Source organism: Urocitellus parryii, chromosome 2 (assembly GCF_045843805.1).
Source record: "Urocitellus parryii isolate mUroPar1 chromosome 2, mUroPar1.hap1, whole genome shotgun sequence".
Taxonomy (NCBI): Eukaryota; Metazoa; Chordata; class Mammalia; order Rodentia; family Sciuridae; genus Urocitellus; species Urocitellus parryii.
Window position 1 is genome coordinate 224,783,498 of NC_135532.1, and position 135,216 is coordinate 224,918,713.

At 61.9% G+C, this 135,216-nt stretch overlaps 4 protein-coding genes and 2 non-coding genes across 9 annotated transcripts; 5 read left to right on the forward strand and 1 right to left on the reverse strand.

Annotated features, from left to right (window-relative positions):
* Window positions 1–3,071: 3,071 nt before the first annotated feature.
* On the forward strand, window positions 3,072–26,713 carry Pfkl (phosphofructokinase, liver type). Its single transcript, XM_026410064.2, has 22 exons — window positions 3,072–3,238; window positions 8,072–8,145; window positions 12,120–12,197; window positions 12,855–13,044; window positions 13,536–13,701; window positions 14,127–14,171; window positions 14,333–14,441; window positions 16,540–16,635; window positions 17,455–17,547; window positions 19,133–19,258; window positions 20,052–20,116; window positions 20,795–20,858; window positions 22,005–22,151; window positions 22,501–22,571; window positions 23,074–23,161; window positions 23,605–23,757; window positions 24,693–24,857; window positions 25,037–25,098; window positions 25,189–25,300; window positions 25,657–25,756; window positions 25,845–25,950; window positions 26,258–26,713. The coding sequence occupies exons 1-22, from the start codon at window positions 3,154–3,156 to the stop codon at window positions 26,403–26,405; spliced, it is 2,343 nt and encodes a 780-aa protein (XP_026265849.1). The 5' UTR covers window positions 3,072–3,153; the 3' UTR covers window positions 26,406–26,713.
* Window positions 26,714–30,091: 3,378 nt separating this feature from the next.
* Cfap410 (cilia and flagella associated protein 410) lies at window positions 30,092–38,649 on the reverse strand. Of its 2 annotated transcripts, none has more exons than XM_026410077.2 (7): window positions 38,434–38,649; window positions 36,945–36,963; window positions 36,067–36,113; window positions 34,650–34,879; window positions 33,801–33,972; window positions 33,045–33,135; window positions 30,092–31,304 (listed from the first exon to the last, which is right to left on the reverse strand). In XM_026410077.2, the coding sequence occupies exons 1-7, from the start codon at window positions 38,508–38,510 to the stop codon at window positions 31,176–31,178; spliced, it is 765 nt and encodes a 254-aa protein (XP_026265862.1). In that variant the 5' UTR covers window positions 38,511–38,649; the 3' UTR covers window positions 30,092–31,175. The 2 variants fall into 2 exon arrangements, with proteins under 2 accessions (XP_026265862.1, XP_026265860.1); XM_026410075.2 differs by having other exon boundaries at window positions 33,045–33,138.
* Window positions 38,650–47,162: 8,513 nt separating this feature from the next.
* Trpm2 (transient receptor potential cation channel subfamily M member 2) lies at window positions 47,163–100,040 on the forward strand. Of its 2 annotated transcripts, XM_026410078.2 has the most exons (32): window positions 47,163–47,327; window positions 48,070–48,158; window positions 51,304–51,472; window positions 52,959–53,139; window positions 54,864–55,030; window positions 58,482–58,662; window positions 59,705–59,766; window positions 60,887–61,087; window positions 63,604–63,706; window positions 67,750–67,871; window positions 68,059–68,403; window positions 70,150–70,287; window positions 71,711–71,840; window positions 72,068–72,213; window positions 73,242–73,354; window positions 74,848–75,061; window positions 76,548–76,666; window positions 77,153–77,285; window positions 77,629–77,800; window positions 79,769–79,952; window positions 81,839–82,020; window positions 82,257–82,389; window positions 83,825–83,912; window positions 85,812–85,899; window positions 86,504–86,661; window positions 92,808–92,884; window positions 93,129–93,230; window positions 95,596–95,682; window positions 96,532–96,637; window positions 97,881–97,982; window positions 99,042–99,158; window positions 99,720–100,040. In XM_026410078.2, the coding sequence occupies exons 1-32, from the start codon at window positions 47,163–47,165 to the stop codon at window positions 99,843–99,845; spliced, it is 4,500 nt and encodes a 1,499-aa protein (XP_026265863.2). In that variant the 3' UTR covers window positions 99,846–100,040. The 2 variants fall into 2 exon arrangements, with proteins under 2 accessions (XP_026265863.2, XP_077651193.1); XM_077795067.1 differs by lacking the exon at window positions 93,129–93,230.
* Window positions 96,591–96,659, forward strand: LOC113197672 (Z6 small nucleolar RNA). The gene has a single exon (XR_003302736.1). It is a non-coding gene; the product is annotated as a Z6 small nucleolar RNA (small nucleolar RNA).
* On the forward strand, window positions 97,849–97,924 carry LOC113197673 (Z6 small nucleolar RNA). The gene has a single exon (XR_003302737.1). It is a non-coding gene; the product is annotated as a Z6 small nucleolar RNA (small nucleolar RNA).
* An 8,813-nt stretch (window positions 100,041–108,853) lies between the features above and the next one.
* Window positions 108,854–112,454, forward strand: Lrrc3 (leucine rich repeat containing 3). 2 transcript variants are annotated; one of them, XM_077795068.1, is made up of 3 exons: window positions 108,854–109,057; window positions 110,138–110,269; window positions 110,598–112,454. In XM_077795068.1, exon 3 carries the CDS (start codon window positions 110,726–110,728, stop codon window positions 111,497–111,499), a length of 774 nt encoding a protein of 257 aa, XP_077651194.1. In that variant the 5' UTR covers window positions 108,854–109,057; window positions 110,138–110,269; window positions 110,598–110,725; the 3' UTR covers window positions 111,500–112,454. The 2 variants fall into 2 exon arrangements, with proteins under 2 accessions (XP_077651194.1, XP_026265864.1); XM_026410079.2 differs by lacking the exon at window positions 108,854–109,057 and having other exon boundaries at window positions 110,002–110,269.
* The last annotated feature ends 22,762 nt before the right edge of the window (window positions 112,455–135,216 follow it).

A 135,216-nucleotide genomic window follows, 5' to 3' on the forward strand; every position in this document is an offset into this window, starting at 1 on the left:
ATATTGTGTCCATCTACATGGAAAAAAAATAGAAATAAAAAAACCCAAAACCCAATCTATAAATGGACTAAGGAATTGAACAAACACGTCACAGAAGAAATATGAATGGTGAACAGATCTATGAAAAAGTGTTCAACATCTCCAGCAATCAGAAAAATGCAAATTAAAACCACACTGAGATTCCATCTCACTCCAGTCAGAATGGCAACAATCACGCATACAAGTAACAGTAAATGCTGGTGAGGATGTGCGGAAAAGGTTCACTCAGACACTGCTGTTGGCACTGCAAATTGGTGCAACCACTCTGGAAAGCAGTATGGAGAGTCCTCAGAAAGCTTGGGATGGAACCACCATTTGACCCCGTTATCCCACTCCTCAATTTATACATAAACGACTTAAAATCAGCACACTGCAGTGATGCAGCCACATCGATGTTCACAGCAGCTCAGCTCACAGTACTTAAACTGTGGAACCGACCCAGGTGCCCTTCGACAGATGGATGGGTGAAGAACATGTGGTGTACTCAGTGATGATGACTGTGACTTTTGCTGGTAAATAGATGGATCTGGAGACAACTATGTTAAGGAAATAGGCCAATCCCCCCAAACCAAAGGCCCAATGTTCTCTCGGATAGGGGCTGCTAACACACAACTGCAGTGGGAGGGGAGATGGAAGTTCAGTGAATTAGACCAAGAGTAATGAAGGGAAGGGAGGGATTGTGTTACTGAAAGCTCGTCCTTGTCCCTGATGCCAACCCAATAACGAGGACACAGTGTTGAGAAAAGTGAAAAAGAAATCTTTATTGCTTTTCTAGCAAAGGAGAAGCACAGGGGACTCCTGACCCATAGGTGGGATTCTGCCCCTCAGCAGGAGCAGGGGCTGTTAGGGAGGTGACTCAGGCTACCTTCCACGCGCTCTCTTTTGGAGTGTGACTCCCTCCTTAACTTGGGAAATAGTCTTTTCTGAGATCTTCTGGTGCCATCCCCAAACCTGGATGACTTCAGTCTCATGGGGGTGTGTGCTCAGGGACAGATATTCTGCCTAGGGTGGGGGAGGTCACCCTGTTTCTCCTGACATCAGGGAGGAGCAGGGAGAGAGGAAGAGGAAGAGGAAGAAATGACCATTTTAAAAATCAGTTGCAGTTGGGCTCTGGATGTGGCTCAAGCGGTAGTGCACTCGCCTGGCATGCATGCGGCCGGGGTTCGATCCTCAGCACCACATACAAACAAAGATGTTGTGTCCGCCGAAAACTAAAAAATAAATATTAAAATTCTCTCTCACACACAAAAAAAAAAAAAAAAAAAGAAAAAGAAAAAAGTTGCAGTGGCCAAACAGCAAGGGCTAATTCAAAGCCTAAAACAGACCCCTGTTACAGAGGGGGACAGGAATAGGAAGACAGTGGAATGAATGTGACATAAGTTTTCTATGTACATATGTGAATGTACCACAGTGACTCTTCATAGCATGCACAACAAGACTTGGATCCTAATAAAACATATTCCATGTTTGTAAAAAATGTGTCAAAATATACTCTATTGTCAGGCTGGGCCTGGGGCTCAGTGGTAGAGCACTCACCTGGCGCGTGTGAGGCCCTGGGTTTGAGCTTCAGCACCACATAGAAATAAATAAAGAAAACAAAGGTACTGTCTCCAATTACAACTAAGAAAAATAGTTATTTAAAAAAAATACTCTGTTGTCATGTATAGTTAAAAAGAACAAATTTTAAAAGTGAATGCTATCTTCAAAATAACACTGGAAAAGGAAAAACACAAAACAAAATGGCTTATGTGTGTCCAGTTCTTCATGACGGTGATGAAGGACATGGAGAGGGAAGCTGGCCACTCCCTGTGTCTCCAGTCTTTAGGTGGGTCAAGGCAGAATGTTAAGTAAAAGAATGTGCTGACCAACTGGGCACGGTGGCGCAGGCCTGTGATCCTAGCAATTTAGGAGGCTGAGGAAAGGGGATTGAAGTTTGAGGCTAGACTCAGCAACTTATGATGCCCTATTTAAAAAAGAAAAGAAAAGGGCTGGGAATGCAGCTCCGTGGTGAGTCATTGCCCTGCACGCACCAGGCAGTAAATAAATACATAATAAACAGAAATATGCACTGCACACACGTAGATCAGCCAACAGTTCTCACTAACGCTGCATGTAATCATCACCCAGAGGCAACCCACGGTCTCCAGGGACTCCAGTGGTGTCTGGCCGACTCGCCTGCTGGCCCTGAGCAGGGACTCTGGTGGCATGGCCACCTTTTCTTAGCACCCTGGGTTTGGCTGCAGTTCACAACTCTGAAGGCCCTGAGGGCAGGGGCCTGTCTGCTCTGCGGGTGGCTAGAAGACCCCCTACTGCATGACTGACCTTCCCAGCAGGGCCAGACCTCAGCCAGGAGCTCCCCAGGGGCTGCCTGGTGGGCAAGAGTCCTCCAGGGTCCTGCCAACTCCCTGAGGTCCTGAAGGCTGCTGGCTTTCTTTCAATTCCGTTCTGCCACTGCGTCCCCCAGCGGCCAGCTCAGCCACAGCAGGAGGGCCTCTCTGAGCCCACCTCCTGGGGGCGGACAGATCATGGCCACCCCAAAGAATCTGAAAAAACACACTCTTGTCCAGCCCGGTCCGGCCAGTGGAGCCCCGGAATCAGGCTGGGCAGGGAAGCATCTGGGCCCCACTCAGGTCCACTCCGTGCGGCCAAGCCTTTGTAAGACACCGAAGCCTTTGCCACGGGTTTTAAGGCACTGGCACAGCAACGCAGGGAGCGCTTAAAAGCGCGAGCGTTTGTTAAAGGGCACCGGTTTGGAAACAGGCGGCCCATCGGGCCATGGTGGGACCCTGACCCCAGCTGCTGTGTGGTCAGGCACCGAGGGCGCGCCAGAGCACTCCGGGATCGGACAGGCACTTCCGGAGAGCGGCGCGCTGGGTCCCTGCGCGGGCCGGTTCCCCGGTTGCCGCGCTCCGGGCCCAATCCCGTCGCCCCACCTGCAGAAACTGGGCAGCCGCGTCCCCGCGCCTGTCACTCAGACGTGGCGCTGGGGGCGGGGCCGGGGCGGGGCGGGCACACTGGCGCGGGCGGCGCGGGGCGGGGACCCGGCTACAGCGACCGGGCACGCAGAGCCAGGCGGGAGCGGAGCGCGGGTCCTGCGTCTCGGCGGCCGCCGCCATGGCCACCGTGGACCTGGAGAAGTTGCGGATGTCGGGGGCCGGCAAGGCCATCGGTGTGCTGACCAGCGGCGGCGACGCGCAAGGTGGGCGGCGGAGCAAGGGCCTGTGGCGGGGGAAGCGGGGTGCCCACCCTCTCCGGGCTCCCCCGGAGCGCCCCCCCCTCGCCCTGGGGTCTGGGGACACTGGGCCAGCTTGGCCTCCGCTCCGGGCGCCCGCCTCTGGGTCCCTGTCCCTGGACTCCGCCCCGACGCGCTCTGGGTCGCCCGCGTACGTGCCGCGGGCCACGGGCCTCCTGGAGCCCCGCCCTCGCCCGCCCCGGTCCACTCTGTCCCCCGGGGTGTGTCCGCGCAGACGGCCGGGCCGGGACCCGTGGGTGGATCGCAGAGCAGTGGCCTTGGCCCCCGGTAGCCACTGGCCCTCAGCGCCTCTTCTGGGCAACACGTGTCAAGACCTGGGTCTCCCAGAAGCCACGTGGAGCGGTGGTCTTTGAGTGGGCAGTGGGACCCAGCCCAGCCTGGAGCCTGAAAGGAGCGGGAACCAGTGTTCCCCAGCCGCTCCGCTCCCAGCTGCCTTCGCGGGCTGCCACCCTGACAGCACCTCCACCTCCTGGTTCCTCCCCGCTCCTCCCCGTGCCCTTTGACTTGGGGCCTGGCTGGGGAAGAGGGCAGCTGTCCCGAGGGGAGCTTTGGGGGCTTTGGGATGCTTCTTATCCAAGTCCTCTTCTCACCTGCTGGGTTTCAGACAGGCCCCAGATGGTGCCCAGGGTCTGTAGTGTCCGCCTGGCCTGGGAGGGCTCGGTTCGTGCACCCTACTCTTGGCCTGGGGTAGAGGGGGATGTCTGTGTCCCTCAGTCCCTCTCCTGGTAGACTGGTCCTGCTCTGACTTCTGGTTTCCAGTTGTCTAAGTGGCCAGTGTGTCCCCTGTGGAACACAGCCACTTGGCAACACCACCCATCCTAGTCCTCAGGAGAGAGGAGAGGCCTTAAGGAGGTGGTGGGCTGGGAGGGGCTGCAGTGGGCCTGGTCTGTTTCCTTCTGGAGAGTTCCGAAGGGGCAGACCCACACGCCCTCCCTGATGCACAGTCCTGATGGCTGATCCCCCACCAGGAGCTGGGGAAGAGGGGAGAAAACAGTTCTATCAGGACCTAGTCCAGGAAGGTGGAAGTCTTGCTGATGAGACAGACAGGGGGTTCAGGTGGAGCTTGGGGCCTGGCCCAGGCTGCCGGTCAGTGTGCCCTTCTGCCTGTGACATGAGGGTGTTTGCTCCTGGGCAGTGGTGGCTTCCTGGGTGAGGAGACCGTGAGCTTGGAGGGGCCCTCGAGAAGCATCATCCCGTGAAGGTCAGCAGTGGGAAAGGCCCAGAGGGCAGTGGACAGACGCACTGTGGAACGGCTGGACTTACCTACCTGTCAGAGAGGCACTTTCTCCCTGAGCCTGGTGAAGCCCCCAGTCCTCCCTGGAGCCTCAGGGTCCCTCAAGCCCAGGAGGTCTCCATGGAGCTGGCCTGCAGTAAGGCCAGCTGGTGGGCGTGCAGGGCCCCTGGGGGTGCCCATCCCTGCACCTTTCCTCAGGAGGGACCTGATGGCTGGGCCATCCTCAGGGCTGAGAGTGCAGACATGGGGTTTGTGATGCTGGTGAAGGACCCTGAGACCAAGGTCCCCCGGCCCAGCAGGAGTAGGGCAAAGCCGCCTGCACACGTCCGCTGCCCTGCGCGTGCTGCTCGGTGCCTCACCTGGTGGGGCAGTGCTCTTGGTCGTAGGGCATTGCGCCCGTCAGAGCCCCTGCAAGCTGACCCTGCCAGTTTCCCGGCAAGTGTGTTCCCAAGCCCCGGAAGCCTTGCTCCTCTTAGGTGGGCTCTGGTCTCTGACTTACGGCCTGGGGACCTGTCTTTCTGGTTGGGCTGGCAGTGAGGGGGACTTTGCTGCAGGCTCCCCCGGTTCAGAGCTTGGGGCTAATGCAGGGCAGTGGACAGAGATCACTGGATGAGGGGCAGCAGCTGGCATCTGGGCAGAGCAGCGCCTTTTGCTTTGTAAATCCTGAAAAGCCATCTGTCCTGAGGCCCCCACCCCCCGCTCAGCACTGCTCCTGTGACCTGCCCTAGACGGTGGCCAGGCTCCACGTTCCCAGTGTGCCCTGTGTCAGCGCTGGGCTCTCGGCTGCTGGAGAATGGGACCCAGAGCCATCTGGGTGTGCAGGATGTGCCAGCAGTGAGTGCCTTGTCGGGGCAGGGCCTGAGTCCTGGCCGCTCTGAGCTCAGTGGCTCTGTGACCTGACCAGGCACTTCCCTCCAGCCGAGGGTTTTCCTTATTTTAAAGGGGAAGAGGCCTGCCAGGCTTCTTCCAGCCAGCCAGGAAGTCCTGTCCTCGGCAGCTGTGGTCTCTCCCTTCCTGTGGGCCAGGAGGCGGCAGCCTCGGGACGGCGGTTGCCCAGGGTGTCTGTCTGTGCAGAGTAAGGGAAGACTTGGGGAGCAGGCACACCCGGCCCGCCCGCCCGACCCCGCTGCCGCTTTGCCCTGGCACCTCTCCTTCCCAGGCCCTTCTAGCCCATGCCCAGTGCTGGGGCGCTGCCTTCTCTGTTGGTCAGTGCGGATTGAGTGTCCTGCCCTGCCCGTCTCTCTTCACGTGCTGTGCCTAGAGTTTGGGCAACCTGCTCTGGCTGGCCTGCTGACCAACCGGGACTCCGTGGCCTCATCCCAGGATCCCTACCTTGTACGGGACCTTGTTTTCCCTGGACATAGCCGTGGTGAAGCCGCTTTAGGAGCAAATGCAAGCTCAGTCCTTGGAGCAGAGAGGGGGCTGCTTGTCGGCCGAGGCGGCTCCTGCCTGCCCTTCTGACGGGGGTGGGGGGCAGTCTGCTGCCCAAAAGCAGGTTAAAGGGAGTTAAATACGCGTGTTTTTTTTTTATCCCCCTCCATGGGTTGAACCCAGGGTGCTTAACCACAGACCCACATCCCCAGCTCTTTCTTTTATTTTGAGATAGGGTCCCGCTAAGTTGCTTAGGGCCTTGCTAAATAGCTGAGGTTGGCCTTGAAGTTGCCATCCTCCTGCCTCAGCCTCCTGAGCCACTGGGACTATGGTCGTGTGCCACCACTCCTGGCTAAGTAGGCCTTTGAAGAGCCAGCTTCTTTGAGGGTTAGGGATCCCTCGCCCTCAGGTGGCCGGCTCCATGGCAGCAGCCCTGGCCCAGCCTGAGATGAGCCGCACACCATGTGGCTGCCTGCTCCTCTCCCGAGTGTGGAACACAGTCTGGTTTTGGCTGCTGTTGCCTCTGGGTGTCATGAGGGTTTATTTCGCAGTGTCCTGAAGTCACTGCAAGCCAGGGGTACGGTCACACTTTACCCTAGCCCGGGCACTTTGCTGTCCCTAGTGGGCTTCTTGGGAGCCCACTAGGCTGACCAGTGAGCTGCTGACACCAGGCTGGCCTGGCCAGAGTGCACGGGTCCCCCTGGAGCTGGGGTTACCTGAGAGAGATTTGCACTGGGCAGTGGGACTGGCCTCTGCCTCGCTCCAGCCCCCTCGTCCTGTCTGAGCAGAGGAGGGTCTGGACCTCTCTCTGGGGCTGGTGAGGGCTCTGGATGACCTCCTCTCCCTTGTGTCCCCTGCTCAGTGAGGGCAGAGGGCAGGGGGAACCTGCAGCCCCCTGCCCAGCCTTGGCCCTGACTCCAGGCATTGATCTCCTCAGACAGTGCTCCCGTCTGCTGGGGTGCATGGCTTTCTGGGTTTTGGGGTGCTTGCTGTACCCCCTCTTTAACCTTGGCGACCCCACTTCTGTCATCGTGGGCTTTGAGACAGTTGATGTGTCTGGCAAGTGTGGAAGCTGGGAGTGCCCGCTGGCCCCTGGGCTCTGCCCACCCTGATGTCCGGGTGCCCCTCCACCAGCAGCCCTGGCACCGGTGTCTGCTGGGTCTGGAGAGGGCTGCTTGCTGTGCCTTGGGTATGTGAGTGGGGTGTCCAGGTGAGTCTGCTGGCCAGGGGCTTGCTCTCCCCCAGGAATGGGTTTCTCATCTCACCCAGGATGGTGGCCAGTGTGCCGCGGGGGGCCATGGACAGGGAGCAGGCAGTGTGAAGCTCTGCCCAGGGGGCTTCCTAGAGGCCTGGGGGGCATCGTCTCAGAACTACTCAGTCCTCCAAGCCCTCAAGCCAAGCTGGGACCTCTGGGGCCCCGGGGTAGGGCCATGGGTCCTCCTGGGGTCACAGTGCAGACCCACTCCCTTCGAGGGACCTCCTGGAGCTTTAGAAGGGCACCCAGCAGAGAAGAACCTCAGGCCTCTAGAGGCTGGGACATGGCTTCCCCCGGGCACAGCTTTCCTGAGGCCTGGGACGGGCGTCTGGGTGTGCATGTGTGCCCGGCGGGTAAGGAGAGGGGCAGAGGCTCCTTGGGGGAGAGCAGCGCCATCCAGCTGTGCGACTGCAGCTCGCCTGCCCCGCTGTGCTGTGGGTCTGGGCCGCCTTGAGGCGAACCGCAGAGGCCTCCTGTGTGCTGCGTGCTCCACCTGGCCCAGGCCACCTCCCCAGAGGGACTCCAGAGCAGAGGGAACGTGGAGGCAGTCCTGGGAGCCCGCTAGGGGACAGGAAGGAGGGGTGCATCCATGGGTGCTTCTGAGGGCATTCTGCCCGTGTCCTGGCCTGAGACTGTACAGCAGGGGACCCTGCCCTTTCATCCTTGGGTCCTCGTGGTCAGCGCCTGGATCTGTGGGCCAATCTTGTCGCCAAGGTTAGGACTGCAGAGGTTGGGGACACAGCAGGTGGACGGAGGCCAGCGACCCTTGAGCAGCTGTCCCCGGCCTACTGCTCCGTGGGGGTTCCCTTGTGTCACTCCAGGGTTCTGAAGCCAGCCCCAGGCTGGTCTCATTTCGTGGGCCAGGGTCTCCAGTGTCCTGGAGGCTGGGCTGATGCGCTTCGCCCCGACTCCCTCACAGGTATGAATGCTGCCGTCAGGGCCGTGACGCGCATGGGCATCTACGTGGGCGCCAAAGTCTTCCTCATCTACGAGGTAGGGCATGTGCACAGGTGCAGGGTGGCCAGGTGTCCCCGGGGAAGCAGGGTGGCCCTGGTGTGCCCGGGGAAGCAGGGTGGCCCAGGTGTGCCCGGGGAAGCAGGGTGGCCAAGTGTCCCCGGGGAAGCAGGGTGGCCAGGTGTCCCCGGGGAAGCAGGGTGGCCAAGTGTCCCCGGGGAAGCAGGGTGGCCAAGTGTGCCCAGGGAAGCAGGGTGGCCCAGGTGTCCCTGGGGAAGCAGGGTGGCCCTGGTGTGCCCGGGGAAGCAGGGTGGCCAAGTGTCCCCGGGGAAGCAGGGTGGCCCAGGTGTGCCCGGGGAAGCAGGATGGCCCAGGTGTCCCTGGGGAAGCAGGGTGGCCCAGGTGTCCCTGGGGAAGCAGGGTGGCGAGGTGTGCCCGGGGAAGCAGGGTGGCCAGGTGTCCCCGGGGAAGCAGGGTGGCTCAGGTGTCCCCGGGGAAGCAGGGTGGCCAGGTGTCCCTGGGAAGCAGGGTGGCCCAGGTGTGCCCGGGGAAGCAGGGTGGCCAGGTGTGCCCGGGGAAGCAGGGTGGCCCAGGTGTGCCCGGGGAAGCAGGGTGGCCCAGGTGTCCCCAGGGAAGCAGGGTGGCCAAGTGTCCCCGGGGAAGCAGGATGGCCCAGGTGTCCCTGGGGAAGCAGGGTGGCCCAGGTGTCCCTGGGGAAGCAGGGTGGCCCAGGTGTCCCTGGGGAAGCAGGGTGGCCAGGTGTCCCCGGGGAAGCAGGGTGGCCCAGGTGTCCCCGGGGAAGCAGGGTGGCCAGGTGTCCCTGGGAAGCAGGGTGGCCAGGTGTGCCTGGGGAAGCAGGGTGGCCAGGTGTCCCCGGGAAGCAGGGTGGCCAGGTGTGCCCGGGGAAGCAGGGTGGCCAGGTGTCCCCGGGAAGCAGGGTGGCCAGGTGTGCCTGGGGAAGCAGGGTGGCCAGGTGTGGCCTGGGGAAGCAGGGTGGCCAGGTGTCCCTGGGGAAGCAGGGTGGCCCAGGTGTCCCCGGGGAAGCAGGGTGGCCAGGTGTCCCTGGGAAGCAGGGTGGCCAGGTGTGCCTGGGGAAGCAGGGTGGCCAGGTGTCCCCGGAAAGCAGGGTGGCCAGGTGTGCCCGGGGAAGCAGGGTGGCCAGGTGTCCCCGGGAAGCAGGGTGGCCAGGTGTGCCTGGGGAAGCAGGGTGGCCAGGTGTGGCCTGGGGAAGCAGGGCCTCTGCGGTGTGGACTGCGGCCTGCTGTATGTGGTCACCTTGGAAGCCCTCAGGTGGACTGGGCTGTGGTGGTGGGGGCTGCCCCTGGTACAGGGTGAGGGCAGTGTGAGGCAGGAAGTAGGGGCCTGGTCAAGGCATCTGCAGGAAGGAGACTTGCCCGAGGTTGGTGGCCTCCTGGTACCCAGGAACCAGCCCACTCCAGGCTCAGCAGGCTGCCAGGGGTCCTCCCGGGGAGTTGGAGGAGCAGGGGAGCTGGCATTGTTGGTCTTTGTTCAGCCTGCAGGCCTGGCCCTGCCCAGGGGAGTGCTTTCCTGCTGTGAGGCTGCCTCAGTCCCCTTCTGAGGCCCTGTGACCCTGCCCAGTGACCAGCACAGACAGGCCCTGGAGGGTGAAACCAAGCAACGTCCTTGTTTGTTCTGTCACTAACTGTGGGATGTTCCTGTGTCTCACCTCCCAGCCCTGTCCTGGGTTTGGGGCTGATCCTGCAGCGGGTGCTCTGGTGCAGGGATGGACACACACACACACACACACACACACACACACACACACACACCGCCCCTGCACGCACACATGCCCTGTCCCTCCCTCCCTCCCTCCCTGCTCGTTCTTACAGATCTCTGGAATTCCCTCGCTGTCCTGTGGTTTGATGTCACCTGTGGTTATTTTGTTTTCACTGTTTACACACAATGTAGCCAAGCCCAGCCTGCCCTCTCCCAGGGCCCCGCCCCAATCTCTGCCCTCTATTTTTTTTTTTTTTTTTTTTGTACTGGGAATTGAACCCAGGGGTGCTTCACCTTGGAGCCACATCCTCATCCCTTTTTTGTATTTTATGTAGAGACAGGGTCTCATTGAGTTGCTGAGGCTGGCTTTGAACTCCCGATCCTCCTGTCTCAGCCTCCCAAGCCACTGGGATCACAGGCGTGTGCCACTGTGGCCTTGCTCCTGGCCCCAGCTATGGCAGGCCCACCCCTCTGGTCCACAGGGTGTCTGATGAATGAACACACAGTGAGTGGGAGGAGGGACAGTGAGGGGCAGGCCAAAATGGGGCCTGGAGCCTGCATGTCCTACAGTGGCTTCAGAAGCAGATCTGAGTCCTAGGAATCCAAGAAGCTGGGCGCTGTGGCCCATACCCTGAGGACACATGGCTCCAGGCAGGGAGGCTGGGTTCAAGTCTGTGTGCAAGTCTCTTCACCTCCTGGACCCTCAGTTTCTTCTATTAAGTGAGAGGTCTGACTCCTTCCTCTCCGGGGTTTAGGGACAGGAGCTAATTCAGAGGCTGCCTGGGGCCGGACCTGCAGGGTAGGGGAGGGCTGGGGAGTGGGGAGTGAGTGGGGCCTGAGAAGGGGCGCCCTCTCTGGGCAGAGACATCTGGGGGGCAGGGGTAGGAGGCCCTCCTGGCTGCCTTGGGGTCTGCAGGGCCTGCCAGCGTGTTCCTCCCCACGGGGCGGGGGCCAGGCTGTGGCCCTGCACTGGCTCTGCCTGACCCGGCTCAGCAGGTCTGTGCCTGCAGCAGCGTCCTGGGCAGGGCCTGGCCTTGCTTTTCACACACATGGCCGGGCCGCCTGGCCTGAGCCAGGAAGGTTGCTGTGGGCCCGCGGAGCATGGGGTGCCCCCGAGAACCATGTGTGTCAGGCCATGGCAGGGTGGGCAAGTGCCCACTGGCTGGCCTGGCCCACGTGGACTTCAGGGGTGGCGCCAGCTCTCTGCTCTTGCCCGTGGTGACCCTCTGTGTCCTGAGCCGAACCATCACTGTGCCCCGGGTGTGAACTGCTCCCCAGGGAGCACTACCTCCCACCCCTTGGCCTCGTCACCCGTCTGGAAAAGCCAGGAGGAGCAGAAGCCACGGCTGAGCTGGGCACCCGAGGCGGGGCTGCGGGGGGCTGCGTCACCCTGGGTCAGGGCCTGGGGGTCACGGGGAGGCCTGCCCTCTCACCCGGTACACTGTGAAGCCTACACGCTGCGTCCAGCCCGTACGCAGGACTCCTGCAGACAGAGAAGGGTGGCCGTGGGCAGACTGTGCTTGGCACTCGTCTGTCCAGACGGCCAGTGGCAGACGCCGTCAGGGAAATGCAAGTTGGATCTCCTCTGAGGGCTGGTCCGCGGCCAGCGGGTGCAGGACTGGTGCCCCCAGTGCTGTGGGGAGCTGGAGCCCGGGTCGTCCTCACTGGGGGTCGAGGGACACTCGGGGCACCACGGAACCTGCCCCACGTCTGCCCACACGTTCCCAGACTCACGAGGACCTTCTCAGACACCTGGAGCACATCTCTGGGACTCCTCAGCAGCCTGGTCTCCACCGCCCCTACTGCTGGCCCACTAGGAGGGGAGGACGGGGCGGGGCAGCAGGCAGAGGCCCTCTGCAGGCCTTCCTACCACGTCCACTCCTGGCAGGTCTAATCTGTGCCCCCAGGAGGTGGGGCGGTGGGCTCCCCGGGGACCTCTGGGTGCTGGTCTCCTCTGTGCCCCTCTGGGTGCAGTGACGAGTGCTTGGCGTTGGGAATGCGCACCACGTGGGCTCCTGCTCCATGAGCCTTTGCCAAGTGAATGTTCTCTGCACTGAACCGACTCCCTGGCTGTGTAGACGGGGTTCGGAGCCACATGCACATAGTCCCACCTTCGTTACCCGAGGCCCTTGGGGTGGCTGGGCCTTGAGGTGGGGACCCTTGGGCCTGCTTCCTGCTGGTGAGGTTTTGGCCATGACCAGCTCCCGTCTCCCAGATGAGGGTGCTGTTGGCTGCTGTGCCACCCTGGTCTCATGCCCGTCCCACTCTGGTTTTAGGGCTACGAGGGCCTCGTGGAAGGAGGTGAGAACATCAAGCCCGCCAACTGGCTCAGCGTCTCCAACATCATCCAGCTGGTGAGGCTTGTGGCCGGGCGGCCTTTCCTGCCCCGTGAGCACGTTGAGCACGTGGGTGTACTCACCCCATCCTGCAGGTGCCCACTCCAGGCTGCCCGGGCCTCCTGGTTGTGTGGTGCTGCCAGGAGTCTGGCTGGAGTCCAGGCCCAGGACAGGGGTCTGGACAGGAGGCCCTGGTGCAGACTGGGGGGTGCTGCTGCAGGGCACGGACGCAGCCCGGAAGGCCTCAGGAGTAACGCAGAGGGGGATGGGTGTGGGGTCCCCACAGCCACGTGGGCAGGGGCACCTGGCCCCGGAGTGCTGTGCACTGCAGCTGTGTGCCAGGGCTGGGGCCCTGAGGTGGGGGGCAGGCCAAAGCTGCCAGCGGGGGCTGCCGAGGTCTGTTCCTCGTGGGCCTGGCCGGCTCCCTGCAGCAATGCACTGTGTGTGTGCGAGTGTGTGCGAGCGTGTGCAAGTGTGTGCTAGCATGTGCGGTGCTTCCAGTTTCCAGACCCATCATGCTCTGTCCCCTCCTGCTTGAGAAAGGCCTGGGATGTGGGGACCCTGTCCAGGCTTGGAGATGTCCCTGGACTTGCTGCCCAGTACTCTGGTCCCTCTGGTGCCCCTGGGGACCTCCACCACCTGCCAGCCCACTTGAGGTGCTGCTCTCCTCTGCAGGGCGGCACGGTCATCGGCAGCGCCCGCTGCAAGGCCTTCACCACGCGGGAGGGACGCCTGGCAGCAGCCTACAACCTGGTCCAGCGGGGCATCACCAACCTGTGCGTCATCGGGGGTGACGGCAGCCTCACGGGCGCCAACATCTTCCGCAGCGAGTGGGGCAGCCTGCTGGAGGAGCTGGTGGGGGAAGGTGGGTCTGCGCAGGAGCCCGTGGCCTGGCTGCCACCAAGGCAGGACGACCCTAGGTGGTTCCAGATGTAGGGCCGCGGCGGCTGGTGGTGAGGGGTCAGAGCGACCTGAGGTGACCTGGCATCCAGGAGCCGGGCAGTGCTGGCTGGCGCTCCAGCACGGCCTGGGCTTCATGGCAGTGTGTGATGATCGGCTCCCGAGAGGTTCTGGCCATGGTGACAGGCTGCCACAGTTGGCAGAAATGCGGTTAGAATTAGGGTGACATTAGACGCAGTGTCCCAGGTTGCTGCCTAGAAAGTAGCCTCTTGGAGCCTCGCCTGTGCCACTTGGGGGCCCTGGAGTGTGGGCATGGCCGTTCCTTACCACAGGGTGTTGGGTGGAGTGTGGTGGGCACCACCCGGTGCAGACAGCCCCGTCACCCCTCATGGTGGCCAAGGGAACCGGCTGTAGCCGGGCAGACTCAGCCAGGTCTTCCCGCTACTCCTGGCCCAGGTAAGATCTCGGAGCACACAGCCCAGACCTACTCACACCTGAACATCGCCGGGCTGGTCGGCTCCATAGACAACGACTTCTGCGGCACGGACATGACCATCGGCACCGACTCAGCCCTGCACCGCATCATGGAGGTCATCGACGCCATCACCACCACCGCTCAGAGGTGAGTGAGCCCCACCAGCTAGTCGGCTCCCGGCCTCCCTGCCCCTCCGGGTAAGGCTGGCCTCCTGGAGACAGCAGGAGTCGGCAGGGGTCAGCCGAGGAGCTGGGGGTCGGGTTCCTACCCTGCCAGGTGGATCTGGGGCCTCAGCAACGTGGCCCAGCCCCAGTGGCTGCTGCCCTTGGGGGTCGTGGCACCTGCAGGGGCTCCTTGGGGTCATGTCGGGGACAGCCAGACCCTGGCTTGGCAAGTGGCCTTTGACCTTAGTGCACATCGGACAACTGGACGGAGGCTGTTGGGGAGCCCGGGGTGTCTCTAGCCCTGGGGATGGGGGCAGGGCAGTCTCTTTTGCCTGTGCCCCTGTACGTGGGCCAGTCAGCCTGGCACAGCTCTGCGGCCCTGACACACTGCCCCTTCCGTCTCCACAGCCACCAGAGGACCTTCGTGCTGGAGGTGATGGGGCGGCACTGCGGGTGAGGAGGGCTGTCCTGGCCAGCTGGGTGGGGCGGGGACAGCGGGGGTGGGCGCGGCACCTTCCGTGGCGTCTGGCATGCCATAGTGCTCATGGAAGGCTGTGAGCTACGAGCGCTGGGGCAGGGGGGACAGGAAAAGACGGCTGGACCTACTCCCGCAGGTACCTGGCTCTCGTGTCGGCGCTGGCCTCGGGGGCCGACTGGCTGTTCATCCCCGAGTCGCCCCCTGAGGATGGCTGGGAGAACTTCATGTGCGAGAGGCTGGGCGAGGTGAGAGGCTGAGGGCCCCGCTGCAGACCCTCGATGGCTCTGAGTAGCTTGTCCTCAGGGGACCCTGGGGAGTGTCCTCTGATTCTGTGGCTGTCCATCGTGTCCTACTGGTTCAACAGCAGCTGTCGGCCCCTCTGGCGTGTGGTCACCTGCGTGCACCTGTGGTCCTGCCCCTGGTGGGCAAGGGCTGCAGAGAGGGGCACCCTGGCCGCTGTCCTGGGCTCGGCTCTGTGTGGTCAGCAGGGCACGTGGTGACCTGGCTTCCTGGGACAGCGATCATGGGTCTGAGCCACTGAAGCTGAGGATGCGGGTGCAGGGTGCAGCGCAGTCACCCAGGTGGCAGGCTCAGGGTGGCGAGGGGCTGGGGCTGGCCCCTCATCCCAGGCCTGTTCTCCCTGCTGAGGGCAGCCAGGCCCCTGTCGGTGGGTTCTGAGCCAGGGGGATGAATGGCCAGCAGTGCCCATGGCCAGAGTGGGAGCAGGAGAGGGCAGGGAGGCGAGGCCTCCTGGGAGGGCTGGAGCAGGGTGCCAGGCATCAGCCCTGAGCTCCTGCTGGAGGGGGTTCTGGATAGCATGGGCGACTCTGTCCTGCAGACCCTCAAGGCCCCCCGCTGGGATAGCTGACTCTAGTCAGGCTGGGGCGCATGGTGGGTGGAAGGCCACGGAGCCCCTCCTGCAGCTTCTGCCCAGGCCTGGTGGAGCAGGTGGGCCCAGGGGCACGGAGGTTCTGGCTTTGGCTCTGGTTTCCGGAGTCCAGAGGGTCTGTGTTCTGCGGGGGGCCGGGGGCAGGCTCACAGCTCAGGAGCAGCTGGCTGGCCTGGGGCTGGCACAGGTCCAGTCCCCACGTGAGTGTGGTGGCTTCACCCCCGTTCACTGTGGCTCCTCCTCCCTCCGACTGTGCAGCCGCTGAAGGTCATGGTCTGTTCTCGAACCTTCCTCAGTGGAGGCAGAGCCCGTGGGTGAGGCCGTGCCCCCCCTGGGTGGAGCCCTCCAGGCTGGCTGCAGTGAGGACAGAGCTGGCCCTTGTGACCACAGCTCCTCTGCTCACTTGGCTCAGTGGCCTGGATCTGGGCTCTGCAGCCTCCTGCCTGGGAGGAGGCACCTGGGCCTCTCGTGGGCACCTGTTCCCCCGAGTGCAGGTGTTTCTCGCCTTGCCCACTACCCGAGCCTTAAGGGAGAGAGAGGGAGGCCCCGGCTCTTGGATCTGCCCGCATCCCTGTCCCCTCTGAGCCCCCTGTACCAGCACTGCCTCCTCCGGGCAGCCCTCCCACCTTCGACCCCAGCTGACTGCACCCAGGCCGCCCATGAGCTGCTCCGACCTGTCTCCATGTCTGAGGCTCTGGGGGCCCCTGTGGGCCTGGGGGTTCACAGGTCAGAGCAAATCACAGGACATCACTGAGGAGAGAAGGAGCACAGAGCACTTTGAATTGTCAGGGAGCTGTGTGACCATAAGCACTGTCACTGTCCCATGCAGCAAGGCTTGGTGTGGGGTGTTAGGGGCAGCGCGGGCCCCATGTGCCATCTTTGGCCTGCCCAGTGGCTTCAGGGTGCAGTGTCCAGGGAGCCCTGTCTGGTGGTCAGCTCTATGAGGTCACCCATCTAAGGATGAGAACACAGGCTTAGAGGGGACCTGAGTGTCCCAGGCTAGCCACCGGGGATCTGGCTCAGGGACTGGGGAGGGCACTGTTCCTATGGGTTCCTCTGCCCTCCTTGCAGATGGCCCTGCCCAGGCCCTGGGACTAGAAGGCCTCACCTGTAGCATGTGCTGTGGCCCTGGCCCCAGGTCCTTCCCCACCCCACCTCCGCCCCATGTCCCTCCCCGCAGGAGGTGCTGGGGTCCCCCTCCCCCGCCCCGCCTCCTGCCCCGTGTTCCCTCCCCCCAGGAGGGTGCTGGGGTCTGTGGGCCCTGACTCAGCTTTCCCTCTGCACCCTAGGCCTCCTTTCAGGTCCTGCAGAGCTGGGGGAGGGTCTGCCCTGGCTCACAGGGGTTGAGAGTACCGTGTCCTGGTCCAGGACCTAGACCCCAGGGCGGCTCCAGGGGCCAGGGCCATGTTCGGTGGCTTTGCCAGTGGGTGAAGCCTGGGGTGTCTCTGACTCAGACTCGGAGCCGGGGGTCCCGGCTGAACATCATCATCATTGCGGAGGGCGCCATCGACCGCAACGGGAAGCCCATCTCGTCCAGCTATGTGAAGGACGTGAGTGTGCGGAAGCCCTGGGGTGGGCCCGGCCATGGGGAGGGGAGGGTGGGGACGGGTCACAGGGCAGAGTGCTCCTGCGTCTGCACTCCTCCAGGGCTCTCACTGGGTCCCCGCCCTCGCTCTGTGGGGACAGCTGTCTGGGCCTGGACTGGCTTCCTCCTAGGCATCCTCGTCCCTGGTGATGCCAGGTCAGGATGGCAGCCTGGGCTCTCCCCGAGAAGCCCTGGCCTGACCCTGGGCACTGTCCCTCTCTGTTGGAAGCCCCCGTTCTCTGGGTTCCAGTCGTCATCCAGGACGAGCTCTCTTCAGGGCTGGGCCCCCAGCACCCCAGGGACAGCCCAGCTCCACCTCAGGGACAGGGTGCCCCTTGCCCCACGCTGGATCCGCAGCTGGACACCCCTGCCCCATGAGGAGGAGCCTTCCTATGACCCCTGCCCTGGGCTCCCCTTGTTGGAGCATGGTCCTGGCCCTTGTGCCCCCTCCTTGGGCTCCTACTGGGTGACCATGTCCCCTTGCACTGTACCAGGGGCCCACCTGCTGTGGATTCCTCTGTCCCCATGCCCAAGGCCACAAGTCCAGGGCTGCGGTGTGCCAGCACGTCCCATGAAAGTGCACTCGAACTTCTGTACACACCCACATGCACACCTGGGAAATCTCACCTGTGCACACTCACATGACCCCCAGCTCAGACGCAAGCCTCCTGGCTGCCCTGCAGGCTCTGAGGCTGGGCAGGGGTGAGCTCCAGGCCAGGCCGGTGGAGCGGAGGGCAGCGGGTGGCACAGGAGCCCATGGCCCCCCATCTCTCCCCACAACCAGCTGGTGGTCCAGAGGCTGGGCTTTGACACACGAGTGACCGTGCTGGGCCATGTGCAGCGAGGAGGGACACCCTCAGCCTTCGACCGTGTCCTGGTAGGTGGGCGTCGCCCTGGCTGGGTGAGCGGTTGCCCAGGTGTGGGGTGAGTGGTGTGCACGTGACGGTGACGTGCTGGGCGTGCGGTCAGCGTCTCTCTGCTGCCGGTCCTCCCTGGGGTGAAGGCTCAGCTCCCTGTCCTGCAGAACTTGGGCCTGGGGTCCACGAGATCCCACCCTGCCTGTGTCTCCTTGCCAGTGCCCTCTGCACTGCACACGTTGGTAGTCGGGGCTGCAGACCCCCTTGGTGGCTGTGGGCAGGTTCCTGGGGGTGGGGGGAGCGGGGGGTGAGCAGAGAGGGGCCTGACTGGTGGCCTCCTGGCAGTTCTGGGCTCTCTGGGTTTGCTGTCAGTGGTGCTGATTACAGCCGAGTCTCAGCTCCTCCTCTGAGGAGTCATGCTGGAGTCGAGTGGAGCCAGGCCTGGGGCCAGGAAGGCCCATGGGTGGCAAAGAGCCTGCACGTGAGGGCTGGTCACCCTGGCAGGGGACCAGGCAGACGAGACCTAGGCTGGTTCGAGACGGCATGGTGCTGTGGCCTGGCCCAGTGCTGCTCTGAGCCTTCCCAGAAAAATGTCCGTGTGTGGGCTCCGCCTGGGCCTGCCAAAGACCTGGATGGCACTCACTGACCCTTGAAGGGGTCTCACTGACCTGGCCAGGCCTCCGCTGCCCCCTACACAATGCACCAGGTGCACATCCAAGACCCCACAAGGGGCCTGGGACTGGGGCCAAGCCAGCCACCACCCAGCTTGGTGGGGGGTGCAGCACCAAGAATAGGGAGATGCAGGGGTCCCTCCCTATCTGGAGGTCACAGACTAGCTGGCCTGTGTGTGGACACTGGTGGAAGACACTGGGTCAGACAAAGGACAGTGCATCACTCACATCTGTGGCCGCCCCCAGAGTCTCCATGCTTCTGGGCTGGTCCTGAGCCTGTGTCTCCACCGGGTGACATGAGGAGCACCAGGTGACACCTCCATGTAGTGGGAACCTGAATCTCAGCCGTGGCCTGCCAGCTGCTCCTGAGGCAGCCACCATTGCTTTTCTGGGACTGTCCCCTAATGTCCTGGAAAAGACAGTCCAGAGTAATGACAGGTGGACCTTGCTGTCAAGAAGCGCAGGAGCCCAGGAGGCTAACTGGCCGCCTCCCAGTGCCTGTAACTGCCCAGGGGGACCTGCCACCTGTGGTCATGGAGAAGCTGGTGCCTGCTTGGGCCCTGCATCGCCTGGCTGGCGCTCCTTGGCTGTGCCAGGACCTGCACACGGGGCTGGCCCCAGCGGGCAGCTGTGGACATTGTAGTCCCCATGCACCGCAGCAGGACGGTGGGCTCAAGGAGTTCTCTGGGGGAGGCACCTGGAGATGCCTCCAGCCCTCCCCTGCTGCCCTCGGGGCCAGGCCAGGCCCTCCTGGCAGGACTGTGGGAGGCCTGTGAAGTGGTGGCCGGCAGCTGTTGTGGATGCTGGCCGAGTGGGGCTGAAGCTGAGGTGTGTGCGTCTGCAGAGGGCAGCCATGCGGGCTGGGCAGAGCAGATGGGCAGGGGAGCTGCCGTGAAGGTGGGCTGCGTCAGCCTGAGCACCCCTCTCTGCACAGAGCAGCAAGATGGGCGTGGAGGCCGTGATGGCGCTGCTGGAGGCCACGCCCGACACGCCAGCCTGCGTGGTCAGCCTCTCGGGGAACCAGCCCGTGCGGCTGCCCCTCATGGAGTGTGTGCAGGTGGTGAGTACCAGCCCCTCCCTGCATAACGCCGCCCTCAGGCCGGTGCCACCTGCCCTGCCCTGCACTGCCCTGCCCTCCTCCGACATTGCTGGTGTGTCGGGTGGGGTGGCTCTGCCATGCTGTCCCCCCAGTGCAGCACGGGCCTCATGAGGGAGGGCCACGGTGGTGGGGGAGGGGTGTGGGCACAGCCCAGGTGAGACAGCCCAAGAGGGGCGCCAGCTGCAGGGGACCTGGGGGTCGTGAGGAGCCAAAGTCTCTCAGTGGCTTGGGCTGACCTTAGAAGCCCAGTGGGACGTGTGTTTGGTTTAGAATGGGAGGGACAGGGACTGAGGAGGAGCAGGGAGGGGCGAGGAGGAGCAGGGAGGCAGTGGAATGGTGGGTACAGGTCCAATGGGGGACACTGCTATGGCTGGAGCAGGGATCCAGGAGGGGGTGGGAGGTGAGGCTGAGGGGCTGTGAGGTCAGGATTGAGACCCGCCCTGCCCTGGGACCTGCAGGGAAGGGAGGGCCGCAGGTGGTCATGGGTCTGGGGCTCCGTTCCCAGGGCTCTGGCCCAGGACCCTGGGGTCTGAGGCAGTGCAAGGCCTGGGCTGCCTCTGCGGGGGGAGGACAGGTGGCCGGGTCAGGCACCAGGGGAGCTCCCATGGCTGCGATTTTGGCCCCTGCTGAGGGACCTTCAGGACTAGGGCTGGGAGAGGGTGGTGGGTGGATCTCCCCTGCGGGAGCCACGGGGTGGGCTGTGGCCGTGAGGGCGCGCAGGGCCTCCGACAGCCTGTGCTTTTGCTTCTTTAAGACAAAGGAAGTGCAGAAAGCCATGGATGACCGGAGGTTTGACGAGGCCATCCAGCTCCGTGGCAGGTGAGGGCGCTGCCTGCTCGGCCCACGGTTGGGGCCGGCGTGGGCTGTGCTCGGCTGCAGAGGTGGGCTCTGCGGGCGCTCACCTGGGGTCCCCTCAGCATTCTTCAGGGAGCCTAGCTGGGGGAGCTTGGGGGCACTGGGTCTGCAGTGAAGAAGCTGGCTGGGGTGGACGTGGGCCTCTGTGGCCAGGACAGAACCTGTTGGACATGCGTAGCATTGCTGAAGGGCAGACCTGGGGTGGGTAGCACCCAATGCAGAGAGGTTCCAGCTGGTTTAGTACATCATGGCGGGTGGGCTGATGGGACGGCGAAGGCCAGCAGCTGTGTGGACTCCGGTCCTTGGCCGTGTGAATGCCCCCCTCCTGCAGGCGTCCCAGCCACTCTGCCTGGGCAGCTCTGACGGCCCCTTGCTGCGCTCCTGCTCCTGCTGGGGCTGCACAGGCTGGATGCTTTGCTGGTCACGACCCTGTGTGTGCTGGGGACTGAGCCTGCTGTCAAAGGCACCAGCCGGAGTGTGACACCGGGAAGCCACACTGCGCAGTCTGGCTGCCTTGTGGCTGTGCCGGGGTCCCCGCAGAGCCCCAGGGCGTGTGCCTGACCAGTTTTGCCGGGCGGAGCCGTGCCCTGCACTGCGTGGTGGCGTGGCTGGGGCTGAGCTGCATGACCTGCTTCCTTCCAGGAGCTTCGAGAACAATTGGAACATTTACAAACTGCTCGCCCACCAGAAGCTCTCCAAGGAGAAGGTGAGGCGAGGGAGCAGAGCCGGCCATGTTGCTTCAGAGGCCCTCAGCCCACTTGCTGCGTGCCTCCCCGCCCTGCAGCCTGGGGTCTGCAAGCTGGGGCTGGCCAAGCTGACCTGTGGAGCCCTTAGGTTTGGCTCTGCTTGTGGGCACAGGTGCCAGTTGGACCAGTAGGTCCCACAGCCAAGCCTGGGCCACAGTGCAGAGTCCAGGGACCCCACTGCAGAGTGGGCTGGTTCTTGTCACTTGGCACAGGGCACGAAGTAGCCCATGATGGAACACTGAGAGGACAGCACCAGCAGGCAGAGAGCCTCAGGTTAAGGGGTGTTACAGACTCAGGGTGACAAAGGGCTAATTTCTTTGTCCCAGGATCAAGGAGGGGCCACCCACACACTTCACAGTGGGTTCTGGCTCATAGGCCTCTTGGAGGTGGCCACATTGGTGCCAGAGGCTGGGTGGGCTCCAGAGGCTGTGCAGCCTGGCCAGGGTGCCCACTGTCCCACCTCAGCCATCCCTCCAGTGCTCCTGCAGCCTCCTGGTGCCCACGGCATGTCTGGTGGAGCTATGTGGTCTCTCTGCCCCTCCCGGGACCTGGCTGGTGCGTGACCCCTTCTGGGGGCAGCAGGCTGGCTCGGTGGCAGGAACCACAGTCGGGCCATGCTGCCCTTAGGAGCTGGCTGCTGCAGAGCCAGGTATACTGAGGTGCTAGGTGCATGCTGGATGCAGAGGTGGCGCGGGAGGGCGGTACAGGTGTGCTGTGTGTAACACGGACCCCCTACTTGCATTTCGGGTGTGTAGGGTTGACTGCAGCAGCCAGTGGAGCTGGTCACTCACTCAGAGTGGCTGCTGGGGGGCAGGACGGCTGCAGCCCCCTTCCCCACACCCCTTGGCCCTGCCCTGAGAATGGGGCGTTGCCTGCAACCTTACCTCTGCTTACGCCCCGATGCTGCCCCAGGAGCCCTGCTGGGTGCCAGCGGCCACTCCCCTTGCTGGGGACTGCAGTATGTGCTGGTTGTACCGCGTCTCCTGGGGTCTTTCTCAGCGTGTGTGCTGCTCCAGGGGAGCTGGCGGAGTGGACAGCGCTTGCCTTCGCTCACTCCCTGTCCAGCTTTGTGTCTCATGCTCCGGTCCTGTCTCCTCTCTCTGCAGACCAACTTCTCCCTGGCCATCCTGAATGTGGGGGCCCCGGCAGCCGGCATGAACGCAGCTGTGCGCTCTGCGGTGCGGACTGGCATTTCCCATGGCCACACGGTGTACGTGGTGCATGACGGCTTTGAAGGCCTGGCCAAGGGCCAGGTGGGTGTGTTTCTGAGGGCGGGGGCTGGGGCCCAGCACTGCACCTGCTGTAGTTGGGTCTTGTTTGCCCTTTGGTCCTTTGTGGCCCACCCCTCAATTACTTAGACGGACTTGGGGAGCTCTTGACATGCAAACCTCAGAGTGGCCCAGTACAGGGGCCAACTGTCGGGTTGAAGCTGAGGGACTGTGTCCACTTAGCCTTGCCAGCCAGGCCTGGAGATCCCACCCTGGCTGTGTGGCAGTGGTCAGTGTGGCATGGCCTTTGTTCCTGGGCACAAGCCTGCCTTGCTGAGAAGGAGCTGGGAGACTCCATTCCCCTGAACCTGTACCCCACCCCCCCACCTGCCAGGTGCAAGAAGTGGGCTGGCATGATGTGGCTGGCTGGCTGGGACGCGGTGGCTCTATGCTGGGGACCAAGAGGTGAGCTGCCAGCACTGGGCAGTGGGAGGGGAGAGCCAGGGACAGTCTCCAGGGTCACAGAGGACACCAGCCCTGCAGTCCTAGGAGCCAGCCCCGTTAGCAGCTCTGGGTCAGCCGAGCTGACTGGGCCGGGGCCTCCTGGCCTGAGCTCAGCCGTGGCTGGCTGTGCAGAGGAGCTGCAGTGGGCGCTGCGTGGGAGTGGGCTGGAGCAGGGGCGCCTGTGCCTCTTTCTGGGGTCTGGCCTTTCCTGGCCTTATCACCAGGCCTGCCAGTTGTGGCTGTGGTCTCCATCCCAGGGTCTGGTGGTCTCAGGATGATAAACGGGTGCCCAGGCCACTCGTGGCCACCTTCCACATCTCTGTCCCTGCACGGAGCTCACTGTCTCAGGGAGGGGCGTTTCAGTGACTGATCATGGACTCTGGGATGGCCGAGGCATGAGCTTTCTGGGGTCAGTGTGGACATGAGTCCTTGGACGCACATGTCCACATGGCATCTCCTGCAGGACCCTGCCCAAGGCCCACCTGGAGGCCATTGTGGAGAATCTCCGCACCTACAACATCCATGCCCTGCTGGTCATCGGGGGCTTTGAGGTAAGGGCTGCCCTGCCCAGAGTCCTGAGTGGGGCTCCCCTGTTTCAGGCCACTTGAGTAGCCCTGCCCACACACCTGGTGGAAGTGCGGCCTCAGGTCACCTCGCTGGTGGTGGGAGGGTCAGGGTGCTCACTGTGGGGTCGGGGCTGGGGCTTCCACAGTTCAGACGGCCCTGGGCTGGCGAGGAGGAGAGGGGAGCCTGGGGAGCATGCGAGGTGTCCTCAGACGTCCCTGAATGATAAGCCAGCAGCGGGTGGATGTGGGCTGGGCAGCTCCTCAGCGGAATGCGGCTCCCCTGGAAGCTGCCGCAGGATGAGGCCAGGCAATGGGAGACTGCAGAGGCCCCGGCCTTCCTGGCCTTAGGTCAGGCAGGTCAGGCAGGTCAGGGAGGAGGGTGAGCCCGCACGCAGAGCGCCCCTCTCCCCCTCCCGCCTCGCCTGCAGGCCTATGAGGGGGTGCTGCAGCTGGTGGAGGCGCGCGGGCGCTATGAGGAGCTGTGCATCGTCATGTGCGTCATCCCCGCCACCATCAGCAACAACGTGCCCGGCACGGACTTCAGCCTGGGCTCCGACACGGCCGTCAACGCCGCCATGGAGGTGCGGGGGCTGGGTCCCGGGGTCCTGCCCACTGTGCCCCTCCTGGGGGTGACGCCCCTCCACTGCGGACCTGCGCTGGCCCTCCTCACCGCCCTCATGGTGTGGGCTGCCGGGCGCTGGGCATGCGCGCCAGTGCTCTGCTGCCCAGCCCCAGCTCCCCGTGCCCCTGGGGGTGGGACCTCGCCCTCAGGCCCTACACAGGGCACCTCCCATTGGCTCTTGATGCACACCTGGGCTACACCTTGGCCCAGACCCCAAGAAACTTCCAGTAATGTCCTGTCTCCTTTTAAACATTTTTTTCCCTTGAATTTTCCCTTCCTTTCTTTTTTGGGACCAGGGATTGAACCCAGGAGCACTTACCCACTGAGCCATGTTCTCAGCCCTTTGTCTTGCTGAGTTGCTTAGGGCCTCACTAAGTTGCTGAGGCTTTGAACTTTCCATCCTCCTGCCTCAGCCTCCCGAGTCACCCAGAATCAGGCGTGTGGCCCAGCGCCTGACCAATCTCCTTTTCGAACTCCGAACTCCTCGTGGTTGGCATTAAGCATCGCATTATCACTATCCCACCTGTTTCTAGCGCGACCCCGAGTGGCAGATTGTGACCCTGGCCCAACCCTGGGAGTCTGATGCCACATCCCTAACCCTACCCACAGGATGCTGGTGACACTGCCTTCCTGGCACAACCAGAAATGTCCCCAAGCCACTGTCCACTGTCCCTTGAGTGTCAACTTGTCCCAGCTGCCAGTCCCTGATTCTGTGTAGACCAGGTGGCAGGCCGCCCAGCCTGCCCCCGCCTGGCTGTGGTGAGGTGCTGTGGACACCCTGAGCATGAGCTGCTGCCTCCTGGTCCCTGTCCCTAGGGTCCCTGCAGTGTGGCAGCCTGTGGCCCACCAGGGAGGGTGAGGACACAGACCCCAACAATCCCTTTGATCCCCCAGAGCTGTGATCGCATCAAACAGTCGGCCTCAGGGACCAAGCGCCGCGTGTTCATTGTGGAGACCATGGGGGGCTACTGTGGCTACCTGGCCACCGTGACGGGCATTGCTGTGGGCGCTGATGCTGCCTACGTCTTCGAAGACCCTTTCAACATCCACGACCTGAAGGTGAGCCTGCCCACTGTGGCTGCAGAGTGCCAGGGGTCCACCCAGGCCCTCCTGAGATGCCGGCCCCAGGAGGGGCCTCACTTTCCACCGGGGGCACCCAGGCCCTGCTGACCCCTGCCCACGGGCTGGTCTGCAATATCTCCACCCCACCCTGGGCCCATCCCTGTCCTCCTCCCCAGGCCAACGTGGAACACATGACAGAGAAGATGAAGACGGACATCCAGAGGGGCCTGGTGCTACGGTGAGCTGCCCCAGGGCTCTGGGTACCCGCCTGGGGGGCTGTGGACAGGGTGGGGCTGGCAGGACCGACGGCCGCCCTGTGCCCCTCCAGGAATGAGAAGTGCCACGAGCACTACACCACGGAGTTCCTCTACAACCTCTACTCCTCCGAGGGCAAGGGCGTCTTCGACTGCAGGACCAACGTCCTGGGCCACCTGCAGCAGGTCTGTGCGGGGGGGGGGGGGGGGCGGGGGGGAGGGGTCAGGTGTGGGGAACCCCATTCCTGCAACTGCTCTGTGCAGGGCTGGGGCTCCCAGGGGACACTGGCATCCCCTCCACTTCACGGTGGCCCTCAGGCCTGTGGATGTGAGGCGTGGGGGCCACCCACTGCCAGCTCCTGGGCTGGACTTTGAGGCCCTCCAGGCAGTGGGCACAGGTGTGGACAATGCAGAGGCAGGAGGCTGGGGTGGTCAGGCTCAGTGGGGCATGGTGGCCTGGATGTGTTGAGGCGTGTGCCACCTGGGAACCCATCTGCGTGGAGTCTCTTCTCCCGCCTGGCCAGCACCTTGTCTGTTTCCAGGGTGGTGCCCCAACCCCCTTTGACCGGAACTATGGGACCAAGCTGGGGGTGAAGGCCATGCTCTGGATGTCAGAGAAGCTGCGAGCTGTTTACCGCAAGGGTAGGTGGGGGGCCCTGAGGCCCGGCTTTGGCCTTGGAAAGGCCCCGGCTGCACCCAGCCTGCGGCCAGCACATGCCTTTGTCCACAGGACGGGTGTTTGCCAATGCCCCAGACTCAGCCTGTGTGATTGGCCTGCGGAAGAAGGCAGTGGCCTTCAGCCCAGTCACCGAGCTCAAGAAAGACACTGACTTCGAGTGAGTCCCCCAGAACCACATGGAGAAGGGTGAACTGGGGCCAGACCTTCCTAGGGCAGGTGTGCCAGCATGGCCCCTGTAAACCCTGACCCTGTGAGCTGCCTCATTCCCACCCAGGTCCTGAGTACAGGCCTCACATCCAGCACAGAGCAGAGTGGGGAGGGGGAGAGGGCAGGCTGGTCAGGCTGAGGCCTTGGCACCCGACCTCTGCATGTGCCAGCCCCAGATGTCACGTGGGGCAGTGGCCTTTGAGAGGAGGGCAGGGGGGTGGGCCCAGCTCCCTGGTCAACCCTGGCCTCTGACCCAGGCACCGCATGCCGCGGGAACAGTGGTGGCTGAGCCTGCGGCTGATGCTGAAGATGCTGGCGCACTACCGCATCAACATGGCCTCCTACGTGTCCGGGGAGCTGGAGCACGTCACCCGCCGCACCCTGAGCATCGACAAGGGCTTCTGAGGCCTGCCTGCCACCTGCTGTGCCCACACAGTCGGGCCCAGTGGGTCTGCTCTGCTGGCTCTGGGGCCCTCTTGGCCTCTCCAGCCCCCTGTCAGGCCTCGGGGCAGGCTGCCTCCAGGACGCAGCACCCTGGCGCCCGCCTCCTCACCCGTGCCAAGTGTGCACAGCCAGCCTCACCAGCCGGCTGGTCACTGGCACCATCTCCCTGCTCCCGTGTACCTCACTGGCCTGCACCTGCCTATGCCACCAGTGTGGCTGAGCAACACTGCCACCTTTTCTAAAAATAAAGTCACCCACTGTGGAGTCTGATCAGCCCCCGGAGAGCATGTCCCACGGAATGTTTGAGGGGGTGGGCAGGACCTGGATAGGCCCCCAAGGTCACGGGGCCCCATAGCCCCAGGGCTGAGCCAGGACCCAGGAACAAGGGCCCCACCCACAGTTTTCTCCAGAATCAGCTAGAGAGTGACTGTCCCCAGGGCCACCATCCCGATCCAAGTTCCTCCCTAGCCCTGCCCTGGGGACAGAAGGGGCTGCAGTCATACCCTGGTCAGCAGTTTCTGACCCATGTAGCCCCCACCCTTGACCTTAAATGGTCCCCTAGACTCGGCCTATGCTGAGGTCCAGCCCTGCAGCTGCTGGGGGCTGGGGCTGGGGTGCCTCACCACTGGGGGCTCAGTAATCCCACCAGGAGTCTGGGAGGCGGCTGCAGCCCTGCCCCTTCTGGAGGCTGTGGGGGATACACACTGCACTTGGGGTCACCTGCTAGCCATGCACAGGGCTGTTCCAGAGCCCAGCTCACTGCACAAGCCACATTTCAGTGCCCTGTGATGACAGACACCAAGCCACAGACCAGGGCCACTCTGGAGTGCGTGGAGGCTCAGGCTGTGGCTTCCCTTTGGAGGGTCCGAGTGGACAGGGCCTGTGGGGCAGCCCCAGGGCCAGGTGAGGGTGCTGGAACCTTCCCTCAGGCTGCCCTTGCCCTTAGCAGGAGCCTTGGCCCGGTCCTCCCACAGGGCAGAATGCCTGGTGGGCTGGCCCCATGCTGTGCTCCAGTTGGCCACCCACGTGGTGGCTGGTCTTAAGGGCCCAGGCCTCCTGGCTGCTCATTCCTGGACCTCTGCTGGAGAAGCCCATGCTGGGCCTCTGCTCTTCTGACTGTTGGAAGTGGGTAATTCAGGGGACAGGCTGGGGAGAGGACATTTGCCTGACCCTGGGCCTGAGCTGAGTCTGGGGGCCTCAGTGAATGCTGTGAGGTGCTGGAGCCCCTGGCTATTACCCCGGGGGAGTGGCTGGGAGCTGGGGCAGGGGCCACCCAGATAGAGAATGCTTGCCTGGCATCCACACCCAGACCCGCCTCCCTGCTGGCCCAGGCTGCTCACCCAGCACCATAGCTTCCCAGTCCCCAGGTGTCCTCCATTCCTCTCTGTCCTGCTTCTGGCAGTTGGCCACACTTCACCTCGTGACATGCCCACATCAGGGCCCGAGAGCAGACCACACGCCAGTGCTGTGCTCTTCAGTTCCCAAATTCCCCTGTGGGGGAGCAGACGGGGACAGCGGCTGGGCCTGGGAAGGCCTGAGGCCCAAGATGCTTCTCAGCAGAGCCGCTTTTGGAGGGGCCCTGGAGGGCAGGGTGGCCTGCGCAGGTGCAGGGGTGGGGAAAGCCTGGTGCTTCTCTGCTGCGTCCCCTTACCTCTCCAAGATTGATTTTAGGGAAAATGCTGACCTTTCCATGAAATCTCCGAGGAAGCCGTCCAACAGAATGTCTGGTGCCCGGAAGGGTTACCATAGTGGGCGGGTGGACAAGCACAAGGCAGGGGTCCCCACTGGCTGGGGACAGTGCTAGGTGGCATGCTGCAGAGCCTTCCTGGCAAACCTCCATCTGTGTGCAGCAGCTCTTCATGGCTGGGACAAAGTACCTGAGACAACAACTCAGGGGACAGATGGCTGGCTCAGGGTTTTAGAGGGTCCTGTCTATGGGCAGATGGCTCCATGGCTCCAGGCCTGAGGTGAGGGGGAGGAAAGCCACTCAGCTGGTGGCAGCCAGGAAGCAGAGGAAGGGGCCAGGGACAGAGTCCCCAAGGCCACACCTCCAAGGACCAGGTCCCTTCAGCTAGGTCCCACCTCCCAGTAATGCCATCAAATCATTAACCACAGCTGAGGTCAGGAGCTCACAGACCTGTTGCTTCCCGAGAGCCCACCTGGGCACCAAGTGCACTGGGCACTCTGCGGGTCTGGAGACCAGGACTCCCACACGGGTGCCTCTGGGGACATTCTAACTCCCCAGGCCCCTGCACACTTGTTCAGAGGTGGGCTCATGACATCAGGAGCAGCCAGAAATGCCTGGCCCTGGCTCCCAGGTTCCCAGGACCGCCTTGGCCTTGCCACTCGGAGCATGGCCTTCTCCCTGTGCTGGGCAGCTGAGGGGACATCCATAGAGGGGACTCAGCAGGGGCTGAAGCTGAAAACAGGGCCTGCAGATGGACAGCACTGGATGTGACTTTGAGGCTGCACCGGGGCCACCCATGGGCCCAACTTTGCTCCTCACAGAGGACCACCCTCCTTCGCGGGGGAGTAGCAGCTGGGTTTTAGAAGGGCCCCACAGGCACACAATGAGGTGACTTCCCAGGGAACCTCTGAAAGCAGGCCTGCCACCAGGGCAGTGGACACACGGAGACCCGGTTCCACAGCAGGAAGCACGACCAGGAAGCATTTCAGGAGCAGCACCCACATGCTCAGGGGTCCTGTGTAGGGTGCAGGTGGGAGGCAGGTGCACAGCCAAGACCATGAAGGCCAGCCCCGAGGGGGGGCCATGTCCTGAGCACGTGGCAGCCCTCACTGCAGCGTCCCAGGTGATGGGCTCCAGAGTCCCCACAGATCCCCCGTGTCTTCGTGGAGGATGGCTGTCAGGGAACAAGCACGCACCCTCACCAAGGGCAGCCTGAGGTCTGGGGACAAAGTGGGACATGCCCCACCATCCGGGAATTCTTTCTGCTTCCTGCTTCTCTGGAGAGCTCCCTGTGAGAACAGCAAGAGCACCACAGTCCTGTCCTCCCCTGCTCAGGTGTGGCGTCCTGCCTGGAGGTGGGGGTTTCATGTCCGGACACTGAACCTGCAAGGCTCTGGTGGGAGCACTGGACCCTGTTCAGGTCAGTCAGATGTGGTCAGAGCATTATGGTGGCTTGGTTCCATTAGTGCACGCCACACTCTGGGGTCAGGACTCCATTCTCAGAGTGGACCCTTTAGCTCATCCTGCCAGATGCAGTGTAGAACCTGCCCAACTGTACAAAATCTTGGTGACCTGCCAGGGCCTTGGGAGATGCCAGATGTGGAGCCTGTCTCCTCCCCAGACAGCGCTCTAGGAGAGCAGTGGCCACCTCTGGCTGTGCTGCATACAGATTCTCAGTGAATGGTGCATCCTGGGTCACAGCCCTCACCTGTGACCTGGGTCACTGACCTCACTGAGGTCAGTCCCTGCTTTGGGGTCCTCTGGAGAGATGTAAGTCCACTGCAGCCCAGGGCCAGGCAATGGCGGAGGGTCTCAAGGGGTAGCGGAGGGGAGGGCGAGCTGGCAGCGGTGTGCAAGGACGTGGGGCAGGAGGAGGCTAGGGCAGGCCCACCCCACAAGGCCCCCGGGTGGCCAGGCGTGCGGGGTGGGGAGGGCCTCCTTCAGTCCACACGACCCTCTGTTCTAAAGATGGTGCTTTATTGAGAGCCTCTGGCACCTTGGGAAGTCACGTGTCCACACCAGACGTCCCACACAGCGACTCCTTGGTTTCCACCCTCAGAGGTCACATCCGTCCTGAAGAACGTACCAGGTCACCCACCCACAAAGGTCCCTGCCTCCGCCCTGGCCCTCCACGAGTCCAGCACAGGGCCTCTATGAGTTTCCAAGTCATGGCATGGCCATCTGCAAGTCCCCGGCCTTCAGGATGCTGGCTATTGCTGGCCCATGAGCCCAGGTGCTCTCGGTCGTGCAGGGACGGCTGCCTCACGGCTGTGGCCGCAGCCCCAGGCGGGAGACGGCACACTTGCTCTCCACCCAGCCGCTGCCCCGCCATCTGGGCCGGCTTTCTACCCCGCAGCTCTTTATATGTGGGATGCATCCTGGTCCTGGGGACACTGGGCTGGCCCCAGGCTGTGGCACTCCCACTGGGCCCCCAGCACCCTGAAGGCCTGGGACCCTTCCAGAGGGAGGCATGGGTGCAACCTGCACCCACCTGCCTATGGCCACACTGGCCTGAGGCCATGTCCCTCACTCTGGCTCAGCACCTGCTGCCTCCTGCTGCAGGGTGCTTAAAAGGGGTCAGAGAAAGAAAAGCGAAGGCGGTCCTGCCCGTCCTGCCGTGGGAACAGCCTCTGGCTGGCAGCGGTGGCCGTGGTGCGGCGAGGTGCGGGGCAGCTGTCTGGGGGCCGTCACTCTGGAAGTCTCCCTGGGTGGCAGGACCTGCCCAGCGACTGAGGACTGCAGTGGGAAAGGCCCCAGGTCACTCCCTCAGCTACCGAGACACACTTACCTCTGAGGTCGAGGTCGCACCTGCCGCTCAGGGGATGCCGCTTCCAGGGCAGCTGGGAACAAGCTTTATTGGTGAGCACAGCCCGCGGAGGCCTCCAGACCCTGAGGCCCCAGAGCAAGTCCTGGACAGTCTGATGCAGCTGACCTCGCCTGGTGTGGCGAGCAGAGAAGACTTTCCCGGTGGGGCCAAGCTTGAGGACGGAGCAGGGTCCAGGGGTGGAGTGCATGGAGGGCCCGAGCTGTGGCTGTGCTGGTGGTCACTCTGTATCCTCCCGCAGCTCCTGCTGGTGAGGGGCCTGGAGTCGGGTGCCCACAGCCTGCTGGATGGTCTCCAGCCCCTCTGTGTCCAGCTCCCGCAGCAGCAACAGGATGGCCGTCAGCACATTCTGGGGGCAGGAGAGTTGCTGACCTGGGGCCTGGCCAGCGGTACCCCTCATGGCTCAGCAGCTTGGGGCAGCTCCCTCCAGGCGGCCAACCGCACAGAGCACGGTGGGGAGAGTCCACAGAGGACACCAACGTGCTGCTGCACCCTGGCCTACTAGCCCTCAGTCTGTGTCCTTGCTTCAGCAGGGGACCAAAGCACAGAGGCTGAGGGTACCCACTGACCCACCCACAGCTGTCTGCATTCCCAAGAGGGGACACGGCTGCTCTGACAACAGAGGAGGGAGGTGTCTGCACACAGGGCTGCTTGGGGCCTGCAGGCACATCCTGGATGAAGGACCTGCGCTGACCCTGACACCTGCACCACCCCATGGGGACCTGGGGCCATCTGTGTCCTTGCTGGACATGCTTGCAGGGGCAGGGCCACCTGAGGCAGGCTGGAGAGGATGAGGCCACCCACTTCCTCTCAGGGGCAAGTGTGTGACCCAAGGACCTTGCCATGCACTTGTGGAAAACACTTCTGTCACTGGCCTACATTGCAGGGAGGTCTGTGGGACAGGCTTGGAATTGTACCCGGTGGCTCCCAGCCACACGTGGGAGATGGAGCTCACACGTAGAGTGGAGGGGGGGGGTTCTGAGGGTTGGTGGGCTAGGCTCCCACTGGTCAGAGGGTGAGTGCAGCTGAGCTGGGGGCTGTGGCAAGGATGACACCCCTGTTTCCCCAACTTTTCTCAAACAAACCAGGCCACAGGCTGGGCTGACCCAGCTGCCCCCAGGCCTCCGTGTGTGGCCACATGGCTCTGTTACTTGGGGAGTGCTTTCCCAGAGGTGCGGCCAGCGCCGTCGTGATGGCGAGCCCTGCAAGGAGGGGCCCTCGGTCTGTGTCTCTGCTCCTCCCACCCACTGTAGCTTGAGGGGGTCACTGTGACTGAGTGAAAGAGCCCTGATCTGTGATGTCAGGTGCCCCTGCCCTTCAACTGCCGGCCTCCTGGACAGGACATCTGTGAGCCCACAGGCAGACCAGGCCCTGCAGGGCTGACGCTGGGCATGGGGAGCAGTGCTGGCTGTCGCTCCCTCTTGGCCCCAGCTCTGCTCAGCGGTGTGGCTTCCTCATGACCTAGCTGTAGGCTGGGGCAGGGCCCTGGTCCTGGGCTAACTGCCCAGGGCTGGCTCGGACTCCGCACACCACACCTGGGGCTGGTGAGCAGGGCTGCTGGGGGCAGGGGGACCTGAAAGCTGCCTATCCCTAATAAAATGACACATGAGGGAAGAAACACCTCTCTCCTCCTCGGAGTGGAGAGGGGCAGGAATCGCAGGACAAGCCAGAGGCCGTGGGAGGCAGGCGGGAACTGGGCGGGAGCCCTGGAGGCTGCCTGGACTCTCACCACGTTGCCCACTTGACTTTCTTAGGTCACCAACCCAGGCTCTGTTACTGGAGATCGGGCACTGACACCGCATCCAGCCCCATCGGGACAGGAAAGGGGAAAGGACTCTGTAGGCAGCAGGTGTCTGGGGCTAACACAAAACAGACGGGAGTGTCCCGTCCTCCGCTGGCACTGACCCAGCCCTGGCCTGGCACACCTCCCTCCTTAGCCACGTCAATGGGCTCAGATCTGAAGCAGGCCCCCCGCCCTGGCCCTGGGGCTGGGTGCGCCTGTCCCACCTTGATGCCAGCCGCTCTCCCCACAAGGCCTGCATTCTGAGGGGGCAGCAGCTACCTGGCCAGGATGGCCTGTGTCACTCACCCGGTTCTTGTGGCTGCTGGAAGTGTCCCTCTGTGAGAAGGAAGGAAACTGGTCCTTGGCAGAGGGCTTCAGGCTGAGGTGGCCCTGGCTGCTGCTGGTGAGAGGGGAGGGGAGGGCCTGAGGGGGGTGGCATCTGTCACCTTGGCAAACAGTCCAGGAGACTGAACACAGGAGTGGGAGTCCCTCCGCCATAGCAGAAGTGGAAGGAAGGCCAACCCCAGTCCGGGGACTTTCCAGGTGGCTCCTGTGCAGCTCCTGAGGTGGCTCTGAGGCAGCCTCATTTCTGCACCTGGTCTCCAAACTGCCAGGGCCCAGGGCCGAGAACCCAAGCCCACTATGACCCTGACCAGGGGTCAAGGCACCAGTGCCGGCCTGCAGCCGTCCACCACAGAGCTCATTCCAAACGCACTCACGCAGTGGGGGCAGGGCCTGGCCTGCTGAGTGGAGCTCAGCCTGGCCGCTCTCCTAGGGCCACAAGAGCAGCAGGCTGCCCCCAGAGCCCCTAAGTGCCGTAGGCCAGGAGAGCCGCAGGCCAGCAGGCCTCCCAGGGACAGTGGCCTCCTGCCGGGTGGGTGCTTCCCCTCCTGCTCCTGGCATGTGTGAGTTCTGAGTCAGCACTGGAAGTGACTGGGAGTCACTCCAGAGAAAAGAGAAGCCACCCAGAAAACCCCCTCCCTCACTTTCCAGACAGGAACCACAGCAAGCCCCTGGGACTCCCGAGGACCCGGGAGGAGGCCCACTCCCCTCCAGCCTCACTCTGCCTCCTCGACGTAGCTCAGCAGGTCCTGGCTGGTCTCCTGGCTGGAGCTGATGGAGCTCAGCGTGCAGGGTGGCTCCGGGTGGCCATTGTCCATGCCCTCTCTGTCTGGGGCAGCGGTGATCTCGTCTCCCTCCGTCAGCGCCCGGGCCAGCTCTTCTTCAGTCACCGCTGCGGGATGAAGGACAGGGAAGCCAGGGCATTAGACAGCCTCCTCCCCAGTCACACACACTGCAGGCCCTGGGCCCACTGGGGCCTCCAGCACAGCCTGCTTCTGATGCAGGCAGGCTCTGTCCACTGCCCTCCACACCTCAGTCAGTGGCCAGGGACTGCTTGTGTCAATTCCAGCATCTGCTGGGAGCAGAAACCCCTATCAAGACAACAGTTTTTCTTTCATTCTTTTTGAGTGTGTGGTCCTGGGAGCTTTGCATGTGCTGAGCAGGGGCTTTGTCAGAGCTGGCCCCCAGCCCAAAAGGCAGGCCTTAAGAAAGAACAGACTGGGCTGGGCACAGTGTGCACACCTGTGACCCCAGCTACCTGGGAGACTGAGGCAGGACGATCAGAAGTTCAAGGCCAGCCCGGGCAACTTAGCAAAACTGTCCCAAAACAAAAAATAAAACTGGATGGTGGTGTGGCTCAGTGGTGACGCACCCCAGTTCTCAGATGGGCACCTGTACTGCATCCAGTGAGGTGACACTGACACCTGAGAGGGGCCAAGCAGTGTCAGAGCTGCCGTTTGACGGAGGAGACCAGAGTACCAGGGTTACAGAAGACAGGAGGAGGCAGGCAGACCTCCCCCAGGGTCTGCACCCTCATGCTGTATGGCGGCCACAGGGCGGGACACTCACCTTGGTTGTCCAGCTTCTGTAGGCCAGGAAGGTTGCGCAGCACGGTCATCCGGTAGAGGTGGGGGCTGGAGCCGCAGCACGGGTTCTCGGCCAGCCACAGCACCCTGAGGTGCGGCAGGCCCTTCAGGTAGAAGAGCTCGTCCAGGCTGGGGATGCGGTTCCGCCTCACGTACAGCTCACTCAGGCGCCGGCAGCGGCTCACAGGCTCCAGGGTGGAAACGCTGTTGACACTGAGGACCAGGACAGGCAGTGCCCTGAGTGGGCAGGTAGGGGCCTCTGTGGCCATGGGTCCCACCTCGTTCATGAGCACCTCCTGGGGCTGCAGCCACCCACCTACCTTACCCCTGGAGTCAAGGTCAGTGAAGACCCCAGTAGGGGAGAAAGCTTTAGGTACAAGGCCCCTTCGTGGAGGCCCAGTGGTGGCTGGCCACGCAGGACCTGCTCCTGCTGCCCCTCCTCTGCACTCCTGTGGGAGGAGAAGTGCTTCGCCTTCCTCTATAGGTGAGGACACTAAGTCCCCCAAGGGATCCATCACTTAGTCCCAAAGCCAGCAGAGGCCAGAGCTCCTGGCAAAACCTACACATGGGCTCTGAGCCACCCAAAGCTCAGCAACGAACCCCGGATTAAAGGGAACAAAGGCGTGGGCGTAATGTCCATTCCCTCTGGAATGGACACATCAGAGAAGCAGAGAACAGAGCAGACCCCTGTCCACCCCACCTCTACAATTAACAGTGCCTTCGCGCCCAGGTGCTCAGCTAAGGGTGGCCGCGCATCCTCCTGCATCCCGAGCAGGGGCCCAGCCTGATGTGCCAGTCCTACCTGCAGCACTCCTTCCTGGGGGCTGCCCTGTGTTGGGCACACCCCAGGAAAGGGCAGTGGCAACACACCAACCACAGAACACGCCCAGTGTCTGCAGGCAGCCCCTCTAAAGTACCCGAGTGGGCAGGAGGGAGTCAGGGGCCACGAGGAGCTCTGTCCTTCCCCTCAAGCACTCCCCTCCCCGACTGCCTGAAATGCCAGCAATGACATTTGGCTTCAAGGTTGTGATAGTCAAGGTTTCCTTACTCGGCTGGAGTCCAGTGCCTGGGAAGAGGGAACTCTCGCCAGGGAGAGGCCCTGGGATGCAGGGAAACTGGTGAGCTCCTGGAGGTGATTCAACCAGGAAGGTAGAAAAATTGGGACACTAGGTCCCTGGGGGTAGACCTGGCCATGGTGAGGGCAGGCCAGGGCAGGCAGGGCTCGTTATCAGGAGGCTCTGGGGGTGCACGGGGAATCTGGCACCCTCCCCTCCAGAAGCCACCCTCCCAGACTGTGCTGAGTTTCCAGGTTGTCCCTCATCACTTGGTCCCACAGGAGGCACATGAAGCCATCCCCAGCTTCCACACCCCAGGGACTAGAGCAACGCAGGGCCAGGTACCTGAGCGTGATCACCTCCAGGCTGGGCATCTCCCGGCATATGGAAATCTAGGGAGGAAATGAACACGGCTGGCGAATATCACTTGGCACTGGTGCCTGATGTCACTTCTCCCAGGCCAGTGGAGAAATCTGTCAGAGCCTTGGTCTACTCCACTGTGGAACCCAGGGTCCATGACTGGGCCCGCCAAGCTCTCAAAAGGACTTTATGGGGCATTCTGGGCTCAGTGTCATGCTGTCCTGTGCTGCCCAGACCTTCCCTCACTAAAGGGGAAACTTGTACTGTGACATTTTAGAACAATGTCATTGACATCAAATGCTAATGGCTGTAGACACAGAACACTACTCATTTACATGCCTCAAAGGTCATCAGGTCAGGGGACCTCAAGATACCTTCTACTGGGTCTGAGGACCTTTCTACTGACTGTCCCTGGGGTAAAAGAAAGGAACAAGCCCCTCCTGTCCCCAGAGCCAGCCCTGAATCTGGGTCTCAGACCACAGCAGCACCATCCACCCCAGGGAACTGGGCAGCTGCTGCTCAGCTGTATGCCAGTTGCCACGTTCAGGTCTTCATAGACCCACAGGCTCCAGCTCCCCACCCCTGGCTGCTCTCGGCCTGCTGTGGAGTGGGCTGGGGGCCTGACACAGGCACTGACCAAGAGGAAGCCATGCATAGAGCCCCTGATGACCATACGTCTCCTCAGAGGAAAACCAGTCCTCCCAGGACTGCTTCCGAAAGTACACTGTGACCACTCCTCTGATAGGACCAGCAAGGGATGGGATGGAAGGACAGCCTTAGCTCTGCTGCTTTAACAATTCTCTAGTGGAGAGTTTACAGTTCTGGGGAGGGGACCATTTGGAGACCATCAAAGCAATACTCACATCAGTGAGACGGCTGCCCCTGGGGAAAGAAAAGACATACTTTAATCTTATTGGAGTTGAATATAAAAAACAAGAATTTCAGGCTGGGGTTATGGCTCCGTGGTATAATGCTTGCCTAGCATGTGTGAGGCTCTGGGTTCAACTCTCAGCACCTTGTAAAAAATAAAGGTCCACTGACAACTAAAAATATAAATAAAATAAAATCTGTATTCTGTTCCTTAGAGGCTAACAGTTAGTACCAGGAACCTTCATAGCCTATTCATGGGTTGCTACAGCTAAAATAATCTACATATTTTTAAAAAATCCAAAAATTGATGACCACTAGCCTTAAGATTCTATAATTTTAATGGCACAGTAAAAAAGAAAGTTTACCTAGATAACTGGAAAATGTGTCAAAACGATGAGGTTGATGCTAGGGAATGTTTTTCAGACTAAGAAGCAGTAGGAGTTGCACCCATTATAAGACACAAAAAGATTTACTTAGTGTTCTCAGTGGCTGAACAGCAGAAGGTTAATGTCCCTCACTGGTGTACACAAGGGAATCTTTATGAAAGGCCACATCTAAAGGCTAAACATGCAACTTATGAAGCCAGCGTCAAAGGCCTGCAATGGGACTGTTGTTTCTCCCACACAGAGAAAGCACTGACCACCACGTGCCAAACAAAGAAGGGCATTGCTGAGAGCCAAGGGCAGAAGGGAAACTGTGGCCAAAGCACCAGATGTGCCTGGCAGAGAGCAAGACTTTAATTAACACAGCAGAGCTGAACCACTCCAGTTGGTTTGATGACACCACCAGGAGCAAGGGTCTGCCCTTGCGTAGCCCCCTCCCGGCTGCATTGGGTGGAGGAGTCTACTGAGTCCCTGGGGAACACCTGTAGTTCTCTCATGACCCAAGTGCAGGCTCCTGCTCTGGAAGCTCTGGTCTTCCTTGGCCAAGCCAGACTCAGCTGCCTGCCTCATGAACCTCATCGCATCTGTGTCCCCCCCTTGCTGCCACCCCCAGAGAGGGTCGCTTGGGCACAGCATTCCCCCAGTATCTAGTAACCAAGGTGCTCAGTGACTTTACCAGCTCAGTTCTCTCCCTCCCTCTAGAAAAGGTAGCAATCATCTTGGCCTTCCACCTCATCAGCAGATCTGGTACTCAATGACTGGTGGCACCTTCCAATATCAACACATCTACAGAGAGGCCATGTGCCCCTAGAGCCACCTGAAAGTTACTCAGCTAGTCCAAAGGGCAATTTTGGCGGTGTCAGGCTAGGGCAGCGTGTGGGGAGTGGGGGGCGATGCAGGCCTGCTCCAGGGGGTACAGGGGTGGGGGGCGGGTGAAAGCTCTGGAGTGACCTTTGCCCCTGATCACCAGGGCTTGCGCCGCCACGGCCGGGCAGGCTGCGGCGGATACTCCGGGAGGATGTCGCTGACGGCCAGACTTCCCGCCCCCCGCCCGGGTGGACACGCCGCACGTTGGCAGCGCCTGCGGCCCCAGCCTCACCAGCAGTTGAGCTTCCGCACGCTGTGCAGCTCCGAGGCCTTGGCCCGGGACAGGACCATCTTCCGGGTCAGTTTCATGGCGGCCGCGCGGCGCGGACCAGGTCTCGGCCGTCGCCCCTCACCCTTCACCCTTCCTCGGGTCGCTCCCAGTCCCTCGCCCCCAGTTCCTCGCGGCCGCCGAAGACGGCTCCGTGGCGGCGCGTCTCTAGGGGGCGGAGCTTGCGTCGTCAGGGGCGGATGCTGCGAGCCCATTGGCGAAGGGCGAGTGGGCGGTCCCGCGCCGGCGCAGTGAGGGCCCCTGGGCTCCCGTGGAGCGCGTGGCTCCGCCCCCTTCGTTCGCCCCGCCCCCTGGTCACTTGAGGATCCGGCATGTGTGCGTGGCGCTGGGTTCTGACGTGTTCTGACGCGTACGAGTGCGCGCGGTGGGCGGCGCTCGGTGGGGTGCTTTCCGGTTGCAGAACCGCGGCCCGGCATGGAGAGGATGGTCCCCTCGCTGCTCTGACTTACGCGACTTTAACTGTGAAACGAGGCCGGGGCAGCGCGGCGCCTTGCGCAGGTTTCCTCCCCTTTCAGGAAAGGTGCCGCCGCCCCGCGGAGGCGCAGGTGCCCTGCTAGGGCGTCGGCTCCGGCGCGCTCCCGCCGGGCCCCGCTCACTCTGTAACCGGGAGATTTGCTGCGAACAGTTCGCCTGGATTCTGGTGTTGAGAAGCCTTTCCTCGGCCAGCCCCTGGGATGTGCCTAGCAGCTGTCCGGCGCGCCTCTGGGGTTGCAGTCAGGCTACCGCAAACTCGTTTATTCTGGAAAGCCTGTCTCAGTTCTTTTTAGGATGACAACTTAAACAGCGTCACCTGGGCCATGGGGTACCGCCCTGCAGCGTCTAGGTGGCTGCTTGAGGGCGTGGGATTAGTGGGAGGAAGTCCTGGTGAATTCAGGTTCTGTTAGAGTGGACTCTTAGCGTGTTGAATAGAACACGCTTTGGGTACTGTAGCTGGGGATCCGCTGCGTTTTGCCGAACCCCTTCCCTATACAACTCCAGGCTAGACTTGACCCCGAAAGGTTGCATGAGATATGATTTTTTTTTTTAAACCAGAGACTGAACCGAGGGGCGCTTAACCATTGAACCACATCCCCAGCCCTTTGTATGTATGTATTATTTTGAGATATGTATTATTTTAAGTTGCCAAGGGCCTCACTAAGTTGCTGAGACTGGCTTTGAACTTGCCATCCTCCTGCCTCAGCCTCCTGAATTGCTGGGATTACAGGTTGTGTCATATTTGGAGGGTGCAGGAGCAGCAGCCGTGGTCACACAGGAAGGCCATCATGGTTAGAGATAGGGAGAGGCATAGAATATGTGGTGTGCTCCTTGATCTGCAGCCACCTCTCCCCTCTCTGTGGTCCTGCTGTCCACTAGCAGTGTGGCCACCAGCATCCTTTACTGCAAACTCAGGCACAGATGTCCTCACCAGGCCCCATGATGGTCTTTCCTCCAGAGTTGGACATGCCCCCAATCCCTGTGTCCCTGCAATTGCTTCCAACCTGCTTCCTGCTTCAGGAAGGCTGCTTAGGGACTGGCCCCACATTCTCCAACTTCTAGCTTCCTGTTTTCCTATCCTGCCACCCTCATGATGTCCAATTCCTGTAATAAATGTCTAATGTCAGAGTGCTTAAAAGGGATTTGTCTCTGAAATAGGCAGAAAAGTGAACCAAACTTGCCTAAACCAAAAATGAAACACTGACTCCCATGCCTGAGATGTCCAGGGTTGTGGCTTCAAGCATGGCTCCATCCAGGGTCTCAGATGTTGTGCTCAGTGCCTGGGCTCTGCCCACCCCTATGTTAGTCCCATTCTAATGCTCCCCGCCCTCCAGATCCAGGTGTGCATCCTGACTGCTTTGGGTACAGCAGAAAGAATGCTTTTCCCAACTTCTCTACTCCAGGTTTGGGGATTGGTCCTATCTGAGTCATGGGCTGCTCTGAACGGGCCATGCCCGACTTGGAACGTGAGGCTTGGAACACGAACAGGAAGCAGGTGTCAGTGTGCACAGCTGTGTGCCAGCTGAACTGCTTCAGGCCCGTTGTGTTGCCCACCTCCCTGCCCAGGAAGCTCCTGGCAGCTCAGAGCTGATGTCTTCCCTGGACCTGTCTTATTCCTAGGATGCTGGCCCTGGGTCACACCCTTCCCACTAATCACTGGGTGATAATGGGAGGGTCCCTAGGTCAGACTCCAGGTGTCAGGGTGGCACAGCTATAAAGGCTCCTGGCCTCAGAGGGGCCATGGCCACACTTATGTCATGGGACATTGCCCCTGCTCCTGTGTCCTGTTCTGGTGGTGACCCTGAGCACCCTCCCCCCTGCCCAGTAACCTCCCAGGGTAAATGCCTGCTTCCCAGGGAATGAGGGCTGCCTGAATGGAAGGCCACCTCTTTCCTCACCAGTTAGGCTGCCTGGACTCCCCTTGCCACTGGATGGGGTTCTGACACTCATGGCTGGGTGCATTTGTTTTCTCCCAGTTCTGAGGGTTAAGGACTCTGGGGCAGCAGACCGGGGTGGCCTGGCTTGGACCTCTCCTAAGTATGCCTGGGCAGTGGTCTCATCAGATGGAGGGACTCCGTGCATTGCTGGCCCTACCTCCCACTCTCTCTTGCCACCACCTCTGGCTCTTGTCACCACCCTGGCCTTCCTGTTGTTCCCCAAGCGCAGATGTGTGCCACCCCCAGCCTGTGCGCTTGCTTTGGCCTGTGTCCAGAGATACTCAGGCAGTTCTGTGGCCATGCCATCACTTCCTCCAGGTCACTGCTCGGAAAGACCTCTGGCCAGGCCTGGGACCATGCCTGCTGCTCTCCAGCTCCTCTGGATTCTTTATGATATCTGTTGCAACTGGAGATGATTCTCCCGCTTGTGTTCGGTTCACGGTGTCTCCTGTGGGCTGCAGGCCATGATGGCAGCAGCCTGTCTCCTTCCTGAGTTGGCACAGGGCTGAGGCTTCGGGAACTGCTCTCCCACTGACCCACTGACAATGCAGGGTCCACAGCTGCCTTCAGGTGCAAGCTGGATGGGTCACCTGACAGTTCCCAGCTAGGAGCCTTGGGCAAGTTTTCCATTTCTCTGAGCCCCAGCCACTCCTCAATGGGTGGGGGATGTCAGTTTGTTCAGTTCACTTTAACAGAGTGCCATGGACTGGGGGCTGAAGTGACAGTTATTGCTCAAGGTTCTGGAGGGTGGAGTCAAAGTCAAGGTGCCAGTAGAGCTGGTGTCTGGTCCACCTGCTATCTCTGTCCTCATGGACAGGAGAGAAAGACTAGCAGGCCATCTGTGTCTCCTCTTATCAGGATGCTAATCCCACGTTGAGGGCCCCACTCTCATGACCTAATATCTTCCAAAAGGGACTCAATGCCATCACATGGGGAATGGGGAGGCACACACACACACCATCGTTCATCACGAGGGATGAGGTTCCTTCTCACCACTCGTGGTGGTGAGAACCACAAGTGCACCTGGAGAGCCCTGCAGGGAGGGTATGCTCAACCAGCTGTGGGCCTGCCTGCCCTCTGCTGCCAGATGACCTACACTGGTGGCCACAGAGTCAGGAAGGAACAGCAGTGTTTTAGACCTCCAGGTCAAATCCTAGTTGTGATGGGAGAGAAGAGCAGCTCAGATTTGTTGATTTATATTCAGAGTGTCCTCAGAGATCTTTCTGGCCTTGGGTCACTCCCAGATCTGCTATCACTGTAGTTATAAAGAGGTTCCACCTGTTATTGAAGTCCAGAAAACATGCCGTGAGCTGACTTTGAACCCTTGTGGGGTGCTCTTCTTTGCCACTACACATTGCAAGAGCAGTTCTCTTTGCTGAGATGTTTCTGGAATGAAGTTGACTTGCTGATCACAGAGATGAAGGAAAATAAAGATGTTCCAGACTGAAATCCACTTCTTTTTTTTTTTTAAAAATAATTTTTTAATATTTATTTTTTAGTTTTCAGCGGACATAACATCTTTGTATGTGGTGCTGAGGATCGAACCCGGGCCGCACGCATGCCAGGCGAGCACGCTACCGCTTGAGCCACATCCCCAGCCCCATGAAGTCCACTTCTTTAGACCATGGATCAAACCCCAATGTGGTTCTCCTCCTGTATTTGTAAATAAAGTTTTATTGACACACAGAGGCACCAATCCATTTTTTGCAGTGCCTATGGTTGCTTTACTGCTGCAGAGGCAGAGGGGTGCAGCTGCACAGAGATCATAAGATCTGCTTGCAAAGTTTGCAGTAGTTATTACCTATCCCGACACAGGAAAAGTTTGCTGGGTGCTCCTTTGTCCTCAGACCCCACCGCCTTTTCCCTCTGCTCTGGTCTCAGGACCCAGCAGCCTGCTTTTCCTTGTTCCTGTGCAGCCACGTGACCAGAGTGTGTTAGATCACATTTTTTTCCCCCACCAGTTGTGGTTTTCTCCTTGCTGCCAGAGCAGGGGGCTTTTTATCTTGGGCATAATGTCCATGCCATGAAAAACTCCTTGTGCTGGACATTTCCTACGTCGGAACCTGAGGCAGCTCTCCACGCAGATCAGAACATGCTGCCTTCCTGCTTTATGGTTGGTGCCCCTTTTGTTTTTATGGGAAGAATGTTTCATAATTGCCATTGCAGTGGCTTCTGGAAGATTGTATGGCCTTCTTGTAAAGCATGTGATTTTTCTCTAGAAATGAAGGAGACTCTCTGGGGCAACACAGGCACAGATGTTTCATCAGAGATGCTCAGTTGATTAACCACTTCACCTTAAATGACTCTCCCGTAGAGGCCCTGGGATACTTGGAAACCAAAGTCCAGGTGGTCCATCTGATGGCTCTGTAGTTATGACTGCCTTATGAAATATTAACTGCCCACAGAGTTTCAGTTAGTGGATGGCTCTCGGGCCAGCAGGTACCCGGGGAAGGAGCACTGGATGGAGCTTACTGACATGGCGAACTCCATCTTCTTCCTGTCTAAGACTCCCCTCTGGGGCATGGCAGGTGTCAGGACTCTCTGTGGCAGCTGGCTCTCATGGAGCACTTCCTACTGGCCAGGCTCTGGGAAGACAGTGGTGCAGGGGCTGGAGGTCTGAGCCCTCGCAGTGTGCAGCCCTCAGAAAAAGCCACGGCATGGAGACTCACTTGTGCAACTAGCTGTTCTGAGGTCCACGGTGCCAGCTGCTCTGGAGGAGAGGCCCCAGTTACGTTTGCGAGTGTGTCACAGTGTTCTGAAAACACAATAAAGTGCTGCACTATGCAAGGGGTGACACCTTTCCCACAGCGTCATAGAAACTGGCAAGGTTGGGGACCTCCCTGAGCCTCGGGTGCCTGGCACTGCTGAGTGGCCCCCTGCAGAGGGCAGGAACAGGCCAAGGAGTAGGTTGTGGGCAGGAGTCTGGAAGGTGGGCAGTGTTCCCAGGGAAGGAGAGGAGGGGCTAGCAGGCAGAAGTCTGTGGACAGACCCGCGCCCCCAACACTGGATCAGACACTCCAGGACCCTCTACATTCCTTAACTGTGAGACCACCAGGGCTCAGGAGTGCCGGCAGGGCATTTCCCGCTGATGTTGGGGAAGAAAGCAGAATGGGTCTGTGGGGTGAAACATTGGTGTCTGGGTGGCCTGACTGCTTTGGAAAGCCACTGTGACAACGCAGTCCCTGACATTCCCCCAGCTAGGCACAGGAGCCCAGCAGTGCAGCCCCATGGCCAGAGGCTGATGGTGGTGTAAGCGTGATCTTGCTGGCTTTTTCTGCCCATCCCCCTTATGACAGACCTGGAAAGCAGGACCCGAGGCAGCCCCTCTCTTGGGGTCCCAGTCTCAATCCCTGGGAATGGTCTCTGGCTTCAGGTCACCACCTGTGTGAGGCTGCTGCCAAGGTCTTTGGGCAGGGCTTCCTGAGGCCACAGTGGGGCCACTCACCCTTGCCCAGGTGCTCCTGGGACGGCCCTGCCTCTCCCCTCCCCCGAGCGGTTCAGGGTTTGGAGGCCATCATTGCAGTCCACATGTGTCCTTCCAGCGACATTTGCCACTGACCCAGGGAAGGCTTGAGTGCCAGGTCCCGGGGTGAACCGCAAGTGGGCCGGTTGGGGAGAACTGTTCACGACTCGACTCTTCCCGGCTGAGTGACGCAGAGTGCGCTGCGGGTGACTCCGACTGCGCCGGATACAGGGCGCACGTACGCTCGGCGCGAGATGCGGGTGGCCCGGCAGGGCCGGGGCAGCGGTCCTGAGCCGCGGTGCGAGTGAGGTCCGGACGCGGAGCCTCCCGGCAGGTGTGCATGTGCCCTGGGACTCAGCGCGGCAGGTGCAGGGGCGCGAGCCAGGGGTAGGGAGTGTGGGGCGGGTGGAGGCGCAGGCCGGGGAGGGGTTGTCAGGGTGCAAGGGAGCGGGAGGGCGCAGGGTGCCGGGAATGATGCTCGGCGCGGCGCAGTCTGGGCGCTGGTGCAGGGGCGCGGGCCTGGGTGGGGGAGGGTGCACCCTTCAGAGACACAGGGCGGGTGAGTTCAGGGGCTGGCGGGCGGGGTCCTAGGCACCCGCTGCCGTGCGGACTCCGCGTGTGGTCTCAATGCCCTCCAAGGCCATCTGTCTGCAGACCCTGTGCAGCCCTGGAAGGGGGTTGGTGGGAGGATGAAGGGCACAGTTAATCTGGATTCCTGCTCTGGATCCCCTCGTCCTGTGCCCTCCACCTGTGCTCAGCTCTTCCCTGTCTCCCCAGTGCTTCTACAGCCAGGTGTTGAGGATGCCCAGAGACCTCCCAGAGAGGGCAAGAGGCCACAGAGTTTACAGTGACGGGGCCAGTCAATGCCCCTTGTATTCCTGGTGACTGTTTTGGGGGTGGGGTAGGAAGCCCTGGGTTTGTATGAGGTCTGTGGTCCCTGATGGTGGGGGTGGTCTCGCAGGCCAGGCTGGGCTGGGGAGCTGCTGCTCTGTGGCTACTAGGGGAGGATGTGGCAGTGCCCTGCCCCCCAGCAGCTGGGCTCTTTCCTGGGGGCTCCGCCAGCACATGGGCCGTGACCCATGCCTCCCTACTCTAGTAGAGCAGCTTCCAGCTCCTGTCAGGCCCTGGCCGGGTGCATTTACTGCTGTGTGTGGAAGGTCCTGAGACCAAGCAGGCGTGCTGTTGAATCCCCTGTCTACACGTTTGCCCCCGGTGCTCTCCACACAGACACCTGTCCAGGTGCCTAGGGAGAAGCTAGCTGGCAACCAGGGTGGCGGGGGCTGCTTTCAGGTGGTCCATGAAGAAAGCCTGTGACTCCGAGGACAGAAGAACCCAGAGAAGGGAGAAGGGCCTTCACATGGTTGTTACCAGCCCTGGGTCCAGGGCTCTCCCAACCCACCCTGCTGCCCTGGTTCCTGTTGGGCAGCGGGAGAGGTGCGCTGCTGGTGGTTACAGTGTGGCTTCTGACCTGGACTGCTGTCGGGGCAGGGAGGCTGGACGTGCCCCAGGGCTGATGGCAGCTGGGGTTGGAGGAATGGACCCCACAGATGTGCGGGGGTGGCCAGCAGTCTGCAAAGTGGGACAGTGAACGCAGGCCCTCCAGGGTCCTCACAGGCAGGGTCCTCCGTCCTGCGCTCTTCCCACTTCATCTCAGGGAGCGGCCTCTAGTCCGGGCCCTAGGGGCTAGCGTGGATGGGCTGCTTTCCCTCTTTGTCATGCCTCCCTCAGCAGTGGGTTGGGAGGCAGGTGGCTGCTCTGCAGGGGAGCAGGGGGCTCTGAAAAGGCCGCCCGGGGAATAGGTGGCCCCTTGATCTCAGAGCTGCACAGGGCACCTGGTGGCTGGCTGCCTTCCCGGGTCCAGGGTTGGGAGTGCAGGGGCCCAGGGGTACATGGGGAGGAGGAGGCAGAGCCGTGGCCCAGGAGCCTCTGCCACGGTCAGCAACCAGTGGCTGAACCCCCAGACCTGACCCTGAACTGTGGGCCCGGAGAGTGAGGGACTCAGGGAGTAGGGACAAGTAGGGGTCAGCCTGCCCAGGTCACCATGTGTGGTGAAAGTGATGTGGCCAGAAGGGTTCTGGGACAGGGGGACAAGACTTGTAGCCAGCCCTCCCTCCTGAGGGTAGGGTTGTCTTCACAGATGGCCTTGAGAGGACGCCTGGGGACAGCCTGGCCCAGGTGTGGGCACATCTGTGGTGGTCACCCAGTGGCCTTCTGGAGCTTTAGCCATGGAGACCCCAGCCAGGGAGAAAGGCCTCAAGAGAAGGAGACTGGTCCTAGCCAGTGCCCCTGTCCCCAGCATGGCCTCTGCAGTGCTTCCCGAATCTGACCTGGGGCGGCAGGGGCTTTCCTTTTAGAAAATGAAAGAGGGATGTCTGGAACACGAGACGCAGGGTGCACCCCGGGGCAGAGGCTCCGACTTCCCCCCGCCACCTTCTGCGCCCCCTGAGTTCACACAGGGAGCAGGGGATGCAGCTGGACAGGGGTCTGAGGTTGCAATCATCATGAATGGCCCCTGTGAGTGGGCCTGGGAGTCCCATTGTGTGTGCCCTTCCAGGCCTCCCAGTGACATGGTGGGGCCACAGAATCGGCAGGCTGGGAAAACGTGTGACCCAGTCAGGGAGAAGCGGATGAGGCTTCCCTGTGAAGAAACATGCGGCTGGGTCCTTTCAGAACATCCGTCTCCTCTTCCTCTTTCTGATCTATTTCAACAGCCTCCCGTGGCGTGTTTGCAGAAACCCCAGCCTTGCAAACCTCCTTAGGGAGGAGGCAGCAGGGTTAAGCCAGAGTCGGGGACCAGGATGGAGCCTTTGGCCCCAAGGAGAGCTGGCTCTGAGCAGGAGGAGAGCTTCGGGGTGCCACCCAGGAGGGTCGCTGATCTGGGTATGCTCCCCCATCTCCGGCGAAGCCACAGCAGCCTTTGCAAGAGCAGAAGACTGCAATGTCACCTCAGCAGCAGTGAAAAGGTAGGCTTCTGCCTGGCCACCTGCAGCCAGCCTGTGTGACCACAGCAGCAGCCAATGTACCACCAGCGGGGTCAGCCGAGCCTCATGTGACCACGGAAATGGCCTGCTTCTTTCCTGGACCGGGGTCTGCTGACCGTGGGGTCAGCCCAGAAACGTGCTTTGGGAGAGGAGAGTCAGGGAGAAGGAGAGGTGGCTGGGCTTACTCACCCTCTGTGGTCACACAACCATTTCCCCTTGTCTGCTCCGAGGCCGCTGGGAGAAGGCTGAGCTCCCGACTAGCACCGTGGAGCCCCTGCCTTTCCTTACCCACCCCAGTGATTTCATACCCCTTACCAGGTGGCCTGGGGCAGGGCCCTGGGGTCCCAGGCAGCTCCACGTATGCACTGTGTTGAAGCACTGCTGGAGTTGGGCAGTTGCCATGTCAGTCAGGCAGCATGGGGTCTGCCAGTTTTTCCATATCGGGGCCCAAGTCAGGTGCCCAGGCTCTTACCTTCACGCCTCCCCCATGCGGGGTTCCCAGGTGACGCTGGCCTGTGCACTGGGCAGTGCTGTGCCTACTCGGATGTTCATTCCTCTCTCCTGAACCCATGCCCAGAAGCCCTGGGCCAGGGCACTCCTAACCTTCAGTGTGGCCCTGAGTCCTCACAAGCCCTCAGGCAGCAGAGCCATGGTCGAGGATGTGCACCCATGGGGGTGAGTGGTCGGTGGACTCTGGGTCTCAAAGGGTCCTCTTTACCCCCAGCAAGAAAATCTCAGTTCATGGATCCCTGAAAACATCAAGAAGAAAGAATGCCTGTATTTCGTGGAAAGCTCCAAACTGTCCGATGCCGGGTGAGTGCTGTGTTTTGGGACTGAGGCCTCCCTCTCCTTCCTCTGGTCCCGTGGAAGGACCCTGAGTTCAGGCCAGGCTGAGAGACCCTGAAGCATCTCCATTTCACCCCCGGAACCTTTTGGGGGAACAGGCTGAGCCTCATCCTGCTTGGCAGATGGGGAGACCCCAGGGCAGAGGGTTGGGGTGACTCGTCCAGGGTGGTGATGTGGCTGCCCTGGACTGAGGCCCAGGTTGGGGCTCCAGCTCTTGTCCCAGAGCATCTTGTTTCCTTGGAAGAGAGAGCTGTGGCGTCCAGGAATGGGAAAGGGTCCTGGGGGACGTCCACAGTCCAAGTCCCCCTTGGAGGTCGAGGGGCCAAAGCCTAGAGAGTCCCAGCTGCCACAAGGGCCCCTGCTACCTTCCCCTCTCCCTGCTGGAGTCCACTGCTTGGGTGGGGCCGCCACCCCATGTCCAATGCACTGCTGGGTGGACAACTCCCCAGCAGGGGCTGCCCATGAGTTGGTGAGCAAAGGGCATTGTGAGGCAAACAGCAGGTCCATTCCTGTGCCCAGGACTGCAGAGCACCCGGCAGCACTGCCCACTTGGGGTGCCTCCCTCCAGCCCTGCCCTGCTGTGTGCTCCTCTCCCTCCTCCCTGGGGAATCCCACTAGTCCTCGGAGGCTGGTTGCATATGCCAGTTCTGCCATGTGGCCCCCTAGACCACCCAGCTGGGAAGTAGTAGCCTCCGCATGTGTGTCCTCTGCTCTTATCTCCGTGGCCACTGCCCTGTGGCTGGGGCTCAGCAGGTGTCAGTCCTGCTAGTTGCAAGCTCTGTTGAGACTGGGACCAAAGCAGTGTCACTTTCTATGCCAGGTGTCTGGTTGCCACTTACAAGCTGACTCAGAAGGAGCCATGTCCTGTGGTGGGAAAGAGGAGGAGCAGGGTGCAGAATCAAACGTGACACAATAATGTCACCCCAGGCTCTGTGGTTCGCCCAGGTATGGTCACTGTGAGTGCCTGTACACCAGCCTTGCTCCAGCCTGGCTCCTCTCCAGATAAGAGCCACAATTCTCCCCAGGTGGTGACAGGGACAGGTCCTTGAGGGCGAGAAATTTGCCACCAAGCTCACCTCATAGCTTTGTGGCCAGTTCCCCGAGTACTCCTGGCGCTTCACAGGCGTGTCCAGTTCACTGCCGCTGGGTCTGATGGTGCAGGGTGGCTTTCCACGGTCCCAGGTCTCTCATCCATTCAACCAACCTCAGACGGAAAACATTTGAAAAAAGACATTCCATCTGTCCTGAACACTGCAGATTTGTTCTTGTCTACATGTCTTAACCGTACAGTGTAACGACTATTTATATGGCGTTTGCATTGTATCAGTGTCATAAATAACCCAGCTGACTTAAAGCACGCAGGGGATGGCGAGGTGCTATGCAAATGCTGCCCATTTTGTCAAAGGGACTTGAGTGTCTCTGGTTTTATGGGAGTCCGGGAACCCACCCCCCATGGATACGGGGGCCACTCTGTAGGAGAGGGTAAGGGGTCCCACAGGCAGGGTTCCGACAAACCCAGTGAGGATGCACGGCTGCTCCCAAAAGCTGGCTTTGCTCAGAGGTGGAGCAAGAGAAGCCCTCATCCCTCGGGACAGGCGGGTCCCAGAGAGAAAGGGGCTGTGGACTGGGGCCAAGGAAGGCAGTGTACACTTGCTTCTGGGTCCCCTAGGCCATACCACATGTTCAGTGACCCACTGAGACTCGAGGGCCTCTGTGGTGGTGGTCAGGGCTGAGGTTCGTATCAGCAAAAGCTCTCTGCTCCAGAGGTGAGTGGGAGCAACTTGTGGACAGTTGGCCGCAGCCCAGGTGGGCACTGGGCTGGTCATGTAGCTCTTGCCAGCAACCACCCAAATTGCCGGCTCCCGGAAGGAAATAGGTGTTCCACATGAACCATGTGGGCTGTGGGAGCAGGCTGGGCCCCATGAACACGGGGGCTGGGGGGCAGGCCCCCTAGAGATGGCCGAAGGCCTGCTGCCTGAGCTCTCTCCTGCAGAGTCTCTCTGTCCTCTCCGTCAGGGGGCCAGGTGCTCTGCACTGCCCTGCCCTAGGAGTGGATCAGAGCTCCCTCTGTCCTGCAGACAGACAGGAGCGGAGGAGCTGTGCCCGTCCTTCCCAGCACACAGCTGGGGGACGCGTCTATTGATGTGCCTGGAATGTTTCCGCCCCCTTCTGACGGCCCTCAGCTGGGCACCGTGTGTCTCCTGTCCTTCTGCACCTCTGCCCCTCGTCTGCATCTCTCCTTCCTGTTTTGTCACAGTTGCCTCTGACCTTGGTCATGCCTCCTGACACCAGCAAACACAGAGGCCGAGGTGGGGCTCTGGAGGGTCTCTGACCACTTAATTTGGTCAACAGTCCTGGTGCAGCTCCCTGCCCTAGCCCCCTGGGGAACACCAGGGATGAGCTCTAACCTCCTCAGAGGCCAAGAGCCTCTGGGTCCTCATCCCAGGGACCTGTTCCTGCCTTGACCAGGACACCATCCGTAGAATGAGGTCATGTGGGTGTGGGCCAAGATCCTCGCCAGCCTAAACCTGCCCCGTCTACCTTGGTCTCTACATTTTGCAGGGTGGGGGCCAGGAGTGTATTAATTTTAATTGTAATGATGGGGAAATTGAGAGTCAGAAGCGCCCAGGACCCCAGAGTGGACAGGGGGCAGGACCTGGTTCTGTTTCTCCCGGTTTAGTTGGTTTAGTCGGCTCGCCCTGCGCTACGTGGGTCCGGTTTCATCTGGGTTAGGTTTTTTTCTTTGAACTCTGTATTTAGTTAACTAGGTCATTTGTTAGCAGCAAAAGCAGAAATCTAAAATATATGTTGATTCTCAATTTAATGAGATAAAGAGCAGTGAGTCGATCTCTTCTTGCTCCGGAAACCCTAATGAATAGCAGGAAAGGAGTAAAAAGATTCCGTCTTAACCTGAAGCTCTCCTGAGGGAGGATCCTGGCCTGCGGAGGGGTGGGGAGGGGGTCGAGGCTCCTGGCTGCTGGCAGGACTGCTGATGCTGTCTGGCTGGAGGCAGGGAGCCTCCGTGCTGCTGGCCACGTAAGTCCTGGCCCTCCCTGGGCCCCCTGTCCCCCGGGAGCAGGCGCCTCACTCCTGCTGGTGGCTGTCTTTGCAGAAAGGTGGTATGTGAGTGCGGCTACACGCGGGAGCAGCACGTGGAGGAGGCCACCAAGCCCCACATCTTCCAGGGCAAGGAGTGGGACCCAAAGAAGCACGTGCAGGAGATGCCAACCGACGCCTTTGGTGACATCGTCTTCACGGGCCTGGGCCAGAAAGTGGGGAAGGTCGGTTTGGCCACTCTGGTGCACCTCCCTGGGCGGAGCAGGTGACCCGTGGGTGAGGGTGGGAGCCCACCACACTCCAGGGACAGGAGGGGCCAGGAGGTGCAGCTGGAGTGGTGTGGCGGAGTCACGGCTGGGTGACCCTGAACGGTGTTTTTGTTAGGGTTTGGAAGTTGTGCGGAGCAAGGAGAGGAACCCAGGATGCGGGCAAACTTGGGGTGTGCTAGTGAATGGTGGTGAGGGCAGGGGGGGCAGGGGAGGCTGGGACTCGGAAGGCCCCGCGTTGGAAGCAGAGGCCCTGGGCTGGGCAGAGTGGAGTCTAGCTGAGCCTTGGGGCCTGCACAGGCCAGGAAGGACTGCTGGGGGCAGCCCTGCCCAGGCCAGGTTCTGCAAGACCTCCACCTCAGTGTGGTGCCCACTGAATCCAGGCTCAGCCATTTGCATTCCAGCAAGGCTTCCGGAAGCTTCTGAGGTAGCAGTCACCCCCCTGCCCTGCTGAGATGGATGCTGGTGCCATTTGTTATTTTGCTGGGGTTCTGGAACCCCATGGTTTCTTCACGGTTGGGTGGGTCTTTCCCCTTGAATACCCCGAGTGTCCCTCATGGTGATGTCCGCTTGGCTGAAGACATTGAGCGGGGGGGGTTCCAGGCCGGGGACCCTGCAGCCTGGGCTTCCTGGGCAGCCGCCAGCTCCTGAGCCACCCTGCATCCCAGTGTCACATGTGGGTATTCCCAGTCCCCTGCTCGTCTGTCCTTACGTCACGGGGAAGGCAGTCCTGATGTCTGCCTTCTATGAGGACCAGAGGCCTGGAGAGGCCCACCGGTCACTCACAGCCACGGAGGGCAGCAGCGACAGGGGGTGGATCTGAGCTCAGCTGAGCCTGAGCCAGTGTCCTAACCCCACACCCTCCTGGCTCCAGGCTCCTCCTGGCAGCCTCTAACAGGGACCGTCACCAGCCAGGGACAGTCAGTGATAGGAAATGCTGCTTGTGGCAGTGAGTGAGAAGCCTGGAGGTACAGGGGACTTGGACTGAGTGTCCAGAAAGTGGCTCCATAGCCCTCTGGGGCCGTGTGGTTCAAGTTCCAGGAGTGAGTGTCATGGGCCTGCCCTGGGCCTGCTCTACTCTGTGGGCCAGCTGCCCTGAGGGGTGGCAAGCAGTGACCACTGTGGTGTCCGCTGGAGCTTCAGTTGCAATGTGTGACCTGTTTGCTTTGGGGACACCCTTGGCATCTGTCTGAGTCCCCAACCACTGAGCCCCAGCCCCAGCCCCACCAACCACTTTTCTTGCTGGGTCTGGACCAAGGTGCACGGTGTCCCCTGCCCAGTGGACCCTCTCAGGCACTGCCTGTGCCCATGGGTGCTCCTGCCCCTCTCGCTGTGCCATGGGGCCCTGGGGCGTGGTCGGGCGGGCCAGGGCAGCCCCGTGCCGTGTCCAGTGGGAGGCTGCCACCCCTGCAGCAGGCCCCTCCCGTCCTCTGCTCCCCTGCAGTACGTCCGGGTCTCCCAGGACACACCATCAAGCGTGATCTACCATCTCATGACCCAGCACTGGGGTCTGGATGTCCCCAACCTTCTCATCTCGGTGACTGGCGGAGCCAAGAACTTCAACATGAAGCTGAGGCTGAAGAGCATCTTCCGGAGAGGCCTGGTCAAGGTGGCCCAGACCACAGGTGGGCACTGAGGCCCCGTCTGCAGGCACTGGGGGTGGGCAGGTCGACAGGGCTGTGCTGGAGGGCCGGGGCCCCAGGACCAGAAGAGCTCCAGGTGGCTGAGTCCCCATCCCAGGCCAGGTCAACTCCCCCACGCCTCAGTTGTCCATATCTCCTCCCTCATGTCCAGCTGCCTCTGGGCTTGCCTTGGGGCCAGGGCTGGCTCCGGGTCCTAAGCTGCCAGCGATCAAGGCCTTGGAGTCATGAGTATCCTTAGTGACCGGGAGGGGCCGGACGAGGCCAGAGCAGGTGGGCTGCCGTGGGAGTGTTGGCGAGACCCTGTGTTAGCTGGGCTGTCACCCAGGCTCCCTGCAGTGTCGGGGACGAGGGGCTTCCCCTGCCTTTCCTCCTGGAGCCCCATCACCTCCCAGGAGTGCACCTGAGAGCCAGCCGAGCAGGGCCCAGCACCACTTGGAGGGTGCGAGACACACGGTGCCCTGCCACACCCAGAGCTCATGGGCGGGTGGGCCACGGGTCCTCGAGGCTCCCTGGTGCCCTGGGTGAGCGGACACAGCTGTGCCTCTAGAGCTGGGCGCCGCGGCTCTTCCTGGCTCTGCTTTAGTGGCGGGAGGGAGGGCCAGGCTTGGCCCGTCTTGGCCACCGCAGTGTTCACAGGGGACTGGCCAGGGGGTGGGGTGTTCAGGGCACCAGCCTCTCCAGCCTCTGTGGGCACCTCCAGCTGGACAGGGTCTTTCAGCCCGCCCCAGGCCCTGCATGGCCGCCTCGTCGCCATGCCTGCTCTTTAGCTCTCACCACGGCTTCCTTGTCGCCGGCTTCTGGCCCCAGAGCCACAGCCACGTTCTAAAAATATCTTTTTTAGTTGTAGATGGACTCGACATCTTTATTTTTATTTATTTATTTTTATGTGGTGCTGGGGATGGAACCCAGGGCCTCACGCATGTGAGGCAGGTGCTCCACCACTGGGCATAGCCCCAGCCCCCACAGACACATTTTAGGGGTGTGTGTGTGTGTGTGTGTGTATGGGTGTGTGTGTGTGGGGATGAGTGTATATGGGTATGTGTGTATGTGTGTGTGTGTGGGTGGGTGTGTGTGGGGGGATGAGTGTGTGGGTGTGTGTCTGGGTGTGTGGGTGTATGTGTGGGATTGTGTGTGTGTCTGGGTGTGTGTGTGTATGTCTGTGTGTGGGGGTGTGTGTATGTCTGAGTGTGTATGTGTGTGTGTGTGGGGGGGTGGGTGTGTCTGGGTGGGTGGTGTGCGGCAACACCACACCCGGCTTCTCAGCACTGACTTCTGAGGCTCGGGTCAGCACTGGGTCCACCCTCGGCTGTCTCTACTCCGTCACAGGCTGGGCCAGCAGACCCCGCCTGGGAAGTGCGGCTTTTGAGGCACAGCCAGTGTGTGCTCGGGATGCTCATCCTGGTGTCCTTCTACCTGCCTGCATGCAGTGACCAGGCAGCCACCTGGTCAGATGGACAGTGGGCAGGAGGAATGTCCCCTGTAGGTGCCACCGTGAGCCAGGTGGCAGTAGGCAGCTTGTGTGGTCCTCCCAGGGAACCGGGTGGGGGATCAGGAGCAGCCTCACCCCTGTCCCTGCCTGGAGACTTGGTCTGCTGATGTGTTGGGGCGCCCCTGAGTGCTGAGGAGAGCACCCTGGGGGTCAGTTTGTGGGTGGTGGGGTAGGCATCAGGACTTACGGGGCCTGCCCACGCTGTCTCCTTCCGCAGGAGCCTGGATCATCACGGGGGGCTCGCACACTGGCGTGATGAAGCAGGTGGGCGAGGCGGTGCGGGACTTCAGCCTAAGCAGCAGCTACAAGGAGGGAGAAGTGATCACCATCGGAGTGGCCACGTGGGGCACCATCCACAACCGGGAGGGGCTGGTCCATCCCATGGTGAGCACCTACCTGCTCCTGAGGTGGCCGGCTCGGTGGGAGGGAGGGGCTGGGCGAGATCTCCCCAGACCCTGCAGAGAGCAGGCCACCAGCTGGGCAGCAGGGACAGTGTGGCGGGAGGGCAGAGACGGGATGGGACGGGAGGCAGGAGGCCGCTCAGACCCCGTGCGGACTCTCCGGGTGTGGACCTGGCCAGGTGATGTCCTGCTCTGCCTGCACCTCCTCTCCCGGGGAAAACCCAGATCCAAGTCACTGGACTTGGGCTCCTGGCTGGAGGACTTCGGCCACCTTTCCGTGGTGCCGAGCTCAGGCTGCCCCTTCTCTGTGGTGGTGGGAAGGTGTGCCTGTGCCCCGAGGCCACCCCTAGATCCCTCCCCTGGGGCTGGGACTGAAGAACAGAAACCTAGCGCCCACAGTCACGCTCTGCAGTCAGGTCCTGTGGCCACAGCCAGGGGCACGGGGCAGTGCCCAGGCTCCGGGGAGGTCCTTCCTGCCGCTCCCAGCTCTGGTGGCTGCTGGGACCCCTCGGCTGGGGGCTTGTGTCGTCTGTGTTCTCTGCAAGGACACTTGGCTGGCCTTTGGGCTCCACTGAGACAATCTGGGCTCACGACTGTGAAGATCCCTTTTCCAGGGACGAGAGCTTGGTGCCTTTATGCAGCCTTTATGTCCACCCCCCATGCCAAATAGGGCCAACCCTGTGGTTGGGCCCCCAAATTATCAACCCCTTTTAGCATCAACTCAGAATTCAGAGCCCCGTCTCAATGTCCGCGGCTCACGAATCCCGTCACGGCCTCGGGCTCCTGGGGTCCGTTGTAGAAGGAACCTGGACCCAGAGAAGTTGGGTGCCGGCGAGGCCTTTCCTCAGGGACTGCTGCTAGAGCCAGAGGGGGTCTCCCTAGGGTGTCCAGCTGGCTCCAGCAGGGGACAAGGGCACAGCTCCTGCAGCCTCATCGGTGGAGGCAGGGATGCTGCTGATGTCCTCTCCCGTCCAGGACGCTGTGACCTGCTTCCCTGCTCCCACCCTCCGTGCTCTCCTGTCTCATACGCCTCCGTCTCCACCCGGGGTGTTCTTTTCCCTGCTGACAGGGTGGGGGGACTCTGCGATGGCCTCCCCCACCACCTGGAGCCCTCCTCTGGGCAGCCTCTGCTATTCCAGGACAGAGTGGACCTGCTCTGTCTGGCTGCCGCTGGCATTTCTGCCCACACGAGGCTCAGAGGGCTGAGCGGACGTCCCAGCCCCCTCCTGGCTGCTGACTTGCTCCTCAGCCTTGAGGACAGTGCACCCCTGACCCTAATATTCCAGTGTGGCTGCTAACGCCACGCGTCCAGGGGCCGGCCTGGCTGTCTTGTTCCCCCAGACATGTGCCTCGCTCGGTCCTCAGGGTCCCTGACTGTGTCAGTCCCAAATCTCCATGTCCCTCTCAGGTGTGGTGACACTGTGGGATTGGTCCTGGGCAGAGTTCCTCTTCCTGTGAGCGCCTGTGTGGCTAAACAGCCACAGGCTTCCAGACACAGCGGGGGACAGGCATTGTGGCCATCATGGGCTTATTCTAAGGGGGCCATGGAGGGAACAAAGGGACCATAGATCCCAATCAATTCCAAAATCCAGCATGGAAAGCGTGCTAGGTTATGAAACCCGGGGAATCCTCCATGCCTAGAGGCTCTGCCCAGGGCCTCGGCTCGGGCTTCACCTGGGCACCATTTTCTCTCCTCCTCCTCCTCCCTCTTTCCTCTTCCTCTTCCTCTTCTCCTTCTCTTCTTCTTAAATATCTTTTAGTCGTAGATGGACACAATATACCTACTGTGTATTTGTATGCGGTGCTGAGGTTGGAACCCAGTGCCCACACATGCAAGGCCAGGGCTGCACCCTGAGCCACAAGCCCAGCCCCTGGACAGCTTCCTGCCCTCAAGGTCTTCATTTCTCCTTCAGGGTCATCAGCCTGCTTTCTGGAGGGTTTTGGGAATCTGACTGCCTTCTTCATGTTGTCCTGCCCTCTTCCTTTCAGGACAGGTTTATTTATTTATTTATTTATTTTAAAGAGAGAGAGAGAGAGAGAGAGAGAGAGAGAGAGAGAGAGAGAGAGAGAGAGTTTTAATATTTATTTTTTAGTTTTCGGCGGACACAAAATCTTTGTTTGTATGTGGTGCTGAGGATCGAACCCGGGCTGCACGCATGCCAGGCCAGCGCGCTACCGCTTGAGCCACATCCCCAGCCCCAGGACAGGTTTTTACTGATGCACATTTGCAGAAACCTGGGGGTCTCCTGCGCATGTTGCAGGATTCGGCCTCAGATGGTTCCTGGTGATGGCTTCTCTACTCCTGGCTTGTGCTGCATGGTCGCGTGCCCATAGTCACACGCCTGGCCCCTGCACCCATGTAGAAGGCCGGTGGCTCCCCCACCCTCTCCTAACAGGGACTCTCTTAATCCTTGAGCTCTGTATGAAATGGAGATAGACCCAGCATCTCCTGAATCATCAAGTCCTGGTTTTCTGCCTGTCAGTTTTCCCTTCAATTTATCCCCTTTTCTGTGCATTTTATGAGAAGCAGCAAAAAGAAACCAGGCCACACCTTTGACACTTGGCTTGGGGAATTCCTGAGACACCCGAGGGCATCGTGCACAATTCTGCCTCCCACAGACCCCCAGCGCAGGTGCTGCCGACTCTCTTCCCCCCAGTTCTGATAAAAAGCTCTCGTTTCCTTTGGAGGCTCCACGCTTTAATGTTCATCCTTCTATGAAAGTTCAGAGTGCGCGACATATGTGTTCCCTGAGACAAGGAAGACTCAGGCCACGCTCCTGCTCCCTCCTGAGCGCTGACCGCGTGCGTCCTCAGCACCCACGTCCTTACCGATAGACTGTGCAAGGAAGTGAGGCCTTTCCTCCTGTGCCTGGACCCTTCCTTCCTCCGCCCCCCACCCCACTCCAGAGCCACCTGCACCTTTGGGCTATTTTTTGTAGCAGCGCCTCACCTCCTGGTCCCAAAGTCTGCATTAGTTTCATGTGATGCTAGAACAAGTCACCACAAACCTAGAGCAGCAGAAAGGGCAGAAGAACTCTGAAGTCAGTGCCGTTTGGCCAGAAGCAGTGTGTGGCAGGGACCCCCAGGCTCAGGGAGAACTGGTTTCTTATCTCTGGCAGCGCCAGGCCTTCTCTGGCTTGTGGCTGCACCTCTGCCCTTGGCCTCTGTGGCCACATGGCTCCCTCCTGGTCCCTGTGGGTCTCCCTCTGCCCTGCCTTTGAGGAGTGCTAGAGATGGCAGCAGGTCCGTCTTCCTGGGTTACGTCCTGAGCCGCATCTGCCAGGCCCTTTCTCCAAATTAGGCAGTGTCCACAGGCTCCCGGGATGGGGGCTTGATTTCCCTGGGGGTGCGCCATCCAGCCTGCTGCCCCCACCCCAGCTATCACGGCGTGGGACTTCCGCCAGTCCACCTGATGCTTCCCTGGCCACCCGCAGGGCGGCTTCCCGGCCGAGTATGTCCTGGACGAGGAAGGTCAAGGGAACCTGACCTGCCTGGACAGCAACCACTCCCACTTCATCCTTGTGGATGACGGGACCCACGGCCAGTACGGGGTGGAGATCCCCCTGAGGACCAAGCTGGAGAAGTTCATATCGGAGCAGACCAAGGAGAGAGGAGGTGAGTGGCAGAGAGAGCCGGCTGGGCAATGCCAGGGACGCAGCTGGCCTCACTGGCCGTTGGCCTGCAGGTGCTTGGAGGTGTGATCACGTGGCTTGCATTCCTTCCCCAGCCCCTTCCCTGCTCCAGCAGGCTGCCTGCTCTTCTCCTGCCCCCTCCCCCTCCCGCGGGGATCCGCGCTGGCCGCAGCTTGTCTGTGTGCTCTCGGGCAGAACGTCCACCCTCCGACCCTCTGACACCACGGCAGTCTCAGGTTCAGAGTTCAGAAGGGGCAACGGTCCAGATTCAGAGCTTGACTCGGAGCTCTCGGGGGTGGGATGGGTGGGCTCCAGGACCTTGGGACGCCCGTGTGGGGTTTCGTGTGAGAGTCGAGGAGGTGCAGAAGGTAATGGGGAGGTCTTGGGCGGGGACCCAGGTGTGTGGGGTGCTTGGAGCAGTGGCTCTCGAGCTTCCTGGTGCACCCAGTGTGCTGGCCCCGCGCAGGGCCTCTGACCTCCCAGGTCTGGTGGGAAGAGAACGTGATTTCCTAGGTGATTCTGATGCTGCTGGTCTGGGACACCCATTGAGAACCCCACTTTACTAAGAGAAGCCCGGGTGGGCGTGTGGTGGCAGGTGGATGGATAGGACTTGCTGCCAGGGAAAGGGATCCCTGTCGTTGCCCCAGTCCCCTGGCTGTGGGTGCTGGAGAGCACAGGGACTGGACAGAGGGCTGTGGACAGAGCTCCCTGCCCTGGCCCTGCCCGTGCAGGAGGACGAGGGCCTGCCGGGTGTGCCCTCTGCTGGGTGGGCCTGGACTTCCAGGCACCTGGCCGGGCTGCAGAGGAAAGCAGGCAGTCGCAGTGGCCTGCTGGGTAGAGAGGACAGGGCAGCCCAAGGCACCAGCTCTGGTGGCCCCCAGCCTGGCCCTGCCCGCCCACCCGAGAAAGCCGACATGGTGAGCTCCCCATGGGTTGGCTGGGTGACATGAGCTGGTGGGGAAGAGTGACCTCAACAGAGGGTCGTGCCCACAGGTTCCCTCATGTGGGCTCCATGCTCTGCCTAGGTGTGGCCATCAAGATCCCCATCGTCTGCGTGGTGCTAGAGGGCGGCCCCGGCACGCTGCATGTGAGTACTGGCCGCAGGGCGGGCTGCGGGCCAAGTCCTGCTGCCTGGGAGGACTGGCTGAGGAGTCTGCGCTGCCTCCTGGTGGGATCACTGGTGGGACAGGGCCATGAGCTGTCCCTGGGAGACAGAAAGGGGGAGTTCACCAGGGGCAGGGCCATTTCCAGGTGGAACAGGGGGCACCCAGGGAGGATCCTGGGTGGGAGTGTGACTTGGTGGCCTGGGCAGCAACAGATGCTCCAAAGGGGCCTGGAGCAAGGAGGGGGCCTGCTGGCTCTCTGCTCCCCAGGCTCCTCTAGGCGGCCAGGGGTCTGCAAGCTGCACCCAGACTCCCGGAGTGTTTCCAAGGTCCTCGCTCCCACCCCAGATCCTGGGCAGCAGCAGGGTAAAGCACTTTTGTTAGGTGGCCTTAACAGCTGCTCCTGGACCTTCCTTCCAGAGCCACTCCATGGTGTGTGCTTGGCCTCCTCCATGGATGCTAGCCCACTCCATCTGTGGTGGAAAGGTCTGGATTTGGGGCAAGACCAGGGGGGATCTGTTCATGGCATCATGGAAGATGCCAGTTTCCACTGAGGACCCAGGTGAGAACAGAACCCTGGGCTCTTGGCTGGACAGGTTCCTCAGAGCCGGCGGTCCCCAGCCCTACCCAGGCCGAGTCCCCTTTCTGGCTCTCTGCCGTCAGGGCCACCCTGTGCTTCTTCACCCAGGGCAGGCCCGAGTGCAGAAGGCATCCTTCTGGGAGCAGCCTGCGTCAGGCCCTGCCTGCAGCTGAGCTAACCCCGGGCCTCAGGGTCTCCATGTGGTCCTGGCCTCCCCTGGGCTTTTGTAACCAGGGCGCATGCAGCTTCCTCTGTGGCTTCATGTCTGAGTGTCTGTGGGAAAGTTGTGGAGCCCTCTAATTAAGATGTGGGCCAGAGGCCTCCCTGGGGAGGGGTGCCCCCACACTGCTCAGGAGGAGCCTGTCCCTCGAGCCTGGGGACACTCTGGGTACTAAATGCTTCCAGTAAATTGCAGCCCCGTAGTCCTTCCAGCAGCAGGCGAGCCCAGCCTCAGCCAGGGCCCATCGGAAGGCCCTGGGGCTGACAAGGACCTTGCCCACCTCGTGTGGGCCTGGGCTTTGCAGACCATCTACAACGCCATCACCAACGGCACGCCCTGCGTGATCGTGGAGGGCTCGGGCCGCGTGGCCGACGTCATCGCCCAGGTGGCCAGCCTGCCGGTCTCGGAGATCACCATCTGCCTGATCCAGCAGAAGCTCAGCCTGTTCTTCCAGGAGATGTTTGAGACCTTCACGGAGAGCAGAGTCGTCGAGTGGACCAAGAAGGTGGGGCGGCAGGCAGGCAGTCCCCAGGCCGACCCCGAGAGGCTGTTGGCCTGGAGGGACCAGGCGGCAAGGGACCCAGAACAGAGTGCAGTGAGTTTGGTGGGTGGAGGATAGAGAGGGAGATCAGACCGTGGGACGCCGGGCCGAAGGAGGACAGGGCCGAGTCTGCCCTTGGCAGAGAGAGTGTGGGCGGGCAGGTCTCCGCAGGGCTCCAGAGCGCCCTGGCGGCCCACGAGCCTGCCGCGCTGTGCTGGGTGCCGGAGGACTGGAGATGGAGACAGAGGGCTGCCAGGCACAGGGTGGGCCTCCCCTGAGATTCGGGCAGCAGAGGAGCCTCCCAGGTGACGGGAGTGGGTGGCTGAGGGGTCCGGTCTCTCGGCCACGTGGGTGAGTGAATGGAGTGAGTCTCAGAAGCCTCCACATCCCCAGGCCAGAAGCTGGGCCTTGGGTGGACCCTGAGGAGCTCTAGGTTTGCCTTGGTCCCTGGCCACGCTGTCCTCCACAGGGGGTATGTGAGACAGATCCTGGCTGGTCACCCCTGCCTACCCAGGGAGCCCCTGACCCGCTGGGTCCCACATGAGAACCCCAGGGCCGGGGCCTCAGGTGATCGACGGTCGCCTGTCCTCTGCTTCCTGGTGGGATTCTTGGTAGGGGGTGGAGGCTGCGTCTCAGTTCCCCCCAATACCGAGGGCCAAGCCATGCCCACCCTCATGTACCCTAGTGAGCCGGGCTGGGAGGGTGCTGGGCCACTCAGGGACAGGTGGCTCTCCAGGGCCTTCCGTGGGGCACCTCGCTGCACCCTGCTTCCTTTGGGTTCTGTGGGCAGCCAGGGCCCACAGGCCACAGACCACGGGACACACTGAGGTGATCAGGCCGGGCCCTGACCTGTTGAGCGGGGGTCAGAGAGGACGCGTTCAGGACTGGGGCTCTGGGCTGGTGGTGGGAAGCAGTGCTCTGACCGGGTGACCTTAGCTTTAGCTCACAGTGACCTGGTTCCGGGCCGCGTTCTGTGAGACTGTCTGTCCCACAGGAGGAAGTCACGAGGTCAGGGAGTGGCTCAGCCGCAGGCTCCCCGACCCCGGGCTCCTCCGCTTCTCTCCCCACGGCCACTGGGGACTGTCGGGCAGGACCTGGAGCCTCTTCCCAGCTGGACCATAAATTATTCAGGCAGCTCTCGGAACTGAATCAGATTTGCTGCGGCCAGAAGTGCCTGTTCTTTAGATCCACTTTCCGTCGCTGACTCAAGCCCGAGAGTGGTGTTTGGCACAAACCTGCCTCAGGCCTGGCCATGGGGTCCCCGTCGACAGACTCAGTTCAGGGCCTCGGCAGGGGGGTCTGCGCTGCGGGTGGCTGACAGGACGAGGGGACGTGGCACCGACGGTCTGCGTCTGGGGCTCTCTCTGCCGGGGGAGCACCGTCACAGCTGGGGGCCAGGAGGGCTTGCCTTCTGCCCTGCCTGTCTCCTGTGTGACAGAGGGACGGTGGGCTCACCCTGTGTGTGCCGAGTGCCGGGCCGGCCCACAGGACAGGGCAGCAAGGCTGGTTTTGTTCAGGGAACATTGCTGGGGCTGATGGAGGGGAGGAGGGTTTGAATCTGCATGAAGGCTGGACAGTGAAGGATGGGGACACACGGGGGCCTTAGAGACGGAGATTGGGCGTGTGAGGGGACCTGGAGTGGGCAGAGTCTGTGCACAGGTGTGGCCAGGCAGTGTGGCCAGGCTGAGCGGGGAGGGCCGGCAGGCACGGCTGGTGTGGCAGTCCTGGGGAGAGGAGGGAGGGACCTCAGGGCCTGGGGACCTGCGGTCAGATGTGGAGTGTCCACCTGGCTGCAGGGTGGAGGGGCTTTGAGGAGCAGCTGGTAGTCGGTGTGGCGTCTAGGAGATGTTGGACAGAGGAAAGGTAAAGATGCTGGTTGGGTGGCTGGGTGTGTGGATGGATGGATGGATGGACACATGGACAGACAGACATGACATAGATGGTTGGCCACACATAGATAGGCACACAAGTTGGTGGATAGACACATGTCTGGAGAGCTACATAGCGAGACAGAGACATGGATAGATGGATTGATACCTGGATGTGTGGATGGACGGACAGATAAACAGACAGGTGGATGGGCAGTAGGCAGGATGGATGGTTGAAGAGACAGGGCGGGGAATGGCTGGGGCTCAGACAGGACCAGGAGGAGAAGCCTTGCACAGCATGCTGTCTCCTGGAAGACTCTGTGTCGCTGAGATGAAGATGCTTCACGCTTGAGCCATGTTTTCCACCTAATGGCCACCACACTGCAATGTATCTGGTCCTTAGGCATCTTCACCATCACCATCTAAGGTGAGAGGAGGCGAATGGTGGCCCAGCTCCACAGGACAGGCAGGGCTTGTGCTCAGGATTCAGGCTCCCTGTTGGGGACACAATTCCAAGTGTCCTTAAAGGAGATAGGACATTCACTCATTACTTTGTATCTCACTTGGACAATTTTTTTCTTTTTCTTTCCTTTTTTTTTTTTTTTTTTGCAGATCCAAGACATTGTCCGGAAGCGGCAGCTGCTGACCATCTTCCGGGAAGGCAAGGATGGTCAGCAGGATGTGGATGTGGCCATCCTGCAGGCTTTGCTGAAAGGTGAGGGCCAGGGAAAGTGGGAAATGGGGGAGAGTCCAGATGGCAGGTGCTTGGGATGAGGGACCCCGGTCCCAAGGTGCCATGATGCTCTTCCTCAGAGGCATGGGCCAGGGAACCGCTGGCTGTGAGCCATACCACCTCACACTCCTGCCATCGGGAGACTCGGCAAACTCCTGGTGAGGTGACTCAAAGAGACTTACACTGAGACACTTTGCAGTCAAACTTCCAGAAGACAAGACAGAATCTTGAAGTCATCAAGAGAACAGCAACTTGTCACATACAGGGCTCCTCAGGAGGAGTGTCCGGATCTCTCATCAGGGGCTGGGGTGTGGCTCAGTTGGTGGAGGGCTTGCTGTGCATGCACAAGGCCTGGGTTCTAACCCAGCACAAAACAAAAACAAAACCAAAAAACAAATTTCTTATCAGGAGCTACAGAACCAGAAGGAAGTGGAGGGATATAGTCAAAGTACTAAAGATAACGTGTCAGCCAAGAATCCTATACCCAGAAAACCGACCTTCACAGTGAAGCAGAAACTAAGGTGTTCCCAGATACATACAAGCTGAGGGTGTTTGTTACCACTAGATCTGTGGTGTGAGAAATGCTCGGGGAGACCCGCAGAATGGCATGAAAGGACACCGGACAGGGCCTCACAGCCATCTGAAGAAATAAAGATTCCAATAAAGGTCAATACATGGACGATTACAAAAGCTAGCATCATTGTAATAATGGCTCATAACTTCAGTGACAAAGTTAGAAATCAGTGGCAGAAGTAACACTGGGAAATTCACAAATCTGTGGAAATTAATCCATACACTTTCAAACAACCAGTGAATTGAAAGAGAAATCAAAGGGACATTACAAAATACTTAGAAACCACTAAAAACGAAAACACAACACACTGAAATTCATGGAAAAAGAGTGCTAAAGGGGAGATCTTCGTCTATGAATGTTACATTAAAAAATTCAGGGGATGTGCCCAGTGGTAGAGCGCCTGCCTAGCGTATGCAGAATCCTGGGCTCAATCCTCAGGACCGAATAGTCATCTTTAAATAAGAGACCTCTCAAGCCAACAACCTAACTTTAAAACTTAAGCAACTAGGAAAAATAGGACAAACTAAAACCCACCCAAGGTTTGCAGAAGGCAGGCAATCGTGAAAACGAGAACAGAGATCAACGTCACAGAGAACAGAAACAACGGAGAACACCAAGGAGATCAAAAAGAACAACAAAACCAGTGGTCCTGTAGTTAGGTGGACTAAGGAAAAGAAAGGACTCAAATCGCTGAAGTCGAAATGAAAGTGAGGACATCATCACCAAGACGAAGGGTCTCGTTGGTATACGCCAACTGATCGGATGACCCAGATGAAGTGGACCCATTCCCGAAAACACGGAACCTACCAACACTAGACCACGAGTAAACAGAAGGCCCAAGTGCACCTATCACCAGAAAGGAGACTGGGCCAGTGACAGAGGTCTCCCCAGGAAGAAAATCCCTGGATTTGGTGGTCTCCCTGGTGAGATAGCCAAACATTTAACGAAAAACTGACACCAATCCCTCCTAAACTTTTCCAAAAAATTAAAGAGGAGGGAAGACATCCAAACTCATTCTGTGAGGTCAGCATTACCTCGATCCAACTCCAGACAAAGATGCTGCAAGAGAGAAAAGTACACAACAAGTCTTCAGCCAGGGTGCTAGGATCCACTCTTGTCATGGACAGACCTGGTCATGTAAGACCCCAACTGTGAGGCTCCTGGAGGAGGTCAGAGCAAAAGTGCCATGACATCAGATTTGGCAGCGATTTCTCGGACATGATCCCAACGGCTTAGGAAACAAAAGAAGAACAGACGAACCTAACTCATGGAAACGAGAAACCTGGTGCGTCAAAGGTCACTCTCCACAGTGAGAAGGTGATCCACACATCAGGAAAAATTCTCACATCCTACGTCAATGAGGGACTAATGGCAGGTTACAAAGAGAACTCGTACAACTCAACAATTAAAAAATCCAATTAAAAAAAGAGACACCAGAACAGGGCACGGTGGCACACACCTGTCATCCCAGCAGCTTAGGAGGCTGAGGCAGGAGGACCACAAGTTTCAAGCCAGTCTCAATAACTCTTACTCTCAGGAAAATGACTACACGATCCACCCGACTCAGGAGTCAAAGGTCATTCCTTCCAAAGGCAAAGCTCAGGGCTGAGTCAGGAGTGGACACTGCCCAGGCACACACACGTGCAGAGGGCATGTTCCCAGCACTGGACGAGACCACGTCCACGTGCATGGCTGCATGTCACAGACGCAGGTGGGACGTTGCTGACCCAGCTCAAAGTAAAAAATACAGAGGGCTGGGGGTGTGGCTCAGGGGTAGAGCACACTTGGGTTTAATCCCTAGTACCAAAAAATAAAAAATAAAAAACATAAAGACACTAGACTAGAGCGACTGTCTCCACAGAAGGCATGTGTGTGGTCAATAAATATGTGACATGGCGCTTGGCATCTCGGGCCACTAGGGACGTGCACATTCCAAATTTCTGCAAGAGACCATCTTGCATGCTTTAGGATGGTTGCTGTTAAAAACAAAGCAGAAGGGGCTGGGGTTGAGGCTCAGTGGTAGAGCGCTGGCCTTGCACGTGCGAGGCCCTGGGTTCGAGGCCCTGCACCACATAAAACTAACTAACTAAATAAAATAAAGTTAAAAAAAAACAACAACAAAGCAGAAACCAGCGTTGGTGAGGCTGTGGAGATGGAGCCCTGTGCCCTGCAGGCGGGTGCAGAGGATGGAGCCGCCGTGGAGAGCAATACAGCAGGTCCTCAAAAGGTACCAGGTGCAATTCCAAGCCCTCCAGCGACTGGGGGCACACCCAAAGGACCACAGGAGGCCTTCAGGAGGGAGCCCATTTGCCCACCATCACAGCGGCTCTATCCACAGTAGCTAGGGGCAGAGACAGCCCAGTGTCCACTCACAAGTGGAAAGATAAGCAGTATGTGGCCCGTCCACCCAATGGAACAGTATTCAGCCTCAAAAAGGAAGGCGTTTCTGGCACCTTCTACCACGCGCAGGGACCTCAGGGCAGGCTACCGAGGGATGGCAGTCATAAAAGTACAAATGCCAGTGCGTCCAGGCCCACGAGGGAGCTGGAGTCTCAAATCCAGAGTCAGCGGAATGGGTGCCACCCGGAGGGGGGCAGTGGGGGGATGGAGCTCCAGCTTCCAGGGTCAGAGGGTCTGAGGTGGGTGTGTGCGGGTGCCCGGCATCGTGGGTGAGTTGGGCACCACTGAGCCGCACACTCGCAGCACTAGGATGCCAGGCACTGTCTTGTGTGTTCAGCCACAAGGAGAGCTCGGGCAGCTGGGTGACGCTTCTGTCCTGTCTCGCGCTCGGCTCCGAGCGCCGTTCCTGCGGGCCGCCGTGTGCGCGACTGGCTCCTTTCCCTGCCGCGCAGGAACAGGGCTTTTCCGGGGGTTGTGACTACACCACCATTGCTCTTCCCACTCATTGGTGGGTGGATATTCAGGTGGTCTCCAGTTTGGGGCTGTTGGTTTTCGCTTCCCTGGGCAGAGGGGCCAGGAGAGGGACCCGTCGTCACAGTGTTTTTACTGACAGACACAGGGGTGTGTGTGGGGCGGGGCGAGGCTCAAACTCCCCTTTCTCCTGTGGATAGCGACCCACGCTTCGAGAGTGCAGCAGGACAGAGCACAGTGCTGGGTGGGCGCTGCTCCGGGCTGGCAGCGCTGAGTCTGGGCGTTCAGGTGAAGGGCCACCCTCCCGAGGCCCTGGCGCTCTGTGCACCGTGAGCTCTTCCCTCCCGTCCCTGTCACCTGTGGTGAGGGGCGTGGCTGGACTGAGGTGGGTGCGCGAGGCCCAGAGCTCAAGGTTCTCTGGCTCCAGCCTGGAGTGAAGAGAGCTTCCCGGGGCGTGTGTGTGTGTGGGGGTCCAGGCGGCTGAGTTTACCTCTGAGTCACTGAGAGGCGGTCCACCACCCCGTCCCCAGCTCCCCCTGGAGCCCCAGGTGGAGGACTGACCCCTGCCCCTCACCCGCAGCCTCTCAGAGCCAAGACCATTTTGGCCATGAGAACTGGGACCATCAACTGAAGCTGGCCGTGGCCTGGAACCGCGTGGACATCGCCCGCAGTGAGATCTTCACTGACCAGTGGCAATGGAAGGTGAGTCCCGTGGAGGGACCGGCTGGGCCCAGGAGTGCTCCTCGGAAGCCAGACCAATCCCCGGGGCGGGTGGCCGAGGCCGGCTCCGTCCTCTCCAGACTGGAGGCCAGGGCAGCCCGTCAGGTCACTGAGGTCAGCTCCGCCAGGCAGCGACCCGTGTGACGGCCACCCCCGGGCTCCCTCTCAGCCCTCAGATCTGCACCCTACGATGACGGCCGCTCTCATCTCCAACAAGCCCGAGTTCGTCAAGCTGTTCCTGGAGAACGGGGTGCGGCTGAAGGAGTTCGTCACCTGGGACACGCTGCTCTACCTGTACGAGAACCTGGAGCCCTCCTGCCTGTTCCACTGCAAGCTGCACAAGGCCCTGGCCGAGGAGCGCCTGGCCTGCGCGCCTGCCGCCCGGCTGCACATGCACCACGTGGCCCAGGTGCTGCGGGAGCTCCTGGGGGACTCCACTCAGCCGCTGTACCCCAGGCCCCGGCATAGCGACCGGCCGCGGCTCTCGCTGCCCGTGCCTCACATCAAGCTCAACGTGCGTACTGCTGACGCTGCGTCAGGCTCTGCTGGTCCTCAGAGCTCTGGGTGTTTGCAGTGGCTACACGGGCGGCCAGCGGGGGGTGGGGGGGGTGGGGGGGTGTGCGCGAACCTCAGAAATTAATGTTCTTACAGTCCTGAGGCCAGGAGTGCCAGGTCACAGTGCCCACGGGGTTGGGTGTCCCTTCCTGCTGCAGGTGGCTTCAGGTGGAGACAGGGAGGGTTGGGAGGGTGACACCCATCTCTGGTCTCTTCCTCTTATAAGGGAGCCAGTTCTGTTGAGTAGGGCCCCTCGGTAATCTCGCTTTATGTCATTACCTTCTTAAAGGCCTTGTGTCCAAATCCCAGGGTCGGGTCGCACCCCAGGTTAGGGCCTCCACAGAGAATCTTAGGGGGCCCAGCAATGCTCTTAACGCCACCTTCCTCGAAGTTCCAAGCGGTAGAGAAGGTTGGTCAGGGAAAGGGGCCAACCCTGCCGGAGCCCGGCCTGCTCCCCAGGTGCTCTTGGATTTCCTGCAGCTGGGTCAGGAACATCCCACCTGTGTCTGTGACACGTGGCCATGCACGTGGACTGCGGAGGGTGGTCTCGTCCAGCGCTGGGATCGTGTTCTCTGCACATGTGTGTGCCTGGGCAGCGTCCACTCCTGACTCAGCCCTGAGCTTTGCCAGGTGCCTTTGGAAGGAATGATCTTTGACTCCTGAGTCGGGTGGATCATGTAGTCATTTTCCTGAGAGTAGCATGTGCTTCGATTCCTGTTTTGAGCCTTGGCCCAGGTGAAGCCGAGCTGTGCTACGTGGTGCTCTGTGCCCGTGTCCTCGGGCTCCTGCCGCAGAGGGCACGAGCCTTGGGCTGCAGCTTTGTCTTGGGGCTGTGTTTGCTGTGTCCTGACATTGGCTCATGGTGGCTCTGTGGAAGCCACGGGTTTTCTTTCTCGGCTCTAGAGGCGCCTACGTGGCCGGAGCGAGGTCTTCCTCCCGGCGTGGAAGCCTGCCACGAGTGCGTGTGGCCCAGAGTCCTTTGTGAGCAGGTCTCATGACTCTCTCGGTTTCCTCTGACTGTGTCTTGGTCTGGATGCTCTGTCTCTTCTAAGATGGCACCTGGCTTTGTCTTCTGTCCACTAGGCGATTTTCTGCCTCCTCCAGGCTTGGCCACCCACCCCGGGCCCTGGCGAGCCACGCCTGACTTGGGGAGACGGGGCGGCTGCTTGGTCGCACAGACCCAGCTCTGCCCTTCTTGATGTGGGGATTGCTCTCCGCCTCTGGGAACTGTTTCCTGGCCATCTGAGAACATGACCGTGGGGCTGGGGGTGGGTTCTGGTGCTGCTGAGTGGGCTCAGTGTCTGTGCTGCTCAGGTGGGACCCTCGCTGTCCCTGCCTGTCCTGAGGTCCCCTCGCAGAGCTCACGGCCACAGTCCTGCTCGGTGACTGCAGGATCCACTCACTGAAAGAGCTAGGGTGCCATCAGATGGGCTTTGAGCGCATGGCATGTTACACGGGTCTCAGAGTGTCCGTAAAGGAGACAGATGGGTACCCCCATTCCAGAAGTTTCTCCATGTCTCTGGAACAGTGGTCCTCGAACTGCGGTGTGTGTAAGAATGACCTGGGCTGCTGAAAATACAGGCTATGGTCTCAGTCTCTGGGACAGTGACCCTGAGGCCGGGCGGGGGCAGGACGGGTGTTCCGACAGCCCTGGGTTCTGATGCCAGTGGGCCTCGGTGGGACCTGGGCTGTCTGCTGCCCCCAGGTGCAGGGAGTGAGCCTCCGGTCCCTCTACAAGCGCTCATCGGGCCATGTCACCTTCACCATGGACCCAGTTCGGGACCTTCTCATTTGGGCCATCGTCCAGAACCGCCGGGAGCTAGCGGGCATCATCTGGGCACAGGTAGTAAGACTTGCTTCTTGGAACACAACTATAGGCTATTGACCAATGGAAGGAAGCCCAGTGCCCACAGCAAGTGGGGTCCCCACAACTTGGAGGGAGGGCAGTGGGGTCTGGTCACAGCAGGACTTAGTGCCTTGTGTTGCAGAAATAAGAACTTTGCTCTAGGAAGGAAATCTTTTTATTTTATTTTTTAAATCCTGCCAATACTAAGGGACACAGCCACATCAATGTTTATAGCAGCACAAATCACAGTAGCTAAACTGTGGAGCCAACCCAGATGCCCTTTGGTAGATGAATGGATAGGGAGACTGTGGTATATATACACAGTGGAACATTACTCAGCAATAAAAGAGAATAAAATCATGGCACTTGCAGGTAAATAGGTGAGTTGGAGAGTATCAGGCTAAGTGAAGAAGCCAAACCCCCAAAACCCAAGGCCGAGTGTTTTCTTTGATATGAGGATGCTGACTCGTAATGGCGAGGGCAGTGGGGTCTGGTCACAGCAGGACTTAGTGCCTTGTGTTGCAGAAATAAGAACTTTGCTCTAGGAAGGAAATCTTTTTATTTTATTTTTTAAATCCTGCCAATACTAAGGGACACAGCCACATCAATGTTTATAGCAGCACAAATCACAGTAGCTAAACTGTGGAGCCAACCCAGATGCCCTTTGGTAGATGAATGGATAGGGAGACTGTGGTATATATACACAGTGGAACATTACTCAGCAATAAAAGAGAATAAAATCATGGCACTTGCAGGTAAATGGGTGAGTTGGAGAGTATCAGGCTAAGTGAAGAAGCCAAACCCCCAAAACCCAAGGCCGAGTGTTTTCTTTGATATGAGGATGCTGACTCGTAATGGCGATGGGGGGGCATGGGAGGAACGGAGGGACTCTGGATTGGGCAAAGGGAACGGACGGGATGGGAGGGGGCGTGGGGGTAGGAAAGACGGTGGAGGGAGTCAGACATCCTTACCCCAAGTCCACGTATGAAGACACGAATGGTGTGAAAATACTCTGTGTACAACCAGAGACTTGGAAAATCGTGCTCTGGGTGTGCCATGTGAAGTGAACTGCATTCTGCCCTCATATATAACAAACTAGAATAAATAAATGATTAAAAAAAGGCCTGCCAAGCAAACTTGTCATGTCCAGGGCCAAACTTGTCATGTCCAGGGCCAAGGCCTGTGGGAAGACTGTCCTTTGTGGCCCCTCCAGGTCCTCATAGGCCATGGTACGTGCCATGTCATCTGTCCACTAAGATAGTGCAGGGCCAGCAGATGTCTCCAAGGTCGGTGCAGCATGTGGCCATCAGCAGTGGCTGCAGGCCATTGTAACAGCCCACACTGTGCCTGGCTGTGCCTGGTCCTGGGTGGGGGTGGCCCTGGCTGGCTCCAGGCCTCACTGCTCCCCTGGTGTCCCCAGAGCCAGGACTGCATTGCCGCAGCCCTGGCGTGCAGCAAGATCCTCAAGGAGCTGTCCAAGGAGGAGGAGGACACAGACAGCTCGGAGGAGATGCTGGCCCTGGCAGACGAGTTTGAACACAGAGCCATCGGTGAGCGCTGAGGGACACTGGGCCCAGACCCTGGCTCACACACCTGCTGTCGCCCTGGGGTCCTTGCCTCTTGGCCTGGGTGTTTGGGGGCATCAGCTCCACCTGCCTGTTTTGCCCCATGTGCAAAATCTCAGTCCAGGGTGCCCTCTGGAGGGCTCGCTTTCTGACTGTCCCCAAGGCTGGGTGACTGTCACCTGCTGTTCTGACTCGGATCTTCCTCTGCCCAGGGGTCTTCACCGAGTGCTACCGGAAGGATGAAGAGAGAGCCCAGAAGCTGCTCATCCGCGTGTCGGAGGCCTGGGGGAAGACCACCTGCCTGCAGCTGGCCCTGGAGGCCAAGGACATGAAGTTCGTGTCTCACGGCGGCATCCAGGTGACCGCTGAGGGCCGCCGGCAGTGCCTGGGTGCTCTGGGACGGCCACAGCCTCCAGTTCATGCAGACGGCATAGGCGTTCATACCTGGTGACAGGGACCCCTGACATGGCCACACGCCCCCCTCCTAGGATGCCGCCTCCCAGCCCATAGATGAGGAGACCAGTGCCCAGAACAAGCAGCGGTGTGGCCAGGCGCCCTAGCCACCCCGCGGCCCCAGCAGCTGGGGGCTGAGGCAGGAGGGTAGACTCAAGGCCGGCCCCAAGGACTCAGTGAGACTCCCAGCAATTTAGCAAAACCCTGTCCCAAGCAAAAGGGCTGGAGACGTCACTCCAGGGTAAAGCGCCTCTGGGTCCCATCCCCAGGACCCATAAAGAATGAGAGGAAAAAAAGAGCCAGTGGCTGGTGGTCAGCCGTGGAGCCGGGGTTCACTCCAAAGTGGGGCTCCTGCCTAGGAGCAGCAGGAGGTCCCCAGGTGGCCCAGCAGCCGGTCAGCCTGTGGGCCTCTAGGCTTCAGGAGGGACGGGGCAGCTCACTGCTGCTGCAGAGCAGGACAAGGGCCACCACAGCCTGGCACAAGGCTTGTCCCCAACTCTGGGGGCTCCTCCCAGCACAGTGTCAGGCTGTCACCGTGTCCAGGCGGCTCCATGGGACCTGGGGAGGAGGAGTCCTGGCTCCACCCCCAGGGGCTTAGAGGGCCAGCTGAGTCCCAGGGAGAGCCTGGGACTGTGGGGCCTGGGGACCTGCGGGGATGGCCCACTGAGCTCAAGAAGGGAGGACAGACGGAGGGGAGTCACAGGTGGACCCCCCCTGGTGTGAGACCCACTGTCCACCCCTTACCACTGCCCACCGCCCAGCTCTGCCCCTCTGGAGCCTGCCAGGGCACCTGTCCTGTGCTGGCCACCTGCAGCAGGGGCTCAGAGCGCACCCTGGTGGTCACCGAGGGTGTGGTGTCACCCTGGGGTGGGATGAGAGGTGGGATCAGGGCAGGCTGGGGTGCCACCATCCCAAGACCCCCGCTGTCCACAGGCCTTCCTGACCAAGGTGTGGTGGGGCCAGCTCTGCGTGGACAACGGGCTGTGGCGGGTGATCCTGTGCATGCTGGCCTTCCCGCTGCTCTTCACTGGCCTCGTCTCCTTCAGGTGCAGCAGGGCCGCAGGCCTCGGGCTGTGGGTGGTCCTGGGGGCCCTGGGAGCAAGGGGCCTGTGTCCTGCCGCTGTGCCAGGGCCCCAGGGTGGTTGGGATGCACGTGGGCAGGAGGTGGAGGGAGGACCCACGGGCCCCACACCCACACCCCCCACAACCACGGGCCCCCCACATCCACGGGCCCCCCACATCCATGGACCTCCACACCCATGGGCCCCACACCCATGGCCCCCCACACCCATGGCCCCCCACACCCACAGACCCCCCACACTCATGGACCTCCACACCCAAGGACCCCACTCCCACGGACCCCACACCCACGGACCCCACACCCACGGACCCCACACCCATGGCCCCCCACACCCATGGCCCCCCACACCCATGGCCCCCCACATCCATGGACCTCCACACGCATGGCCCCCCACACCCATGGCCCCCCACACTCATGGGCCCCCGCACCAACAGACCCCCCACACTCATGGACCTCCACACCCAAGGACCCCATACCCACGGACCCCACACCCATGGGCCCCCACATCCATGGCCCCCCACACCCATGGGCCCTCACACCCACGGGCCCCTGCACCCACGCCTCCAAAACCCACGGACCCCCACACCCATAGCCCTGTACCCACGGACCCCCACACCCATAGCCCTGTACCCACGGGCCCCACACCCACGGGCCCCACACCCACAGCCTGTACCCATGGGCCCCACCCCCACGGGCCCCACCCCCACGCCCCCCACACTCCCGAGTGCCACCCACCTGCCAGCGCGTCCCACAGCTGAGCTTCCTGGGGACGGGGAGGTGGAGCGGATCCAGGCCCCTGGCACCGACCTGAGCCAGTCCAGGTGGCCACAGTGCCCCGAGGTCGAGAGCTTCCTGTCCTTCCTGTCCCGAGGGTGCACACCCTGTTTGGGCGGAGTAGTCTCCCATCAGGAGGGGACAGTGGTGGCTGATGGTGGCTGCAGGTGCAGGTCTGGCCCAGCACCCCCTGTGGCCTCCTCGAAGCACAGCGTCCAGTTGAGCTCTCGCCTGTTTTACTGGGAACTGGACGGGAGCCCAGGGACAGAGCTGGGGCCCCAGCCCGGGGGGCCATCTGGTCCCCCCTTATGGGGGCACCAGGAGACTCAGGTGGGCTCCACACCAGGCTGGGCTCCTGCTGCCCCCCAGTGGGAGTCACCGTGTCCGTGGCCCTGGGCAGAGGTGGAGGGGTTGACCTTTGGGTCCTCACTGTGTTGGGCTGAGGGTCCGACCCCTTCTCCTGAGGGGGTGGGTCCTGGGTCCAGAGGGCCAGAAAGACCCAGGCTGGTTGTGAGGGTCTCTCCAGAACCACCATGTGACCTCTGATGCCCGGTGACACTCCCCAACACCTTCCACTCCGGGGTCACATCTCAGGGGAGTGGGGCCCTCTGGTGGTGATGGGTGGGACTGTGGCGCCCTCGGCCCCTCACGTGCGCCCTCTGGTGTCTGCTGCCGCACCTGCAGGGAGAAGAGGCTGCAGGCCCTGGGCGGCCCGGCCCGTGCCCGGGCCTTCTTCAATGCGCCCGTGGTCATCTTCCACCTGAACATCCTGTCCTACTTTGCCTTCCTCTGCCTCCTGGCCTACGTGCTCATGGTGGACTTCCAGCCCACGCCCTCCTGGTGCGAGTGCCTCATCTACCTCTGGCTCTTCTCCCTGGTGTGCGAGGAGACGCGGCAGGTGGGCCCGCCCTGCACTCTCAGTCCTTGGACCCCTCCCCACAGTGGCACACGGTGTCCGTCGGGCACTCCCTGCCTGGGAGAGCCAGCCTGGCCGCTTTCTCACAGTGGACCCTTGGCCCGTCCCTGAGGAGCCAGTGGGGCCCTGGGCAGAGGAGGCACCCTGGTGGCCCAGGGGGGCCTGGCAGGGGCCACCCCACAGACCTCCTCCTTCCTGGCTCCAGAGGGGCTTTGGGTGGGTGTTTGGCTCTCAGCCCTGAGAAGGGTGTGGCCGGGTGTGGGGTCCTGGGCCACTCGGGCTGCGGGAACTGGGCTGGCTGAGTCCCCAGCCCCCTTCTTCCCAGCCTCAGTGCAGATTTGAGCCCAGCGAGGGAAGGGCAGGGGGCCACCCAGGACAGTGCTGCACCCAGGCCTCCTGGGTCCTCCCTGTGCGGCTGTGCAGCACTTCATTCTCACCGGACCATGTCACCAGGGACCCTCCCTGGGGCCTCAGTGCCCAGGGCTTTTACTGGGTCCTGTCACATAGACTGGTTGAGCACCCTTTGGCTGACCTTGGCTTCTCCAGAGGTCAAGTCATCCTGCACAGCCCGCCTGCCCCTCACCTCGTCTCACTGTGGGACCACCTGGAGTGGCCCCAGCCCAGGTAAATGGAGATGTGCTTGCCTGGCAGCACGTGCCCAGCTCTGCGCTCTGGGGTCACCTTCCAGGACTTCCTAAGGGCCTTTGGGCCCGGTCAACGTGGAGGGTCCCCACTGCAGATCTAAGATGCCTGCACCTAGCGGCAGCAGGTGGATGGGCTAGGCTGACGTGTCCCTCAGGGCTGGGCTAGGCCCTATGGGAGAAGGTTCTGGTCAGCGTGGCCTCTGGTTGCTGACCTCGCAGGCCTCGGAGAGAAGTCCTGCTCACCCTGGGTTGATATCCTGCCTGTTGGGGGTCCCTGGGGGGGTGCCAGCCCCAGGAAGGAAGCACAGGGCTGGACTGGGCAGGTCGGGAGAGTGCTGGTCCTGCTTGGCCAGCTGTTTCTCCCAGTGCCTCCTTCTGCAGTTGGAATCTCTCCTCGAGGGGCCAGAGGTCTCCATGCTCCCCCTGCCCAGCCTTGCAGGGGGAGCCTCAGACGAGGAACGTGCTCTTCTCCCGAGGCTCCCCTCAGACCCCGGGAGGGCATCTGCCACCAGGGGGTGGGCTCCTCCTGGGCAGCCACAGGGCTCCAGGTCCCCTCCTGGCCCCCTCCACTCTGGGCTGCCTCAGATCCCGGGGAGCTGTTGGCACGACACACACACACGCACACACGCCTCTCGCTGGGCAGGTCACGGGTTGGAGGGAGGGCTTCAGTTGGCCGCAGAGCCTGGCGAGAGCCCGCTGCCCCATGCTGCCCGCTCTGCCCTGACCCGCTCCCCGCCCCTCTCACCGCCCAGTGAGGAAGGGAGTGTGAGGTGCCCGTGTGACATGTGACATGGTGACGGCCTCTCGGCCGCCGTCTCCCGTAGCTCTTCTACGACCCCGACGAGTGCGGGCTGAGGAAGATGGCGTCTTTGTACTTCAGCGACTTCTGGAACAAGCTGGACGTGGCTGCCATCCTGCTCTTCATAGCGGGGCTGACCTGCCGGTGAGCCGCCCCAGGCCCTCTGCCCCTCCCTGTGTGGCGCCGTCCCCAGCAGCTCAGCCCCCGCCCAGGGCTGGGCTCTGCTCTGAGCCCCAGACTGCCATCGTCCCTGGGTGGTGTGATGGTCCTGCTGTGTCTGCCCACCTTGGATGGCACCCACGGGCAGGGCCACCCACTGCAGCCAGGAGTGCCCCTCCCCAGACCCCTGCTCCCCACCCCTCCTGCTGGGTCACTCTTAGCCCCTGTGGCCCTGGTCTGGGCGGCGGTGGCACCCTCTCTCCTGACCAGCACCCGGTTTCCCAGGACGTCCCCCCTGGCTGCCCGCTGAGGCTGGGCGTCTGGACCCTTCTGAAGAGAGTCCCAAGGCTCTGTCTTGACCCCGCCCTCGAGGCTCCCAGTGCTGGACGGGGGCTCGGGGCAGGCTCTGGAGCCACAGGGGTCTGGGGAGCAGAGCCTGAGGCCAGTGTCCCTGCCCTACCCTGCTGCCAGGCTCATCCCGTCCACCCTGTACCCGGGACGCATCATCCTCTCTCTGGCCTTCATCATGTTCTGCCTCCGCCTGATGCACATCTTTACTGTCAGCAAGACTCTGGGGCCCAAGATCATCATCGTGAAGCGGATGGTAAGGGAGGGGCCGCCCGGCCTGGCCTGGCGCCCTGGGCTCCCAAACCCCTCGTATCTCTGCCCCTGCGGCCCCCCCTCCGGTCATCTCGGCTGCTCTTCCCGCCTCTGCATTGGCTCCCACCCTGTTCCCCTGCGGTGCATCCCCCCGGTCGGGGTTGTTGACCCCCCTGGCCCCAGGGCCTCCCCGGGGGGTGGGTGAGCTCTATGGGGATAAGGTGGCCCAGAGCTGCTGCCCGAGGAACCTGGCCTCCCGTGTCCACGTGTGGTGGAGGCAGTCTCTTGCCACTGCTGGGCAGGCCGAGGAGCACGGGGCGCACGGCAGCCGGTGCCTGTCTCTGCAGATGAAGGACGTCTTCTTCTTCCTCTTCCTGCTGGCCGTGTGGGTGGTGTCCTTCGGGGTGGCCAAGCAGGCCATCCTCATCCACAACGAGAGCCGGGTGGACTGGATCTTCCGAGGGGTCGTCTACCACTCCTACCTCACCATCTTCGGCCAGATCCCGGCCTATATTGACGGTAGGCGCTGGGTGTGGCTGGGCCAGGACATGGGAGGGACGGGACGCTCAGGGGACGGGGAGGGCTGGGGCCACCGCTCCGTCAGCAGCTCCATGGCCCAGTAGAGGCACACGGTGTCACCAGGGAGCCAGGCTGTGGGTGTCAGCCCCAGCCCCAGTGTGAAATGCCACCTGCTGCTCTGTCCCCCCATCTGACAGGGAGCCTGTCTGTAGAGTGGCTGCTCTTTTTAAACAGCGTCCTTTCGCCTGAGCCACGTGTCAGCCACCTGCACCGCGTCCGTGCCAACGGCTCTGAGCATTTTTAGAGCCTTCACATCACCTGAGAGACGCCCCTCCCAGTCAGCAGGGCCTCCCTCCCCTCCCTGCAGCGTGGGGCACTGTGGCCTGCTTCATGTGGACCTGCGTCTGCCTCCCTGAGGTTTCTGTAAATTGGGAAATGGGTCTGGATGTGGTGTCTGGCTCCCTCTGCGGGACGCGGCGTGGCGCTTCCTTTCATTGTAGTGTATTGTGCAGGCTTTACACGGTGGCTGCTCACCCGGAGCCAACACGGGGTTGCTGCTGCCACCTGGCCCCCATGAGCGATGTGGCCGTGAACACTGATGGGAGTCCCCGTGGCCGCACTCCTATGTGCCCCCGCGAGGTCTGAGGGGGCCAGGCCCCCATCTCTCGCCAGCACCAGGACTGTCCCTGCTCATCATCGTCACAGTGGGTGGCCGTGGCAGCTTAGGGGGTCTTGACTGGCTTTCCCTTGGGCTCGGTGCCGAGCACCCCTTCCTTGGAGAATGGCTAGTCCCGCCCTTCGCCCACTTTCCCTCGGTTCTTTATTGTTTTTCTCTTGTTGAGAAGTGAGAATTGTGACACCAGACCCTCAGCACATAGAGGATTTGCATTCTGTCACCACGTCTTTCACTTTCTTTAGGAAAACACTCTCTTTGAAGCATGCAGATCTTTGATTTGGATGAAGATCAACTGAGCAATCTTTTTTTTAACCATTTGTGCTTTGTGGTCCCGTCCATGAAACCATTGTCTGACCCACGGCCACGGAGATTTTTATGTCTGCTTTTCTTCTAAGACTTTTATAGCTTTGGCTCCTTCTTCAGTCCTTTGACCATTTAAATGACCTTGGTGGGTGGCGTGGTGCCGTTCTTTCGCGTGTGGGTGTTCAGCGGTCAGGGATTGCTTGCTCACAGGACTGTCCTTTCTCACTGAATTGTCTGCATCCTTGGTGAGAGCCTGTCGACTGAAGGTCAGAGCTGACTTCTGGATGCTCGGCTCTGCCCTGTTGGTCGGCACGCCAGTCCCTCAGTAGCCCCTCACTGTCCTGCTTACTGTAGCTTTGTAGTAAGTTTGACATCGGGGGCCAGTACCCCAGCTTTGTTCCTCCTTTTACAGATTGCTTTGGCCTCTGGACCCTTGGGGTCCACATGAATTTTTGGACCAGCTCATCCATTTCTCTAAAAAAAAATCTGGAATTTGGCTTGTTACACAGAATGTCTTTTCACTTATTGAGATTTTTAGTTGATTGCAACAACAGTCTGCGGTTTCAGTGTACAAGTCTTACGCTCCTGTTAAATTTATTTCTAAGTATTTGATTTTCTCATGCTGTTGTTAATTTTCTTCTTTTAAAATCCTTTTCAACCAAATTGAATTCCCCCAGGGCTGGGACCCGTGTCTCACCATGACTGTGGCCTCAGAAGTGCCAGGTGGGGGCCTGGACCCTGACGCCTGCCAACCTGGGGCGTCTCTGGCCCTGGGCTGACCTTGGCATTCACGTGTCCTCCCTGAGGAGGTGCTTGGATGTGGAGAGATGCGCTCATTGGACTGGTCCAGGCCTGAGCTGGCGCTGCGCTCACTGGGTGTTCGGGTGCCGGGCCTTGGGGCCCTTGGCCGTGCCTGGCTGCAGGGTGCCTTCCAGCCACACCTGTGACTCTGTGTTGTCCCTGGCTTTCCCACCCCCTCCCAATGCCAGGCGTGAACTTCAACATGGACCAGTGCAGCCCCAATGGCACAGACCCCTACAAGCCCAAGTGCCCCGAGAGCGACGCAGCCGGGCAGGCGCCGGCCTTCCCCGAGTGGCTGACGGTCCTCCTGCTGTGCCTTTACCTGCTCTTCACCAACATCCTGCTGCTCAACCTCCTCATCGCCATGTTCAAGTGAGTGCCAGGGCCCTCCTGGGCCCCATACCGGCCTGTGTCCTCCCAGAGGGCCACAAGGATGCCTGTCCCATGGAGGCACCTCTAACATCCCAGGGCCACACGCATGGCCACAGCTCCCTGGTCACAGCAATACTGGCCTGTCCATGTCGCTGCTCCTGGGGCACCCAGAGCACACATGTGTCCTGCTCATCCTGGGGTGCTGACCATGCTGACCGTGCCACCTCAAGTCCATAGCTCCACCTGGGAACATGTGGTGGCCACTGGCTGCTCAGGGCTGCCCCCTGTCCCCTGAGTGTCCTGCTGTGTCCTCACCTCCTGGGCGTGCTCCTGCGGCCCCTGCAGACCCCTCTGATGGTGTGTGCTGAGGCGTCCATGAGACCCGTTCCTGGCACTGAGGCCCTGTGCAGCCTGCCTGTCCACCTGTCAAGCTGACCCCACACGTCCCCCCATTTCACAGTGGTTTTGTGTGTCACCCACAGCCATGGGTCAGCTCTTTGTGGGTAGCATCCCCTGGGACCCACAGAGCAGAGGTGACCTGCAGCTCCCTAGGGAGGGGCTTGAATAACCCCACCCCAGGATCTCCCCATCTAACCTGAAGAAGCTGTGGCCATGGGGTGGTGAGGGGCCTTCGCAGACGGGATGACGTCCAGGGTCCTGAGATGGGAGATGACCCCGGGTCACCTGGGTGGTCCCAACATAGCAGGTCCAGGGGCCTCTGGACCATGGGAACGGCAAGGGACAGACCTTCCCGGAGCTGCAGGAGGAACAGCCCTGTGTCGCCTGGAGTGGGCTAGGGAGGCTCTGCCCTCCAGAAGCCCAGGAGCACTATGGGATAGTATCCAGGCACCAAGTTTGTGGCGACTTGTTACAGCAGCCATAGGAAGCTGATACAGTAGCTCTTCCTTCTCTTTGAAAATATCTAGGAGTTAAAAAAAATACTTGGTGTTTTGAAACATTCCATCTTATTAGAACTTTGCTGTTTTGTTGGTGAAACAAAAGATACAAAACAGGTGACCTGTCCTGCCCACCTGGGTGGACGCCCTCATCTCGGCCCCAGGACCTCCCTCTACTGTCGATCTCTGGTTAGTGTAGCAGCTGCTAGCCAGGGTGTGGGAGCCCATTAGGCTTCTGTGGGTCTGGAGCTCAGGGAATGCTGGGATGGCTTAAGAGGAGTCGGAAAGCAGGAGACACGAAGAATGAAAACCTGGTGCTGGGGCCGGGTCCCAGAACCCCAGGGCGTCTCGGGCTCCCTGATCCGCTGCTGGCCTGGGAGTGAGCAGCCCCGCCAAGGAGAGCTCAGCCCGCCAGTGGCACTCCCCGAAATTCAGAAAGCCCTTTGGGCACCCCGCCCTGCCCACCTCTGCAGGCAGGCTCCAGGGACTTGTGGCCTCTGGAAGTCCTTCCCCTCCTAGCGTGTCAGGTGCCCATCTCCCCTTTCATCGGCTGAGTCCTGGGATGGCCCCCTGTGTTGACATCGAGAGTCCTCCCCACTTGAACTGAGAACTAGAGGCCAGGCTGGCAGGAAGGCCAGTCGTCTGTCTGGGACATCCTCTGCCAGGCCAGCCCAAGACACCTAGATGGTGGTGTCTGCACACAGCTCGGGGTGACACAGCTGGTGTCAGATCAACATATCATCCCTCCCAGAGGTCGATGGCAATTGGTGTCTGTCCCCCCTTCTGCCATGTAAGAAGGCTTTTGGCATCTGAGAGCCACGTGGCTTATCTGCTTTCTCACCGGGCTCTCAGGAGGCTGGTCCACCTCGTCTCATGTCCCACGCTGTCCCCCTGTGCCGGCTGCTTCTGCTGTCCACGGGCACCCACAAGACACCTGCGTCTGTCTCCTGCAGACATACTGACTGCCCGTCCCCCTCACCTCCCTGCCAGCTACACGTTCCAGCAGGTCCAGGAGCACACGGACCAGATCTGGAAGTTCCAGCGCCATGACCTGATAGAGGAGTACCACGGCCGGCCACCTGCGCCACCCCCCTTCATCCTCCTCAGCCACCTGCAGCTCCTGGTCAAGAGGGTGGTGCTGAAGATCCCAGCCAAGAGGCACAAGCAGCTCAGTGAGTGCCCTCCTGCCGGGCACACGTGCAGCCACCCTGGGCACAGGCGGGGACCTGGGGGTGGGGGTGGCAGCTCCAATTTTTTGGTTCCTAAGAAGACCGGAGACTCAGCAGGCACACTGACCGCTCAGACCCATGGGGGCAGTGGGGCAGAGGGGGTGACAGACCCAGGGCCCCAGGGCTGGGCCTCAGGTGGGCTCAAGTCCCCTCTGTCTGACCCAGCCCTGTCCCGACAGAGAACAAGCTGGAGAAGAACGAGGAGGCAGCCCTCCTGTCCTGGGAGATGTACCTGAAGGAGAACTACCTGCAGAACCGGCAGTGCCAGCTCCAGCAGCAGCCGGAGCAGAGGATCCAGGACATCAGCAGCAAGTACGGAGGCCCGGCGGCCAGGGGAGCCACTGCCATCCACAGGGACCAAAGGGCCATCTCACCTGGGCAGGCCCAGGCCCGTGCCATGGAGGGAGAACTGGGTGTCACTGTGCCCAGACTCGAGCAAGTGGGGTATCTGTGCCCAGCTCGCCCAGCACAGAAGGTGGAAGGGGCTTTGGCCGTCAGCTCACATCACCAGGACCCTTGCTGCCCGGGCCCTGGGGGTCCTAGGGCAGCTGGGTGATGGAAGGAAGACCTGGTGGGCTGGAGGAGGAGGCCAGGGAGGAGACTGTTGGCGTACCTCCTCGCTGCAGCTCTGCAGGGCCTGGAGCCCAGCCCGGGGACAATTGCACAACTGCACCTCTCCCAATTCCGTCCTCCCTGCTTCTTTCCAGGGTGCGACACCAGTGAAAGACCTTTCTGCCACAGCCCCTCAGCCCTGTAGCAGCCAGCACGTCCTGAGTGCCCACGGCAGGTTGCAGGGAGACCTGGCCTCAGGGCTCGGCTTTCAGTGTGTCTCCCTGTGGCCAAGCCCTGCTCCTGGCTGGCCCCAGGTTTCTCATTAAGTGAAGGGGGAGGGGATAAGGTGCCACCCACCTAAGGCAGAGCAACTGTGTGGGCAAAAGCAGACTCACCCCAGAGGCAGAGAGCCTCCTCCCCTTCCCAGATGCCTGGAAGTGGGCCACACCTCAGTGTCACTGGTCCCTGGTTGAAATGACTACTCATTTTATTACAAAAATACATTGCTTGGGGCTGGGACTGTGGCTCAGCGGTAGCGCTCCCCTAGCATGGGCAGGACCTGGGTTCAATCCTCAGCACCACATAAAAATAAAGGCATTGTGTAGTGTCCATCTACACCTAAAAGATAAATGTTAAGAAAGTGCATTGCTTGCCGCTGTCACCACAGGCAGCAGAAGCCACCCCAGGCCCAGCCAGAGCTCTGGGGATAGGCTGGCCGCGGTCATTTTCACTATGAACACGGAGGCCAAGGTAGGCAGAGGGGCCTGTGTTTTAGCAAAGTTAGGAAAAACCAATCAGTCCCCTAACTCAGCACTACCTGCCCCCCAACCAACCCAGCTGTTCCCAGTCGCTCACGACCCAGGGCTCAGAGAGGGGGACGCCGGGGGCAGACCCAGGTGTCCAGCTCAGGTGTGTGCACCCCCTCACCTGCATCTGCCCAGCTCCCTGCTGCTCTCAGACCCGCCCTGTGGCCCTGGCCATGCGTCTGCAGAGGCCGTCCCCTCCGGGGCTCTAGCAGTTCATCCTACACAGAAACACCTGTTAGAAATGCTCTCTAATCAGGAGAGGACGATGGCCAAGCAGGTCAGCGAGAGCCCGGGCTGCCGGCTCTGGTGGGGCCCAGCAAGGGGCACTGTGGCTCCCCCATGTCCCAGGGCCCCGCGCCTGGCGGTGGCTCAGCTGCGTCTTCCTTCAGGGTGGACGCCATGGTGGAGCTGCTGGACATGGACCGTGTGAAGAGATCGAGCTCCGTGGAGCAAAGACTGGCCTCCCTGGAGGAACAGGTGGGTCATCGCGACTGGAAACGAGGTAGGGAAGATGGGGAGCGGAGGGAAGAGCCCCCTCCTGCCCAGACGCTCTGCGCCGAGCCCTGCCTGGGGGTGAGGTGCTCCCCTGGGGGCCTCGTGCTCCCGCCGGGTCCCAGGAGCAGACTGCTTGTCCCCTGCTCCAGCCGAGGCAGGCTCCCTGAGTGGGAGGACCTGGAGACAGCCCGTGCTGCTTTCCAGCCCACGGAGGCCGAGCTGGGAGGGAGGGAGAGCCTTGGGGGCTGTGCAGAGATGGCCCTGAGCTTCCGTGGGGACCACCCGGCTGGTGCGAAGCAGCGTCGGGAAGGAACAGGTGCCCTTAGCTGGGGTGGGGCCCTGGCCTTGGAGGGTGTGCTCGGGAGAGTGGGCAGAAGAGCAGCAGGGCCATGGGGGGATGGCTGGCCTGCTCCTGCCTAGTGGTGCCAGCTCCTGGAGCTGCTGTGACAGATGACCCCAGACTGGGCGGCTTCGACTTGGCTCCATCCCCTCTGGAGACTCCAGAGGGGTCCTCCCTGCCTCTTCTGGCTTCCGGTGGTCCCAGGGGTCCCTTGGCTTGTATCCCCTCGCTCCAGTCCCCGCATCCTGCCTCACACGGCCTCATTCCTGGTGGATGCTGGGCTCCTGTTCTTACAGGGACACCAGTCACTGGACGCAGGGTCCACCCTGATCCACAGTGGGTTAGGGTGCTTAACTAATTGCATCTGCAAAGATTATTTCTACACTAAATGGTACTCTGGGTTCTGGGGGGACATGAGTGTTTGGGGGCACTTCAACCCACGAGATGGGTGCTTGCTCCCCATGTGCCCTGGGACTGCAGAGGTCCTGGCCTGGGGGTGTGGTGAGCGTGGAGTGGGTGAGGGAGGTGTGCCAGGGGCCTGCTGACCAGGCAGTGCAGGGGACGTCCTGGGCAGTGCTGGCACCCAGGGCACGAGCAGGGGGGCTATGTGGGGAGGCCTGGCTCCCTCGTTTCTGTCTGAGATCCAGGGGACTCAGCAGGGCAGTTCTGGGGTCCACAGCAACTTGGCCCCTGGCATGGACGTCACCAGAGTTTTGTGTGTGTTCTTGCCTTACCATAAAGGGTCATGGCCCATGTTGTCCCCACGACACCTCCTGTCCTTCAGCCTCCACCACCCCTGGTCAATGTCCGCGGGCCAGGCCCCAGGCTGGAGCTTCTGACAGAGACCTGCAGCCACAGCTGCCCGCCCAGTCAGTGGAGCCCTGCTCCAGGCTCAGGCTGCTGCTCCCCCCCAGCCAGGGGCATGCTGCTGGGGTGTCCAACTTTGGCCAGCCCTGACCAGGCTGCTGACTCCCAGGCCTCCCCAGGGGTCCTGGCCTTGCCGACACTCCTGATCTGGGGGTGTTATGTTTCACAGACAGCGCCCAGCGACCCCTGTGCCCCGGCTCTACAGAAGTTCCTGGGGCAGCGCTGGGTCTGCTTCTTACTTCTGTTCATGGTGCCCCCTCCTTACCCCCGCAGTTCCGATTTGTCCCTCTGGGGGCTGCAGATGGGTCCCCTTGCCTCTGTGTGTCCAGTCCCGTGGTCACTGTCTCTCTTGGCCAAGCAGCGGGGTCTGAGCTGGGGTCAGCAGCCAGCCCCCCGGGGCAGCGGGGACTCCAGGCCCTGGCACACCTGAGGTTGGTCGGCTGCCTGGGGAGCGGGACCCTGGCACATCTCCCTGGGCTTTTAACTTGCAAACTGCTCAAGGTGCTAAGAGGCTCAGTCTGCTGAGGGGACGGGGCTTTGGCGGGTGCTGGAGCCGCCTGGGGAGTCAGACCAGGATCCAGCCGCCAGCCTCACCACCAAGGTGGGTGGAGGGCAGGAGGGTGCTGCTGGTGGCAGCAGGTGCCAACCAGACTTGCTTGGGGCATGCCTTCCAGGTGTCCCAGACCACCAGAGCCTTGCAGTGGATCGTGACGACCCTGAAGGACAGCGGCTTTGGCTCAGAAGCAGGTGTGCCCACTCTGGGTGAGTGTGAGTGCGTGGCCACGCTCACAGCTGGTCTCCGCCAGCCTGGGTACATCTGGATCTGGGATCCGTCAGGAGGAGGGGCAGCTGCAGGGGTCTGCCTCTGAGCCCTGCAAGGCCAGCCCCCATGGGAGCAGAGCCCGTCCACCACACAAGCACACAGGCCCAGCCTGTCCTCATGACTGGACGGGGCAGCCTGGCCAGCTGATTCTGACCATCTCCTAACACCTGGCTACAAAGTTGGGGTGAGAGCGGGCAAGTTATCTGGATGTCAGACTGTCCCATGGCCCAAGTAACAGAAAGCAAAATCGTTTTCCTAAATTTGCAGCTGACCCCAAAATGGACATGAGTGAGTGGTTTTCCTTGGATGTGGCTGGGCCTCAGAGAGCGAGTTTGTCACCACTGACCGGACAGGCCTTTGTAGCGGGCTGTGGGGTCAGCGAACCTCTGAGAGCTCTGTGCAGCTGCAGGGAGACAGGTGTCAGCTGGGGACGTGGTCATGAGCAGGCTGCCCTCCCAGCACAGGGCCCAGGAGAGGGAGGCCACGGCGCTGGTGTCTGAACCTGAGCTGGGCTTTCTGTTGTGACTTGTGTGCTGCTCCCAGCACCCCAGAGGGCCACCGACGAGCCGGATGCTGAGCTGGGCAGCCGGAGGCAGGCAGAGGAAGCAGGAGATGGCTATCACGTGAATGCCCGGCACCTCCTCTACCCCAACTCCCCCGTCACACGCTTCCCTGTGCCCAACGAGAAGGTGCCCTGGCAGGTGAGTGCCCTCCTGCGAGCCCAAGGCAGGAGGGGCCAGGCTCTGGGAGGGGAGGTGGTCCTGCTCTGCCACCTCCCCAGCAGGCGGCCTCAAGGGCTCTGGACATCTGGTGGCCCTGACTGAGGCGTGTAGGTCAGAGGGGACACAGAGGGCCTGACAGGTGCTCCGGTCCCTCACAGAGCCGGTGGCCCAGGTGCTGCTGCAGCTTGCCATCATCCCCAGCTGTCCTGTCCCCAGACCCCGCTCTCCCCAGTGAGCAGCAGCTCCCCCTCCTCAGAGTCAGGCATGAGAGAGAGACATGCACAGAGACAGGGGACCCTGGCACTGGAGAGCCACCCTGCCCTCTCCCACCGGCCCTCGCCCTTCTGGAACATTCCAGGCGGCTACCTGCTCCCCATTCTGCTGTGAGGAGTCCCTCTCACCCCCAGGGTCCTGATGGGCCCACGTCTCACCCTGGGAAGACCCCTCCTGGGCTGGCCTGTCAGGGACAGTGCTGGGGTCCCCAGTGCGGCTGTCCCCTGGGACCCTCCCCAGCCCCACACATCACACCTGCTGGGCACACAGGGCGGTATTGGTCCTGCCTGGGCACGGCCTTGCTGTGGGCACCCCAGGCCCACCCTGGCCTTGCTGTGGGTGCCCCAGGCCCACCCTGGTTCTTGCTGTGGGTGCCCCAGGCCCATCCTGGTTCTTGTTGTGGGTGCCCCCAGGCCCACCCTGGTTCTTGCTGTGGGTGCCCCAGGCCCACCCTGGTTCTTGCTGTGGGCACCCCAGGCCCACCCTGGTTCTTGCTGTGGGCGCCCCAGGCCCACCCTGGCCTTGCTGTGGGCACCCCAGGCCCACCCTGGTTCTTGCTGTGGGTGCCCCCAGGCCCACCCTGGCCTTGCTGTGGGCACCCCAGGCCCACCCTGGTTCTTGCTGTGGGCACCTCAGGCCCACCCTGGCCTTGCTGTGGGCACCCCAGGCCCACCCTGGCCTTGCTGTGGGCACCCCAGGCCCACCCTGGTTCTTGCTGTGGGTGCCCCCAGGCCCACCCTGGCCTTGCTGTGGGCACCCCAGGCCCACCCTGGGGCCTTGCTGTGGGCACCCCAGGCCCACCCTGGCCTTGCTGTGGGCAACCCAGGCCCACCCTGGTTCTTGCTGTGGGTGCCCCCAGGCCCACCCTGGCCTTGCTGTGGGTGCCCCAGGCCCACCCTGGTTCTTGCTGTGGGTGCCCCCAGGCCCACCTGGCCTTGCTGTGGGCACCCCAGGCCCACCCTGGTTCTTGCTGTGGGTGCCCCCAGGCCCACCCTGGCCTTGCTGTGGGCACCCCAGGCCCACCCTGGTTCTTGCTGTGGGTGCCCCAGGCCCACCCTGGCCTTGCTGTGGGCACCCCAGGCCCACCCTGGGCCTTGCTGTGGCTGCCCCCAGGCCCACCCTGGTTCTTGCTGTGGGTGCCCCTAGGCCCACCCTGGCCTTGATGTGGGTGCCCCAGGCCCACCCTGGTTCTTGCTGTGGGTGCCACAGGCCCACCCTGGTTCTTGCTGTGGGTGTCCCAGGCCCACCCTGGCCTTGCTGTGGGTGCCCCTAGGCCCACCCTGGTTCTTGCTGTGGGTGCCCCAGGCCCACCCTGGTTCTTGCTGTGGGTGCCCCCAGGCCCACCCTGGTTCTCGCTGTGGGTGCCCCAGGCCCATCCTGGTTCTCGCTATGGGTGCCCCCAGGCCCACCCTGGTTCTCGCTATGGGTGCCCCAGGCCCATCCTGGTTCTCGCTATGGGTGCCCCCAGGCCCACCCTGGTTCTCGCTGTGGGTGCCCCAGGCCCACCCTGGTTCTTGCTGTGGGTGCCCCCAGGCCCACCCTGGTTCTCGCTGTGGGTGCCCCAGGCCCACCCTGGTTCTCGCTGTGGGTGCCCCCAGGCCCACCCTGGTTCTTGCTGTGGGTGCCCCAGGCCCACCCTGGTTCTCGCTGTGGGTGCTCCCAGGCCCACCCTGGTTCTCGCTGTGGGTGTCCAGGCCCACCCTGGTTCTCGCTGTGGGTGCCCCAGGCCCACCCTGGGCCTTGCTGTGGGTGCCCCAGGCCCGCCCTGGTTCTTGCTGTGGGTGCCCCAGGCCCACCCTGGTTCTTGCTGTTGGTGCCCCAGGCCCACCCTGGTTCTCGCTGTGGGTGCCCCAGGCCCATCCTGTTTCTCGCTATGGGTGCCCCCAGGCCCACCCTGGTTCTCGCTATGGGTGCCCCCAGGCCCGCCCTGGTTCTTCCTGTGGGTGCCCCCAGGCCCACCCAGGCCTTGCTGTGGGCGCCCCAGGCCCACCCAGGTTCTTGCTGTGGGGTGCCCCAGGCCCACCCTGGTTCTTTGCTGTGGGTGCCCCAGGCCCACCCTGGTTCTTGCTGTGGGTGCCCCCAGGCCCACCCTGGCCTTGCTGTGGGCGCCCCAGGCCCACCCTGGTTCTCGCTGTGGGCACCCCAGGCCCACCCTGGTTCTCGCTGTGGGCACCCCAGGCCCACCCTGGCCTTGCTGTGGGTGCCCCAGGCCCACCCTGGTCTTGCTGTGGGCACCCCAGGCCCACCCTGGTTCTTGCTGTGGGTGCCCCAGGCCCACCCTGGTCTTGCTGTGGGTGCCCCAGGCCCACCCTGGTTCTTGCTGTGGTGCCCCCAGGCCCACCCTGGCCTTGCTGTGGGTGCCCCAGGCCCACCCTGGCCTTGCTGTGGGCGCCCCAGGCCCACCCTGGTTCTTGCTGTGGGTGCCCCCAGGCCCACCCTGGCCTTGCTGTGGGTGCCCCCAGGCCCACCCTGGCCTTGCTGTGGGCGCCCCAGGCCCACCCTGGTTCTTGCTGTGGGTGCCCCAGGCCCACCCTGGTTCTCGCTGTGGGCACCCCAGGCCCACCCTGGCCTTGCTGTGGGTGCCCCAGGCCCACCCTGGTTCTTGCTGTGGGCACCCCAGGCCCACCCTGGCCTTGCTGTGGGGTGCCCCAGGCCCACCCTGGTTCTCGCTGTGGGTGCCCCAGGCCTACCCTGGTTCTCGCTGTGGGTGCCCCAGGCCCACCCTGGCCTTGCTGTGGGCGCCCCAGGCCCACCCTGGTTCTTGCTGTGGGCACCTCAGGCCCACCCTGGCCTTGCTGTGGGCACCCCAGGCCCACCCTGGCCTTGCTGTGGGCACCCCAGGCCCACCCTGGTTCTTGCTGTGGGTGCCCCCAGGCCCACCCTGGCCTTGCTGTGGGCACCCCAGGCCCACCCTGGGCCTTGCTGTGGGCACCCCAGGCCCACCCTGGCCTTGCTGTGGGCAACCCAGGCCCACCCTGGTTCTTGCTGTGGGTGCCCCCAGGCCCACCCTGGCCTTGCTGTGGGCACCCCAGCCCACCCTGGTTCTTGCTGTGGGTGCCCCAGGCCCACCCTGGCCTTGCTGTGGGCACCCCAGGCCCACCCTGGTTCTTGCTGTGGGTGCCCCCAGGCCCACCCTGGCCTTGCTGTGGGCACCCCAGGCCCACCCTGGTTCTTGCTGTGGGTGCCCCAGGCCCACCCTGGCCTTGCTGTGGGCACCCCAGGCCCACCCTGGGCCTTGCTGTGGCTGCCCCCAGGCCCACCCTGGTTCTTGCTGTGGGTGCCCCTAGCCCACCCTGGCCTTGATGTGGGTGCCCCAGGCCCACCCTGGTTCTTGCTGTGGGTGCCACAGGCCCACCCTGGTTCTTGCTGTGGGTGCCCCAGGCCCACCCTGGCCTTGCTGTGGGTGCCCCTAGGCCCACCCTGGTTCTTGCTGTGGGTGCCCCAGGCCCACCCTGGTTCTTGCTGTGGGTGCCCCCAGGCCCACCCTGGTTCTCGCTGTGGGTGCCCCAGGCCCATCCTGGTTCTCGCTATGGGTGCCCCCAGGCCCACCCTGGTTCTCGCTATGGGTGCCCCAGGCCCATCCTGGTTCTCGCTATGGGTGCCCCCAGGCCCACCCTGGTTCTCGCTGTGGGTGCCCCAGGCCCACCCTGGTTCTTGCTGTGGGTGCCCCCAGGCCCACCCTGGTTCTCGCTGTGGGTGCCCCAGGCCCACCCTGGTTCTCGCTGTGGGTGCCCCCAGGCCCACCCTGGTTCTTGCTGTGGGTGCCCCAGGCCCACCCTGGTTCTCGCTGTGGGTGCTCCCAGGCCCACCCTGGTTCTCGCTGTGGGTGTCCCAGGCCCACCCTGGTTCTCGCTGTGGGTGCCCCAGGCCCACCCTGGGCCTTGCTGTGGGTGCCCCAGGCCCGCCCTGGTTCTTGCTGTGGGTGCCCCAGGCCCACCCTGGTTCTTGCTGTTGGTGCCCCAGGCCCACCCTGGTTCTCGCTGTGGGTGCCCCAGGCCCATCCTGTTTCTCGCTATGGGTGCCCCCAGGCCCACCCTGGTTCTCGCTATGGGTGCCCCCAGGCCCGCCCTGGTTCTTCCTGTGGGTGCCCCCAGGCCCACCCAGGCCTTGCTGTGGGCGCCCCAGGCCCACCCTGGTTCTTGCTGTGGGTGCCCCAGGCCCACCCTGGTTCTTGCTGTGGGTGCCCCAGGCCCACCCTGGTTCTTGCTGTGGGTGCCCCCAGGCCCACCCTGGCCTTGCTGTGGGCGCCCCAGGCCCACCCTGGTTCTCGCTGTGGGCACCCCAGGCCCACCCTGGTTCTCGCTGTGGGCACCCCAGGCCCACCCTGGCCTTGCTGTGGGTGCCCCAGGCCCACCCTGGTCTTGCTGTGGGCACCCCAGGCCCACCCTGGTTCTTGCTGTGGGTGCCCCAGGCCCACCCTGGTCTTGCTGTGGGTGCCCCAGGCCCACCCTGGTTCTTGCTGTGGGTGCCCCCAGGCCCACCCTGGCCTTGCTGTGGGTGCCCCAGGCCCACCCTGGCCTTGCTGTGGGCGCCCCAGGCCCACCCTGGTTCTTGCTGTGGGTGCCCCCAGGCCCACCCCTGGCCTTGCTGTGGGTGCCCCCAGGCCCACCCTGGCCTTGCTGTGGGCGCCCCAGGCCCACCCTGGTTCTTGCTGTGGGTGCCCCAGGCCCACCCTGGTTCTCGCTGTGGGCACCCCAGGCCCACCCTGGCCTTGCTGTGGGTGCCCCAGGCCCACCCTGGTTCTCGCTGTGGGCACCCCAGGCCCACCCTGGCCTTGCTGTGGGTGCCCCAGGCCCACCCTGGTTCTCGCTGTGGGTGCCCCAGGCCTACCCTGGTTCTTGCTGTGGGTGCCCCAGGCCCATCCTGGTTCTTGCTGTGGGTGCCCCCAGGCCCACCCAGGCCTTGCTGTGGGCGCCCCAGGCCCACCCTGGTTCTCGCTGTGGGCACCCCAGGCCCACCCTGGCCTTGCTGTGGGTGCCCCAGGCCCACCCTGGTTCTCGCTGTGGGTGCCCCAGGCCCACCCTGGTTCTTGCTGTGGGTGCCCCTAGGCCCACCCTGGCCTTGCTGTGGGCGCCCCAGGCCCACCCTGGTTCTCGCTGTGGGCACCCCAGGCCCACCCTGGTTCTCGCTGTGGGCGCCCCAGGCCCACCCTGGTTCTTGCTGTGGGCTCCCCCAGGCCCACCCTGGTTCTTGCTGTGGGTGCCCCCAGGCCTACCCTGGTTCTTGCTGTGGGCGCCCCAGGCCCACCCTGGTTCTTGCTGTGGGCGCCCCAGGCCCACCCTGGCCTTGCTGTGGGTGCCCCCAGGCCCACCCTGGCCTTGCTGTGGGTGCCCCAGGCCCACCCTGGTTCTTGCTGTGGGTGCCCCTAGGCCCACCCTGGTTCTTGCTATGGGTGCCCCAGGCCCACCCTGGTTCTTGCTGTGGGCGCCCCAGGCCCACCCTGGGCCTTGCTGTGGCCGCCCCCAGGCCCACCCTGGTTCTTGCTGTGGGTGCCCCCAGGCCCACCCTGGCCTTGCTGTGGGCGCCCCAGGCCCACCCTGGTCTTGCTGTGGGTGCCCCAGGCCCACCCTGGTTCTTGCTATGGGTGCCCCAGGCCCACCCTGGTTCTTGCTATGGGTGCCCCAGGCCCACCCTGGTTCTTGCTGTGGGTGCCCCCAGGCCTACCCTGGCCTTGCTGTGGGTGCCCCAGGCCCACCCTGGTTCTTGCTGTGGGTGCCCCTAGGCCCACCCAGGCCTTGCTGTGGGCGCCCCAGGCCCACCCTGGTTCTCGCTGTGGGCACCCCAGGCCTGCCCTGATGCCTGGGGCCCACTTCTTTCAGGCGAAACCCCGAGAATCTCCCTGTTCTGTGCAGGTGGAGTTTGCGATCTATGACCCTCCCTTTTACACGGCCGAGAGGAAGGACACAGCCCTCGTGGATCCCGTGGGAGAGTGAGTGGCCCTGCTCGTCCTCCCTAGAGGACCTCCACAGAGGACCCCAAGACTCCACCTGGGGCCAGCCTGGAGGGTCTCCCTGCTCACCCCCAGCGCCTCCTGGCATGGGGCATGGCCTGTGGCCAGAGGCCCCTCTGCCACCCAGGGCCTGGTCACCCCGCGGGCTCAGGTGGAGGCTGAGCCCAGTTCCTCTGCCCCCACCCTCCTCTCACGGGGACGCGGGCCCTTGTTTTGCTCCCAGTGCCCCGGAGCCTCTGTCCAGGATCAGTTTCAACACCCTGGATGGACCGAGGGACCGCCGCAGCTTCCACGGGGCCTACGCAGTGCGGGACGGGCTCCCCCTGTGAGTGTGCCCTGCCCCGCTGCCCTCGGTCCACCGCCCTTGGGGTCCGCGTCTGGGACAGGGCCTGCCGTTGGCAGATGGGGCACTTTCTGGTGGAGACAGTCCCGGACGTTCAGAGCCCCTGAGCTGCAGTCTGGAGACCTCCTTGGTGCCCTCCCGGGCAAGTTCCATGGGGAGGGCCCAGCTCGGCTTGTCCCTGGGTCCCTGATGTGACCTCTGGGGACTTGGATTTATGGGGTAAAGTGGGGATGACAAATGTCACATGTGAGAAGATAGCGCTGTGCCCCGGGTGGTGGCTGAGGACTCACGTGCAGGAGGGTGACTTTCCCAGTGTCCGAGGTTGGCACGTCCCCCTTGTGCAGCAGAGGGGGCCCAGCAGAAGGTACCCAGTAGCCTGTGCACACCATGTGCCAGGTCAGGGCGGGGAGCTCTTTCTGCCCTGGCAAGGGGCTGGCAGGAGGGGAGGGCAGACCCCGAGGGAGAGCAGACCTGGAGGGACAGGGTCTCTGGGACGTGGGCAGCAGGGAAGCAGGGGCCCTGGACAGGAGGAGGCAGGGCAAGACCGTGGGGGACATTCTGGAACAGGGCAGGTTTTTGCACCGGGAGCCAGGGGAGGTGGCAGGGGACAGGAGGGCACAGAACAGAGATGTGGCCAGGGCTTCCACACCAGTGTTCCACTCTGGGGACAGGCCACAGAGACGGGGCAAAGTGGGACAGGAAGGAGCAGGTGCTGTTGTGGGAAGGTGACAGGAGAGAGCAGGTAGGTGGCCAGCAGAGGTAGCAGGAGCGGGCAGCTGTGCACAGGGCCATGTGGAGAGCACGGGCAATGAGACTCGCACCCCAGGCTCACTGTTCACGGTTCACGGTTCACGGTTCACGGTTCACAGCTCACTGTGGAGTGTAGTTCATATACTTTCCCAGGGATGTCTTCTCTCCGTGCCGGTGTGTTCCAGTCCGTTTGTGTTGGTGGTGATAGGACACAGCAGACTAGGCGAGGTTATAAAGAAAAGAGGTTCATTTCAGCTTGAGGTTCTGGCCCAAGGTCAAGGCCTGCACTGTTGGGGCTTCTTCCTGAGGCAGTGCAGGACACCCGGTGGCCAGAGGCAGGGAGCAAGAGAGGCCAGGCCACTCTCAAGACAGTCGGTCAGCCCTCACCCACCAACCACCAGGAGGGATGAGCGCTCGCCACCTCTTATCGGCCCTGCCTGGTCCCGATCCTGAAATCCCAATGGGACTAAATCTTGACGTGTTTGGAGGGAAGGAAACATATTCAAGTTGTGCCAACCGTAAAGGTACACCTGCCCATTCTCTTCTAATAAGTTTTACAATGAATTTCTTCCACCGAGCCTTGGTGCGGTGGGGGTTCCCCAGGAGTGAGGGCGGCCTGTGTCCATCAGCTCTCGCCATGAGCAGCACCCGAGGCCATCCACTTAGGAGGAGGAGGCTGGCTTGGGCTGGTGGTGCCAGAGGGTCCAACCATGCCGGCTGGCGCTCGGCCGTGGGCCCGTGCGAGGCAGTGCCCAGGGGGCAGTGTGCGTGAGTTCAGCTGCTCTCCGGTGGCAGGGAGGGAGGAAGGGGAAGGGGCTGACCTCTGCCCTGTCCAGGGCTCACCCCCATGACCTGAGAGCCCCTTGGGCTCCACCAGTGCCACGTTGGGGGCCAGGCCGTGGGTGGGGTGGGAGCTCGGGGACCTCAGCTGAGGGCTTGGTGGGGGAGGTGGGGCTAATGCGGTGGGCGCTGGGAGCTCGTGGGTGACCCTGTTCAGAGGAGGCTGGGCCCTGGGCAGTTTAGCCAGGTGAGCAGCTGCGGCGCCAGGCTGTGTGGGGGGAGGCTAGCCAGGGTGGGGTCGGTGGACTGCTTGAGAGCCGGACAAGGGCTGGGTGGCAGATGTGAGGTGGTGCCATGGCTTGGCGGCTCTGGTGCATGTGTCCCTCCTGGTAGGTGGCCCTTCTGGGGAGTTACCTGGGACAGGAACTGGTGCGTGAGAGCAGAGGGACCCTGGACAGAAGGGGAAGTGCCTGGTGCCCTCTGCTGCCCAGTTGGTGCCCTGTGCTCAGAGCGTAGGACCAGCCGTGTCCGTGGCCTTTGTCCCTCTAGACTGGCTCCAAGTGTGGAGACCCACTCTCTGTGGTCAGATCCCCCTTGCCAAGTGGCCACCTGTGAATGGGAAGTCCCTGCCTCACCCCTTGGAGGTGCCTGTGGGATCTCTCTGGGCCAGGCAGGTGTGGGCAGGAGCTGGCATGTGGTCCCTGCTGGCTCCACCCGCTGTACGCTGCCCCCCCACCCCACAAGCTGCCCAGTTGCCCCCTGCCTCGGCTGACTCTCCCAGCAGGGGGTGGCAGGCTGAGCCCCCCGTCCACCCCAGGAACCCCATGGGCCGCACAGGGCTGCGTGGACGCGGGAGCCTCAGCTGCTTTGGACCCAACCATGCGCTGCACCCCGTGGTCACCCGGTGAGTACCAGGCCTGGCCAGACATCGGCACCCCAGGGTCGTGGTCACCCACGTGCCCATGGGAGGGGCCGCCACGACACTCCCTGTGTACTCCAGAGCCAGGAGGACGCTTGGGACCAGGCACTTGGGGCATGTGGGAGGGGTCGTGGTTCAACATGGTCACACCTGAAATGGGGCAGGAACGTCCAGGCCACCACCCTCCTTGGGAAAAGCCCAAGCTGACCCCTTCTCCCTAGAGGCTGCCCTCACTCTGGGAGTCCCCTGTTTAGAAAGCCCCCCGGGAGGCAGGCAGAAACCACGGTCAGGGACCTCCACCCAGGAGCAAAGGTCACAGAAACTGGGGGAAAGACAGTGAAAATGCACATGACCGGCCCCTGCTGATGCCGACACCTTGGAAGGACCACCCCCCTCAGCTGCAAGGACACACGCCCTGGATGGACCACCCCCACTCAGCTCAAGGACTCACGCCCTGATGGCTCACAGCCTCAGACTCCTGTAACTGCCCGCTGCTGGTGACCCCGGTCCTGGGCCACCTTCCAGGGCAGGTGCAGGCTGGCCGTGACCTCGAGGACCCCCAGGACCCTGGCCCAGGCTGCACTGAGCTCTTGGCAGAATTTGCAGACTGTTTTTGTCGTGGAGCTGGGGAGCTGGGCAGGCTCTCTTTATTGCTTACGGAGCTGGGGGAGGACATTCCCTCAGCAGCTACAGGCTCAGGGCTTCCTCTGGGACCTGGTGCTTAGGAAAGAAGTCAGGAGGGGGGCCGCACGCTGCCCCAGCCCTGAAGGCTGCCCCCGCAGCAGGAGGGTGGGTGCCGCCCACGTCCACAGGTGCCAGCCAGCTCCCTTGCAGGTGGCGGAGGAACCAGGACGGAGCCATCTGCAGGAAGAGCATCAAGAAGATGCTGGAGGTGCTGGTGGTGAAGCGTCCTCTCCCAGAGCTCTGGGCCTTGCCAGGGGTAAGCTGGGCAGGTCACAGCAGCAGCTGCCCCGTGGCCTTTCTGTCTTGTCACTGGTCCACCGTCCATCCTCCCCCTGACGGAGCACCAGTCTCCCTCGGTCCCCAGCAGGGACAGACGGGCTCTGGCTGCGGCAAAGCCCCTCTGCTCTCGGCTGCCTCCCACCGCCTCATTCTGCAGCTGTGCCTCTGAGTGCCATGGTGTCCCAGGCCTAGGTCCCTGGCTGGCTGGGGGCCCCTTGCAGCGCTCAAGGCATGGGGGGGACGGCTGTCACAGGCAAGATCGGCCCTCACCATCTAGCACCTGAGCTGAGCCCCAGAGACAGGGCGGTGCTGCGCAGGGGCAGGAGGGACGTGGCCTCCCAGCTCGGGGGCGGTTCTTGGTTGTAGGGCTGAAGGCTGGAGGGCACCCCAGAGGCCTCGTGGGGATGGCCAACAGAGGCCAGGACTTTCCTGTCCAAGTGGCTCCAAAGTGCTCCAGTTCTCTCCCAGACCAGCCACCGGCCCTCCCACCAAGTCCCTCGTTATTGCAGGGCTCAGAGGGGCACGTCCCGCCGGGAGGACTGAGCGTGCTCAGGCCCTGGCCAAGGCACATGGTGTCTGGGATGCAGCCCTGTCCTGCAGGACCCCCTCTGCCCCATTTCCTGGGGAGGCTGTGATCCACCTGAGTTGAGTTTCTCTGAGCCTGATCTTATCCCCCGCCCAGTAGCTGTTTGCAGGAGGCATGTCCAGGCGGTGCTGCCCGGGTCTTCAGGCTGGGACATACACTCCCGGGCCAGGGCCCAGCGGCAGCACCTGAGCTTTCTGAGTGCCGAGAGCCCAGCCTGTGGCAGCCCAGGGGGAGGTGGACTGGGGAACTCTAGCGAATACCAAGGACCGGCTGGCCTGCCCCTGCTCTGGTGGCCAGGATGTGGGAGGCCATGGCATTCAGCTGCCCTCACGGGGAGCCAGAGGCCCACGCACAGGATCCCCAGGCCTGTCCCTGCTCCCAAAGGTTGCGGCCCCGCCCGGCGCGGCCCTGCTCAGGCTACCAGGGCTCCGGTGCTGACGTGGACGGTGGTTCTGGGCAGTGTCACTTCATCCCGGAGACAGCTGACTCCAGACCGCCAGGCACTTGGCTGCTTTGGCTCCTGGGGGGCTGGCCAGCTGCCTAGACTGGGCAGGTGGCCAGTGGAGATGGGCCCCAGGGCCTGGCAACCTGCTTGGATGTCCTGCTGACCAGTCTTCGCCTCCCTCCCTCCCAGGGGTCCCGGGAGCCAGGGGAGAAGCTGCCGCAGAAGCTGAAGCAGATTCTCCGGCGAGAGTCCTGGCCGGCTGTTGAGGACCTGCTGCAGCAGGGGGTGGAGGTCAGGCTGGGCCTGCTGCCCGCCGCCTGTGTGCATGCTGGCCCCTGTGCTCCGTGTGGTCTCCAGGGTGCAGAAGAGGCACCCGGGACGCTGGGGACCTGCCCAGCCCTGCCGGGTGACAGGCAGCTCCACTCCCATCCCATGGCAGGCCACTGTGTCGTTCCTCAGAAGCCTCGGTCCCTCTTCACCCTGCGGCTCTCCCCGTGTGCAGCTGTGTGCACACTTCTGAAAACACGGCCCGTGGCCTCTAAGGCTCGCTCTCCCCGTGACCCGCGATGGTCCTGCCCTGACCTCACCCTCTCGAGCACCCAGGAGCATTTTCTGGACTCGTGTCTGTCTGCCACTCGGTAGAGCAGTGCTCCTGGGCAGGTGACACCGGCAGCTCCGCGTGGCTTTGCACACAGTGCCTGGGAGGCGGGGCCTGCCTCCTTTATTTTTTTTACTATTTAAAAAGAATTTATTGTCACTGAAGTGACATCCACGTGACTATTGGAACACTAACTATGCAATGCCCTGGCACTTAGCACACTCAGTGCTGGGTGGCATCACCATCTTCTAGTTCCACAACAGTCCACCACCCCAAATGGAACCCCCCGCCCTCTCGCTGGCAGCCCAGGGCCCAGCCCTGACCACTGCGGCCACCTCTGCCTCTGGCTGCCTGCTCTGGACATGTGTTATGGGTGGGCGCTGCGGCCTGCGGCCCTGGGGTCTGGCCTCTCTCTGAGCAGAGCGTTTTCCTGACTTTCCAGCCTTGAATTCTTCCTAGGCCTCTGGAGGCCCAGCTCAGGCAGGGGACTGATGTCCGGGGGCCTCAGTGCTCGAGGCTGGGGGTGGGCTGGGGAACAGTGAACCCCAAGATGGTGGTCAAGGAGGACACCTGTGCTGGGCAACCCTGCGGGCGGCCCTGAGTAGGCAGCACGGGCAGGCCAGCCAGGCGGGGGTTGCTCAGGGCGGATGGCGGTGCCCAGCGCCTGTCCGGGAGGCCCCTCTCCCTAGATGTGAGCCCCACAGTGGTGGGCTGGGGTGCCTGGGGTCCACTCACCCAGCTTCTCTGCCCAGGTGTACAAAGGGTACGTGGACGACCCGAGGAACACGGACAACGCCTGGATCGAGACAGTGGCCATCAGCGTCCACTTCCAGGACCACAATGACGTAGAGCTGAAGAGGCTGAATTCTGTACGAGGCTGGGCTCCTGCAGCGTGGGGGGTCCCGGCCAGGGTGTGCCCCGGAGTGCCCCCAGGGCTTCCAGGGGAGGGGTCTGCCCAGGCTCAGGGCCAGAGTGGAGGCTGCGGGGGTCAGAGTCTTGTCTGGAAGGGACCCAGGGGCACCAGGGAGGCCAGAGAGCCTCAGAAGATGGCCAGAGTTGAGGGGCTGGACAGGTGGCCACAGAGTCCCATCTTGGGACCTGAGTCTTTTGGTGGCAGGAGCCCAGTGACGCTTGAGGATCGTGTCTGGGGTGAGGCTGGCGTAGAGCCCTCCTGTGGGGTCCCCGTCCCCTGCACTTGGCTTAGTCCTGCATATTCCTGACAGGATAAGATTCCTGCCCGTGGGCGGATGGTGACCCCTCACGCAGAGTCCCCAGGCCTGGCAGGGGCCGCCCACCTGTGGCAGGTGTTCTCACTCCCTCTTTGCAAAGCGAGTGGCCATGTGATGGTCGAGAGTCCCCTGCAGCCGGGTGTGGGGTGCCGGTGCCCCTGGCCGGCTGGGGAGGGACTGACGGGGTGTCTGTCTTTCCAGTACCTGCACGCCCGCGACCCCGGGGTGTCCATCCGCTGGCAGGTGGTGGACAGGCGCATCCCGCTGTACGCGAACCACAAGACCCTCCTCCAGAAGGCCGCCGCTCTGTTCGGAGCTCACTACTGACCGGCCGCAGGTGGGGCTGGTCCGTGGATGGCCCGTCTCTTGGTGGCCTGTGTGGGCCAACACCTGCTGTCTCAGGCACACGCAGCCCTGGACCTCAGGGTGGGGAGCAGGGCTCCAGTGGGGTCCACCCCCCCGAGGCCACTGCGAGTGGCAGCCAGGGGAGCTCCTGAGCTGGAGGCCCCAGGCCCGAGAGCAGCGAGGTGGACTCGGGGCCCAGGAGCCCCTGCACCCTGTCGGCCATGGTTGCCTCTCCTGGGCTGCCGGCAGCCGGGACACAGGCCCTCCCTGGCCACATCACCGCCAGGGCACGTCCACCCTGCGGGGCATCAGCCCAGCTGAGCTTCCTGAAGATGTGGGGTCCCTGAGCCGCCTCCTGCCAATGCCTGTGAGGACTCAGGGAGGGCAGCCACCCCCAGGTGGCCTCTCATGCTGAGACGGGCCTGACCCAGACCCCCACCTGGACAGAGGCAGGGACCGCGTGTGAGCCGACAAGCCAGGAGTCCTCCGGGATGTGGACACACGGAGCCCGGGGCCCGCAGAAGCACAGAAGACTCAGAACTGCGTCCACCCTCCTGGGAGCCGAGGACCGGCTCTGGCAGGAAGGAGCTGTGGGCGGGTGGGGGCTGTGGGGCCCTGGTTTGGTCACTGAAGAAGAAACCATCAGGCGCCCTCGGAGGGGAGCGGTGTGGAACCCGGGCGTTCGGGCCTGTGGCGCCGCGGGCCGGCCTGGCCAGCGCCTTTCCCAATAAAGTCACCGACACCTCCCGTGGTGGGGCCGCGGCTGGGGAACCTCTCTCCTGGCTCACAGAGCGCTTCCTGCTGTCCACAGGTCTCCCCTGGCCCCTCCATAGAGGCCCACAGCCCCCGGGCCCACACCTGGCTTTCTCTGCTGACTCCTCCTCCCTCTTTCATTCCCAGACCCCAGTGCAGCGTCTCCCTGGGCCCCAGCCGGGGTCAGCACCCACACGCCTCCCACCGGCTTCCCCTCATAGGAGCCCAGGCCCCTGCCGGGGCTGACCACGCAGAGTCTCTGGGCAGCGCCCGCCCTGGCTTCAGAGCCCAGGTCTGGTCTGGTCTCCCCGCCTGCCCGCAGGTGGTGCCCAGACACCCTGGGCCAGGCCTCTGTCCTCCACCGGGCGGGACTTTCCAGCCACCTCCGCTCATCCCCACTCCCAGAGCCACGGCGGATCCCCGCCTGTCACACCCGTCACAGGCCCTGACACACTCCACCTCCAGGCCTGCCTCACATCAGGGGCAGCACGGGCCTGGGGCTTGTCTGCCATCAGCCCAGGGCTCTGAGCAGCATCTGAGACAGGTCTGTGCCTTGGTCCCAAGCTTGTCCCTGTGTGCCCTGCCCCAGGGTCCTCGTGTGCCAGTGGGAGGGGCCTGCTCAGCCCACTCCCTCGTCACGCTGCCCCGACCGCGGCTTCTGGGTCTGAGCCCTGCCATTGCTGGGTGCCGGACACCCTGCGCTCTGGCTCCTGCTGGCCAGGGGCGGGCACCCCTCCAGTCCGTGGGGCCCAGAGACATCCGTGCTGGCGGAGGCGTCCAGGGACCGGCAGGGGCCGTACTGGGAGTTCAGCCAGAGGGTGGTGACCAGAGACGCCCACTCTGCCCACTCCACTCCCGGGCGATGGTTTTAAACGCACAGCTGGAGGCCGCCGCCCGCCCACCCTGTCCACCCTGCCCACCCTGCGCTCCTGCAGACGCAGTTCTGGACCAAGGGGCTGCTCCCCTGGGCAGGCAGCAGGCTGGGCGCTGGGCGGGACTGTGGGCGGGGCGCTGGGTTGGGCCACAGGACTGAGCCCACCTCAGGCATTGCTCTGCCCCACTGTGGGCCAGCAGCCCCCCTGCACAAGGAAGCTGGTCCTGCTGGGGCAGGGGCTTGGGCCCCTCAGCAGCAGCTGGAGGAGCCAAGCCTGGAGCCCATCCTTGTCTGCTGGGCTGCCCCGGGCACCCAGGTGAGCTGCCGCAGAGCCGCACGGGACGTGGTGTTCCATGGGGACACGGTGTTCCTTACGCACGGCGGCGTGTCCTTGAGGGCCGGGCATGAGTCTGCTTATTCACTCACTCTCAGCGAGGAGCAGATGAATGCTGTGTCTCCCTGGGTCCAGGAAGGGGGACAGAGAAGTACACCCACAGCAGTGGGCCAGCTGAGAGCAGGGTCAGAGCAGGGTCAGCGCTGGGAGATGAAAGGGCATTTGAGTGTAGTCATCAAGGAGGCTCCCGGGATGAGGTGGCACAAGGCTTGGGACTTGAAGGTCAGAGCAGATAGTGAACAGGAGACAGGTGGATGTGGACAAACCTGTTGTGGGCAGTGAGTAGAACCCAGGGTACTGTGTGGCATCAAGGGAAGTGAGAGTGTCACGAGTAGGGACAGTTTCCTCCAGGGCAGAACTCACAGCAAGCTGAATCTGGGGGAGGGCTGATGAGAGGGCAGGAGGAAGTTGACTGAATGCAGACCAGATGGCTGGAGCCCCAGCAGCCATGTGAAGCCACAAAGATGAGGAACACGCCTGGTGTGGTGAAGGGGGAGGCAAGAGGGACATCAAGGGATGGTCACAGGGCCCTCTTGAGTCTCACCTCTGGGAAGGAAAACATGGCTGTGTTAAAGCTACTGATTTTAACCTAAAATCAGTTAAACACACAGCCAACCAATTCTAACTGAATCACTGGCGATCTAGAACCATAAGGTATTTGAAGAAAACCAAGATTAACAAAAAGAAGCATCAAAGTCAGAAAACGGAACTGGCCTTGAGGGAGCAGAGTGGGTGGCTCTCTGTGGAGAAGCTGCCACCGTGTTGGGGAGGACGCAGTCAGGAGGCCGAAGAGCCGGGCACAGGAGACACACGGACGTCCAGAAGTGGGGACGCGCTCAGTGGGAGGCGGGGGGGGGCGGGGGGCAGAGCCCAGAGCCGTCGATGCCAGAGGCCCAGGCAGCGCTGCCTCGCGGGAGGGCCCAGCTTCCCTCTACACGGTGGTGCTTTTTTGTGTCCTTGTAGGTGAATTTGGAGACCCCAAGGTCTTCTCTGTGCACAGCAGAAAAACCTGGGCAGCCCCGAGACGGGAGGCCAGAGGCCCCCGGGGCCCCTAGGTACTGGGGAAGAGCAGCGCTGAGGGAAGAAACGGGGGACCGCCTGCCCCCGGCTCCTGTCCCAGGACAGCCCTCCACGACCCACCGAGGGGGTGGCTCCCTGGGGGGGCCGACGAGGTGGAACCCAGACACGTCCTCACGAGATTCAGAGCAAGGGCCCAGAAAACCTTAAAAGGTAAAACAGAAAGCCACCAACGTCAGGCCCTGGCCCCCTGCAGGGCAGGATGGGAGGCCAGCAGAGCTGTCCTCCTGGGGCACAGGCCACCCCCAGAGCACGGGACGAGACTCTGAACTGCAAGGCACAGGCAGGGTGTGACGTGGTGACCTGTGACCCAGGCAGCGTTCTCCGGAAGAGGGTGTGACAGGAGACCCCAGGCTCAGCCGCGGAGCCAGAGGACGTGGCCCAGGTGGAGGGACATGGCCTCCCTCCTGGAGGCCACCCGACAGGACCCAGAGCCTACAAGTGGATGACGGGAGACTGGGGGGGTGCAAGGGGGGCTGGGCCGAGCTCTGGGCCCCACCAGCCCCGAGGCTGAGAGCCAGGAGCAGGGGCAGAGCCGGGCAGGACTTGCACGGCACAGCAGAGCAGGCAGCTGAGCACACGGGTGTGAGCAGCCGTGGGTGTGAGTGAGCCACGGGTGTGAATGAACCACGGGTGTGAGCAAGCCATGGGTGTGAGCGAGCCGTGGGTGTGAGGGAGACATGGGTGTGAGTGAACCACGGGTGTGAGCGAGAGATGGGTGTGAGCGAGCCGCAGGTGTGAGCGAGCGGCGGGTATGAGTGTGCCTGCAGGCGCTATCCCATGCTCACTGGGTCATCACACGTCACACACGAGTTACGTGTCTTCTAAACATGCCAACCCGTGTGAGCGCACGTTGCGTGTGCGAGCAGCAGGACAATCGCTCTGTGCCGGGGGTTGGCTCTGCCTCCCCTGGAGACCCTGCCACAGGCCCTCCTGAGGACACTGTCCTCGCCATTGACAGCGTCACTCCATGGAGGAGTCTCACGGTGTCCTGGGGCACCCCCACCCTGTGGGCCACTCTGCCACAGCACCACACTAGGACACGTAGCTAGAAGATGGGACACGCAGGGAGCGATGGCCCCACGTCCTCTTGGCTGCCTCGGCCCTGGCCGACAGCATCCACTGCTGTGCGAGGTCTGCTCCAGGGCTACCCTCTCGGCTCTCTGTCCTCCACGGAGCCTTGGGCACAGGTGTGGCCTCCTGTTCCCCAGGCAGGGAGACGCTGGGGAGGCTGGGCCTCTGTCGGGAGGAGACACCATCCCTGGACCCTGTCCAGCACTCAGCCACCCGCCCTGGGGAGGCAGCGAGGGCACTGAGTGGGGCGGGTGGCTGCCCACAAGGAACCAGGGCTCCCTCTGGAAGGGCCCCGGCTGCAGCCCCAGCAACCAAGCTAGGCACCGTCTTGTCCGTGGAATGTGCTAGAAGGAGAAGACCAGGAGGAGCGCAGGCCCTGACCGCGGGGATGGCTGGAGTCTCCCGAGGGGCATTTGGAGCCTTCAGTGCAGGCATCTGAAAACAAAGAGGCGGAAACAGAGGGTTGAGCCTATGACTCAGGAGGCTCAGAGCTGCAGAATGGCCAGAGGCTGAGGCAGGGGCCCAGCCAGCCCTGAGAGCTGGGAGCAAACCTTCTCAGAATCAGCCCTGGAAGACCCAGCCCGCCCCTTGGCCTGGCTGGAGCCAAAGAAAGTGGTGGGGGGACAACTCCAGAGACCACTGTGCTGACACCAGGGAGGGACTGGGCCGGCAGGGGCAGCCTGGGTCCCTGGGTGGGGGTAAGGAGCTGGAGCCAGGGCGGGGTGGGGGTCCCTCGGCCTCTTCTGTTGGCAGCTCTGCGGGCGCGGACGGGCTGGGCACAGAGGGCTTGCTGCGCAGGCCCTGCGAGGAAGGAGCCGGCAGCCGGGGAGGGGCGACTGCAGGGAGCCCATGGGCAGCAGGGCCTCGGCCTGGGAAGGGGCCATGCAAGGCCACTGTGCCGTCTTCCCAGTGCGGGAGGGCAGTGCTGGCCTCATGGAGTCTAATTCAGCTGTCCGACTCCATCGCAGGCCTTCTGGACGCCGCAGCCCGGCTCCTGCACTGATCCCGGGGGAGAGGCATTCAGCCCGCGCCTGCTGATGCGGACAGCAATTAACTGGTGCTGCGTTTCGTCCTGAGACCACAAGTCCTGGATTCCGGGCAGATGGTGGGCAGATCGTCAGCCCTGAGCCCACTTACAGTCACGAGGAGGTTCCAGCGGCCAGACCACGTGGCCAGGATCTCATTAGAGGATTTCTGCTGTTCTGAGAGCGCAGGCGCGGCCTCCACAGGGTCTTTGGGGGCCTGGATGTCATCACACGGAGGCAGGAGGACCCAGAGGGAAGGGTTCCCCGAGAGTGTGCACCTGCCCTGCCCAACTCCCCAGCCACCGTGCCCACCAGCCCACCAGGGTTTGTCCTGACCACCGCGGTTCTGCACGCCAGGAGCCTGAGTGTGAGCAGCGGGTGTTGACCAATAGCATCCTGGTCAAGGCTCTAGCTCCCTGCCACCCGCCTCCCCCAGGCAGGAGTCCTAGGACTTCCCAGATGGGGCCACACGGAGGGTGCTGTGTGTGTCTGGCACCTCTGACGCTGTCTGTGGATCCATCCGGCTCTGCCTTGCGGGGCTTGGAGGTAACTGCATTAACTTGCTGAATTTAAATATTAAAAGTCTTCCATGACATTGGCTCACCCCACGTCTCCAAAATCTGACACGACAGCCTCGCAGCTTGGATGCTTTTAGTCTCTTTAAAAGTAATAACAATGGGGCTGGGGCTGGGGCTCCGTGGTGGAGCACTTGCCTGGCAGGTGTGAGGCACTGGCTTCGATCCTCAGCACTGCATAGAGATAAATAAAATAAAGGTCCATGGACAACTAAAAAATATTTTTAAAAAAGTAATAACAATGTACCGCAGGCTTGTCACAATGTGGAAGTAAAGCATGTGACAACGGCAAACAGGTGGGTGGCGATGTGACAGGCAGCAGTGCTCTGGCCAGACTTGAGGGAGGACTGGCAGGCCCCTGCTGCGCCCTGAATCGCACAGCGGCCACCGAGGTCACATGTGCAGGAGGCAGGGGGGAGGTGGAAGGGTGCAGAACAGTGTATCAGCTTCCGCACGGCACCATGTCCCCGAGGCCACTCATGCCACAGAGAAACGGCTCACTGGGCTCGCAGAGTTGGAGCTTCAGAGTCCAGGGAGGCGCAGGCTTGGTGAGGGGCCTCGGCCTCGCTTCACGGGAGGCACCAGTGGCCGGGAGCGTGGGGGCCAGCGCTCCTCAGTCCCCACACAGACACGCCTCCAAAGACCTCCAGACCTGCACTCGGCCGGCTCCGGAAGGTTCCACTCCCTCCACTAGTATCACCCTCAGGCTGAGTGCAACCCGGGGGACATTCAGATTATATACCCAACCAAGACCTGTCCAAACAAAGGGGGAAAGGACACAGGACAGAGGTCAGGTGAGACAAGCAGGGAAGAACAGTAAGGAGACAGGCCAGTGAGCACTTGCCCCTCGGAGTGCCAGGTGCCCGGGCCAGGACACTGCCCGGGCGACAGCCGGACTGCGGGCTGCACTCGGTCCTGCGGATTTCCCAGGAGCGTCCTTTGTCAGCCCCAGGACCTGCATGGCCCTGAGCTGGTACCCCACAGCCTTCCCAGTCTGAAACGCCACTTGGTCTCCTGCCTTCAGTGGCCCCTTTGCTTTTGAAGGACCAGGCCGCTGTGCACCGTCCCACGGTTCGGTGCAGATGATGCCTGCTTTGGGCTGGAATGAGGGGACACAGGCCGGGTGCCACAGGGCGAGGCTGCACCCTTGGCAGCTCCTTCCATGGAGGGTCCCTGCGTCAACCTGCCTGGTCACTGACGACCCCATCCTTGTCACAGAAATATAGCGTTTTCCCACTGAGAAGTGACACTTTCCCTTTGGAGTTATAGATATTTCGAGGGAGGTCCCTTGACACCATGGAAACCCTGAGGGAAACTACTTTAGGCCTCAAGACCCATGAGGTCAGAGCACAGGGGTGGAAGCTACCCCTCCCGGACCTGGGGGAAGGAGGCTGGGTGGCACCAACACAAGCCAAGCAGGTTCACGGGAAGAAAGGGCCTAGAGCAGCATTCACAATGACAACGGGTCGACAATCAAGAGCTGAATGACAGCAGCCTTTCAGAGGTACCAAAGACGGATGGGTCTGATCCCAACACCTCAGTGACAAGAAGTCGGTGACAGCAGGCGACCAGCAGCCTCGACCTGGTCCTGTGCCTGGGAACAAGCACCCAGGGCACGCCCAGCCTCCTCTGGGCCTCCAGACGAGCCTCCACCAAATCAAAAGGACCCCAAACATCCAGACGATGTTCTTTGACAGCAATGGATTTAAATTAATAATCAGTAACAGAAAGATGTGGGAAGTCCCCAAAGGTGTGGGAAGTCAACACTTCTAAACTCAGGGGCAGATAAAGGAATCAAAAGGTGATTACAGAGTGTTGTGAACTTACTGATAACAAATGTCCAAATTCCTGGGAGCAGCCAAGGCAGCACTCAGAGGGAAACTCATAGCACTAGATGCCTTCAGTAGAAAAGAAAAGTGTTGCAAATGGGTGGCCTTGGAGCCTAGCTTCCGAAACAGAGAAAGAAGAGAGAGTTAAACTGATGTAAGCAAAAAAAGAACACAGATCAGAATGGAGATCAATGAAAGAGTAAAACAACGGAGAAATCAATGACTTAAAAAATTGGTTCTTTGAAAAAATTAACAACATTCATAATTTTCTATCCTGACTTACAGAGAGGAAGGGGAGGAGGAGGGGGCAGAGGGGGAGGGGGAGGAAGCAGCAGCCTGGCCACTGGCACCTGCCAAGGTCAGGAAGAAGAAGTGGCTTCACCCCTGCTCATAGACACAGAAAGATCATAAAGGCACTTCCTTCACTCTATGCTGGTGAATTCAACAACTTAGAGGAAACAGGCAATTCCTCAAATAACATGAACTGTAAACATTTGTTCAAGAAAAATGGACTGCTGTCATTTTATTAAACAATTCAACCACAAACAAAAGTGATAGTATGTCGTGACTAGGTAGGATCTGCCCCAAGAACACAGGCTGATTCAACACTTGAAAATCAATCAATATATTCATCATGTCAACAGACTGAAAAAGGAAAGTCTTAACTGATAGGAAAAAAAAAGCCAAGATCCAGAAAACAGTCATAAAAAACTGATTACTCATGCACACAAAAATAGACTGAAGTCACCCTCTCGCCATGTATCCAAGTTGACTGGATATGGGTAACAGACCAGATGCCAAGCCCTAGAACTAAACAATCCCGTGACTTTGGGTTAGGCAAAGTTTCTCATGTATGACACTGAAAACATAATCCACAAAGAAAAACCATTGCTAAATTGGACTTACTCAAAATTAAAAAGTGTGCTCTTTGGAAAACTGTTAAAAGTATGAAAATATGATGCATAGACTTAGGGAAAATGTTTAGAGACCATATTGAAAATGCCTTTATCCTAGAAGGTGTAAAGAACCCTGGTGAGTCAACAGTAAGGAACCAAACAGTTCAGTGAAAAGCGGGTCAACAACTTGAGCAGCCCATCCCTAAAGAAGATGGACAAAAACAAACAGACAGATTTAACCATGCACATCACTAGCCACGGGGGAATACAAATCAAAACTACAACTGGATAATTCCCCACGCCCCTGTTAGAGTGCAGAAAATAGACTGTCTCTACTGAGTGTTGGGGAGGATGGGGACAGACGCTGTTGTGGGACTGCAAACCACAGGTGGCTTTGGCAGTGTCTTAAAGAGTTAAGCGTACACATGACCAGGCCACTCACTCCTAGGCTTCACCCAAGAGAAACACAAGCATCTGTCGGAAGATGCCGACTCAACGCTCACAGCACTTTTCTCTAAGAGCCCCAAAGCAGACACACCCCAAGGGTTGGCCAAGGGAGTTGACATGCACGTTGGTGCCACGGATGGGGTAGGACCGTCGCCTGGGAGGAATGTGGATTGGTAAGCCCCACGGCACAGATGACAATTACGGAGGGAGGAAAGCCCGGCAGAGGTGCAGGCCCCCTGATGGCACTGAGGTGAGTCGTGGCGCTCGCAGGCTCCTCTGCAGGGAAAGCAGATGGGTGCTGGCCTGGTGGTGGGGCACAGCCGAAGGGGTGACGGAAACTTTAGGGTGTCTGCGTGGCGGGGTGATGGTTCACGGGTGTGCACAAGATGACGAATCACATCTTAGTACGCTGTTCGCTGTATGTCACCGACGCCCCAACGAAGCTGCCTTAAAACCCCCGGTGGCCCAGGCCCTGAGCTGGTGCCCCCCTCCACCCTCCAGACCCTCCTCCTAAGCCCTGGGAAGGGAGCCGGGCCCTGGGGTCTGCGGGACCTAAATGGGCAAAGATCTAACCCTCCGATGTCCACGCAGGACAGGGACACTGCGGGAGGCTCGCCCGGACACTGCGGGAGGCTCTCCCGGATCCAGCGGGAGCAGGGTCAGGCCAGGGGGAGACCCACCAGAGCCCAGCCTAGTGGACCTGCTTAGGGGCGGGGCCTAACCTCTGAAGCCCCGCCCTACCGGCAGGCCACGCCCCCACCTGCAGAGGCTTGGTCCGTGAACTGCTGGCCCGCTTTGTCGGAAGCCCCGCCCTAGGACAGCCCAGAGCCACGCCCACAGCCCAGGCCCCGCCCTCCACCCGCCCACTCACGCGGTGCCTCGCAGGCCCCGCCCTCATGGCCAGACCCCGCCCAGCCCCGCCCTCCCGTCACCCAGCCCTCTCCCCGGCCCCGCCCCTGCCATCAGGCCCCGCCCCACCCCGCCCCAGGCCCCGCCTCCCCTGCCAGCCGCGGGCGGGCGTGGGCACCCGAGTGGGGTCGCCGCGGCGCGGGGCGTGGCGCCTGGTCGGCTCCAGCGGCCGCAGCGGCGTGACAGCGCGGCTGCCCGCGGCCCCCAGGTAAAGCCCCGCCGCCCCGCACGGCCCCAGTCCTGCGTCCCGCCGGGTCCCGCGCTCGCGCCCGCCGCCCGCCGCTGCCCGCCACTCCCGCCGCGCGGCCGGGCCGGCTTCCCCTCCTCTCCCCTGCGCGGGAGCGGGCAGCCGCCCCTTCAGGGCTGGCGAGAGAAGGTGTCACAGCAGGTGTCGGCGACAGGCGTTGGTCCCCTCTGCCAGGCGCGCTCACCCGCCGCCATCTGCCGGGCCTGACCTGGTGCTGCTGATCCGGAAGGAAGCCCTCCGCCCAGCTCGCCCAGCTCGCCCAGCTCGAGGTGACCAGCCCTCAGGGGAAGGCCGTGTGGATTCCAGGTGACTGCCCCACCTCAGGTCCCCAGCAGTGGGCGGGCGGCCAGGCTGCATGCCCTCCGGGTTCTCTGACCACTTGGCCCTGGGGTCTGCTGTCAGCCAGTGGTCAGCACTAGCCACCTCCTTGACCTGAGAGCCCCTCTGGGTGGTACTGGAAGACTTCAGAAGAAAATTATAGACCAGGTGTGTTTAAGGGGGTGTGGTGGGCCCCAGATGCCTCCTTTTTCTGGGCCAGCCTCTCCCTCAGGGTGTGGCCCATTCCCAGCTGGACCCTAGTGGACAGGGCTGATGGCTGTCCCTTCTCTCACCCATGTCTCTTGTTATTTTTCAGAATTCCTGGTGCCACTGCTCTTCCTGGAGAGGAAGAAGAGTTTGTGCGCCTGGTGATTCTGGCACAGTGGAAAGGGCAGGGTCCTCAGGCCAAAAGCAGAGGAGCTACTTGTCCCAGGCCGTGGCAGGATGGACCCTAGGAGCAGATGGAGCCCCTGGTGTCTGCTGGCCCCCTCCCCTGGGTCCTGCCTCTTCCTCCTCTTCTGCCTGCACTTGGGTGCCTCCTGCCCACCAGCCTGCCAGTGCCCTGACCATGCAGGGGCTGTGGCTGTCCACTGCAGTGCCAGGGGCCTGCAGGAGATCCCCAGGGACATCCCAACGGAGGCCGTGCTCCTGAAGCTGGATGCCAACAAAATCTCGCGAATCCCCAACGGAGCCTTCCAGCACTTGCAGCAGCTGAGAGAGCTGGACCTGTCCCACAATGCCATCGAGACCATCGGCCCCACGGCCTTCTCTGGCCTGGCCGGGGGCCTGCGGCTGCTGGACCTGTCCCACAATGGCATCCGGAGGATTCCGAAGGATGCCCTGGGCAAGCTGAGCGCCAAGATCCGCCTGTCTCACAACCCCCTGCACTGTGAGTGTGCTCTGCAGGAGGCCCTGTGGGAGCTGAAGCTGGACCCCGACTCAGTGGATGAGATCGCCTGCCACACCTCCGCTCAGGAGGAGTTCGTGGGGAGGCCTCTGATCCAGGTGCTGGACTCGGGCGTCAGCTTCTGCAGCACCCACCACAAGACCACCGACGTGGCCATGCTGGTCACCATGTTTGGCTGGTTTGCCATGGTGATCACCTACATTGTGTACTACGTGCGTCACAACCAGGAGGATGCCCGGAGGCACCTCGAGTACCTCAAGTCCCTGCCCAGTGCCCCCGTCTCCAAGGACCCCGTCGGCTCTGCCCCCTAGCGCCCACCCTAGGCAGGCCCGCCCTCAGTGTCTTCTGTATCAGGTGGAGACCACGTGTGCTTCTGGTGTCCCCAGTGAGGTGGTGTCACGGCACTCGTGTACAGTGCGTCCGTCTGGAGAGAGCGTCTGTGTGTACCTGTCATCGCAGAGCCCTGTGTCAGCAGTGGACCACTTGATGGCAAGGACACTGAGGTTGGGGGTGAATGACTTCCTGTGACCACACGGCCAGGCTTGCTCCCTTGGGACCCGAGCCCCAGCTGCCCGAGGTGACATTCCACATTCCTTCCACTCCGCCAGCCTTTCTCACGTGGGCTGCAAGAGGCACACGTGGGTCCACAGGGGAGGGCGGTTCTGGCTGGGAGGGGGTGCAGTTCAGCTCTCGAGGGTACCAGGGCACCCAGGTCCCCACTGCCCGGCCAGTTGCCTCTGTTGAACTAGGGCCCTGGGCGCATTCCAGCAGAGCCCCGTCCTGGAGGCCAGGCTGTTCCAGGCAGGTCAGTGGGATGCACAGCTCACACTCACTTGTGCTCAGAGGGTCGGAGAACTCTGGGGCCAGAATTCCCACCCATCCAGAGGGGCAGACACAGAGGGAAGCCTGAGAAAGGCCCAGCCAGATTCTCAAGGGGCAGCCAACCCATACGGCCCTACCCTGCTTTCTGCCTCTCCACCTGTGCTGGGTTGGCAGGGGCCTGTCAACTCAGGTCACTACTGTGCCTTGCTTTTCTAGTCACTGGTATCTAAACAGTCTTTTCCAGGGACGCAGAGGGAAGTTTCGCGTTGGAGGCCCGTCAGTGGGACACTTCTTTTTCCCTGAAATGGGAACTTTCTCTTTTCACCTTTGCTGCCAGGAGTCTTGGAGCTCAGTGATTTCTCAGTTTTCTTACTGACACGGTTTCATGTCCAGGGTCTGTGTTTCCTCCACCTATGACTCTAATTACAGTTTACTTTTTATTGCCTTTTTGAATGAGCGTTTGGATTTTAAGCTACTTCAGGGTTGAGCAAATAAGTGTGAATTCATTATTCTTTGAAGTGTAGATGTCTCATCAAGAAAAAGTTTAGAGGCAACTAGAAGTTGGGGGGACTTTATTTGGCAGGCACCCTGTGGCCCGCAGTGGGGCATGAGCCTCTGAGGTGGCCTGGGATTCGCGCCACCCGCGTCCACGCAGCTCAGCCACCTGGCTTTGGAGCCGCGGTGTGCCCAGCCGTGTGACCTGTCATCTGCTCTGTGGCAGAGGGACCTGGGCCTGGGAGCCTCTGTCCCGGGAAACAGGGCTGGAGAGCACCAGGGAGGGTGGGTGAGGGGTGGGGCGCCGTGGCAGCCACCTGTGGGTGCAGAGTGAAGCCGTCAGGGCTGGGCAGTGAACGCGACTGTCTGCAGCGGGGCCGGCGTGGCAGTGCTGGGCAGCCTGCGGGCAGCAGCCCCCACTTCCCCCTCCAGGGCACACACAGTGGGACAGGCCCCTGGGCCAGGGCTTGCTGCCCCACAGGTATGGCCGTGGCCGGGGTACGTGTGGCCCCAGGCGGCTGGCGGAGCCGGGGTCCTGCAGGACTCCTTGTCTCTGCTCCTCCCTGCCCAGCGCCGTCTGGCTCTCCAGGAGGCGCATGGCGGGGCTCCTTCCCTCCCTGCCCTACTGCTGGGCACCCGTCCAGGACCTGTTCCCCTTGCTGCAGGGCTGCCGAGCTCCTGCAAGCCCCAGCGCAAGGCAGCTGGGCGGAGGCCCCTCCTCTGTGCAGGAGCCCAGAGCCGGGTCCCTACAGAGTCCCACCTTCCTGGCCTGTCGGGGTCCCCGCTCTCACGGGCCCAGAGAGCAAGGCTTCTCGGAAGAAGACCCCAGCGGTCCCGCACCCCCTGCTCACCACAGCCCCCACACTTCTCTCTACCTCCCCTGCCCCCTCCCCTCCTGGGACCCTCTCACCTGTGGGGCCTAGAGTCTGTGACTTGGGGGGACATGGGTGCCCTTGAGGTGACAGGCCACAGGGGTACGTCCACTCACTGCGTGAGCAGCGCTTCCTCCCCACCCTCACTGGCTTCTCCTGCCCAGCGAGGTCAGGGAGGCCCCACCACTGGCACAGGTGTGCTCTGGGTGCACACCTGGCTGGAGGCAGTGGGCAGCTCTGTCCATGTGGCGCAGGGCTGGCAGGGTAAGCCACCTCCCAGGCCCCTCAGCTGGGCCCTCGCCGCTTTCTGTCCTGCCCTCGGCTGGCCCTGCCGGACACCTGAGGGCTACCTGGGAGGGGTCAGGGTGCCGATGGAGGCGGAGGTGGGATGTCCTGGCCAGGCGGGGTCTGGATGGCTCCTGAGCTAAGTCTAAAGTGGGGTCCTGGCTGCGGACTTCCTAGGGACCCTCAGAAGGCTCTCTGCTCACGGCGGCTGGTGTGGGTCCTGCTGTCTGAGCTCTGCCCCGTGCCGGGCCTCTCGGCCACCGCAGCACCGGGAGCTGGCAGACCTGGGGCAGAGCAGGCTGGTGTCACCTCCAACCAGCTCGTGACAGCTGATTGTTAAATATGGCTCCTGACCACCACCGTTAAACTTGTAGGAATTCTGTGAGCCAGTTGACCTCATCAGCTATTTGGATGCTGACCATGGAGACTGTCAGATGCTGTAAACCCTCCTGCCCGGGAGATTGGCCGGTGTTTGCCACACAGGCTGCGGGGCCTGCTTGTTGTGTGGCCACCTCCCAGTCTGGGTCGAGTGTCTCCTGAATCACCACTGCTCAGGCCCTTGGGCAGTAGTCAAGAGCAGGGTTGGGGCAGGGCCATGGGGCCACCAGGCTGCAGTGACCCAGAGCAGGACAGAGCTCTGGGGCCACCAGACACCAGTGCAGGGTGACTCTCCTTACCCTGACATGGGCGCAGCCGTGGCTGTCCTTGGAGGTGGAGCCCGGGCCGTCAGCCAGCTCTGCCTGCCCCTGGACCCTGGGACGGCAGCGAGGATTCTCCCCAGAGCCGCCGGGAGCCAGCCCTGCTGAGGCCTTGGTGCTGGGGGACTGGGGGAGGTGGGCCTGGCCCCTGACCCCGGGGTTCCAAGACACCGAGTCTGCCTCGCCTGGGCCACTGAGCTGGTGGGGCATTGCTGGGCAGCACAGCAGGCCACCGCAGCCTCCACCTGGGGGCTCTGCCCGCTCGGCCGGCCTGGACCCACGCTGCTCTGCAGCCGCCTGGACACTGCAGCTGAATCTCAGCTCTTGGGGTGAGCGCCAGGGAATGCACGTCCAGCTGACCTTGGGGGTTCGTGTCACTGCCGTCAGCCAGACTGACCCCCGAGGTCCGTGGTGTGGGAGGAGCAGGGCAGGTGGCTTCCAGGATCCTCAGCCACCAGACACACACATGCGTGCTTACTCGTGCCCCCACACACGCACTTCCTCTATACGTGCTCCAAATAAGCACACCGACATGTGGTCACACATGGCACTCTACACACGTGGTCACACATGGCACTCTGCACGCATGTGCACACGTGCTCACACGCACACTCACGTGGACCCTGACTGCTCCCGCCCAGCACACCCTCCATGGTGTGTGCTCCGCTCCCTTCCCTGAACGCCCAGCAGCTGCCTCCGCAGAGCTTCCTCCATCCCTCAGGCCGCTGCCCAGTCTGGACCCCTGCCCTGCCCTCAGAATCGGCTTCCTGCCTGTCTGACTTCCGGGGCTGCCTGCGGCCGGTGGCTGGTGCTCCTGGCCACATCTTGAGGACGGCCGCGGCTCGCCTCTCCGAGCCTCTCTGGGCCCCCCTGCCATGCCCAGCACAGGTGGGAGACGTCGGTCTGGGCCTGAGGCTCCCTGAGTGCCAGGCTGGCACCTTGGGGAAGGCCTCTGGGTGGGAGCCCAGGGCAGAGCTGGCTAGCGTTGGCAGGACGCTGAGCTTCTCTGGAAGGTGCAGGCAAACCCTCGCAGCCCTGTTGGGACTCGCAGCCCCCGCGAGTCCCGTGGACCAGCCTGCTCCCAGGGCGTCTTGGTTGGCTTGCCGGGGTGCTGGCGCCAGCGGCCACCACCTATCTCCAGAGCACACCAGGGTTCTGGGGCCTGCACCGAGGAATGACAGGCTCAGGAGGCAGCCTGTTTAGGGCAGCGCTGGGCTGGAGTCCGCGTCTCTGACACTGGGCCTGGACTTTCTCACTCGGGGACCTGGGCCTCGGGGTGTTGTCAAAACAAAAAGGAACCAGATGGAGGAACAGCCCGAGGCGGCTCACAGGCCGAGCAGAGCCAGGGCCTCCGCCCATCCAGACCACAAGGGCCAGAGGCAGGGCTGCCTCACATTCAGAGTCCAGTGCCGGTATCTGCATCTGTAACCATGGCAACAATGCTAGCTGGAAAGGGAGTGGACACCTGGGCACTGCTGGGTGCTGCTGGCCACTGGACTTGTACATGTGAGGCTTCAGGGCCCAGCTGAGGTCAGCAGGCTGACGCCCCCTCCCTGGATTCTGCGCAGAAGTGCTGGAGCCACAAGCCCACCAAGAGCCAGCTGCCCGTGGAGAGGCGGGGCATTTGAGGGAAGGGCCACCAAGGCAGGGGACAGAGAAGCAGTCAGGACGGGACAGCGTGGCTGGTGGTGCCCACGGGCCAGCCAGGGCGGGACTCTGATCCGCAGGCCATGTGGGCGGCCAGCCCTGATGGAGGGAGGCTGAGCACGGCCCCGGGCAGCCCCGAGGCGGGGTGGCTGCCCCACCTGCAGGCCACTTACACACTCAGACTTGAAGGTGGCTGGTGAGGGGCCTGGCCCGTGTCTCTGGGCAGGGCTCACTTCCTTACTGGACCCGCCCCAGGGGCCCTGCGGTCTGTGCACAGCCACCCCCCACCAGGGCTCCCCTCTCTGCCAGGGGAAGCTGGACCGGCCCCCCCAGGGACAGGAGCTCTCCCTCCCCCACCTGGAGCCCTTGGTACCCCACGCGCATGCTCAGCTGTGGGGGAGGCTCCAGCCCCAGGGCAGCACATCGCTGGACCTTCGTTTTGAGAGCTGACTGTGAGATGGCCCTGGCTCCGCGGCCTGCGGCTCCCGACCAGGCTGAGCGCCCGCCTGCGGCCAGCTCTCCTGCTGGAGATGGTCACCAGGAAAGGAAACCTGCGTCCACACAGAAACGTCTCAACACACTCCAGCTGCCCAGGAAGCAGCCGGGTCGGTGGGCAGGAGGGTGGGGACAAACCGGGTGTTTGTGACAGTCCACAGCAAGGAGAGGTCCGCCTGCAGACACCTGCCTGGCTGCAGCCTGTGGGAGTCAGAGGCCAGGTTGGAGCGGCGGGGTGGGGGGACTGGCTGGAGTGGGTGCCAGGGGGTGGGACACAGGGCACCTCGCCTGGGGACGGTGCTGGCTGTGCACACCTAAGAGCCGCACAGTACAGAATCCTGTTCATAAATCAATAAGATCAAAGGTGCAAAGAAAAGGGCCCTGGGGAAAACCAGAAATAAACTTGAGATCACAGGATCGCAGCCCCGAGGGCCTGGCCGCCGATCCGGGCTCCCTCCCAGCCCTGCCTGGTGGCTGCAGGGTTCTCCTGAGGCTGAGCCACCTTCTCTGAGCAAGCCCCTCCTCGGGCACCGCCACGGACTGGATTGTGTCCCCGGTTCCTGTCGAAGCCTGTGCCCCGTGTGCTGGCACAGCTGTGGGCGCCCCGGGAGGAGGGCGCCCCGGGAGGAGGGCGCCCCGGGAGTAGGGCCCTCCTGGGAGCCACTGCAGCACGGTGGCCGGCTGGGCAGCTGTGGGCGCCAGCCTGGTCCAGGGTGTGGCAGGCTGTGGTGCCCTTCCAGTGCCACTTGGCTCAGCACAGTGTGACAGGGCAGAGGTCACGATGGCACAGGCTCAGGTCGGGAAGTGGCAGGTGGGACTGGACGCCACCGTCCTGATTCCAACCCGGGCACTTTTGCCTGTTTGGGTCTTGAGCCCATCACAGCCGAGCTCTCAAGGAACAGCCACTGGCTGTGTGGAGAGATTTATCAAGCAATCGGCCCTCGTGGTCATGGAGGCCGCTGGGTGCCAACTGTAGTGTGGACTGGCAGCAGGAGACCAGGAGAGGGGACGGCACAGATGTGCGGAGGCTATTGGCTGGAGAACCCCCTTCTTGTTACAGTCAAGCCTTCAGCTGATTGGGCGAGGCCCACCAATCTACTTACAAAGTGCACAGATTTACAAATTAACCATACTCACCAGCACCCTCCAAGTGGCACATGAATTGACCATCACAGGTGTGGAGGTGGGTTCTGGGGGTGCTGGGGGACTCCCCTGCTCTCTGTGTGGTGGCCCCACCTCTGAAGGCATTTCTGCCTTGCAGTCTACTCCCTGCCCCAAGCCCGCCTGCCTCACAGCCCCACCTGTGCAGGGCTCTCTGCTCTTCCTCCTCTTGTCCCTCTCCTGTTGGCCATCCAGGCCTGCCTGAAGCCCAGTTCAAATCAGAAACCCCAGGCCAACCCAAAGAGGTGTGGCTTGCCCTTCACCCCTGTCGGGCAGCAGGGCTGTCTGACAAGGACAGCCGATTTCCGATGACCGCTCTTGGTACAGCCGAAGCAGCATGGGGAGTGGCCCACGTGGAATGGAGCTCGGCCCAGGGCCAGGCCGCAGGGTGGCCATAGCAGGGATGTGCAGGTCCAGGGGTGCAGGGGCTGCAGAGGGCCTGGCTGGGGTGGGGACACTGTGGGGCTCCTCCACGTCCTGCCAGGGTCCTCCTTTTAGCCCGCGACCCGCGCTGGCTTCATGAAAGAAGGTTGGAATGGTGAGAAACTGCTAGTGAGTTAAATCAGAGAGACAGACTCTCATGGCCTTTAACCAGCTCCAGGACGGCTCCTCCCAGCTCCCGCCTCCAGCCTCCTAACGCCCTGGAGAGGTTCACAGAAGAGGCCAGCGAGAGAGAGAGAGAGAGAGAGAGAGAGAGAGAGAGAGAGAGAGAGAGAGAGAGAGAGAGCGCACGCCAGGGAGTGGGCTTTTATTGGGGAACAAAAAATTAGAGGGAAAATCCCATCCAATGAAGGTTAAGGGGGCAGCATCCCAAGGTCAGGGGCGACGCCTGGGTCTTCAGGTCAGTGTCCAGGCACGCCTCTGCACGGACACCCCTGGACCTGGAGAAGGGTGGGGAGGGCTCCGACACCGCTGTGCCTAGGCGCCTGTCACCCAGCCCGGGAGGTGACTGTGGGATGGCCTCCCACACTCCTGCCCCTGGGGTTGCTCCCATGCACCTGAGGGTGTTGGTGCTGTCCAGGGAGGGAGCCCCCAGCGGCCTCCAGCCCGGGCCCTGGCGGCAGGAGCGGGATGCGAATCTCGCCCCACGCGGCTGGGCAGAGGGTGTCCAGGGCTGGGAGATCACCTGGGCTTTCCCAGAGCCTGGCTGCGCTGCACCTGGAAGCAGAGCCCACAGTGGGCAGCCAGAGGCCACTGCCCCCAGCTCTCCCCGGGTTTCCCGGTGGACCCTACTGGTGTCTTCACTCCGGTTCTGGCGAGAGAAGCCAGTGCCCAGGCACCACAAGCTGTGGACAAAGGAGAAGGGGAGGCCTGGTCCCATAGTCCCCACACTGGGCTTCCCGGACAGCAGGGGCAGGACCTCTGACGGCTGCTGGACAGTAAGACCCCTCCCCAACTAGTCAGCCTCCCTTCAAGTGTCCAACCTAACTCACTTCTCCACTGAGAGCAGTGGCCTTCCCCAGCCCTCTCCCTGACCAAGGCCCACTGTCAGAGGTCTTAGTCCCCCAGCCACTGCACATGAGTGACAGGGTGGTGATGTTGGTGGTCCCCCAGCCCCTCTGTGTGACTGACAGGGTGATGTTGGTGGTCACCCAGCCCCTCTGTGTGAGTGACAGGGTGGTGATGTTGTTGGTCCTCAGCCCCTCTGTGTGAGTGACAGGGTGGTGATGTTGGTGGTCCCCCAGCCCCTCTGTGTGAGTGACAGGGTGGTGATGTTGGTCCCCCAGCCCCTCTGTGTGAGTGACAGGGTGGTGATGTTGGTGGCCCAGCCCCTCGGTGTGAGTGACAGGGGGGTGATGTTGGTGGTCCCCCAGCCCCTCTGTGTGAGTGACAGGGTGCTGATGTTGGTGGTCCCCAGCCCCTCTGTGTGAGTGACAGGGGGGTGATGTGGGTGGCCCCCCAGCCCCTCTGTGTGAGTGACAGGGTGGTGATGTTGGTAGTCCCCCAGCCCCTCTGTGTGAGTGACAGGGTGGTGATGTTGGTGGCCCCCCAGCCCCTCTGTGTGAGTGACAGGTGGTAATGTTGGTCCCCCAGCCCCTCTGTGTGAGTGACAGGGTGGTGATGTTGGTGGTCCCCCAGCCCCTCTGTGTGAGTGACAGGGTGGTGATGTTGGTCCCCCAGCCCCTCTGTGTGAGTGACAGGTGGTGATGTTGGTGGCCCCCCAGCCCCTCTGTGTGAGTGACAGGGTGGTGATGTTGGTCCCCAGCCCCTCTGTGTGAGTGACAGGGTGGTGATGTTGGTCCCCAGCCCCTCTGTGTGAGTGACAGGGTGGTGATGTTGGTCCCCAGCCCCTCTGTGTGAGTGACAGGTTGGTGATGTTGGTCCCCAGCCCCTCTGTGTGAGTGACAGGGTGGTGATGTTGGTCCCCCAGCCCCTCTGTGTGAGTGACAGGTGGTGATGTTGGTGGACCCCAGGCCCCTCTGTGTGAGTGACAGGGTGGTGATGTTGGTCCCCAGCCCCTCTGTGTGAGTGACAGGGTGGTGATGTTGGCTCCCCCAGCCCCTCTGTGTGAGTGACAGGTGGTGATGTTGGTCCCCCAGCCCCTCTGTGTGAGTGACAGGGTGGTGATGTTGGTCCCCCAGCCCCTCTGTGTGAGTGACAGGGGGGTGATGTTGGCCCCCCAGCCCCTCTGTGTGAGTGACAGGGTGGTGATGTTGGTGGTCCCCAGCCCCTATGTGTGAGTGACAGGGTGGTGATGTTGGTGGCCAAGCCCCTCTGTGTGAGTGACAGGGTGGTGATGTTGGTGGCCCAGCCCCTCTGTGTGAGTGACAGGGTGGTGATGTTGGTGGCCCCCAGCCCCTCTGTGTGAGTGACAGGGTGGTGATGTTGGCCCCCCAGCCCCTCTGTGTGAGTGACAGGTGGTGATGTTGGTGGTCCCCCAGCCCAATTGTGTGAGTGACAGGTGGTGATGTTGGTCCCCCAGCCCCACTGTGTGAGTGACAGGGTGGTGATGTTGGTGGTCCCCCAGCCCCTCTGTGTGAGTGACAGGGTGGTGATGTTGGTGGTCCCCCAGCCCCGCTGTGTGAGTGACAGGGTGGTGATGTTGGTGGCCAGCCCCTCTGTATGAGTGACAGGTGGTGATGTTGGCCCCCAGCCCCTCTGTGTGAGTGACAGGGTGGTGATGTTGGCCCCCCAGCCCCTCTGTGTGAGTGACAGGGTGGTGATGTTGGTCCCCAGCCCCTCTGTGTGAGTGACAGGTGGTGATGTTGGTGGCCCAGCCCCTCTGTGTGAGTGACAGGGTGGTGATGTTGGTGGCCCCCAGCCCCTCTGTGTGAGTGACAGGGTGGTGATGTTGGTCCCCCAGCCCCTCTGTGTGAGTGACAGGTGGTGATGTTGGTGGCCCCCAGCCCCTCTGTGTGAGTGACAGGGTGGTGATGTTGGTGGTCCCCCAGCCCCTCTGTGTGAGTGACAGGGTGGTGATGTTGGCCCCCAGCCCCTCTGTGTGAGTGACAGGTGGTGATGTTGGTGGTCCCCCAGCCCCTCTGTGTGAGTGACAGGTTGTGATGTTGGTCCCCCAGCCCCTCTGTGTGAGTGACAGGGTGGTGATGTTGGTGGCCCCCAGCCCCTCTGTGTGAGTGACAGGGTGGTGATGTTGGTCCCCCAGCCCCTCTGTGTGAGTGACAGGGTGGTGATGTTGGTCCCCCAGCCCCTCTGTGTGAGTGACAGGGTGGTGATGTTGGTCCCCCAGCCCCTCTGTGGAAGTGACAGGGTGGTGATGTTGGTGGTCCCCCAGCTCCTCTGTGTGAGTGACAGGTGGTGATGTTGGTCACCCAGCCCCTCTGTGTGAGTGACAGGTGGTGATGTTGGTGGTCCCCCAGCCCCTCTGTGTGAGTGACAGGGTGGTGATGTTGGTGGCCCAGCCCCTCTGTGTGAGTGACAGGGGGGTGATGTTGGTGGTCCCCCAGCCCCTCTGTGTGAGTGACAGGGGGGTGATGTTGGTGGCCCAGCCCCTCTGTGTGAGTGACAGGTGGTGATGTTGGTCCCCCAGCCCCTCTGTGTGAGTGACAGGGTGGTGATGTGGGTGGTCCCCAGCCCCTCTGTGTGAGTGACAGGGTGGTGATGTTGGTGGTCCCCCAGCCCCTCTGTGTGAGTGACAGGGTGGTGATGTTGGTCCCCCAGCCCCTCTGTGTGAGAAACAGGGTGGTGATGTTGGTCCCCCAGCCCCTCTGTGTGAGTGACAGGTGGTGATGTTGGTGGTCCAGCCCCTCTGTGTGAGTGACAGGGTGGTGATGTTGGTGGTCCCCCAGCCCCTCGGTGTGAGTGACAGGGTGGTGATGTTGGTGGCCCCCCAGCCCCTCTGTGTGAGTGACAGGGTGGTGATGTTGGTGGTCCCCAGCCCCTCTGTGTGAGTGACAGGGTGGTGATGTTGGTGGTCCCCCAGCCCCTCTGTGTGAGTGACAGGGTGGTGATGTTGGTGGCCCAGCCCCTCTGTGTGAGTGACAGGGTGGTGATATTTGTGGTCCCCCAGCCCCTCTGTGTGAGTGACAGGGTGGTGATGTTGGTCCCCCAGCCCCTCTGTGTGAGTGACAGGGTGGTGATGTTGGTCCCCCAGCCCCTCTGTGTGAGTGACAGGGTGGTGATGTTGGTGGTCCCCCGGCCCCTCTGTGTGAGTGACAGGGTGGTGATGTTGGTGGCCCCCCAGCGCCTCTGTGTGAGTGACAGGGTGGTGATGTTGGTGGTCCACCAGCCCCTCTGTGTGAGTGACAGGGTGGTGATGTTGGTTCCCCAGCCCCTCTGTGTGAGTGATAGGGTGGAGATGTTGGCCCCCCAGCCCCTCTGTGTGAGTGACAGGGTGGTGATGTTGGTGGTCCAGCCCCTCTGTGTGAGTGACAGGTGGTGATGTTGGTGGTCCCCCAGCCCCTCTGTGTGAGTGACAGGGTGGTGATGTGGGTGGTCCCCCAGCCCCTCTGTGTGAGTGACAGGGTGGTGATGTTGGTGATCCTCCAGCCCCTCTGTGTGAGTGACAGGTGGTGATGTTGGTGGCCCACCAGCCCCTCTGTGTGAGTGACAGGGTGGTGATGTTGGTGGTCCCCCAGCCCCTCTGTGTGAGTGACAGGGTGGTGATGTTGGTGGTCCAGCCCCTCTGTGTGAGTGACAGGGTGGTGATGTTGGTCCCCCAGCCCCTCTGTGTGAGTGACAGGGTGGTGATGTTGGTGGCCCCCAGCCCCTCTGTGTGAGTGACAGGGTGGTGATGTTGGTCCCCCAGCCCCTCTGTGTGAGTGACAGGGTGGTGATGTTGGTCCCCCAGCCCCTCTGTGTGAGTGACAGGGTGGTGATGTTGGTCCCCCAGCCCCTCTGTGGAAGTGACAGGGTGGTGATGTTGGTGGTCCCCCAGCTCCTCTGTGTGAGTGACAGGTGGTGATGTTGGTCACCCAGCCCCTCTGTGTGAGTGACAGGTGGTGATGTTGGTGGTCCCCCAGCCCCTCTGTGTGAGTGACAGGGTGGTGATGTTGGTGGCCCAGCCCCTCTGTGTGAGTGACAGGGGGGTGATGTTGGTGGTCCCCCAGCCCCTCTGTGTGAGTGACAGGGGGGTGATGTTGGTGGCCCAGCCCCTCTGTGTGAGTGACAGGTGGTGATGTTGGTCCCCCAGCCCCTCTGTGTGAGTGACAGGGTGGTGATGTGGGTGGTCCCCAGCCCCTCTGTGTGAGTGACAGGGTGGTGATGTTGGTGGTCCCCCAGCCCCTCTGTGTGAGTGACAGGGTGGTGATGTTGGTCCCCCAGCCCCTCTGTGTGAGAAACAGGGTGGTGATGTTGGTCCCCCAGCCCCTCTGTGTGAGTGACAGGTGGTGATGTTGGTGGTCCAGCCCCTCTGTGTGAGTGACAGGGTGGTGATGTTGGTGGTCCCCCAGCCCCTCGGTGTGAGTGACAGGGTGGTGATGTTGGTGGCCCCCAGCCCCTCTGTGTGAGTGACAGGGGGGTGATGTTGGTGGTCCCCCAGCCCCTCTGTGTGAGTGACAGGGTGGTGATGTTGGTGGTCCCCAGCCCCTCTGTGTGAGTGACAGGGTGGTGATGTTGGTGGTCCCCCAGCCCCTCTGTGTGAGTGACAGGGTGGTGATGTTGGTGGCCCAGCCCCTCTGTGTGAGTGACAGGGTGGTGATATTTGTGGTCCCCCAGCCCCTCTGTGTGAGTGACAGGGTGGTGATGTTGGTCCCCCAGCCCCTCTGTGTGAGTGACAGGGTGGTGATGTTGGTCCCCCAGCCCCTCTGTGTGAGTGACAGGGTGGTGATGTTGGTGGTCCCCCGGCCCCTCTGTGTGAGTGACAGGGTGGTGATGTTGGTGGCCCCCCAGCGCCTCTGTGTGAGTGACAGGGTGGTGATGTTGGTGGTCCACCAGCCCCTCTGTGTGAGTGACAGGGTGGTGATGTTGGTTCCCCAGCCCCTCTGTGTGAGTGATAGGGTGGAGATGTTGGCCCCCCAGCCCCTCTGTGTGAGTGACAGGGTGGTGATGTTGGTGGTCCAGCCCCTCTGTGTGAGTGACAGGTGGTGATGTTGGTGGTCCCCCAGCCCCTCTGTGTGAGTGACAGGGTGGTGATGTGGGTGGTCCCCCAGCCCCTCTGTGTGAGTGACAGGGTGGTGATGTTGGTGATCCTCCAGCCCCTCTGTGTGAGTGACAGGTGGTGATGTTGGTGGCCCACCAGCCCCTCTGTGTGAGTGACAGGGTGGTGATGTTGGTGGTCCCCCAGCCCCTCTGTGTGAGTGACAGGGTGGTGATGTTGGTGGTCCAGCCCCTCTGTGTGAGTGACAGGGTGGTGATGTTGGTCCCCCAGCCCCTCTGTGTGAGTGACAGGGTGGTGATGTTGGCCCCCCAGCCCCTCTGTGTGAGTGACAGGGTGGTGATGTGGGTGGTCCCCCAGCCCCTCTGTGTGAGTGACAGGGTGGTGATGTTGGTGGTCCCCCAGCCCCTCTGTGTGAGTGACAGGTGGTGATGTTGGTGGTCCCCCAGCCCCTCTGTGTGAGTGACAGGGTGGTGATGTGGGTGGCCCCCAGCCCCTCTGTGTGAGTGACAGGGTGGTGATGTTGGTGGTCCCCAGCCCCTTTGTGTGAGTGACAGGGTGGTGATGTTGGTGGTCCCCCAGCCCCTCTGTGTGAGTGACAGGGTGGTGATGTTGGTGGTCCCCCATTGCCTCTGTGTGAGTGACAGGGTGGTGATGTTGGTGGTCCAGCCCCTCTGTGTGAGTGACAGGGTGGTGATGTTGGTGGTCCAGCCCCTCTGTGTGAGTGACAGGGTGGTGATGTTGGTGGTCCCCCAGCCCCTCTGTGTGAGTGACAGGGTGGTGATGTTGGTGGTCCCCCAGCCCCTCTGTGTGAGTGACAGGGTGGTGTGTTGGTCCCCAGCCCCTCTGTGTGAGTGACAGGGTGGTGATGTTGGTGGTCCCCCAGCCCCTCTGTGTGAGTGACAGGGTGGTGATGTTGGTCCCCCAGCCCCTCTGTGTGAGTGACAGGGGGGTGATGTTGGTGGTCCCCCAGCCCCTCTGTGTGAGTGACAGGGTGGTGATGTTGGTGGTCCAGCCCCTCTATGTGAGTGACAGGGTGGTGATGTTGGTCCCCCAACCCCTCTGTGTGAGTGACAGGGGGGTGATGTTGGTGGTCCCCCAGCCCCTCTGTGTGAGTGACAGGGGGATGATGTTGGTGGTCCCCCAGCCCCTCTGTGTGAGTGACAGGGTGGTGATGTTGGTGGTCCCCAGCCCCTCTGTGTGAGTGACAGGGTGGTGATGTTGGTGGTCCCCCAGCCCCTCTGTGTGAGTGACAGGGTGGTGATGTTGGTGGCCCAGCCCCTCTGTGTGAGTGACAGGGTGGTGATGTTGGTGGTCCCCCAGCCCCTCTGTGTGAGTGACAGGGTGGTGATGTTGGTCCCCCAGCCCCTCTGTGTGAGTAACAGGGTGGTGATGTTGGTCCCCCAGCCCCTCTGTGTGAGTGACAGGGTGGTGATGTTGGTGGTCCAGCCCCTCTGTGTGAGTGACAGGTGGTGATGTTGGTGGTCCCCCAGCCCCTCTGTGTGAGTGACAGGTGGTGATGTTGGTGGTCCAGCCCCTCTGTGTGAGTGACAGGGTGGTGATGTTGGTCCCCCAGCCCCTCTGTGTGAGTGACAGGGTGGTGATGTTGGTGGTCCCCCAGCCCCTCTGTGTGAGTGACAGGTGGTGATGTTGGCCCCCAGCCCCTCTGTGTGAGTGACAGGGTGGTGATGTTGGTGGTCCCCAGCCCCTCTGTGTGAGTGACAGGGTGGTGATGTTGGTGGTCCCCCAGCCCCTCTGTGTGAGTGACAGGGTGGTGATGTTGGTGGTCCAGCCCCTCTGTGTGAGTGACAGGGTGGTGATGTTGGTGGCCCAGGCCCTCTGTGTGAGTGACAGGGTGGTGATGTTGGTGGCCCCCAGCCCCTCTGTGTGAGTGACAGGGTGGTGATGTTGGTGGTCCCCAGCCCCTCTGTGTGAGTGACAGGGTGGTGATGTTGGCCCCCAGCCCCTCTGTGTGAGTGACAGAGTGGTGATGTTGGTGGTCCCCCAGCCCCTCTGTGTGAGTGACAGGTGGTGATGTGGGTGGTCCCCCAGCCCCTCTGTGTGAGTGACAGGGTGGTGATGTTGGTGGTCCCCAGCCCCTCTGTGTGAGTGACAGGGTGGTGATGTTGGTGGTCCCCCAGCCCCTCTGTGTGAGTGACAGGGTGGTGATGTTGGTCCCCCAGCCCCTCTGTGTGAGTGACAGGGTGGTGATGTTGGTCCCCAGCCCCTCTGTGTGAGTGACAGGGTGGTGATGTTGGTCCCCCAGCCCCTCTGTGTGAGTGACAGGGTGGTGATGTTGGCCCCCCAGCCCCTCTGTATGAGTGACAGGGTGGTGATGTTGGTCCCCAGCCCCTCTGTGTGAGTGACAGGTTGGTGATGTTGGTCCCCAGCCCCTCTGTGTGAGTGACAGGGTGGTGATGTTGGTCCCCCAGCCCCTCTGTGTGAGTGACAGGTGGTGATGTTGGTGGCCCCCCAGCCCCTCTGTGTGAGTGACAGGGTGGTGATGTTGGTCCCCAGCCCCTCTGTGTGAGTGACAGGGTGGTGATGTTGGCTCCCCCAGCCCCTCTGTGTGAGTGACAGGTGGTGATGTTGGTCCCCCAGCCCCTCTGTGTGAGTGACAGGGTGGTGATGTTGGTCCCCCAGCCCCTCTGTGTGAGTGACAGGGGGGTGATGTTGGCCCCCCAGCCCCTCTGTGTGAGTGACAGGGTGGTGATGTTGGTGGTCCCCAGCCCCTATGTGTGAGTGACAGGGTGGTGATGTTGGTGGCCAAGCCCCTCTGTGTGAGTGACAGGGTGGTGATGTTGGTGGCCCAGCCCCTCTGTGTGAGTGACAGGGTGGTGATGTTGGTGGCCCCCAGCCCCTCTGTGTGAGTGACAGGGTGGTGATGTTGGCCCCCCAGCCCCTCTGTGTGAGTGACAGGTGGTGATGTTGGTGGTCCCCCAGCCCCTCTGTGTGAGTGACAGGTGGTGATGTTGGTCCCCCAGCCCCTCTGTGTGAGTGACAGGGTGGTGATGTTGGTGGTCCCCCAGCCCCTCTGTGTGAGTGACAGGGTGGTGATGTTGGTGGTCCCCCAGACCCGCTGTGTGAGTGACAGGGTGGTGATGTTGGTGGTCCCCAGCCCCTTTGTGTGAGTGACAGGGTGGTGATGTTGGTGGTCCCCCAGCCCCTCTGTGTGAGTGACAGGGTGGTGATGTTGGTGGTCCCCCAGCGCCTCTGTGTGAGTGACAGGGTGGTGATGTTGGTGGTCCAGCCCCTCTGTGTGAGTGACTGGGTGGTGATGTTGGTGGTCCAGCCCCTCTGTGTGAGTGACAGGGTGGTGATGTTGGTGGTCCCCCAGCCCCTCTGTGTGAGTGACAGGGTGGTGATGTTGGTGGTCCCCCAGCCCCTCTGTGTGAGTGACAGGGTGGTGTGTTGGTCCCCAGCCCCTCTGTGTGAGTGACAGGGTGGTGATGTTGGTGGTCCCCCAGCCCCTCTGTGTGAGTGACAGGGTGGTGATGTTGGTCCCCCAGCCCCTCTGTGTGAGTGACAGGGGGGTGATGTTTGTGGTCCCCCAGCCCCTCTGTGTGAGTGACAGGGTGGTGATGTTGGTGGTCCAGCCCCTCTGTGTGAGTGACAGGGTGGTGATGTTGGTCCCCCAACCCCTCTGTGTGAGTGACAGGGGGGTGATGTTGGTGGTCCCCCAGCCCCTCTGTGTGAGTGACAGGGGGATGATGTTGGTGGTCCCCCAGCCCCTCTGTGTGAGTGACAGGGTGGTGATGTTGGTGGTCCCCAGCCCCTCTGTGTGAGTGACAGGGTGGTGATGTTGGTGGTCCCCCAGCCCCTCTGTGTGAGTGACAGGGTGGTGATGTTGGTGGCCCAGCCCCTCTGTGTGAGTGACAGGGTGGTGATGTTGGTGGTCCCCCAGCCCCTCTGTGTGAGTGACAGGGTGGTGATGTTGGTCCCCCAGCCCCTCTGTGTGAGTAACAGGGTGGTGATGTTGGTCCCCCAGCCCCTCTGTGTGAGTGACAGGGTGGTGATGTTGGTGGTCCAGCCCCTCTGTGTGAGTGACAGGTTGTGATGTTGGTGGTCCCCCAGCCCCTCTGTGTGAGTGACAGGTGGTGATGTTGGTGGTCCAGCCCCTCTGTGTGAGTGACAGGGTGGTGATGTTGGTCCCCCAGCCCCTCTGTGTGAGTGACAGGGTGGTGATGTTGGTGGTCCCCCAGCCCCTCTGTGTGAGTGACAGGTGGTGATGTTGGCCCCCAGCCCCTCTGTGTGAGTGACAGGGTGGTGATGTTGGTGGTCCCCAGCCCCTCTGTTTGAGTTACAGGGTGGTGATGTTGGTGGTCCCCCAGCCCCTCTGTGTGAGTGACAGGGTGGTGATGTTGGTGGTCCAGCCCCTCTGTGTGAGTGACAGGGTGGTGATGTTGGTGGCCCAGGCCCTCTGTGTGAGTGACAGGGTGGTGATGTTGGTGGCCCCCAGCCCCTCTGTGTGAGTGACAGGGTGGTGATGTTGGTGGTCCCCAGCCCCTCTGTGTGAGTGACAGGGTGGTGATGTTGGCCCCCAGCCCCTCTGTGTGAGTAACAGAGTGGTGATGTTGGTGGTCCCCCAGCCCCTCTGTGTGAGTGACAGGTGGTGATGTGGGTGGTCCCCCAGCCCCTCTGTGTGAGTGACAGGGTGGTGATGTTGGTGGTCCCCAGCCCCTCTGTGTGAGTGACAGGGTGGTGATGTTGGTGGTCCCACAGCCCCTCTGTGTGAGTGACAGGGTGGTGATGTTGGTCCCCCAGCCCCTCTGTGTGAGTGACAGGGTGGTGATGTTGGTCCCCAGCTCCTCTGTGTGAGTGACAGGGTGGTGATGTTGGTCCCCCAGCCCCTCTGTGTGAGTGACAGGGTGGTGATGTTGGCCCCCCAGCCCCTCTGTATGAGTGACAGGGTGGTGATGTTGGTCCCCAGCCCCTCTGTGTGAGTGACAGGTTGGTGATGTTGGTCCCCAGCCCCTCTGTGTGAGTGACAGGGTGGTGATGTTGGTCCCCCAGCCCCTCTGTGTGAGTGACAGGTGGTGATGTTGGTGGCCCCCCAGCCCCTCTGTGTGAGTGACAGGGTGGTGATGTTGGTCCCCAGCCCCTCTGTGTGAGTGACAGGGTGGTGATGTTGGCTCCCCCAGCCCCTCTGTGTGAGTGACAGGTGGTGATGTTGGTCCCCCAGCCCCTCTGTGTGAGTGACAGGGTGGTGATGTTGGTCCCCCAGCCCCTCTGTGTGAGTGACAGGGGGGTGATGTTGGCCCCCCAGCCCCTCTGTGTGAGTGACAGGGTGGTGATGTTGGTGGTCCCCAGCCCCTATGTGTGAGTGACAGGGTGGTGATGTTGGTGGCCAAGCCCCTCTGTGTGAGTGACAGGGTGGTGATGTTGGTGGCCCAGCCCCTCTGTGTGAGTGACAGGGTGGTGATGTTGGTGGCCCCCAGCCCCTCTGTGTGAGTGACAGGGTGGTGATGTTGGCCCCCCAGCCCCTCTGTGTGAGTGACAGGTGGTGATGTTGGTGGTCCCCCAGCCCCTCTGTGTGAGTGACAGGTGGTGATGTTGGTCCCCCAGCCCCTCTGTGTGAGTGACAGGGTGGTGATGTTGGTGGTCCCCCAGCCCCTCTGTGTGAGTGACAGGGTGGTGATGTTGGTGGTCCCCCAGACCCGCTGTGTGAGTGACAGGGTGGTGATGTTGTTGGCCAGCCCCTCTGTGTGAGTGACAGGTGGTGATGTTGGCCCCCAACCCCTCTGTGTGAGTGACAGGGTGGTGATGTTGGCCCCCCAGCCCCTCTGTGTGAGTGACAGGGTGGTGATGTTGGTGGTCCCCAGCCCCTCTGTGTGAGTGACAGGGTGGTGATGTTGGTGGTCCCCCAGCCCCTCTGTGTGAGTGACAGGGTGGTGATGTTGGTGGCCCAGCCCCTCTATGTGAGTGACAGGGTGGTGATGTTGGTGGTCCCCAACCCCTCTGTGTGAGTGACAGGGTGGTGATGTTGGCCCCCCAGCCCCTCTGTGTGAGTGACAGGGTGGTGATGTTGGTGGTCCCCCAGCCCCTCTGTGTGAGTGACAGGGTGGTGATGTTGGTCCCCCAGCCCCTCTGTGTGAGTGACAGGTGGTGATGTTGGCCCCCCAGCCCCTCTGTGTGAGTGACAGGGTGGTGATGTTGGTCCCCAGCCCCTCTGTGTTAGTGACAGGGTGGTGATGTTGGTGGCCCCCAGCCCCTCTGTGTGAGTGACAGGGTGGTGATGTTGGTGGTCCAGCCCCTCTGTGTGAGTGACAGGGTGGTGATGTTGGTCCCCCAGCCCCTCTGTGTGAGTGACAGGGTGGTGATGTTGGTCCCCCAGCCCCTCTGTGTGAGTGACAGGTGGTGATGTTGGCCCCCCAGCCCCTCTGTGTGAGTGACAGGGTGGTAATGTTGGTCCCCAGCCCCTCTGTGTGAGTGACAGGGTGGTGATGTTGGTGGCCCCCAGCCCCTCTGTGTGAGTGACAGGGTGGTGATGTTGGTCCCCCAGCCCCTCTGTGTGAGTGACAGGGTGGTGATGTTGGTCCCCCAGCCCCTCTGTGTGAGTGACAGGGTGGTGATGTTGGTCCCCCAGCCCCTCTGTGTGAGTGACAGGTGGTGATGTTGGTGGCCCCCCAGCCCCTCTGTGTGAGTGACAGGGTGGTGATGTTGGTCCCCCAGCCCCTCTGTGTGAGTGACAGGGTGGTGATGTTGGTGGTCCAGCCCCTCTGTGTGAGTGACTGGTGGCGATGTTGGCCCCCCAGCCCCTCTGTGTGAGTGACAGGGTGGTGATATTGGCCCCTCAGCCGTCTGTGTGAGTGACAGGGTGGTGATGTTGGTCCCCAGCCCCTCTGTGTGAGTGACAGGTGGTGATGTTGGTGGCCCAGCCCCTCTGTGTGAGTGACAGGGTGGTGATGTTGGTGGCCCCCAGCCCCTCTGTGTGAGTGACAGGGTGGTGATGTTGGTCCCCCAGCCCCTCTGTGTGAGTGACAGGTGGTGATGTTGGTGGCCCCCAGCCCCTCTGTGTGAGTGACAAGGTGGTGATGTTGGTGGTCCCCCAGCCCCTCTGTGTGAGTGACAGGGTGGTGATGTTGGCCCCCAGCCCCTCTGTGTGAGTGACAGGGTGGTGATGTTGGTGGTCCAGCCCCTCTGTGTGAGTGACAGGTGGTGATGTTGGTGGTCCCCCAGCCCCTCTGTGTGAGTGACAGGTGGTGATGTTGGTGGTCCAGCCCCTCTGTGTGAGTGACAGGGTGGTGATGTTGGTGGCCCCCAGCCCCTCTGTGTGAGTGACAGGGTGGTGATGTTGGTCCCCCAGCCCCTCTGTGTGAGTGACAGGGTGGTGATGTTGGTGGTCCCCAGCCCCTATGTGTGAGTGACAGGGTGGTGATGTTGGTGGCCAAGCCCCTCTGTGTGAGTGACAGGGTGGTGATGTTGGTGGCCCAGCCCCTCTGTGTGAGTGACAGGGTGGTGATGTTGGTGGCCCCCAGCCCCTCTGTGTGAGTGACAGGGTGGTGATGTTGGCCCCCCAGCCCCTCTGTGTGAGTGACAGGTGGTGATGTTGGTGGTCCCCCAGCCCCTCTGTGTGAGTGACAGGTGGTGATGTTGGTCCCCCAGCCCCTCTGTGTGAGTGACAGGGTGGTGATGTTGGTGGTCCCCCAGCCCCTCTGTGTGAGTGACAGGGTGGTGATGTTGGTGGTCCCCCAGACCCGCTGTGTGAGTGACAGGGTGGTGATGTTGTTGGCCAGCCCCTCTGTGTGAGTGACAGGTGGTGATGTTGGCCCCCAACCCCTCTGTGTGAGTGACAGGGTGGTGATGTTGGCCCCCCAGCCCCTCTGTGTGAGTGACAGGGTGGTGATGTTCGTGGTCCCCCAGCCCCTCTGTGTGAGTGACAGGGTGGTGATGTTGGTGGTTCCCAGCCCCTCTGTGTGAGTGACAGGGTGGTGATGTTGGTGGTCCCCAAGCCCCTCTGTGTGAGTGACAGGGTGGTGATGTTGGTGCCCAGCCCCTCTGTGTGAGTGACAGGGTGGTGATGTTGGTGGTCCCCAGCCCCTCTGTGTGAGTGACAGGGTGGTGATGTTGGCCCCCCAGCCCCTCTGTGTGAGTGACAGGGTGGTGATGTTGGTGGTCCCCCAGCGCCTCTGTGTGAGTGACAGGGTGGTGATGTTGGTCCCCCAGCCCCTCTGTGTGAGTGACAGGTGGTGATGTTGGCCCCCCAGCCCCTCTGTGTGAGTGACAGGGTGGTGATGTTGGTCCCCAGCCCCTCTGTGTGAGTGACAGGGTGGTGATGTTGGTGGCCCCCAGCCCCTCTGTGTGAGTGACAGGGTGGTGATGTTGGTGGTCCAGCCCCTCTGTGTGAGTGACAGGGTGGTGATGTTGGTCCCCCAGCCCCTCTGTGTGAGTGACAGGGTGGTGATGTTGGTCCCCCAGCCCCTCTGTGTGAGTGACAGGTGGTGATGTTGGCCCCCCAGCCCCTCTGTGTCAGTGACAGGGTGGTGATGTTGGTCCCCAGCCCCTCTGTGTGAGTGACAGGGTGGTGATGTTGGTGGCCCCCAGCCCCTCTGTGTGAGTGACAGGGTGGTGATGTTGGTGGTCCAGCCCCTCTGTGTGAGTGAGAGGGTGGTGATGTTGGTCCCCCAGCCCCTCTGTGTGAGTGACAGGGTGGTGATGTTGGTCCCCCAGACCCTCTGTGTGAGTGACAGGTGGTGATGTTGGTGGCCCCCCAGCCCCTCTGTGTGAGTGACAGGGTGGTGATGTTGGTCCCCCAGCCCCTCTGTGTGAGTGACAGGGTGGTGATGTTGGTGGTCCAGCCCCTCTGTGTGAGTGACAGGTGGCGATGTTGGCCCCCCAGCCCCTCTGTGTGAGTGACAGGGTGGTGATATTGGCCCCCCAGCCGTCTGTGTGAGTGACAGGGTGGTGATGTTGGTCCCCAGCCCCTCTGTGTGAGTGACAGGTGGTGATGTTGGTGGCCCAGCCCCTCTGTGTGAGTGACAGGGTGGTGATGTTGGTGGCCCCCAGCCCCTCTGTGTGAGTGACAGGGTGGTGATGTTGGTCCCCCAGCCCCTCTGTGTGAGTGACAGGTGGTGATGTTGGTGGCCCCCAGCCCCTCTGTGTGAGTGACAAGGTGGTGATGTTGGTGGTTCCCCAGCCCCTCTGTGTGAGTGACAGGGTGGTGATGTTGGCCCCCAGCCCCTCTGTGTGAGTGACAGGGTGGTGATGTTGGTGGTCCAGCCCCTCTGTGTGAGTGACAGGTGGTGATGTTGGTGGTCCCCCAGCCCCTCTGTGTGAGTGACAGGTGGTGATGTTGGTCCCCCAGCCCCTCTGTGTGAGTGACAGGGTGGTGATGTTGGTGGCCCCCAGCCCCTCTGTGTGAGTGACAGGATGGTGATGTTGGTCCCCCAGCCCCTCTGTGTGAGTGACAGGGTGGTGATGTTGGTCCCCCAGCCCCTCTGTGTGAGTGACAGGGTGGTGATGTTGGTCCCCCAGCCCCTCTGTGTGAGTGACAGGGTGGTGATGTTGGTGGTCCCCCAGCTCCTCTGTGTGAGTGACAGGTGGTGATGTTGGTCCCCCAGCCCCTCTGTGTGAGTGACAGGTGGTGATGTTGGTGGTCCCCCAGCCCCTCTGTTTGAGTGACAGCGTGGTGATGTTGGTGGCCCAGCCCCTCTGTGTGAGTGACAGGGGGGTGATGTTGGTGGTCCCCCAGCCCCTCTGTGTGAGTGACAAGGGGTGATGTTGGTGGCCCAGCCCCTCTGTGTGAGTGACAGGTGGTGATGTTGGTCCCCCAGCCCCTCTGTGTGACTGACAGGGTGGTGATGTGGGTGGTCCCCCAGCCCCTCTGTGTGAGTGACAGGGTGGTGATGTTGGTCCCCCAGCCCCTCTGTGTGAGTGACAGGTGGTGATGTTGGTGGCCCCCCAGCCCCTCTGTGTGAGTGACAGGGTGGTGATGTTGGTGGTCCACCAGCCCCTCGGTGTGAGTGACAGGGTGGTGATGTTGGTGGCCCCCCAGCCCCTCTGTGTGAGTGACAGGGGGGTGATGTTGGTGGTCCCCCAGCCCCTCTGTGTGAGTGACAGGGTGGTGATGTTGGTGGTCCCCAGCCCCTCTGTGTGAGTGACAGGGTGGTGATGTTGGTGGTCCCCAGCCCCTCTGTGTGAGTGACAGGGTGGTGATGTTGGTGGTCCCCCAGCCCCTCTGTGTGAGTGACAGGGTGGTGATGTTGGTGGCCCAGCCCCTCTGTGTGAGTGACAGGGTGGTGATGTTGGTGGTCCCCCAGCCCCTCTGTGTGAGTGACAGGGTGGTGATGTTGGTCCCCCAGCCCCTCTGTGTGAGTAACAGGGTGGTGATGTTGGTCCCCCAGCCCCTCTGTGTGAGTGACAGGGTGGTGATGTTGGTGGTCCAGCCCCTCTGTGTGAGTGACAGGTGGTGATGTTGGTGGTCCCCCAGCCCCTCTGTGTGAGTGACAGGTGGTGATGTTGGTCCCCCAGCCCCTCTGTGTGAGTGACAGGGTGGTGATGTTGGTGGTCCCCCAGCCCCTCTGTGTGAGTGACAGGTGGTGATGTTGGCCCCCAGCCCCTCTGTGTGAGTGACAGGGTGGTATTGTTGGTGGTCCCCAGCCCCTCTGTGTGAGTGACGGGTGGTGATGTTGGTGGTCCCCCAGCCCCTCTGTGTGAGTGACAGGGTGGTGATGTTGGTGGTCCAGCCCCTCTGTGTGAGTGACAGGGTGGTGATGTTGGTGGCCCAGGCCCTCTGTGTGAGTGACAGGGTGGTGATGTTGGTGGCCCCCAGCCCCTCTGTGTGAGTGACAGGGTGGTGATGTTGGTGGTCCCCAGCCCCTCTGTGTGAGTGACAGGGTGGTGATGTTGGCCCCCAGCCCCTCTGTGTGAGTGACAGAGTGGTGATGTTGGTCCCCAGCCCCTCTGTGTGAGTGACAGGGTGGTGATGTTGGTCCCCCAGCCCCTCTGTGTGAGTGACAGGGTGGTGATGTTGGTGGTCCAGCCCCTCTGTGTGAGTGACAGGGTGGTGATGTTGGCCCCCAGCCCCTCTGTGTGAGTGACAGGGTGGTGATGTTGGTGGT

Excerpts from the sequence above, each read along its gene's own strand:
- Lrrc3 (XM_077795068.1), top strand. The coding sequence starts at position 110,726 with ATGGACCCTAGGAGCAGATGGAGCCCCTGGTGTCTGCTGGCCCCCTCC.
- Cfap410 (XM_026410075.2), bottom strand. The coding sequence starts at position 38,510 with ATGAAACTGACCCGGAAGATGGTCCTGTCCCGGGCCAAGGCCTCGGAG. Across the intron at positions 34,880-36,066 it reads CTGGAGGTGATCACGCTCAG|TGTCAACAGCGTTTCCACCC; the intron begins GTACCTGGCCCT and ends CCTGGTCCTCAG. Across the intron at positions 33,139-33,800 it reads AGCTACGTCGAGGAGGCAGA|CAGCAGCCAGGGCCACCTCA; the intron begins GTGAGGCTGGAG and ends CCCTCTCACCAG.
- Pfkl (XM_026410064.2), top strand. The coding sequence starts at position 3,154 with ATGGCCACCGTGGACCTGGAGAAGTTGCGGATGTCGGGGGCCGGCAAG. Across the intron at positions 20,859-22,004 it reads AGAAGCTCTCCAAGGAGAAG|ACCAACTTCTCCCTGGCCAT; the intron begins GTGAGGCGAGGG and ends CTCTCTCTGCAG. Across the intron at positions 22,152-22,500 it reads AAGGCCTGGCCAAGGGCCAG|GTGCAAGAAGTGGGCTGGCA; the intron begins GTGGGTGTGTTT and ends CCCACCTGCCAG.
- Trpm2 (XM_026410078.2), top strand. The coding sequence starts at position 47,163 with ATGGAGCCTTTGGCCCCAAGGAGAGCTGGCTCTGAGCAGGAGGAGAGC. Across the intron at positions 68,404-70,149 it reads TGCCTCACATCAAGCTCAAC|GTGCAGGGAGTGAGCCTCCG; the intron begins GTGCGTACTGCT and ends TGCTGCCCCCAG. Across the intron at positions 79,953-81,838 it reads CTCCTCATCGCCATGTTCAA|CTACACGTTCCAGCAGGTCC; the intron begins GTGAGTGCCAGG and ends CCTCCCTGCCAG.